At 42.9% G+C, this 142,421-nt stretch overlaps 10 protein-coding genes and 2 long non-coding RNA genes across 22 annotated transcripts in view; 3 read left to right on the forward strand and 9 right to left on the reverse strand.

The window, feature by feature from the left end:
* The first annotated feature begins 13,828 nt into the window (after positions 1–13,828).
* On the forward strand, positions 13,829–23,829 carry cdkn2a/b (cyclin-dependent kinase inhibitor 2A/B (p15, inhibits CDK4)). Of its 2 annotated transcripts, none has more exons than XM_024407324.2 (2): positions 13,829–14,531; positions 15,690–16,314. In XM_024407324.2, exons 1-2 carry the CDS (start codon positions 14,403–14,405, stop codon positions 15,939–15,941), a joined length of 381 nt encoding a protein of 126 aa, XP_024263092.1. In that variant the 5' UTR covers positions 13,829–14,402; the 3' UTR covers positions 15,942–16,314. The 2 variants fall into 2 exon arrangements, 1 of the variants encoding a protein (XP_024263092.1); XR_006082970.1 differs by lacking the exon at positions 15,690–16,314 and adding an exon at positions 22,420–23,829 and having other exon boundaries at positions 14,395–14,531.
* LOC112238790 (methylthioadenosine phosphorylase) lies at positions 18,225–49,599 on the reverse strand. 2 transcript variants are annotated; one of them, XM_024407323.2, is made up of 8 exons: positions 49,348–49,599; positions 39,410–39,496; positions 34,875–34,933; positions 34,160–34,327; positions 24,783–24,885; positions 24,090–24,329; positions 20,255–20,377; positions 18,225–19,502 (listed from the first exon to the last, which is right to left on the reverse strand). In XM_024407323.2, exons 1-8 carry the CDS (start codon positions 49,558–49,560, stop codon positions 19,461–19,463), a joined length of 1,035 nt encoding a protein of 344 aa, XP_024263091.2. In that variant the 5' UTR covers positions 49,561–49,599; the 3' UTR covers positions 18,225–19,460. The 2 variants fall into 2 exon arrangements, with proteins under 2 accessions (XP_024263091.2, XP_042174618.1); XM_042318684.1 differs by lacking the exon at positions 49,348–49,599 and adding an exon at positions 39,932–40,209.
* Positions 44,518–48,771, reverse strand: LOC112238792. Of its 2 annotated transcripts, none has more exons than XR_002951696.2 (2): positions 48,335–48,771; positions 44,518–45,328 (listed from the first exon to the last, which is right to left on the reverse strand). It is a non-coding gene; the product is annotated as an uncharacterized LOC112238792 (long non-coding RNA). The 2 variants fall into 2 exon arrangements; XR_006082972.1 differs by lacking the exon at positions 48,335–48,771 and adding an exon at positions 45,468–47,673.
* Positions 49,600–52,572: 2,973 nt separating the features above from the next.
* LOC112238787 lies at positions 52,573–54,748 on the reverse strand. Its single transcript, XM_024407322.2, has 3 exons — positions 53,685–54,748; positions 53,020–53,442; positions 52,573–52,889 (listed from the first exon to the last, which is right to left on the reverse strand). Exons 1-3 carry the CDS (start codon positions 54,155–54,157, stop codon positions 52,859–52,861), a joined length of 927 nt encoding a protein of 308 aa, XP_024263090.2. The 5' UTR covers positions 54,158–54,748; the 3' UTR covers positions 52,573–52,858.
* A 2,093-nt stretch (positions 54,749–56,841) lies between these two features.
* LOC112238789 lies at positions 56,842–59,409 on the forward strand. The gene is made up of 4 exons (XM_042318685.1): positions 56,842–56,984; positions 57,784–58,280; positions 58,553–58,975; positions 59,123–59,409. Exons 2-4 carry the CDS (start codon positions 57,805–57,807, stop codon positions 59,139–59,141), a joined length of 918 nt encoding a protein of 305 aa, XP_042174619.1. The 5' UTR covers positions 56,842–56,984; positions 57,784–57,804; the 3' UTR covers positions 59,142–59,409.
* A 6,096-nt stretch (positions 59,410–65,505) lies between these two features.
* Positions 65,506–74,554, reverse strand: LOC112238785. Of its 4 annotated transcripts, XM_042318680.1 has the most exons (14): positions 72,863–74,554; positions 72,367–72,633; positions 71,688–72,116; positions 70,981–71,409; positions 70,231–70,671; positions 69,708–69,974; positions 69,334–69,591; positions 68,974–69,219; positions 68,509–68,766; positions 67,660–68,009; positions 67,306–67,575; positions 67,133–67,216; positions 66,874–66,993; positions 65,506–66,843 (listed from the first exon to the last, which is right to left on the reverse strand). In XM_042318680.1, exons 1-10 carry the CDS (start codon positions 73,450–73,452, stop codon positions 67,697–67,699), a joined length of 3,498 nt encoding a protein of 1,165 aa, XP_042174614.1. In that variant the 5' UTR covers positions 73,453–74,554; the 3' UTR covers positions 65,506–66,843; positions 66,874–66,993; positions 67,133–67,216; positions 67,306–67,575; positions 67,660–67,696. The 4 variants fall into 4 exon arrangements, with proteins under 4 accessions (XP_042174614.1, XP_042174613.1, XP_042174616.1 ...); XM_042318679.1 differs by having other exon boundaries at positions 65,506–66,993; XM_042318682.1 differs by lacking the exon at positions 70,981–71,409 and having other exon boundaries at positions 65,506–66,993.
* Positions 74,555–77,868: 3,314 nt separating this feature from the next.
* LOC112240922 (calcium-binding and coiled-coil domain-containing protein 2-like) lies at positions 77,869–84,253 on the reverse strand. The gene is made up of 7 exons (XM_042318686.1): positions 83,853–84,253; positions 83,628–83,694; positions 83,367–83,522; positions 81,455–81,550; positions 81,192–81,342; positions 81,021–81,049; positions 77,869–80,391 (listed from the first exon to the last, which is right to left on the reverse strand). Exons 1-7 carry the CDS (start codon positions 84,032–84,034, stop codon positions 80,227–80,229), a joined length of 846 nt encoding a protein of 281 aa, XP_042174620.1. The 5' UTR covers positions 84,035–84,253; the 3' UTR covers positions 77,869–80,226.
* Positions 84,254–87,968: 3,715 nt separating this feature from the next.
* LOC112240921 lies at positions 87,969–88,602 on the reverse strand. Its single transcript, XR_006082971.1, has 2 exons — positions 88,449–88,602; positions 87,969–88,295 (listed from the first exon to the last, which is right to left on the reverse strand). It is a non-coding gene; the product is annotated as an uncharacterized LOC112240921 (long non-coding RNA).
* Positions 88,603–89,747: 1,145 nt separating this feature from the next.
* Positions 89,748–94,696, reverse strand: toporsa (topoisomerase I binding, arginine/serine-rich a). Of its 2 annotated transcripts, none has more exons than XM_024409138.2 (2): positions 94,594–94,696; positions 89,748–93,758 (listed from the first exon to the last, which is right to left on the reverse strand). In XM_024409138.2, exon 2 carries the CDS (start codon positions 93,747–93,749, stop codon positions 91,035–91,037), a length of 2,715 nt encoding a protein of 904 aa, XP_024264906.2. In that variant the 5' UTR covers positions 93,750–93,758; positions 94,594–94,696; the 3' UTR covers positions 89,748–91,034. The 2 variants fall into 2 exon arrangements, with proteins under 2 accessions (XP_024264906.2, XP_024264905.2); XM_024409137.2 differs by having other exon boundaries at positions 94,457–94,675.
* Positions 94,697–95,549: 853 nt separating this feature from the next.
* Positions 95,550–98,187, reverse strand: ndufb6 (NADH:ubiquinone oxidoreductase subunit B). Its single transcript, XM_042318687.1, has 4 exons — positions 97,902–98,187; positions 97,428–97,520; positions 96,877–96,921; positions 95,550–95,713 (listed from the first exon to the last, which is right to left on the reverse strand). The coding sequence occupies exons 1-4, from the start codon at positions 98,079–98,081 to the stop codon at positions 95,648–95,650; spliced, it is 384 nt and encodes a 127-aa protein (XP_042174621.1). The 5' UTR covers positions 98,082–98,187; the 3' UTR covers positions 95,550–95,647.
* A 2,568-nt stretch (positions 98,188–100,755) lies between these two features.
* On the forward strand, positions 100,756–114,839 carry LOC112240925 (PRELI domain-containing protein 1, mitochondrial). 4 transcript variants are annotated; one of them, XM_042318689.1, is made up of 6 exons: positions 100,756–101,005; positions 104,065–104,287; positions 105,120–105,345; positions 107,058–107,171; positions 108,364–108,442; positions 114,110–114,839. In XM_042318689.1, exons 2-6 carry the CDS (start codon positions 104,196–104,198, stop codon positions 114,223–114,225), a joined length of 627 nt encoding a protein of 208 aa, XP_042174623.1. In that variant the 5' UTR covers positions 100,756–101,005; positions 104,065–104,195; the 3' UTR covers positions 114,226–114,839. The 4 variants fall into 4 exon arrangements, 3 of the variants coding, with proteins under 3 accessions (XP_042174623.1, XP_042174622.1, XP_042174626.1); XM_042318688.1 differs by lacking the exon at positions 100,756–101,005 and adding an exon at positions 102,695–102,845; XM_042318692.1 differs by lacking the exon at positions 100,756–101,005 and adding an exon at positions 103,741–103,889.
* A 6,311-nt stretch (positions 114,840–121,150) lies between these two features.
* The window catches only part of mxd4 (MAX dimerization protein 4), a 39,055-nt gene continuing 17,784 nt past the window's right edge, over positions 121,151–142,421 (reverse strand). The window contains exons 4-6 of the mRNA XM_042318693.1: positions 128,382–128,496; positions 125,759–125,921; positions 121,151–122,659 (exon numbers count right to left, since the gene is read on the reverse strand). Of these exons, the coding sequence (XP_042174627.1) occupies positions 122,466–122,659; positions 125,759–125,921; positions 128,382–128,496 (472 nt within the window). The 3' untranslated portion in view covers positions 121,151–122,465. The remainder of the gene's footprint in view (positions 122,660–125,758; positions 125,922–128,381; positions 128,497–142,421) is intronic.

The following is a 142,421-nucleotide window of genomic DNA, read 5'->3' on the forward strand; positions in this document are numbered from 1 at the left end:
TCAGTCGGTTATTACTAAATTATTCTTCCTACAACAACACTGGCCTTTCTCTTCTTAAATCAGTCAGTTACCACTAATAACAAGCCACAAGATAAATGATTGTCATTGTATGGCTTTTACTAAAATTGACATGGTCTCTTCTGTGTGATAACAGTTTGTGTGCTATAAAATGAAGTGCGTGCTTGGTTGGGTGGGGCGTGGGTCAATGAGGATGAATACTGTTCTGTGTAGTGTGGAGTGTTAGTCTCTCTCTCTCTCTTTCTCTTTCTTTCTCTTTCTCTCTCACTCAATTCAATTGAATTGAATTCAAAGTTCTTCATTGGCATGGGAAACAAATGTTTACATTTGATAATAAATAAAAACTCTCTCTTCTCTCTCTCTCTCCCTGTGTGTGGCTCACGGCCCCCGGGGCCAGTCATAAGTGAGTGGTGGTTGGTGGTTGCTCCATCCCTGTGCATGTGACTGGGGAGCGGGCCGTGTGCTCTCAGCGCTCCACTATGAGCCAGCCCTGGAACAGCTGTGTCCAAGCTGGGACAGCCCTGACAAACAGACCATTGTACCCAGTCATGTCATGTGTGTATGATGCAATGAGATCAAGTGGAGAGAGGCACACTCTAATCCACTAGCACCCATCTACTAACTAGAATGTGAAGTGTGATTAGCAGAGAGAACGCTGTTATTAGCAGCTAATAACGCTGTTATTATTAACTACTAATCTAATTACTGTTGGGAAACTTTATTTATTTATTTAAATTCATCTTACATTATACAAAATACAAACAGGGGAGGAGGGAGTAATTTGCAAAGAAATGTACAAAAAATAAAAAATGGGTCCTCAGATCCTCAAAAGGTTTTACAGCTGCACCATTGAGAGCATCCTGACCAGTTGCATCACTGCCTGGTATGGCAACTGCTTGGCCTCTGACCGCAAGGCACAACAGAGGGTAGTGAGTACGGCCCAGTGCATCACCGGGTCCAAGCTTCCTGCCATCCAGGACCTCTATACCAGGCGGTGTCAGAGGGTAGTGAATACGGCCCAGTGCATCACCGGGTCCAAGCTTCCTGCCATCCAGGACCTCTATACCAGGCGGTGTCAGAGGGTAGTGAGTACGGCCCAGTGCATCACCGGGTCCAAGCTTCCTGCCATCCAGGACCTCTATACCAGGCGGTGTCAGAGGGTAGTGAGTACGGCCCAGTGCATCACCGGGTCCAAGCTTCCTGCCATCCAGGACCTCTATACCAGGCGGTGTCAGAGGGTAGTGAGTACGGCCCAGTGCATCACCGGGTCCAAGCTTCCTGCCATCCAGGACCTCTATACCAGGCGGTGTCAGAGGGTAGTGAGTACGGCCCAGTGCATCACCGGGTCCAAGCTTCCTGCCATCCAGGACCTCTATACCAGGCGGTGTCAAAGGGTAGTGAGTACGGCCCAATGCATCACCGGGTCCAAGCTTCCTGCCATCCAGGACCTCTATACCAGGCGGTGTCAGAGGGTAGTGAGTACGGCCAAGTGCATCACCGGGTCCAAGCTTCCTGCCATCCAGGACCTCTATACCAGGCGGTATCAGAGGGTAGTGAGTACGGCCCAGTGCATCACCGGGTCCAAGCTTCCTGCCATCCAGGACCTCTATACCAGGCGGTGTCAGAGGAAGGCCCTAAAAATTGTGAAAGACTCCAGCCACCCTAGTCATAGATGGTTCTCTGTGGTACTGCACAGAAAGCGGTACCGGAGTGCCAAGTCTAGGTCCATGAGGCTTCTAAACAGCTTTTACCCACAAGCCATAAGACTCCTGAACAGCTAATCAAATGGCTACCCAGACTATTTGCATTGCCCCCCCCACACTGCTGCTACTCTCTGTTATTATCTATGCATAGCCACTTCAATAACTCTACCTACATGTACATAATTACCTCAATTACCTCGACACCAGTGCCGGCGCACATTGACACATTGACTCTGTACTGGTACCCCCTGTATATACGACAAGATTTTTAAGTATACAGTTTCCAGTCCAGACGGCTCAACCACATTTAAGGAATGAGTCATCAGTTTTCAAAGCAGCAAAACTTTGGCCTAACTTCTTACGGATTACAGACAAAGTATCTTTAAGTATGTCAGTATCTTTAAGTAAAATGCCTTCAGAAAGTATTCTCACCCCTTTACTTGTTCCACATCTTGTTGTGTTACAGCCTGAATTTAAAAAATGATCAACTTGATATATTGTGTCACTGATCTACACACAAGGCCCCATCATTTGAAATGATCAAAGTGGAATTTCTGAAATGTATAAAAGATGAAACGTTGAAATGTCTTGAGTCAATAAGTATTCAACACCTTTGTTATGGCAAGCCTAAATAAGTTCAGGAGTAAAAAAATGTTTTTAGCAAATCACATAATAATTTCCATGGACTCCTTCTGTGTTCAATAATAGTGGTTAACATAATTTTTTTATGACTACCCCATCTCCGAACCCACATATACAATTATCTCTAAGGTCCCTCAATTTAGTAGTGAATTTCAAGCACAGATTCAACCACAAAGACCAGGAAGGTTTTTTAATGACTCACAAAGAAGGGCACCGATTGGTAGATGTGTAAAAATTAAAAATAAAAGCAGTCACTGAATATCCCTTTGAGCATGGTGAAGTTGTGAATTACACTTTGGATGGTGTGTCAATACACCCAGTCATTATCAGGATACAGGCCTCCTTCCTAACACAGTTGCCGAAGAGGAAGGAAATTGCTCAGAGATTTCACCATGAGGCCAATGGGGATTTTAAAACAGTTACAGAGTTTAATGGTTAAACATTGTATATATATTTTCAAGCATAAATCATGTTATGGGTATGCTTGTCATCATCAATGACAAGAGATGTTTTTTTAATAAAAAGAAACAGAATACAGCTAAGTACAGGCAAAATCCTAGAGGAAAACCAGGTTCAGTTTTCTTTCCAACAGACAAAGGGAGACGAATTCACCTTTCAGTAGGAAAAATAACCTAAAAAAACAAGGCCAAATCTACATTGGAGTTGCTTAGCAAGACGACATTGAATGTTCCCGAGTGGCCTAATTACAGTTTTTACTTAAATTGGATTGAATATCAATGACAAGACTTGGCTTCCTAGCAGTGATCAACAACCAACTTGAAAGAGTTTGAAGTATTTTAAAAAGAATAATGGGCAAATATTGTACAATCCAGGTATGCAAAGCTCTTATAGACTTACCCAGAAAAACTCACAAATGTAATGGCTGCTAAAAGTGATTCTAACATGTATTGACTAAGTGTTTTGAATACTTACCTAATTAAGATAAACTCAGCAAAAAAATAAACATCCCTTTTTCAGGACCCTGTCTTTCAAAGATAATTCGTAAATATCCAAATAACTTCACAGATCCTCATTGCAAAGGGTTTAAACACTGTTTCCCATGCTTGTTCAATGAACCATAAACAATTAATGAACATGCACCTTAAGACACTAACAGCTTACAGACGGTAGGCAATTAAGGTCACAGTTATGAAAACTTAGGACACTAAAGAGGCCTTTCTACTGACTCTGAAAAACACCAAAAGAAAGATGCCCAAGGTCCCTGCTCATCTGAGTGAACGTGCCTTAGGCATGCTGCAAGGAGGCATGAGGACTGCAGATGTGCCCAGTGCAATAAATTGCAATGTCCGTACTGTGAGACGCCTAAGACAGCACTACAGGGAGACAGGACGGACAGCTGATCATCCTCGCAGTGGCAGACCACGTGTAACAACACCTGCACAGGATCGGTACATCTGAACATCACACCTGCGGGACAGGTACAGGATGACAACAACAACTGTCCGAGTTACACCAGGAACGCACAATCCCTCCATCAGTGCTCAGACTGTCCGCAATAGGCTGAGAGAGACTGGACTGAGGGCTTGTAGGCCTGTTGTAAGTCAGGTTCTCACCAGACAACACCGTCAACAACGTCGCTGGACCAGACAGGACTGGCAAAAAGTGCTCTTCACTGACGAGTCGCAGTTTTGTCTCACCAGGAGTGATGGTCGGATTCGCGTTTATCGTCGAAGGAATGAGCGTTACACTGAGGCCTGTACTCTGGAAGGGGATTGATTTGGAGGTGGAGGGTCTGTCATGGTCTGGGGCTTTGTGTCATAGCATCATTGGACTGAGCTTGTTGTCATTGCAGGCAATCTCAACTCTGTGTGTTACAGGGAAGACGTCCTCCTCCCTCATGTGGTACCCTTCCTGCAGACTCATCCTTACATGACCCTCCAGCATGACAATGCCCCCAGCCATACTGCTCATTCTGTGTGCGTGATTTCCTACAAGACAGGGATGTCAGTGTCCTGCCATGGCCAGTGAAGAGCCCGGATCTCAATCCCATTGAGCACGTCAGGGACCTGTTGGATCGGAGGGTGAGGGCTAGGGCCATTCCCCCCAGAAATGTCCGGGAACTTGCAGGTGCCAAGGTGGAAGAGTGGGGTAACATCGCAGAGCAAGAACTGGCAAATCTGGTGCAGTCCATTAGGAGGAGATGCACTGCAGTACTTAATGCAGCTGGTGGCCACGCCAGATACTGACTGTTACTTTTGATTTTGACCCCACTTTTGTTCAGGGACACATGATTCCATTTCTGTTAGTCCCATGTCTGTGGAACTTGTTCAGTGTATGTCTCAGTTGTTGAATCTATGTTCATACAAATATTTACACATGTTAAGTTTGCTGAAAATAAACGCAGTTGACAGTGAGAGGATGTTTAAATGTATGTTAGAATTTTCCTTCCACTTTGACATTAGAGTATTTTGTGTCGATCGTTGACCAACAATAATAACAATAATCACAGTGTTCTATTAATATCACTTATACAGCTATTCTACTAATCACAGTGTTCTATATCACATCTACAGCTATTCTACTAATCACAGTGTTCTATATCACATCTACAGCTATTCTGCTAATCACAGTGTTCTATTAATATCACTTATACAGCTATTCTACTAATCACAGTGTTCTATATCACATCTACAGCTATTCTACTAATCACAGTGTTCTATTAATATCACCTATACAGCTATTCTACTAATCACAGTGTTCTATTAATATCACCTATACAGCTATTCTACTAATCACAATGTTCTATTAATATCACCTCTACAGCTATTCTACTAATCACAGTGTTCTATTAATATCACCTATACAGCTATTCTACTAATCACAGTGTTCTATTAATATCACCTATACAGCTATTCTACTAATCACAGTGTTCTATTAATATCACCTCTACAGCTATTCTACTAATCACAGTGTTCTATTAATATAACTTATACAGCTATTCTACTAATCACAGTGTTCTATATCACATCTACAGCTATTCTACTAATCACAATGTTCTATTAATATCACTTATACAGCTATTCTACTAATCACAGTGTTCCATATCACCTCTACAGCTATTCTACTAATCACAATGTTCCATATCAACTCTACAGCTATTCTACTAATCACAATGTTCTATATCAACTCTACAGCTATTCTACTAATCACAGTGTTCCATATCAACTCTACAGCTATTCTACTAATCACAGTGTTCCATATCAACTCTACAGCTATTCTACTAATCACAGTGTTCTATATCAACTCTACAGCTATTCTACTAATCACAGTGTTCTATATCAACTCTACAGCTATTCTACTAATCACAATGTTCCATATCAACTCTACAGCTATTCTACTAATCACAGTGTTCCATATCAACTCTACAGCTATTCTACTAATCACAGTGTTCTATATCAACTCTACAGCTATTCTACTAATCACAGTGTTCCATATCAACTCTACAGCTATTCTACTAATCACAGTGTTCTATATCAACTCTACAGCTATTCTACTAATCACAGTGTTCTATATCAACTCTACAGCTATTCTACTAATCACAATGTTCCATATCAACTCTACAGCTATTCTACTAATCACAGTGTTCCATATCAACTCTACAGCTATTCTACTAATCACAGTGTTCCATATCAACTCTACAGCTATTCTACTAATCACAGTGTTCCATATCAACTCTACAGCTATTCTACTAATCACAGTGTTCTATTAATGTAATATTGTGCCAGACAAACGGACTAAGGACTTTGAATAGCAGAAACGGAATTGGTTTGGTTCCCACTGTGTCCAAATCAAAGCGCTTTAATTTCTGACGTACGTGATCATAGACAAAAGGGGTTCAAGTATGTCTGCTTCAAAAGGTCAGGTAGGGTGGCAGGTAGCCTAGTGGTCAGAGCATTTGGCCAGTAACAGAAAGGTTGCTCGATTGAATCACCAAGCTGAGAAGGTAAAAATCTGTCTTTCTGCCCCTAAACAAGGCAGTTAACCCACTGTTTCTAGGCCGTCATTATAAATAAACATTTCTTCTTAACTGACTTGCCAAGTAAAATAAAGTTTAAATTTAAAAAATGTCAAAATGAAAAACAGGTCTCAAAACATGTTACCATGACAAACATGTCACCCGAGTGTGTGTGTCGTTCATTAAAGATATGGGCCTCGGATGTATGTCCCTTTGTGTTTGACATTCAGTGCATAGAGTAGGACAACAAAGACATCTGGAATGGCCATAGAGTGAATGTATGATGATGCGTCAACATAGTCAGGGTCAATGCAAGGTTAGAGAGATTAATTCCATTCTGGAACAGAACTTATTCTCTGTGTGTCTCACCTCAGACTGACCCATAATATGCATGCATCATCCACATCATCGCACGCACACACGCACAAACACACGCATGCACGCGCACACATACACACACACACACACAAACACATACACACACACAAACACACAAAACAAACACATTATTTGGAGTGGTATAACTTAATTTCCATTGATCCAAAATAGTAACAGTAATCCAAAATATTTGAACAGTAATCCAAAGCACCAGACTTCTCTAAACAGAGAGAACTTTGAGAAGGGGGGTGGAAGCAAACCGGTAAAATATACACACAAAAAAATGTCTATCGGTTTACTTGTTTATTAGCCAGGAAGTTAGGATTGAGGAATGTTTGTGTGAGCAGAGCTTCTTCCCGTTAACGCTGCTAAAACAGGAGTTTACGTCAGTGATGACGACTAGATGGAAGGGAAGTAGGCTCCTGTTGTCTGTTGCTAGACTTTAACATCTTGCTCTATTATGGGATTTCTGTATATTTTTACCTTCTGTGATCCAGCCGATGATGCCTCACGTTTGGTCTTTTTCCAACACACTGGCTGTCTCCTGGTCCTATTTTAGGGTTCATTGCCAAGGTCAAGTTTCTCACTCTGTGAACAAGACAGACAAAGCATTCACTGATCTACATAGACCGCTTCCTCTGAGAAAACTTGGTGTCTAACATAATTACTCTATCCTAACGTTGTATACAGGTTTTTTAAAAACATTTATTTATAAAGACGCAGGTCTCTGAGTTTGGATACTATACTGGCTGCTTCCCCTGACTTGGTTTCGATATGACAGCTGCACACTTAAAAAATCTACAACGCTACCATTAACAATAGTCTAGTCAGCAGAACAGGCCTCTGGACCAGTGATACAGTACAGTCAGTGACTCACAGTAAGGTTTACCCACAAACACTGTTCAGCATTGTCTTCAACCCAGAAGAAGGCATTGCGTTGCTGAAATGTTGGTTATGAGGTTTACCCATTAAATGGTTGGAAACATATATAGTGTCTTTCTTTCTACACAACATCATCCTCAAATAACATTTGAACAGGTCTCTCTAGTGAAATCTGTTTGGTATCTCAACGAAACAAAGCAATACATTGTCTTTGATACCTCCTTCAATGGAAACATACCTACTGTACTGACATTGTATTCAAGAAGCATTTAATGCATGTCTGCTGTAACTTTTTTCCTATGGAAACTAACCCACTGAACAGACGTACAGCATTCCAAAGCCAACATGGCCGACACTTTATCACCCATAAACTGGAATTTGAATGCTTATGTCGTGTCAGAGAACGTCCCTGTGTGTCTGACCCAAGTCATGGTATGTGTTTTCTCCTTTGATATAATCTGTTCTAACTATAGATAGCAGAGGAGGGTGTGTCTGTGTACTATAGTACACAAAGTCTGCTCAGGACACATGACTCAGTCAAACCCTATCTGGCAGAAGTAAATTACACACAGCTGGGAGAGACGTTGAAGTGCTGAAGAGAGCAACCATGAAGCACACAGGTAAACCCTATACTGGAAGTTGCACACAAGAGCTAAGAACATGATTATGAATAAACTCGCAAAACTGAAAATGCATTTCAAACCAGATTTGTTTGTGTTAGGCTTGAAATGTATTGAATTACATTGTAACACAATATTAACACAATGAATGCATTTTCACGCCTAGGTGAGGACAAGGGAGTCCTTAGGATTAGGGGTGGCAGGTAGCCTAGCAGTTAAGAGCATTGAGCCAGTAACCAAAATGTCAATGGTTTGAATCCCCAAGCTGACTAGGTAAAAATAAAAAGAATATGCCGATGTGCCCTTGAGCAAGGCACAAATGTAAAAGGATTAGTCTGTGGATGACTCCTATCATTCAGGGTGGGCTATAAGCTCCAGGGACAGTATGAGAAATGAAAACAATGTGAAAGTAGAACTAAGGCACAGTGGCTCCCTCTCATCGGAGCATAGTGAAATACCACATGTTGGCACGGTTAATACGCCAGAAACAAGAGGTTATTAATATCATCAGTGTGTCTCGTCAGGGTGAGTGGGAGAGTTGGCTGGCTCATACTGTCTCTGTCTGCCTGTACAAGCATGGGATCCCACAGGGTGGAGGCAAAGCCAAGCATTTGCAGTCAGACAAGCATCTCTGACAACACTTCTATTCAACTGAAACAATAACGCACATACTGCACACTCTTACATGTTTGTTATAGAACTATGTTGTGATCAATTCAAACTGAACCCCCCTGGGAAACAGAAACTATACCTATTACTGAAACTGAGAACTGAAATCAATTACTAATCACTTGTCCTGTACAAATTTTCAAAATTCATAAAGATAAATTACTCAACATTTAAGGCTCTCGAATGCTGAGATTATTTTGAAGTGGTAAAGGATGGAAGTGCTGGAAGGGTGTGAAATGGTCAATAGAAAGGGGCTTTCAAGAAAACAGCCCAGACAAGGTGACATCATTCATCTGGAATCAGAATGGAGGTATTCCCCTTCTTGGCTTGTCTGGGAAGTGTTGGATCATTGGGCAGTAGGCAGCACTAAGATGTTAGGGGAATGTAGGGAATATTCAGCACAGCCGTGGTTTAAATAGAGTTCAGGACATTGGATTTGCAGGAGGAGGGTTCACATTTTTCACATGTTTTCATTCATTGCTAAGGCCACCATGCAAAGTCCAAATATTCCTATTCTGGAGGAAGACCAAGACAACCTAGTTATCACTTTAAAAGCAGTTTCTCTTAAATGATTACAGAGGCTTCTATCTAAAGTCCTCCTGTCTAAGCAAATGTGTTCATTTTAGCACTGAGCAGGAGATTTTTCTAACCATGGAGTTCAAAGCCCTCTGATGTCATCATCCTGCATCCAAGCCCCATAGAGAAAAACCGCCGAGTCAGTCAGAGCACTTTGATGAGCGGCTGGGCCTGTTATTAAAACTGATCTTCAATGTTTAACTGTCTTCAAAGCACATTCCTGACTGTGTAAAAAATGTCTGTTGTGTACCCTGCTGTAGTTTGGATGTTTACAGTACACGAATGGGCTTGACCTGTACACTTTCTTAGGCCTTATTGTATGGAGGAGTCCTTTTTTAACTCGCTTGCGGCATCAATAGTGAAGGGGGACTTCCAAACCAACTCACCTCCGCCCACGCCAAACCTCAATCACGACAGGCTACGAACCCTCAGACTATTAACACAATGGCATTCCACACAGAACACATAATGTACATTTACCCAGACAGACCTGACAACAAGGCAGGGAGCGCCTTGACACACACTTACTCTTCATTCATCATCATCATCCTCAGTTAAAATAATCTCGCTACCAAAGAATCTTCTCAAGATCGAGAGATTCCACTTTGGCCTTAGACGAATAAGAACAAACATTTTCCCTTTTGCTTTTGATTAGCTGCATATGGATTTTATTTATTTAGTGACTGCAAATTCCCTAAGTCAAGTCCTTTAAATTGCTTCCGGTCCTTCTGAAGAATGTGGAATCACACACACTAACAGCCAAAACTTTGTTTTTGCTCTTGCTGCTTCTATATGAATAAAATAGCATATACAGTGCCTTCAGAAAGTATTCACACTCTTTGACTTTTTCAACATTTTGTTGTGTTACAAAGTGGGATTCAAATGGATTGATTAAATTGTCATTTTTTTGTCAACAATCTACACAAAATACTCTGTAATGTCAAAGTGGAAGAAAAATGTGAACATATAAAAAAATAAATGAAAATATATCTTGATCCGATAATTATTCAACCCACTGAGTCAACACACGTTAGAATTACCTTTGGCAGCGATTACAGCTGTGAGTCCTTCTGGGTAAGTCTCTAAGACCTTTCCCCACCTGGATTGTGCAACATTTGCCCATTATTCTTTAAAAAATTCTTCAAGCTCTGTCAAATTGGTTGTTGATCATTGCTAGACAACCATTTTCAGGTCTTGCCATAGATTTTCAAGCACATTTTATTCAAAACTGCAAGTTGGCCACTCAGGAACATTCACTGTCTTATTGGTAAGCAACTCCAGTGTAGATTTTGCGATTTTGCCTGTGCATTGCTATATTCCATTTATTTTTTACCCTGAAAAACTCCCCAGTACTTAATGATTGTAAGCCTACCCATAACATGATGCAGCCACCACTATGCTTTAAAATATGGAGAGTGGTACTCAGTAATGTTTTGTATTGGATTTGTCCCAAATACAGTGCCTTGCGAAAGTATTCGGCCCCCTTGAACTTTGCGACCTTTTGCCACATTTCAGGCTTCAAACATAAAGATATAAAACTGTATTTTTTTGTGAAGAATCAACAACAAGTGGGACACAATCATGAAGTGGAACGACATTTATTGGATATTTCAAACTTTTTTAACAAATCAAAAACTGAAAAATTGGGCGTGCAAAATTATTCAGCCCCCTTAAGTTAATACTTTGTAGTGCCACCTTTTGCTGCGATTACAGCTGTAAGTCGCTTGGGGTATGTCTCTATCAGTTTTGCACATCGAGAGACTGAAATTTTTTTCCCATTCCTCCTTGCAAAACAGCTCGAGCTCAGTGAGGTTGGATGGAGAGCATTTGTGAACAGCAGTTTTCAGTTCTTTCCACAGATTCTCGATTGGATTCAGGTCTGGACTTTGACTTGGCCATTCTAACACCTGGATATGTTTATTTTTGAACCATTCCATTGTAGATTTTGCTTTATGTTTTGGATCATTGTCTTGTTGGAAGACAAATCTCCGTCCCAGTCTCACGTCTTTTGCAGACTCCATCAGGTTTTCTTCCAGAATGGTCCTGTATTTGGCTCCATCCATCTTCCCATCAATTTTAACCATCTTCCCTGTCCCTGCTGAAGAAAAGCAGGCCCAAACCATGATGCTGCCACCACCATGTTTGACAGTGGGGATGGTGTGTTCAGGGTGATGAGCTGTGTTGCTTTTACACCAAACATAACGTTTTGCATTGTTGCCAAAAAGTTCAATTTTGGTTTCATCTGACCAGAGCACCTTCTTCCACATGTTTGGGGTGTCTCCCAGGTGGCTTGTGGCAAACTTTAAACGACACTTTTTATAGATATCTTTAAGAAATGGCTTTCTTCTTGCCACTCTTCCATAAAGGCCAGATTTGTGCAATATACGACTGATTGTTGTCCTATGGACAGAGTCTCCCACCTCAGCTGTAGATCTCTGCAGTTCATCCAGAGTGATCATGGGCCTTTTTGCTGCATCTCTGATCAGTCTTCTCCTTGTATGAGCTGAAAGTTTAGAGGGACGGCCAGGTCTTGGTAGATTTGCAGTGGTCTGATACTCCTTCCATTTCAATATTATCGCTTGCACAGTGCTCCTTGGGATGTTTAAAGCTTGGGAAATCTTTTTGTATCCAAATCCGGCTTTAAACTTCTTCACAACAGTATCTCGGACCTGCCTGGTGTGTTCCTTGTTCTTCATGATGCTCTCTGCGCTTTTAACAGACCTCTGAGACTATCACAGTGCAGGTGCATTTATACGGAGACTTGATTACACACAGGTGGATTGTATTTATCATCATTAGTCATTTAGGTCAACATTGGATCATTCAGAGATCCTCACTGAACTGCTGGAGAGAGTTTGCTGCACTGAAAGTAAAGGGGCTGAATAATTTTGCACGCCCAATTTTTCAGTTTTTGATTTGTTAAAAAAGTTTGAAATATCCAATAAATGTCGTTCCACTTCATGATTGTTTCCCACTTGTTGTTGATTCTTCACAAAAAAATACAGTTTTATATCTTTATGTTTGAAGCCTGAAATGTGGCAAAAGGTCGCAAAGTTCAAGGGGGCCGAATACTTTCGCAAGGCACTGTATAACATTTTGTATTCAGGACAAAAAGTGATTTTTTTGCAGTATTACTTCAGTGCCTTGATGCAAACAGAACGCAGGTTTTATAATATTTTATTCCTGTACAGGCGTCCTTCTTCTCGCTCTAGTATTGTAGAGTAACTACAATGTTGTTGATACATCCTCAATTTTCTCCTATCACAGCCATTAAACTCTGTAACTTTTTAAAGTCACCATTGGCCCCTGATTGGTTTCCTTCCTCTCCAGTTAGTAAAGGACACCTGTATATTTATTCAGTGCATTGATACACCGTCCAAAGTGTAATTAATAACTTCACCATGCTTAAAATTATATTCAATGTCTGCTTTTTTTTTTACCCAACTACCAATAGCTCCCCATTGGAAAACCTCCCTGGTCTTTGTGGTAGAAACTGTGTTTGAAATTCACTGCTCGACTGAGGGACCTTACAGATCATTTTATGTGTGGGGTACAGAGATGAGGTAGTCATTCAGAAATCATGTTAAACACTATATTGCACACAGACTGAGTCCTAACCCTAACTTATTATGTGACTTGTTAAGCACATTTTTACTCCTGACCATATTTAGGTTTGCCGTAACAAAGCGGTTGAATACTTATTGACTCAAGACATTTCAACTTTTAATTTTTAATTTATTAGCAACATTTTCGAAAAACATAATTCCACGTTGACATTATGGGGTATTATGTGTAGGGCAGTGACAAAAATTATCTCTGTAACACAACAACATTTGGGAAAAGTCAAGTGTTGTGAATACTTTCTGAAGGCACTGCAAGACCTTTGAAAGTCCAGGACCTCTACATCCTGCTTCTTCACCTGGCTTATGGTCTGAGACCACCCACCCGGGCAGCTGATGAAACGGAGGAGTATTTATGTATAATAACGCCCTTTTGTGGGGAAAACTCATTATGATTGGCTGGGCCTTGCTCCTCAGTGGGTGGGCCTATGCCTTCCAAAGCCCACCCATGGCTGCGCCCTGCCCATTCGTGAAATCCATAGATTAGGGCCTAATTTATTTATTTCAATTGACTGATTTCCTTTGAAATAGTTGCATGTTGCTTTTATATTTTCGTTCAGTATATAACGTGCACAATTGCTTTAGCCTACATTATTGAATACATCAATAGGTGCATAGCAAACAGACATGTTCCTCAATAGTATTGACATTGAGGCTAAAGGTCTACATTCAGAAAGCAGCTGAGTTCTATGGTGATTGTCACCTGCTGTGTCATAACGCGGGTGTAACCAGCATTCTGTACTATCGGAGCGTGTAGTGAGGCACGCGTTGCAATAATATCTGCCAGAGACGGTGATACATTGTAGCAGTAGATTGCAGCGCATACAGTTCTTTTATAACAACAAATGTGGCGACATTGTAGCAGCATAGGTTTCATATTGATATCCAACACCTTGGTTATAGACGATTTGACGAAGCATTTGTCCCACTGTTTTTCCACTGTAAACTCTACAGTCAACTCGCTCTCTTCCTGGTACTGTGTTCTTTAGAGCTCCAAAAGAGCATGCGCGACTGGTTAGATCTGCTGCAGAATGACGTCAGCAATTCAAAACACAGGCAAGTCCAGACACACTACCGTCTGATCGGTCATACGATGTACGCTTTAATTTATTCTAGCCAACTGACCGAGGATCTTTCTATCACGTTACATGCGAATGAAGCCTGAAAGAGGAAACGTCAACGACTGTTTTGGCTTTTTTCGAAGGAATATAATTTTGCGCGAGATGTCCGGATATTGACATTGTAAAGCTACCTGTCAAAGGAATCTGTGAAGTGCTGGACTGTTATTGACACGAGCCGAGCGGTGTTGTCTCTGCTCATGACGATGCCTCTCGAGGATGATCTAGCCTCAGCAGCCGCAACTGGCAACACCAATCGTGTTAAAATTCTATTACAAAGTGGAGTGGACGTCAACGGTGTAAACTGCTTTGGACGGACACCTCTGCAGGTAAGTGTCTCGCGCTACGCTCTAGTCGTCGTCCTTATTGGTTAAGATCGTGTCGTGATTATTGTAAAAGAGAGTAAATATTCAACGGTGTCATCAATATTTTAGCGTTGCAGAGACTGCCCATGCCGCTTTGTTTAAAAAAAATCGACTGTTTTAGGTTGAAAACATAAACTGCCTTAACAAATTACTAGAATAGCATGTCATACTGTGAAATTATTTGCATGGGAGCTATATTACCTTTGTTATATATTCTATATATTTTAATGTGCTTTATTTGCGTCATAGTTTAGTCTGTTGCGCCTCAGGAACCGAGTGATGGGAATGGTGTGCAATTGCCCGTGGTTTCTATAGGCCTGCCATTAACTTTTATGAAGTCCAAATTGTTACTTCTATTGTTGGAAATATTTCCATGAGTTTGTCTTTCAAATAAACATAGAAATAATTCGATATTATACTCTATCAAAATGGTCCATGGCATTACCATTGTAAGCTATATCGGGGCAATGGAGGATGCATGCAGGTCACCACACCCAACCTTCCAAACTCAAAATTGCTCTCCCAAAAATGGCCAAAGTTATCCATATAACATGATATATCTTATTTTAAATTATTAATATGTTCAGATTTAATGACTTACTCTAAAAATACAAAAAAATGTCCTCGGGCTGCTATCAAAATGCCAAGGCTGTCTCTTCCTATCTATATTTGGCCTTAACTTTGATAGCCCTACATTTTTAATGCTTTTTAGGTTTGCTACAATACGAAAGGTGTGGCTGCATTTAAAATAAGTAAAATTGAAATCATAAGAAATTGTAGGCCGACTTATACCCTTTAACAATGTTATAGCATCAGTTGGGCCTAACTGCTTTTTTTGTAATTTAGATCCATTATTATATTGTTATTAAATTGTTAAGTGAATAACAGCACCGACATTGTTGGATCATTAAAACACTTTAAACAATCTGAAACGAAAAGCATGCGCTTTTATGGTCTGATAGAACTATAGGCATAATGTATTATTTAGTGTTATTCAAATGTCCCTCTAAATAACGTATTACACACCATGGCAACATTATTTTCCTCGCAAATATAGGCATATTTATGAAATATTCTAACAGAAGATCTGTAAGTAAAATCAACTGGATTTGTATTTCCTAGGTGATGATGATGGGCAGTTCACCAGTGGCGCAGTTGTTACTAATGCAAGGAGCGGATCCTAATATCGCAGACCGACACACTGGGACTACGCCGTTACACGATGCCGCCAGGATGGGCTTTTTGGACACGGTAGAGATCCTTGTCCAATTCCTCGCCGATCCGAACAGCCGGGACAATCGGAACTGCCGGCCAATCGATTTGGCAATAGAAAGTGGACATAATAATGTCGTTGCGTTTCTGAAGGCTTTGTGAAATCAAAGATGCGTTGTATTTATTTGTGTGACGATTTTATTGTATAGAATACGGATGTATATTCTAGACCCATTCATTTGTTAAATACTTTTTCTCTCTCGATAAAACAACGTTTTATTTATGCCTCTCAAAGAGTATTGCACTTATGCACTTAATCAACGGTTTGTTAATTAGGCTTAAGATTTATAAGTACATGTAACATTTGTTTTTAGTGTTAAGTTGTATTTTTTTTGTTTGTTATTTTAAATCATGTAATAATCACAGATAGACTGCTTTGGCGTTGCTATAGGAAAATATATACTCTACAATATTGATAAGGTGAGGAATTTACTTTACCAAAAATAAAAGCGCACAGGTGTTGATACCTTCAGTACAACGTTTGAACTTTTGATTGGAGAAATAATTGTTTTTTATCAAATTGCATTAGGCCTATATGATGAGTTTGTATCTTATTTTAGAAATGAACTCTTCTAAAATAACGAATTATTAGAAACCCCAAAGTAAAAATGTATGTGGGGTATGAATTTGTGTATTTTGATAATAATCCATAATCGTTTATATTAAGACAAGTGTTATTCGGACATTTGGAAATGGGTCTGGACTTCCTGTAGATAAAGCTGATGTTTGGATTTGGAATAATTCCGAGAACAATATTTCATGCCAAACCTAAAGTTGGTCACTTCGATTCTGAATTATTTAAGTAGACCTACCTACTTAAATATGTATTTGAAATCCAGAAGTTTCGCTACAATGCATCGACATTGAACGAAATGTTTAACTTTTCATCAAAAGGAAATAATCTAAATAATGAAAGGATCTAGACCACAATGAATTAGCGTGTCCATTCGTGAGATAAGGTGTGTCCCTTCAGCTCGATAACCAACTATTTACTTGTTATTTTTTACAACTTAAACATACCTTTTATTTAGGCCTACTATAATGGGAACATTCTTGTTCTGTTTAAACGAATGTTTGGATAGGCTGCGAGAACTATTGTGTTTATTTAACACCACTCAAACTCAACTCTGGACCTCGAAGCCAGTTCCACTAAGTGTTTTAATTGTTCCCCTCTAATCAGGGACTGATTTAGACCTGGGTCACAAGGTGGGTTCAATTTATTATCAGGTAGAATAGAAAACCGACAGGCTCCGGTCCTCGTAGGGTAAGAGTTGAATACCCCTGGCCCTACACAATAGCCCAGTTATTTCAAATTCAATATCATTAAACGTATTTATATTTCACTGTGAAATAAACACTCATGAGACTGTGTGTGTAACTTACTGTACAAGAGTAGATGGCAAAGTGGGCGTCGCCTGAAAATTCAAATAGTACATTGTACTAATAATGCAAGAATTTGGTTCATGGGCCTAATATGCCTACTTTTTGCTTGAATATAAATTATTTATCGTTCCGCCATGTTGCTACATTTTATTTGAAAGGTCAATTTAAACTAGACCATTGTAAAAGCAAAAGAAAGCGCTCTCTTTTGGGGTCAAAACACACTTGCTTTGTGTATGAGAGAAGCATAACCAAAGCATTGGATGTCGACGTATGACGCCCCATGCAGTTTCTCTTATCATTTCGCACCAGGCCAGCGGGAAGCCACAAATAACTTTGGAACACTGGTACAAAATGTTGCATGCACGATCAACAAGGCAGGAATGAATGCTTAGAACCCCGCCATTCGTGCTCAGTCTGACTGAAATCATGTTATTAGCCTATTAGACCGCTGTAACACTAGCAGTCATGACAAAGTATCACATTTGTCATGAGGATACATTTTAGCAGTGGCATTTTTATTGGAAACATTTAGTAGACCAACATGAGGGAGGCAATACAATGTTTGTTATTGGACATTTTGAAGCAAATTTCACAAGCCTAATTAATTAAATAGTAAAATATATGCATTCGTCTATTTTTAAGGAGGCTATATTTAAACCATGTGCTCTTCTTGAAGTTTGTCATTTAAAAGTATTTATTTGCGTGCGTTAAGCTGCATCATGTTCACTACCTCTAGTCAGTCTAGTTCTTGATCTTCATCTTTCTCCGAGTCAATCGTATTTGAATGGTGACAACTTGTCACTAAAGGTACCAAGATGAGATAAAGGGAGAATCTTATAAGCATCTGGCATTTTGCAAAAGTACCTATCATTTCACTTGTAACAGAAGTGACATTATGCAAACATAATTACAGGAAGTCCAATGTTGAGCCATATGCGTCACTTCAAACAAGTGTTAGGTTAAGGTTCTAGCTAACTTCCTGATTAAAAAAATGAAAGCACATTTCCAATCTACATAACTTTATTGATTTTGTCACACTTGCAAACACATTTGACCTGTACATGCAGTTGAACACAATCATAACTGAATATCCACCATCATGTTGACTGTTAAGCCTACTTCCTGAAGTGAACCCTATTAGCACATTATAATACTGCAGCTGTGAATCCATGTAAAAATAAATGCTAGGTTAACATGAAGTATTTTGAAATGGTTTTAGATGATCCCGTCACATGAGACAGATCGATAATGCCCTCAGTGGAAGTCTTTCTTAATGAAACAAGGCGTTTTATTTTATGGAAAGTATATGAGCCATGAATCCACTATTCCCTCACCTAATAATTAGGAGTAAAGAGCCACGAATCTATCAACAATGTGGTTTGACCTTGTTTCAGGGCAACAAAGTGGGAAAACAGTATGGTGAAGTTGGTCTTCAGCCAGTTCAGCCAGTTTAGCATTTCCCCCACTAAATGGTTAGGATTGGGGAAGCTGATCCTAGATATGTACCTAAACTAAACTTCACCCCAGAGCCGGATAAACAGGCTTGAGGCTTTATCAACGGAAGTGGCAGTTGCTTTTGATTGAATGTCCTGTTCCAATTATACTCGGTGCAAAAGTCTTGTTGGTCATAGACCTACATGTACAGACCATACCGGTTACAAACAATCCATGAAAACAACCAACTAAGTCCTTTAACCTTTCTTTCAGAAGACATACATTTTAGAATGTAACTATGCATTAAAGTATCTACAGTATGAAAACATGGCTGAACAGTATACAAACAGTGACTCTCATATATCTATGAGAGAGAGAGAGAGAGAGATTTACCCTTATTTTAGCAGGGATCTTTTAGGTGACCACAGAGTCAGGACACCTATCTGAAAATGGGCATTGGGAACTTTTTTTTTTGACCAGAAGAAAGAATGCCTCCTATTCACCCTCCAACACCACTTCCAGCAGCATCTGGTCTCCCATCCAGGAACAACCCTGCTTAGCTTCAGAGGCAAGCCAGCAGTGGGATGCAGAATGGTATGCTTCTGGCAAACAATGTAATGTTACTCAAATGTGTTGTGAAATCCTGGCAAATGTACAGTAATGAAAACATGCATATCAGGCACTTTCTTGTGATTCACTGATGAGGAATCGAGAGAGAGATGAATCCATTGTTGGTATTGGTGGCTGGTGTGTTGCAAGTCATTCTCTGATATACAGGGGTGGCGAGAGGCTTTTCGGTGGTTCTCAATGTTGTTTTGGTAGCATTATTGAGGATTGGGCTGTTGTCTGAAAGAAACCAAACACACACTAAATAGTAGCAGAGGTACTAACAAAAACAGTTTAGAAAATATACATATCGCAATCTGTTAGTAAAACTAACTAATACGTTTGTTTTGAGTGTTTGCGTCACGAAGCATGCCATACTGGAATTTCTGTTTAGCACGTCAAATTACAGTCACCATCTCACTGACTGAAGTCTCATTGAGGATGAATAATGAAGCGAGGGTAAGCCTAAGGGCCTTTACATTATGGCTCATTGGGTTCAGAGCCAGGTGTCCTGAGGGAAATCACCTTGAACACCAGAGCTGGGTTCACATAGCATTTATTTCTTATCACTTTTGGGACTATTCCATTAGTTCTATAAGCAGGATTCACTAGGTTCAGAGCTAGACGTCCTAAAATACATCCCCTTTAAATACAGACCAGAAACCTAACATGGAGGCATCAAGACAGGTCATTTTATCACCCAATAACTGTCCAATGTGGATGCAGGCCAACTCAGCAGTGAGTAACTGTGAATAAGCAGTGAGTAACTCAGTGAGAATGTGCTTACTGAGCATTTGACCTAGTAGAAAGACACTGAACAGCACCAGCTCTCCTACAAACCCATATGGTTGCACGTTGCTGTGTTGACTTGGTAAGAAGGAAAAAAATAAAGCACTTAATTGCCTGAGGATAAATAATGTTTAATTATATATAATTCTATTTAAACCCCCCTGTAGAGATGAACCTGGGTACATTACAATGGTAAATCTTACCTTCAGAGCCTTTATGGTGTGGGTCCAGTCCTGGGTGCAAATCAGGGGGATAGCAGTGAGCAGGATACTGCTGGCCTTGTTGGCATTCTCCTTCATAGTCTTCAGGACGTTGTCGACGCAGACCTGGTACAGCCAGGAAATACATTTAATGAATACGTTTTTTTTGTGGGATTGAGGTGCTTAACTCGGTAAATTCTAGTCACATTCTGAATATGGAGAAAGATGGCGACTGACAGCCTTAAACACTTGCAAGACCAAAGGAGGTGCCTCACAATGTGAGACGCAAACATTTATAAAATACCGTTGTCAAAAGGTTAGGTTATTAATAAAAATGTGTACATTTCTTCTTGTCAATATCCGGGCTGCTACACCATTTTTTCTCTTTCATTTTAAGAAGAGTAATATTATCTCCCGAGTGGCGCAGTGGTCTGACACTGCATCTCAGTGCAAAAGCTTCACTGCAGTACCTGGTTCGAATCGAAGCTGCATTACATCCAGCCGTGACTGGGAGTCCCATAGGGCACAATTGGCCCAGCGTCACCCGGGTTTGGCCGTCATTGTAAATAATAACTTACTTGTCTAGTTAAAGGGTTACATTTTTTACAGTATAACCAAGGCTGTTCGAAGCAGGCGCTTCATAAAAATAATTATCTGTGGAAACGGACAACAAAAACGCCCTCCTGAACACACAAATACATGGCTTGTTGTGTAATTACATGCGTTAACTTAATCCATGATATTATCGCCCATTGCTATTGCTGATGAAAATTAACCTCAGTACACTGACAAGTCATCGTGAAAGATCGTAGTGCCACGCCTGGACAGTCACAGAGCCGGTCGGACACGTTAAGACCTGGAGCTACTGTCAACATTACTTTCACTTTCCTTTCTTACCCGTCTCGTGATTGTCTTCAGGCAACCGCATTCGAACGTCAATTTCATTTTGAACTTGGGCGCAAAAAATAAAAATCTTTCAACCCAAGCCTCAGTTGAAATATTGTGAGGTACAAAATAAACACATCTGTGAATTAAAGCGCTTAGCCCAGTTCACACAGACATCCTACACTGTACTGTAGCCTACAGGTTCAGTTTGAGTGCGCAATGAGCATGGTTCAATAGCAGGCATTTATTTCATACTACGATTTTCCATGTGTTTTGTGCCTTCATGCGTTTTAGGATTTACACCTTGCAGAGTGCAATACGGGGTGCTCTGAAAGCTAGGCCAAAACTCTTTAAACATTGGCAGCTAGCCCGTGGAGTGATTTCTATAGGACAGTTTGCTTAGATAAGACTATAAAATAAGACCGGTATGAAACACCTGTACTCCTTAAAGCATGGTACAGCTCAAGTAAAAGGGAGTATGAAAATCACTTAAAGATAATCTAATGGTCTGTTAAACCCTTGCTTGTTGTGTAATTACCTACCTCTGTCCTTCACTCCATCATCATAATGATAACACATGACAATAACTGAAACACAGAGAGTGGTATCAATCTCTGTCAGACAGAGAGTGATGTGTCCATGGAGACTTTGGACACAGCAGCTCCAATGACATCAAGATTATATCCCAAATAGCACCTGGTCACCTATTTAGTGCACTACTTTTGACCAAGCAAGGGCTGCATCAAGCTGTGATACATATAACTACTTACAGTACAGTAAATAATGATAGAACCCCATTATAATACATACGGCTACAAAGCCATGACTCCACAGGATAAGATCAACATGGTTGAGGCAATGCAGGATAGAAGGCAATCCTTTTCACTATTAATATTTAGATTGGGGCAAAACATGTAAACAATTTGATCTAATCATACATGTATTATTGGCTACATTGAGATAACTACTATGATGAAATCAGAGAAATTGTTCCTACACTCACTGTCGACTAGGCTAAATGCCATGCAGCTCCAGACAGCATGCCGTTTATAACAAGACGATACAGTTGGGGTGTGCCACCCAAGATAGTACGTTACCATGGAACTCCAAGGGACATTCACTTATACAACCTTTTAATGATTGATGCACTACAACATAAGACCAAGTTACTTTGTGAAATGTAGCACAGTGACCACATGTGACCAGCAAAAACATTTGTTGTTGTTGTGTGCCCTAATGAACACACCCCTGAACTGAGGGTCTGTTTTGTTGTGATCTCTCAGGCCCTGTGGACAACTGCATACCGGTGACTCAACCTCAGCTGGCAGGACTCACACCGGAGGCTGGCAGGCTCACAGCGAGGGAAGGCGTAGATAGGGCGGAAGGATGTGGCGAGAGGGTGTGCAACAGGAGGGGGAAGGAGGGGGAGGGGTGGCCAGGAGGTCAGCTGCAGGAACTAGGAAGGGGAAGCTGAGCCTCCCCCAGACATAATTTATCAACTGGATGGTGGGTGACAGTCACTCACTCGGAAGCTGTTGTGTGTGCGCGCATGTATGTGGTACTTCAGAGTGATATAATAATCAGGCGGAAGAATTAGAAACGTGCTGACGAGGAGGAAATTTATACCAGACAAAATGTCATTGTGCAATTTCAAATCCCGAAAAATACTATTTGCATTTGTTTTGCTACAGCTTTGTGACAAAGGCATGTGACTATTTAGTTATTAACATGAGACATTTTGAATTCCTGCTTTGTTTATGTACGAATATAAATGCATTTAAATCAGATTGAGTCGACCTCTAGGTCAGTGTGACAGCTGGAGTACACGTAGAGAGCCGTAAAACGGAACGGTCACTTCAGCCCTCATGTCACGGACGTTTTAGACACACTACCAAACAATGGCTCTTACTGATGGAGAAGTGACTAACTACACACACAGGATATTAAGGAAAAAAGGCTAGTTCTCATTTCAGGGAGAAATCGTTCTATGAAAAGTGTTCATGGAATTCACTGACGGTGACCTCTAACCTACATTTGATTTGACTCTAAATACCACGTGAGGCTAAATGTCAGGTCACCTTGTCAAGAATGTGGTGGAAAAGTCCAGAGCCCTGAGAAATTGAAACAATGAAAGCAGTAAGTGTTTTACTGTGGTAAAAATAAAAAGCTCTGACGCATTTCAGTTCTTAGTCACTAATTTTTTGCCTAATAATGCAGTTGGAAATGTCCAACTGCTGTGAAAGCGGATGTAAGACATATTACCAAGTAACAAGACAATTGACCACATGCAGTACATGAACGCGTCATCTTAGTGAAACGGGTGCATTTGCATAACAATTTTCCAGATAACCTGTGTTGTTGTGCAACTGAAAATTGAGGACATTCCAAAACATCTCTCCTCGAAACAGTTACAGAACCTCACACACACACTTGGGTAAACGCTTCTTCCCTGCAGCCTGGGTAGCTGACTAGCGGCTGCAAGCCACTGTCGGCGTTGGGCGTCGATGCGTATTCATCCCACTGCGAGTTTGACACGCTCTTCCGGTCTTCCCTGTCCTCTCATACTAACTTTCCTATCAATAAAATATGTAATGGAATAAAATCTCCACACACTCAGGATCAATGCACACATTTCATTGCATTTTGCACACACTGTATATAGACTTTCTTTTTTTCTACTGTGTCATTGCCTTGTTTATTGTGTTATTGGCTTGTTTATTGTTTACTTCATGTGTAACTCTGTGTTGTTGTCTGTGTCACACTGCTTTGCTTTATCTTGGCCAGTTCGCAGTTGTAAATGAGAACTTGTTCTCAACTAGCCTACCTGGTTAAATAAAGGCGAACAAAAAAAAATAAGGCTAAGCTTTCGGTCGCAAGACCTTCATCAGAGCATACAATCAATTAAAAAAATAAGATGGGGAGGGAATTTCCACACAAAACAAATAAAACTCACAGCCTCCTCATGCTCCTTCCAGCAGTCGTAGTCGGTGGCCATGGCGATGCTAGCATAGCAAAGGCCCGCCTCCTTGGCGAGGACCACCTCGGGCACGCTGGTCATGTTAATAACGTCGGCACCCCACTGGCGGAACATCAGGCTCTCGGCACGCGACGAGAAGCGAGGGCCCTCGATGGTGAGCACCGTACCCTGCGGGTGGCACTTCACCCCCAGGCCGCGCGCCACCTCCAGCAGCACCTGGGCATGGAGAGAGTGGTCAGTGTTTTGTCAATGCCCATGTTTGTGTGTTTTATGAACACTTAGAAATAAGTATATATTTGTAACAATGCAAAGCCTCACTACACACCAAAAACAGCAATCAAAAGTTCCAATGCACAGGCTGCTGGTAGCACCTTAAATTGGGAAGGACAGGCTCATAGTAATGGCTGGAACAGAATGAATGGAACAGTATCAAACATCAAACACAGTTTCCAGGTATTTGATACCATTCCATTTACTCCGTTCCAGCCATTTATGAGCAGTCCTCCCCTCACAAGCATCCTGTGTTCCAATGACATAACATTCACTCACTCCCCAGCAGGCAACACCCACCACTACAACATTGTAGTGGCAGGGGTTGATTTGGAACCAGGCCACAGACACCGGTCAAAGTGCTAGTGGTTGATTTGGAACGGGGCCATGGACACTGACCTCCCTGGTCCGGGTGCAGAAGGGCTCAGCCATGGGGATGTGAGACACGCCTGGAGGACTGGTGGGCCGCCCGTCGTACAGCGTCTGGGCCCTCTTTGTCGTCCTGGGAGGGAGGGAGGACACACAGGAAATGACAGGTCAGTGACAAGGGTTGGGTTCAACAACTCTGCTACCATGTCTCACTCAGGGGTCAAAACAAGAAGAACTCTGCTACCATGTCTCACTCAGGGGTCAAAACAAGAAGAACTCTGCTACCATGTCTCACTCAGGGGTCAAAACAAGAAGAACTCTGCTACCATGTCTCACTCAGGGGTCAAAACAAGAAGAACTCTGCTACCATGTCTCACTCAGGGGTCAAAACAAGAAGAACTCTGCTACCATGTCTCACTCAGGGGTCAAAACAAGAAGAACTCTGAATGTCTCACTCAGGGGTCAAAACAAGAAGAACTCTGCTACCATGTCTCACTCAGGGGTCAAAACAAGAAGAACTCTGCTACCATGTCTCACTCAGGGGTCAAAACAAGAAGAACTCTGCTACCATGTCTCACTCAGGGGTCAAAACAAGAAGAACTCTGCTACCATGTCTCACTCAGGGGTCAAAACAAGAAGAACTCTGCTACCATGTCTCACTCAGGGGTCAAAACAAGAAGAACTCTGCTACCATGTCTCACTCAGGGGTCAAAACAAGAAGAACTCTGCTACCATGTCTCACTCAGGGGTCAAAACAAGAAGAACTCTGCTACCATGTCTCACCCAGGGGTCAAAACAAGAAGAACTCTGCTACCATGTCTCACTCAGGGGTCAAAACAAGAAGAACTCTGCTACCATGTCTCACTCAGGGGCAAAACAAGAAGAACTCTGCTACCATGTCTCACTCAGAACTCTGGGGCAAAACAAGAAGAACTCTGCTACCATGTCTCACTCAGGGGTCAAAACAAGAAGAACTCTGCTACCATGTCTCACTCAGGGGTCAAAACAAGAAGAACTCTGCTACCATGTCTCACTCAGGGGCAAAACAAGAAGAACTCTGCTACCATGTCTCACTCAGGGGTCAAAACAAGAAGAACTCTGCTACCATGTCTCACCATCAAAACAAGAAGAACTCTGCTACCATGTCTCACTCAGGGGTCAAAACAAGAAGAACTCTGCTACCATGTCTCACTCAGGGGCAAAACAAGAAGAACTCTGCTACCATGTCTCACTCAGGGGCAAAACAAGAAGAACTCTGCTACCATGTCTCACTCAGGGGTCAAAACAAGAAGAACTCTGCTACCATGTCTCACTCAGGGGCAAAACAAGAAGAACTCTGCTACCATGTCTCACTCAGGGGTCAAAACAAGAAGAACTCTGCTACCATGTCTCACTCAGGGGTCAAAACAAGAAGAACTCTGCTACCATGTCTCACTCAGGGGCAAAACAAGAAGAACTCTGCTACCATGTCTCACTCAGGGGTCAAAACAAGAAGAACGTACCTGCTGGCAGTTATTCTGGTGATAAAAATGAGAACTTGGGAGAATTTCTCTCTTCCGTTTAACACTTCACTTCCTGTCTGACTTTTTAGTTTCCTCGCAGTGCATAAAATACTTTATCAAATACATTCTAAGATCCTATAAATAGACTACATTCTTACAGGGTAGGCCCAGAGTGACTAAATTCTACGGCAAATGTTGGTATTTTTCTCTCTTTCAAGGTTAGAGTTGTGCAATGTGGCAACAATGGTGTCTGAATGTGAAAGGCATTCATCCTGTCACTGTAGCAAAAAACAAAGTGTTTCTCATCCACAAGTAGTCATCATCACAATGACTAATACATGCTGAATGAATCAGGGTCTTTTAATAACAAGCCGGTGCTTTGCAACAACTGGCCCTCACAATACAGAAGACAAACAAATCTCCATAGAAACTGAGAATAAAATAAGACATTTCATGGCTGCAGACATTGAAACGAGCCAAACTGTTTAGCAATGTGGACTAAATCTGGGAAGTACTGCATGGAATCCCCCAAAACCCTTAAGAGGAGGAGGAGGCGACTAGTTATTAACCCTTTACACTCGCACCCGTATACAGATTGAAAATGGCAGATTTGGGCACTGATAAATGCCTAAATTAGATTTGAGTGGCTGTACAAGTAACATGTTATAAAATGACAGAGCTCAGCACTGTATGGGTTTGACTGACACGTTGTCCCCATACCTCCTGCTAATTGGGAAACCTTTGCACATGTTTTGTTGTCTTGAGTGAGGGAAATGCTGTAAATAAGAGGACTCAATGTATTTTGAAAGATGAGACGTTGAGGATTATAGTAAATTGAGCGTTGATATCATGTTAGCCATGTTGACAATAGAACAGCTTTTAAATGATTCCCACCTGTCCCAGATGCGATTTATAATGGAGCGTTTTTTGATTAACGGAGCGTAAACCTTAGTTGTGTGATGGCGGGGATGCAGGGCTGTGTTCCAAACAACAAGTGTGCTGCTCTAGTTCCTCAACAGCACAGCTAGAAGAGCTCAAAAAAGACCCGTCATAAAGTGCATTGAAATGACATATGAACGGTGTACACTTTGGAAAGGTGTGTGGCCACTTGGAGAAACCAGTTAGTCCGCTCACTTAAACCCTTGTCATTTTTTTGTTTTGTGTTGCACCTACCCCACATTTTCCAGGAATATTCTTATCGTGTCACTGAATGTATCCAGAATATGATCGGATTGTTATTAACAAATGTGGCGAAAAGTACAGTAAATGTAAAATGCACATAACAGTGTAATGTTTGGATTCAGTCTCGTGTCAGGAGAACTGTTGTGTCCTCAACTTTGGTCTAATATTTTCCCCATGATATTTGAACTGTTTCATTTCAATTGCTACCATGATTATACATTTCATACTTCAAGGGGTGGTGAGGATGGACTCAGCCAGCATTTAACATTTGTCGCCATGCCGACAGGCAGCTGCCCTCCAGATTCCAGAGCTGTGGCGCTGAGTCAGGGTTCCACCCAGGCCACATTCCAGTTCTACATGCCCCTCCCTCACACACTCTCTCTACCCAGTCTCTGCTCAAATGAGCAAGCCCAGAAACCGGCTGCTGCGAGGTGCTACCCCGGGCCCTGAAGCTACCTACCGCCTAAACGTTACACTGAGGAAAGGCAAGCTTAGAAAGACAACTCCTTGTCCTCATGTTACTAGGAAATATTTAGACTGTAGGGACACTGACAGGAGGAACACATTAAGACTGTAGGGACACTGACAGGAGGAACACATATTAAGACTGTAGGGACACTGACAGGAGGAACACATTTAGACTGTAGGGACACTGACAGGAGGAACACATTAAGACTGTAGGGACACTGACAGGAGGAACACATTTAGACTGTAGGGACACTGACAGGAGGAACACATATTAAGACTGTAGGGACACTGACAGGAGGAACTGTAGGGACATTTAGACTGTAGGGACACTGACAGGAGGAACACATTTAGACTGTAGGGACACTGACAGGAGGAACACATTAAGATTAAGACTGTAGGGACACTGACAGGAGGAACACATTTATTTAGACTGTAGGGACACTGACAGGAGGAACACATATTAAGACTGTAGGGACACTGACAGGAGGAACACATTTAGACTGTAGGGACACTGACAGGAGGAACATATATTAAGACTGTAGGGACACTGACAGGAGGAACACATTAAGACTGTAGGGACACTGACAGGAGGAACATATTAAGACTGTAGGGACACTGACAGGAGGAACACATTAAGACTGTAGGGACACTGACAGGAGGAACATATATTAAGACTGTACGGACACTGATAGGAGGAACACATATTAAGACTGTACGGACACTGACAGGAGCCAATGAGTCCTTTGGTCACACCAGTAAATGGAGATGATTTCTTACTGAGGATTGAAGTTACAATGACCCATTTCTGCTTTGGGTGTCACAGTGAGAGCTCAGTGAAGCTCTGCTAACAGGTCTCTCCAGTGTCCACATCATTAACAGAGTAAATCAACTGTTACAGAGAACATTGTGAAGAACCGGTACATCATAGTCAGAGTGAGTGCGCATGAGCCGACTACTAAACGGTGAGGTTGGTTTACCATACAGAGTGACCTTACATTCCAGAAATGCTGAGACAGCATGGCATTCCAGGACCATTCTATACAGGAAATGCATACTAACCCACCCCTCCCTCACCACCCAATTAAAACGTGAACGTAGAATATTCCATAAATGCCACGATAAAGAAATAACCTACTGTTGGGAGTCTTGTTGACATTGACGAGGAGGAACATTGGCTACTGTCAGTTAAAGCAGAGAGACTATTCCCTCCCTCCCCACCCAACTAAAACTTGAACGTAGAATATTCCATAAATACCACGATTGAGAAATAACCTACTGTTGTCAATGTCAACAAGACTCTCGAGGAGGAACATTGGCTACTGTCAGTTAAAGCAGAGAGACTATAATTATGCTATGTATTGTATCGCTCACTCATTGTAGTTTGGAAAATGTACCTCATCTTAGCACTACACATCAGCTGTCCAGTACCACATACTGTAATGTGGTGCAACGCTCCAGTGGTGAATGAGAGAGAGAACAGAGACCGTCTGAGGCATGGTGAACCGTTAATGCTCGCAGCTGCCCGGCGGAGCAGAGAAACCCTGGCTAACCTAGACAGGCCAACAGGGTTTGGAACCCTGGCTAACCTAGACAGGCCAACAGGGTTTGGAACCCTGGCTAACCTAGACAGGCCAACAGGGTTTGGAACCCTGGCTAACCTAGACAGGCCAACAGGGTTTGAAACCCTGGCTAACCTAGACAGGCCAACAGGGTTTGAAACCCTGGCTAACCTAGACAGGCCAACAGGGTTTGAAACCCTGGCTAACCTAGACAGGCCAACAGGGTTTGAAACCCTGGCTAACCTAGACAGGCCAACAGGGTTTGAAACCCTGGCTAACCTAGACAGGCCAACAGGGTTTGAAACCCTGGCTAACCTAGACAGGCCAACAGGGTTTGAAACCCTGGCTAACCTAGACAGGCCAACAGGGTTTGGACCAGGAGCAGGGGGCAAAACAAATAACTCACTGACTAAGGTAATCATCAAGTAAACCCTCCCAGAAATATGCTGATGGGTCACATGCTTCGCAGCGGGACAAGACTGAACAAGTCCTCACATGTTAGTTCCCCATTCTGCCCAACAGAGACTGCCCCTGCTTGTTGTAACAGTAGGCTATCAAGACAACACAACAGAGACTGCCCCTGCTTGTTGTAACAGTAGGCTATCAATAGACAACACAACAGAGACTGCCCCTGCTTGTTGTAACAGTAGGCTATCAATAGACAACACAACAGAGACTGCCCCTGCTTGTTGTAACAGTAGGCTGTAATCAATAGACAACACAACAGAGACTGCCCCTGCTTGTTGTAACAGTAGGCTATCAATAGACAACACAACAGAGACTGCCCCTGCTTGTTGTAACAGTAGGCTATCAATAGACAACACAACAGAGACTGCCCCTGCTTGTTGTAACAGTAGGCTATCAATAGACAACACAACAGAGACTGCCCCTGCTTGTTGTAACAGTAGGCTATCAATAGACAACACAACAGAGACTGCCCCTGCTTGTTGTAACAGTAGGCTATCAATAGACAACACAACAGAGACTGCCCCTGCTTGTTGTAACAGTAGGCTATCAATAGACAACACAACAGAGACTGCCCCTAGACAACACAACAGAGACTTGTTGTAACAGTAGGCTATCAATAGACAACACAACAGAGACTGCCCCTGCTTGTTGTAACAGTAGGCTATCAATAGACAACACAACAGAGACTTGTTGTAACAGTAGGCTATCAATAGACAACACAACTGCTTGTTGTAACAGTAGGCTATCAATAGACAACACAACAGAGACTGACTGCCCCTGCTTGTTGTAACAGTAGGCTATCAATAGACAACACAACAGAGACTGCCCCTGCTTGTTGTAACAGCTATCAATAGACAACACAACAGAGATCCTGCTTGTTGTAAAGTAGACAACAACACAACAGAGACTGCCCCTGCTTGTTGTAACAGTAGGCTATCAATAGACAACACAACAGAGACTGCCCCTGCTTGTTGTAACAGTAGGCTATCAATAGACAACACAACAGAGACTGCCCCTGCTTGTTGTAACAGTAGGCTATCAATAGACAACACAACAGAGACTGCCCCTGCTTGTTGTAACAGTAGGCTATCAATAGACAACACAACAGAGACTGCCCCTGCTTGTTTTAACAGTAGGCTATCAATAGACAACACAACAGAGACTGCCCCTGCTTGTTTTAACAGTAGGCTATCAATAGACAACACATATGGGTGGATTGGAGGTGATGACGAAGAGTTTCTCTGAGAGCGGCACAGAGGATGTGGAGTCAATGTCAGATGTCAGGCACAGAGGATGTGGAGTCAATGTCAGGTGTCAGGCACAGAGGATGTGGAGACAATGTCAGGTGGCAATCCCAAGGGAGGGGTGCAGAAATGATCCGTTACTTCTCATTCAAGGCACTACGTTTTGACTTACTGGACAACGGACAGCACTTGGAGACAAAGCTGTTTGTGTGCACTGCACTCTCAAATCAACAAGACTGCCTCATGAACACATTCTCAATTTACGGTCCATTGCATAGAATTCTACTGACAATTCAAGTCAATGCAGCAACGCACCTTCAGGACAATGAGAGGAGTTATGTTCCACTCTGATAGAATAATGGGTAGAGTTGTGTGTGGTAACTTGGAATCTAGAGATGGGGGGGAAATAGGTGAGCATGCATTATTTCTTACATTTATTCAGTATTTCTTTGCTAAGGCAAACACATTGGATAATCGTCCTAAAAATACCATCCAATCAAAACAATGAATGCTTGTGCACCAGAATGAATAGTCTAGTCTATTACTAGTAGAGGAAATGGGACACCAAACAACTTGAAATTCAGCATGTTTTATCAGTGCTACAACTGATGGCCATCACATGTGTTTAGGGCAGCAACATTTCGTGGTTGGAGCATCCCTTGAACCAGGAGGGAACAAGCACAGAGGGAACAAGCACAGAGGGAACAAGCACAGAGGGAACAAGCACAGAGGGAATTTTTCAACTGGGAATCATCCCACAGAGATTTTTGACAAACTTACTGAGAACGTGCTGCGTCTAATTTCTGTTTCATTACTAATGAAAGTGAGAACGGCCAGAGAGGAGACACTTGTGAATGGTGTGTTGATTCCTAGGTGTGGTGCAGGCCTATGTACGTACAGTAACAAGATGCTAATCTGCTTCGCTGACTGTTGGGACCCTGCTGTTGCCTCTCCGGGCATAGAGCTGAAGTGATATCATATCTGCCACAGTTTACTAAACAATGCTGCTCAACTGAAGGCCGTCCAGAGGTCTATCCTAACCGTGGGAAACATGACTCACGCTGAAGTATTAAAACGACCTGTTACTGAAATGTATTCCCATAGACTGACACAAAGGTGATAACATTCAAAACTGAACAGTCATGATGGTTTTACTCCCCGTGATTCCCTCACTGCATCCTTATTCAAATGAGATCAATTTGTGATGCAACCTTCCACCTAGGCCTATTTCTCTTGAGTTCATCGCTTTCACTGAAACACAGTCGAACCTTATAAACAGCTTACGACATGGAGGATAGACCCAGTGAACTTTCGGTATGTCACAATTCACGCCCTAAGCACATTCCACAACGCTTCAGGTAATACAAGCACTTCCTACAAAAAGGTATCAAACAGCCAGTCAACAGAACAACCTCATCAGATCCTAGGTCTCAGTTCATTCAAAACCTCACTGTCCTCCTCCTTCACATGAAACTAGTAAACCACATATTGAACAAAAAAAAACAGAAAACGGGGGTTTCAAACCAGCAGCCCTTAAAACCCTATAAGTCCTGTCAGTTCTTTAAAAAATAAAAAGTGTTGGTTTCCTCTCAGGACGCAGCTCTAGCCACAACGTGACACACGTGGCAGCTGTACTCCGCCAAGTCCCGGGCCCTCAGTGCAGAGTCCGTTTCAGAGCATCGACTATCCACCAATCATGACACACAATCTCGTTCCTTCTCTTATTGGTTCTTTTAGGGAATGAGGAAATGAGACAGATGAACGGTGGGTGGCCGTGAGATGATAGTTGAGTCGTTGACTATCAGAAATACCAGTCAGAGAACGTGGCCTCCAGAGATGAGTAATGTGAGCCTGGATGCCACTGTCTGTTTCTGTTTGACACCATGGCCTTTGTTGTTCCCTTGCCCCAGGTTGGAATACTGTACACACACTCAGCATCAGTCACTGTTTGGAAGGGAAAATAATGGACAACTTGCAAGTTCTATTAAATGTTATCAGTTGAGACAGTGCGACATCTGTCTGACCTTAAACAGGAGAAAGATGGTTGAGAGATGAAGAAATCCTTGTCTGAGCCATACCAGACCATTTCAGAGATAGTGACTTGGGAATAATTCTTCAAATAACTAAGATTCTCTCTTGATGACTTGTCATTCCGACTGTAATTCTACCCCCATGACTTTACAAACATTCTGTTTTGCCATGACACATGTACCGTTCTATTTATACTCCATCAGGTATGTAGAAACCTAAACAATATCTACACTTTCAATTGATAGCATTTACAGATAGGCTACGTTTGACTTTTACTCCATATCTATACTGAACAAAAATATAAAGGCAACATGCTACAATTTCAAAGATTTTACTGAGTTACAGTTCATATAAGGGAATCAGTCAATTGAAATAAATGCATTAGGCCCTAATCTATGGATTTCACATGACTGGGCAGGGTGCAGCCATGAGTGGGCCTTGGAGGGCATAGGCCCACCCACTTGGCAGCCAGGCCCAGCCTGGGCTGGCGTGGTTACATGTGGTCTGCATTTGTGAGGCCGGTTGGACGTACTGCTAAATTCTCTAAAACGAAGTTGGAGGCAACTTATGGTAGAGAAATTACCATTCGATTCTCTGGCAACAGCACCAGTGGACATTCCTGCAATTATCTTTGGCTAAGGAGAACGGGGATCTAACCATATTTGTGGACAAAATCTGAGAGGAATATGTCTTTGTTGTATAGGGACAATGACATTTTTTATTTCAGCCCATGAAACCAACACTTCATATGTTGCGTTTATATTTTTGTTCAGTGTACATAACAGTACATATACCAGGGAAGCATTGGATTTGGACTCACTCAATAGACAACAACAACTGAACTAACCACTGGCAACCACCATGTCCAACAGACTGCTTTCATTCTCATTTCAAGCCTGGATTCAACCTTCGGTGAGTCCTGGACTCCAGGCCTAGGAAACTCTGGCCCTCACCTGTCTATGAACTGGTCGATGATGACGATGTCTCCTGGTTGGATCTGTTCCCGGAGGGAACCACAGGCCGTGGTGACCAGAAGATGTGTGCAGCCCTCCTCTCGCAACGCCCAGATGTTAGCCTGGTAGTTGACGTCGGTTGGCATGATGGTGTGCTGTCTCCCATGCCTAGGGACCAGTATAATGTGGAGTGTGAATAGTTCAGTGTTTACCAAAGGCTGAAAATGAATCTCGAAATTGACTCCTATAGCACCTAATCCCCTAGAAACTTCTGTATCTCTGAAAGGATTTGTATGTGTAGGCTAAGCAATACGTTTACAAACTCCACTTCTAAAAAGGGCAAGCTGTTTTTTTTTTTTTAAGTACAAAATCATTCTATGTATACCTATCTGATTATTGGACATCTACATAAGTTAACTAGAGGGCTAGTGGTGGATTTGGTATTGGGGGAATGTTTAGCCTATAGGGTGTTGGAGAAGAGAATATGTTTTAAAATTGCAACACAGCCACTAGATGGCACAAATTCATAAGAAACAGAGGTGGAGTTCATCTGGTTCAGTACACCTAGGATCTCTCCACAGATGAATCTCAATTGCATACTCCTCGTGTCCGCTCTCCTCGCCTCATCCTCCTCCAATGGGTTTTGAGAAGGAGGTGAGGAGAGAGGACACAAAGAGAATGCAATTGAGATTCTCCAATTCATTCCACTGCTTACCTTGCAAGGAGCACACATTCAACATTTTTGATCTTCCCCATTATAAGGGCATCTGAAGGCTGGTTGGGTTGTCGGGGGGGGAAAGAGAAGAGATGTTATTAGGTAGAATCTAAGGCACAGTTTTCAGTTGGTAAAAAAATATTGGCATTACACTGGAACAAAGAGATTGGTGTTGCCTAATAAACCAGACTGTTATACCAATTATTGGTATCCACCTCATTTTTCAAAATGTTGCAATGGACACAGCCAAACAACGGAAGTGATGGATTCGACTTCCGCTTTACTTCCCTACAGCAGCACGCCGGTGGCAAACTTGACAGACTAAATTATTTTAAGGAGTCAATTTATAGGAGTATAAAAGTCAAGTAATAAATTCTAAGTTTAAAGATGCACTACGCGGAAATCACGCCGCCCTTTCCTGGTTGCTAAAATTCTGATAATTTGCCTAATTTTAGTTTGTGGCAAAACAAGCAATGTATAGTGTAGAGAATCATTGTAGCATCTAAACCCCTGTGAAATAGATTTTCCATAATCCTACCGGTTATCTGTGCGGTTGGTCCTTCAGCTGGTCAAAATGTTATACCTGGCTACTGCTGTTTGGTTAACATACATGCATCACATGCTCTGAGACCCCTGTTTTGAAGTCTGTTTAAGAATACTTTCCAGTGGATATTTTGTCAAAAAGTTTGACCAGCTGAAGGACCAACCCCACGGACAATAGGCAGAGTAAAATCAAATATAATTTTATTCAACAATCGTGAGACAAGGGCCATTTTGCTTTATGTAAATGTGCGTGGCTATGTAGCTCTGGAAAACCCTTCTCAGTTACATTTGTCCACATTTGGCTCCATGTGAACTACAGTCGCTGTGTTTTAACGTTTAGAAAAGTCAATAAACATCACTTTCAAACTGGTTTTCAAAACCTATCCCGATATTCCCCTTATCTTTCATAACATAAAGAAAAATCTTTAAAATAAAAAAGCACACATTTTGTATAAGTTTTGCACAGTACCAACACTAGAGGTCGACCGATTAATTAGGGCCGATTTCAAGTTTTCATAACAATCGGAATTCGGTATTTTGGGACACAGATTTTGCAATTACATTTTTATTTTTTTTACACCTTTAATCAATCTTTGCTTAACTAGGCAAGTCAGTTAAGAAAACATGTTTATTTTCAATGACAGCCTAGGAATGGAGGGTCAACTGCCTCGTTCAGGGGCAGAACGACAGATTTTCACCTTGTCAGCTCGGGGGATTCCATCTTGCAACCTTACAGTTAACTAGTCCAACGCTCTAACTACCTGCCTGCCTCTCATTGCACTCCACGAGGAGCCTGCCTGTTACGCGAATGCAGTAAGCCAAGGTAAGTTGCTAGCTAGCATTAAACTTATCTTATAAAAAACAATCAATCATAATCACTAGTTAACTACACATGGTTGATGTTATTACTAGTTTATCTAGCGTGTCCTGCGTTGCATATAATTGATGCAGTGCGTATAGTTTCTCCAATGTGTACCTAACCATGAACATCAATGCTTTTCTTAAAATCAATACACAGAAGTATATATTTTTAAACCTGCATATTTAGCTAAAAGAAATCCAGGTTAGCAGGCAATATTAACCAGGTGAAATTGTGTCACTTCTCTTGCGTTCATTGCACGCAGAATCAGTGTATATGCAACAGTTTGGGCAGCCTAATTTGCCAAAATTTTACATAATTATGTCATAACATTGAAGGTTGTGCAATGTAACAGGAATATTTAGACTTATGGATGCCACCCCTTCGATAAAGTACGGAACAGTCCCGTATTTCACTGAAAGAATAAACGTCTTATTTTCGAGATTATAGTTTCCGGATTCGGCCATATTAATGACCTACGGTTCGTATTTCTGTGTGTTATTATGTTATAACTAAGTCTATGATTTGATATAGCAGTCTGACTGAGCGATGGTAGGAAGCAGCAGGCTCGTAAGCATTCATTCAAACAGCACTTTTGTGCGTTTTGCCAGTAGCTCTTCGTTGTGCGTCAAGCATTGCGCTGTTTATGACTTCAAGCCTATCAACTCCCGAGATTAGGCTTGTGTAACCGATGTGAAATGGCTAGCTAGTTAGCGGGGTGCGCGCTAATAGCGTTTCAAACTTCACTCGCTCTGAGACTTGGAGTAGTTGTTCCCCTTGCTCTGCATAGGTAACGCTGCTTCGAGGGAGGCTGTTGTCGTTGTGTTCCTGGTTCGAGCCCAGGGAGGAGCGAGGAGAGGGACGGAAGCTAAACTGTTACACTGGCAATATACTAAAGTGCCTATAACAACATCCAATAGTCAAAGGTTAATGAAAAACAAATGGTATAGAGAGAAATAGTCCTATAATTCCTATAATAACTCCAACTTTAAACTTACCTGGGAATATTGAAGACTCATGTTAAAAGGAACCACCAGCTTTCATATGTTGTCATGTTCTGAGCAAGGAACTTAAACGTTAGCTTTCTTACATCGCACATATTGCACTTTTACTTTCTTCTCCAACACTTTGTTTTTGCATTATTTAAACCAAATTGAACATGTTTCATTATTTATTTGAGGCTAAATTGATTTTATTGATGTATTATATTAAGTTAAAATAAGTGTTCATTCAGTATTGTTGTAATTGTCATTGTCCTCCAATAATCGGTATCGGCGTTGAAAAATCATAATCGGTCGACCTCTAATCAAAACACTGTGTGCGTCTCCAGTTGACAAACTACACTTCCTTAACAGTTAGGCTTACACACACTAGATAGCCAATGACTTATGTGTAATGACTCAGTTCCATTACACATAAGAATAATTGGACAAAGACGTCGTCTGTAGAGGGGAGTTTTGTTAAGAGCCACTACGCTCGGTCTGAAAATTAACCCTCATCGCTTGCGGTACGGTTTTGGAAGCATAAAACTAAAGGTTAAATTGATACACAACTTTATAGGGTTCCCACACGGCCATATTTCCATGTTTACTGAAAACAGACAGAAGACAGAGTGGACTACCTGTGCTAATTAACTATCGGTGTCTCCAAACACCTGTGTGTAAACGGAAGACAGACACCACAAATGTGTTGTCACTGAAAAATACTGTCTGCTGCAACTGTGTTAAAACAGTAAGTGTATATTTTCTTGTGACATGCAAATAGAGGGATTTAGGTTTCTAGAACCATACCACAATTGAGCCTCCCGAGTGGCACAGCAATCTGAGACTCAGGAGGCTCAATGCTGTACGGTTACAGGAACATAAATCACTCTGCATTCATATCACATCAAATGATTTCACAAATGGAAAACATACACTTACTGTAGACTGTTTTAACCGCCACTACAGCCTGGGGTTCAATCCCAGGGTGTCACAGTCAGCTGTGCCCCAGAGGGCGGCACACAGTTGGCCCAGGGTTAGGGAAGGGTTTGGCCGGGGGGCTTTCCTTGGCTCACATTTAGATGGCGTATTTAGCGTTTTTTTTGCTTCCAGAGCTCATTTGCCCTTTAAACAGAACATGTATGTCAGGGACCGTTGATCTAGTTCTTTAGCGGATGGCCAGGGGGCCGGAACATAACCGCGGCAGGTAGCCTAGCGGTTAAGAGCGTTGGACCAGTAACCGAAAGGTTGTTGTTTGAAATCCCAAGCCAGCAAGGTTGAAAGATCTGCCGTTCTGCCCTTGAGCAAGGCAGTTAACCCCAAACAACAAACATTTCCCTGGGCGCCAATGAAGTGGACGTCTGATTCAGAGAGGTTGGGTTAAATGAGAAAGACATTTCGGTTGAATGCATTCAGTTGTGCAACTGACTAGGCATCTCCTTTCCCTTTAAGTACAAATCATTTGTAAACTGCAAATTGACCGCAAGAAGCCCCCCAAAAAATATATTTGATTACAACATAATTTCAAAACTTTTTTGTTGTTGCTCAGAGCCTAACATTACACCGAGGGCTAAATTCAGCCTGCCAGTTGGGGAACCCTGACACAAAGTCCTTGGCCTATGGAGTAATGTTAGGCTCCTTTCGTCCAATATTAGGTTAGTAATGGCTGTGCTGTACACAATGGAAAGCATTGCCACATTCAGGACTAAGATTGGTGGCACTTGTCATTTTAAAGCTGCAATATGTAATTTTTGTGGTACCCAACCAAATTCACATATAAATGGATCCGTCATTCTCATTGAAAGCAAGTCTAAGAAGCGGTACATCTGTTCTGTGTGCACTATTTCTATGCTTCGAGTTTAAATTTAGTTTGAGTCTTTTACTTCGGTGTTGTACACCAGTTTCAAAACAGCTGAAAATAAAATAGTTTTGGTTATGGAAAATAGATTTCATAGCGGTTTGGATGGTACAATGATTCTCAACACTATACATGCTAGTTTTGTCACACTGAAATTAGGAGAACTATTTGAATTTTAGCAACCAGAAAATGGCGGAGATGTCGATATCGTGCACCACTCAAAGCTGCACATGATTGTTTGTTCATAGCAGAGACAGCCTGCCTACCACATAGAATATGTAGAATTTGAACTTACCTTTCCATAAGGTGTGTCTACATATTTCTCGGTCCTTCCCTCCAATATGTCTGGGTCATCAAGGCCAGAGCCTCCAATGATTCCAATCTAGCAAGAATATACATGGTATATTCATGGATATACATGGTACATATACATTAGTCACACTCTTGACCTGTCACATAAATTAATAGCTAGGTAGGTGCATCGAAGTGGAGTAATGTCAATGACCATTCTACAGTAGCTATCTATGGTGAAATACGTGATACAGTTTGACTGCTAGCGGATGCCTACTAGCATGATGTTAGCTAGCTACTAGTGAACTGACTAGTTCTGCAAGCTGTAAAGTTTATACTTGAGACATGAGTTTAACGTTGTCCGTGTAGCTATAGCTAGCTAGCGAACTAGCTATATCCTGGTTAGCTAATACTAGCATAATGTGACACGTGTGTCGCTGTAGAATTGTAACATTCTAGCTAGTGCATAATGCATTGGTCAGTTTGTCACGAGAAGTCAAACATTTCAACAAGAGAACGTTATTACCTTCATTTGCATGCTTGCTGACATATCTTCTCTGATAAAAAAAATGTATCTGAGATTAGCTGGCTAAATGACTATATCTTGCAACTGCTGCCTTCACTTCCTCCTATGTCATACGATGACTTGTACAGGACGTGGACTCTCCTCTCAGAACAATACTCTCACTCAAACAATGTCGGGAAACTTTTAGAGGCTAATTTGTTATGGATTGTAGACTTTGAGATTCATTATAATGAATCCATAAAACAAACTTTATTTGTACCATTGGGGCAATTGTTCAGTTAACGCCAATTATTTATATAAACACTAGATGTGAGGGGGCGCTGTGTTGAAACCATCCGCACTCCCCCACGGTTGTAAAAACACATATTTTGGAAGCACAGAAATGGATTCATTATGTGGAAGGGAAAGCGGTATACCTAGTCGGTTAGACAACTGAACGCATTCAACTGAATTTAACCCAACCCCTCTAAATCAGAGAGGTACGGGGTGCATTAATCAACATCCACGTCATCCGCGCCCGGGGAACAGTGGTTTAACTATTAATGCCTACATTACTTTTTTATATTACAGACACCTTATATTATGTGAGTTAAACATACAAATAAAACATGACAAAATATATAAAAACATTTTCCTTAAAATATATATTTTTTAGATTGCTAATGCCCCCACTACAACAACAAACTTATTAAATAGGTGTAATTTTGTCCATGAAACATTTATTTGAAATACTGTAGAATTCCATTAATTGCTATGGAGGGCTGCTCATACCAGTGAGAGCCAATATGGCCAAACGTTGGCTTCAAAGCCTCTCAATGTCCAATACATGGCATTAGCAATCCAGAGTTTATACACATAATTGGTTAACACTCACATGGCAGCTGGGACAGATGGAATACCAGGGTGCATTTTCAGAGCATGCTCAGACCAGTTGGCATGTTTCAAGCGGACCACCATTGTCCCTGCTCCTGAGAGCTCAAAGGCAGCCTTCCTAAACAACCATTGTCCCGTAGCACTCACATCTGTAAACATGGAATGCTTTGAAAGGCTAGTAATGGTGAATATCAACACCATCATCCCAGACATTCTGGACCCAGTCCAATTCACATACCGCCCCAACAGATCCACCGATGATGCAATCTCTATTGCACTCTATACTGCTCTCTCCCACATGGACAAGAGGAATGCCTATGTGAGTGCTGTTCATTGACTACAGCTCAGCATTCATAGTCCACTCAAGCTCGGGACCCTGGGACTAAACACCTCCCTCTACAACTTTCTGACGGGTCACCCCCAGGTGGTGAGGGTAGGTATCAACCCATCTGCACATGCATACACACACTCACATTCAAACACACAAACATGCATACACATGGACCCACACATACACACAAGTAAATAGTGCCACACATGCACTCAAATGTATAGAGTTGGCCTGCTGTTTAGATGTTTCTTTTCCTCTGTCTTTTGTTTTAGCATTGTTGTTTTCTGTTGTTTTTCTTCGTTTTTCTCTTTAGTTATTTTTGTTGGTGCATTGGGTGGGTGGTGGTTTTGGTTGGGTTGGAGGGCGACGGTGTCTTGGGAGGGATGGGAGGGGTTTGGGGTTGGAGAGTGGCGGGGGAGTTTTTTTCAGGGGGTGGGGGGGTATCTTGGATGGTTGGTGGCCTGGTGAATGGTAGCTAGGACCAGTGGCCAAGAGGTTGCTCGTTTGGGTCCCCAGTTCGACTTGGTGGAGATCCGGTCCTTGTGGCCTTGGGCGGAGCGCTTGAGCCAGGTTGCTCCTGTGGGTCACTCTGGATGGGAGTGTCTGCTGGAGGACTGAATGTAATGTAAATGTTGAGCGGCTTCACTGCAGGTAGATTGTATGTTTTAAAATTGGATTAAAACATTTAAATTACTACCCATCTGCCATGCTGACCCTCAATACGGGGGCCCCTCAGTGGTGTGTGCTTAGACCCCTCTTGTACTCCCTGTTCACCCATGACTGTGTCGAATCAAATCAAATTTGATTTGTCACATACACATGGTTAGCAGATGTTAATGCGAGTGTAGCAAAATGCTTGTGCTCCTAGTTCCGACAATGCAGTAATAACCAACGAGTAATCTAACCTAACAATTCCACAACTACTACCTTACACACACAAGTGTAAAGGGATAAAGAATATGTACATATATATATATATATATATATATATATATATATATATATATATATATATATATATATATGAGTGATGGTACAGAACGGCATAGGCAAGATGCAGTAGATGGTATAGATGGTATAGAGTAGAGTATATCATCAGTTGTGGCCACGCACAACTGATGGTCGGATTCGCGTTTATCACCGAAGGAATGAGCGTTACACCGAGGGAATGAGCGTTACACCGAGGCATATACTCTGGAGCGGGATCGATTTGGAGGTGGAGGGTCCGTCATGGTCTAGGGCGGTGTCACAGCATCATCGGACTGAGCTTGTTGTCATTCTCAATGATGTGCGTTACAGGGAAGACATCCTCCTCCCTCATGTGGTACCCTTCCTGCAGGCTCATCCTGACATGACCCTCCAGCATGACAATGCCACGCGGCATACTGCTCGTTCTGTGCGTGATTTCCAGCAAGACAAATCTGGTGCAGTCCATGAGGACCCCCCCCCCCATCCCCCCTCCTTTGTTCAGGGACACAATTTTCCATTTCTATTAGTCACATGTCTGTGGAACTTGTTCCGTTTATGTGTCAGTTATTGAATCTTATGTTCATACAAATATTTGCACGTTAAGTTTGCTGAAAATGCAGGTGACAGTGTGAGGACGTTTCTTTTTTTGCAGAGTTTATTATTATTTTTTAAACCTGAGACGTGAAGGTGTGCGTCTGAGTGACGAATGGAGACGGAGGGGGAGTGAGATAGCAACCAAATCGGCTCCTGTTGGTAAACTAACTTATTGCTAGTTATTTATCATCTCATCTGATTACATAGTACCTGTCTTGACTGCATTAAACCGAGAGAAACTAGTTAAGCTCAGCTAGGTAACGATAACTAGGCTAATTGAGTCTACATAAGTTTAACTGTGCTCTTTCTCCCCTTCCAAATCCATTCAGATGATTAAGTAGCAGCCTACCTGTTGGCTCTTGATGTTGTAGCCTGTCCTCATCATTTTACTTTTATACTGAGAAAATGTATAAAAAGCAAGATGCAACAATTTCACGTTTTACTGAGTTACAGTTCATATAAGAAAATCAGTCAATTTAAATACATTCTTTCGGCACTACTCTATGGATTTCACATGACTGGGAATTCATGTCTGGTGAGTATGTAGGCCATGGAAGAACTGGGACATTTGCAGCTTCCAGGAATAGTGTACAGATCCTTGCGACATGGGGCCGTGCATTATCATGCGGAAACATGAGGTGATGGCGGAGATTGAATGGCACGACAATGGGCCTCAGGATCTCGTCACAGTATCTCTGTGCATTCAAATTGCCATCGATAAAATGCAAATTGTGTTCGTCCAGACAGTTCGCAATGTACATACGAGAAGAGGGGCATCATTTACTACCGAAATTATCGCGATTATCTGGTTACCACCAGTGTTTGGAATACGTTGACCTCCTTGACAAAACAGACCATGGGACACCTTTTCACAAAGAGATTCATTGTTCAAATTCCGCAGTGGGTCTGTGTAAATTATGCGATTGTATTGGAGACAGGTTTATGGCAGTCATCTATTCATTTACTGTTATAGTATCTCTAAGTAGCAGCCAGGAAAACTAATTGTTCTCACTTTATGATGGAACAGTCAGATTCTTCTGCCTGACTGTGGCGTTCTTTACATGAATTATTAGGATTTTCTTGTGATCACAACAAGACGACTTATTTTGCTCGAATAGAACATTACGTTTTCTGCCTGAGTGGGGCGCTGTTTACCACAATTGTCCGGATTATCTGGTTACCGGAACAAAAGCATTTATTTGACTCAGAGATCGAAACAAATTGTATTTCTTTGAAAATATGGCCTGGCTGACACAAAAATACATTAGGAGAAAGGATCCACAGATACAGAGGCTGCTTATCTTTCTGCACATCTCTTTATTTACAATGCTGGCTGTCATGGTTAACAAAAACGCAGGACATTGAATGCTACCTGAATTGACTCAGAAAGGTAACATAAGTAGGCCAATAGTATCACAGCAAGGTCAAACAAGTGTGTGTGTTTGTGTCAGATTATCCAGTGTCCACAGCAACATCATTGATTATTCTCTACTGTGATGTGTGACACCCTGGCCCGATTCCTAGACGTGCCTGGACCAATCTCACCTGGCCTCCTTCTACCTGCCTGTTGGTGGCCTGATTCCTAGACGTGCCTGGGCCAATCTCACCTGGCCTCCTTCTACCTGCCTGCTGGTGGCCTGATTCCTAGACGTGCCTGGGCCAATTTCACCTGGCCTCCTTCTACCTGCCTGTTGGTGTCCTGATTCCTAGACGTGCCTGGGCCAGTCCCACCTGGCCTCCTATCTGCCTGTTGGTGTCCTGATTCCTAGACGTGCCTGGGCCAATCTCACCTGGCCTCCTTCTACCTGCCTGTTGGTGGCCTGATTCCTAGACGTGCCTGGGCCACTCTCACCTGGCCTCCTTCTACCTGCTTGTTGGTGTCCTGATTCCTAGACATGCCTGGGCCAATCTCACCTGGCCACCTTCTACCTGCCTATTGGTGTCCTGATTCCTAGACGTGCCTGGGCCAATCCTACCTGGCCTCCTTCTACCTGCCTGTTGGTCTCCTGATTCCTAGATGTGCCTGGGCCAATCTCACCTGGCCTCCTTCTACCTGCCTCCACTGGTTCTTTCTCCCCCATCAAGTAACTGATCCCACTCTGCACACACCCAGAACCCTGGATTCCATGACTTACCATCACATCACGTTGGCTTTATTCGACCTTCAAAAAGGGACACACACACAACAAAGGAAGTTCATCAAATAAAGTCATTGACAAGAAAAGTCATTTACTACATCAATTATAGTCACAGCCTCTCTCCTTCATTTGTTTAACTGGGGGGATGGGCTGAAGTAACAGTTTACAATAAGCAGGGTGGGGCTCAACAGGCAGAAGGCATCCCAAAGGGCACCATTTTCTCCAACTTTTTCCATGTATAATGCTCTACTTTTGAGTTTCTGAGAGCCTTGGTCAGATGGTCAAATGGCTTTTCATAAAGACGTCATGGTAAGTAATGGAATCCAGGTTTCTGTGTGTGTGCGGAGAAGGATCGGTGACTTGAGGGGGCGCAAGAACCTGTGGAGGCATCAACAAGCAGGTAGAAGGGGGCCAGGTGGGATTGGGCCAGGTACAGTATGTCCAGGTGTCAGGCCAGGGTGTTCTTAGCCGCGGTCCAAGGGGAGGGGAGACCTTGAAAAGACGAGTGTTAGTGAGAGCGTGGCTAAAACCACAGGACACATCACAGTAGAGAATAATCTATGATGTTGCCGTGGACACTGGATAATCTGACACACACACCAGTTTGGTGAAAACAAGCTACTACACACACCGCTGTCGTGACAACTAACAGCAGCAGGGTTTTTCCAGCATAGAAAAGTCTTGGGTGGGCCGCCTGAGTTTTTTTTCCGGGCCGCCTATGTCCAAAAATAAGACCGAACTAAATAACATTTTACAAATGATACCCATACAATAACAATGCCCAGTACAGCTACCATCTAGCCACACTACACAAACTGTACATTTCTCCTTCAGGCATTGTGGACAAACCGAGCAATTTAAAATACGCCCTGTCTGAAACACAGTTCAAGCCTCTGCTTGTGCCTTAACCAGAATACTTCAGGGTTATCATCATTTTTACAAGACACAACACGTCTTAGATCGACTTACAGAGGACAATAAAACACTAAATAGATTTAGTTTTCGCCAAGATCACACAGTAGACACATTGTCTCCTCTTCAGGCACTCTGTTAAATCTACCCGTCTATATAGCCAGAGGGAGGGTGTCGGATTTTCGTTAGGCTCAGGCAGACATAATGGTTCAGGGGTGTAGTTCTCTTTGGTGAAAGTGTACGTTCTAAGTTTAGGTTTGCACCAAACATTAACTGGCCATTGTTCCTTGTGAATCACATAGTAATTTGTTCCTGAATATATCACAAAAAAATAGATAACAATTCTCTAGCCCACGGAAAGTTATGAGTAAGATCCCAGTCTAACACTTTATTAGTGATTCTGTGTTCTGGCACATTTATCAGTCTTTTCCATAGATGATCCATGGCACACATGGTTCCCAACCCCAGTCAGTTTGTACATTCCAAGAAACTGAAGGCTCTGTTTTGAACATTGTTACAATTATTAAGCACGTTGGATCCCACACCCCAGCAGCATAGTCCATCACTGGACACCCACAACATGTATACAGCTGAAAGTAAACCAGATCCTTATATATTTTAATTTGGTTTAAACACTGACCCCAAGGCTCTACCTGCAGATTCTGCCAGTGATCTAAGGCCATGTGTTCATCCAGTGTGAAACCAAGGTAATTATAGAGCCCAGTGTAGAATAATGGGGTCATGTCCACTTCTCTGCACACCCTTCTGGGTCTTCTCTTGATTCATCACTAGTGTCGATTTAGTACACCGTGATTTAACAATATTCTACATATTCTGGAAGCAAGGAGAACTATGACATCAGCATACAACAAGATGCCCAGGAATATATCTGCAATTTCAACACCAAGTTTAGCATTTTTGATTTGTAGGGCTAAATCATTAGCATATAGTGCAAATAAAGTGGGCGAGAGTGTGTCTCCCTGCTTTACACCGTAAAGGGGTTGGAAACAAGCCAGTCCTGAGGTTACTGACCTAAATACAGGCAACTGGAGTCAGATAAAGAGCTTTGATAGCATCAAAGAATAATCCATCAATTCCCATTTTAATTTGTCTAAAAGCAAGGAGGTCTCTACTCACCCAATAAAAAGCCTTCTGAAAATCAATAAAACAGGAAGTTTTTGTTCAGAAGTTGGTTCTCTTTCTTGAATTCTAGACGGTATAGATCAGTGGAAACCTTGTGTTTGATGCATTTCATACCATTCCACTTATTCCGCTCTAACCATTATGAGCCAGTCCTCCCAAATTAATGGGCCACCAACCTCCTGTGGTTTAGATGTGTTCTATACATGCTCTGGCTTTCCTAAAGCCAGTCTGTTCATCAGAAAGCTGGCCAGATAGTGAGAGAGCCTGTTATTTAGAATGCAAGAATCAGTGGTGTAAATTCTTCAGTAAAAATACTTTAAAGTACTAATTAAATATTTTGGAGTATCTGTGCTTTACTTTATTTCAATTTTTTTTACAACTTTTACTTCACTACATTCCTAAAGGAAATAATGTACTTCTCCATATATTTTCCCTGACACCCAAAAGTAGTTGTTATATTTTGAATGCTTAGCAGGACAGGAACATTTTCAAATTCAAGCACTTAGAGAACTTCCCTGGTCATCCCTACAGCCTCTGATCTGGTGGACTCACAAAACACACATACAAAGAAATACATGATGAACTGCAATACTGGAGAGATGAGAGTTGCAACTCAATATTAGAAAGGTGTCCTTAATGTTTTGTACACTCAGTGTATATCATTAGGCCTACTTTAAAACAATGGTGGATATACCAATCCAGGGTGCCTGAGTGGTGCAGCGGTCTAAGGCATTGCATCTCAGTGCTAGAGGTGTCACTACAGACCCTGGTTCAAAATTCAGGCTGTATCTCAACTGGTCGTGATTGGGAGTCCTATAGGGCGGTGCACAATTGGCCCAGCGTCATCATGATTTGGCCGTGGTAGGCCGCCATTGTAAATAAGAATTTGTTCTTAACTGACTTGCCTAGTTAAATAAATAAAAAATATTCCCTTGAATCACTATACGGTATTTGCAGTACAATATGGGCTTTAAACTATGACCGTTTATGGTAACGGGTGCTTAATGTGTAAATCGGGAGGTGCCGGAACATAAAGTGAGCACTGGAGTGGGGAGACCTGGGGAGGTTCTGAAGTACCGGAACACATACAAAAAAGTCCTTTATAATAAAGCATTGCATGCAGATCATCGCATTTGCTAGTGGCAGAGAGCAGTAGAGTAGAGGCATTTTTAGTAGCATAATGTCCGGGAAAATGTTGGCCTTTTATAAATCCATTCATTTTACATGACTAGAGACTTTGGCAGAATAGTTTTTAATACCACACACATGATCGAAATGGCAGGTTACTTTAACACTGACAAACTGAGAATATGAGATCAATAAAAACTACTTCGTGTTGAATCCATTAATAGCCCAGGCCTGTATGTGTGGAGACACATATTGTAGGCTACAATATGAAGAGGAAATTAGTCCTAAAAATGCTTTTCAGTTTCACTGACTCACCGAATGATGCGCAGCTCACTTGCTTGTGATGGCAGACGCGCTCATACCAAAAGCCTACCTCTCTTGTAAAACAATATTTGGAAGTCGATTAAATATTTTGGTAGCCTACAGCATAGTCGTCTCTTTTCAGCAGGAGCCATTTGCTTTCCAACCTGTGTTTTTCCTCGTTTGTATTTGAAATATTGTGAACGGCCTGTTTTGTCTGCATGCTGCTTTTTTCCAGACATATTTGCTGCTTGTTCCCAAATGTAGGCTATTCCTTGTTCTATTCCTTGTTATTGGGCAACAATCCACAGCTAGGCTATAAAAAACGCTATTGATCCTCTGTTGCTAAATGATAGGCCTTCTCATGGTGTAGTAGGGTATTCTGAATTATTTAATTTATTTCTGAACAGACAGCAGTAATTCTATAACTTTGGCAAATGTATTTAAATGTATCAGGGGTGCTGCGAGGCAGCAGGTAGCCTAGTGGTGAGAGCATTTGGTTGCTGGATCGAATCCCTAAACTGACATGGTAAAAATCTGTCAGTCTGCCCCTGAACAAGGCAGTTAACCCACTGTTGATCGGTAGGCTGTCATTGTAAATACGAATTTGTTCTCAGCTGACTTCCCTAGTTAAATAAAGGATACATTAAAAATGATAAGGAAATAAATGATGAATTGCAACACTGGAGAGATGAGAGTTGCAGGCTCATGTCTATCAGAGCAGAGAGGGATCATAGAAAGCGAATATCCTAGTTATGTGAGAGATACTGGCGCGCTTCTCACACAGCCACCGCGATGCGTTGGTCTCAAACATAGGTTACAATGGACTTAGGATGTGGCAAACCATGAAGAAGCAACTCGAAGGAACTTTGATCTATTCTGAAAAAGTTCAAATAAGTGTTCATGCCACTAGAGGTACCGGGTCTGGCCAATTAGGTTCCGGGACAACACAGTCCAAAACGGAGAGGTGCCAGGATCCGGTCCAAATTAAGCACTGGGTAATGGCGATTGAATACGGCAGATTGTACCTTTAATCGTGTTTTGTCCTCTCTCCACCCGAGCAGACAGTGGAGACTAGGAGGTTGCATTCCCATGTGGATCAATAGAAACTTCTTGAACAAGTGGAGTATAACCAAGCCATCTGCGTTGTTCGGGGTAGGCTTCCCGGGGTGCAGCCCCGAACCGTTTGATGGTCTAATAATTGGGCGAAAAGGATTCCTGGGACGTGGCTTTAGGACCATGCGGACTAAGGATGTTTGCTTACTGCAGAGAGTTTGAGAGAATATTGTTCTTCTGCCCAGTGTTTTTTTGGATCATAATTTAGGTGGTGGGCTGGCGGGGCGTGGTCATGAACGTGGCCAATGGTGCAGTCTCCAACATAAAATGTCTTGTTGGTCACAGTGACAAAATGGAGCTGTTGTGAAGACAATTTCCTGCTATTCTACACAATTTGCCATGGCTTATGCTATCTGAGTGACTCAAACATTATATCAAAATCATTGGGCCCCATGCCATAACAAATATTCTTCTGAATGCATCATTTTAGGAATATTACAGTTTAGCTTTTATTTTGGTGTTCGTTCTCAATGATCTTATTTTAAAATATATGTCCATTAACTTTTGAGCTTACTTTGTATGAGATTTTAGTTTTTAATTTTAAAATGAAAGTTTTTTCATCCTGAATTTTTTATTATTTTTTATTATAATATACTGTACAATGTGTGTCTCCAAACACCTAGGCCGAGGCTATTGATGGATTCAAGACAAAGTCGGTTTTCTGCCTGAGTGCCGCTATTTTCTGGATTATTTTGTGACCAGAACAACAACTGCTTATTTTACTCAACTATAAATGTAATTAAATTGTATTTCTTTGAAAAGATGGGCCTGGCTGACATGAAAAATACATGAGGGGAAAGGATCAACAGACACAGAGGCTGATTATCTTATTTACAATGCTGGCTGTCATGGTTAACAAAAACGCAGGACATTGAATGCTACCTGAATTGACTCAGAAAGGTAACATAAGTAGGCCAATAGTATCACAGCGAGGTCAAACAAGTGTGTTTGTGTCATATTATCCAGTGTCCACAGCAACATCATTGATTATTCTCTACTGTGGTGTACTATGGTTTTAGCCATGCTCTCACTAACACTCATCTTTTCTCTTTCTCCCCTTACGGAGACTCTTGGACCGCAACTCAGGACACCCTGGCCTGATTCCTAGACGTGCCTGGCCCAATCTCACCTGGCCTCCTTCTACCTGCCTGTTGGTGTCCTGATTCCTAGACGTGCCTGGGTCAATCTCACCTGGCCTCCTTCTACCTGCCTGTTGGTGGCCTGATTCCTAGACGTGCCTGGGCCAATCTCACCTGGCCTCCTTCTACCTGTCTGTTGGTGGCCTGATTCCGAGATGTGCCTGGGCCAATCCCACCTGGCCCCCTTCTACCTGCTGCCTCCACTGGTTCTTTCTCCCCCTCAAGTCAAATGAAAGCCCTCATCGTTTCTCTGTCTCCTCTTCCAGAGGGCCTGAGGCTTTAGGACCACGACTGAGGCTTGACACCTGGACGTGTTGTTTTACGGTTCCATGATACATGGGGCGACTTTACTCTTAAGATGGCTGTGTTTACATCTGTAGGACAATTGCTGAAATATAAGATATTGCATTCGTAGGTAGGATACATTATTCAAAATTGTAGGCAAAAAGATTAACATTTTCTTTTAAAGAGTGTGTTTGTCTGATTTTGTAGAATTCATCACCAAATGGATTCACTGCTCTACTGTGAAGTTGTCACGTACCACCCCATACCATCGCAGGTAATGACAAGAAAAATGGTTTGCAATGTATTTCAACAGTCTTTCATACTTAGAAGTTATTTCCAGTTATCTCCAGTTATCTCCATGACCTTTCACTATCTTTGGGTTGTAGACACAGTCCTCCTCTTCCATGCCAACCTCAGGTGGAACCCAGCCAGTGTCATAGCCATGCACAGTGTGCCAGGTCTTCTGCTTGGGGTGGTTCTTCTTCTCTATGATAATAACCTTCCCCACATCCACTCTGACTTGAAGTACTCTTTTCTCCCAGTAGGGGGCACCAGGGGGGTTTTCAATGGCTTTTAGAATGTCCCAACTAACATAGGCACTAGTTCCAAGAACACTTTAGTCTGCAATTGGTGTGAAACCATTGTTCTTAATAAACTCTGCTGTGGTGCTGTGGAACATCACATATTCTGTCTGGTCTTCAGGAAGTGTGTTGCTGTCTAGAAAGTTGATGTAGTATGGGGAGTTAGCCATAAACTAGAAACCAAACTGCAACTGAATACACCTCTGCTGAGATGAACTGTATTATCAATAAGTCAATAAAATGCACTATAACACATTGTAATATTAAATAGTCCTTTAACTGAAACTGTTACACCAAATAGTGATATTTATACAATAACAATATGCTGAATCACTATTGTTACAGTAATATTACAAGTGTTATAACATTATCATGCTTACATATAAATGTACTTTGTAAACAGGGATTGTTTAATATATCTAAGATAAGTGTCCAATAACAAGACTGTTTAATAAAGACTGTTGTTTATTATACTGTGTATGCTTAGGAAACAGTGCTTCTTACTGATCTCGCTACTGTGCTTTCCACTAGTTACCACAGCCACAAATGCAGGAAAATAAAAATGTGCCTTTTGGTCTTCATTTAAGGTTAGGGTTAGTCATCAGGGTTAACAGTGAGGTTACAGCTAGGGTTAAAGTTAGGGTTAGGTTTAAAACCACACTTTAATAAGAAATAGGCGAGGTTGAAGATTTTGCGGCTAAGGTAACTAGTGACGACTCACTACCGTGCTTAGGTTTCATTTCCAGGTTTCCACTCGTCACTAGACATAGAGATGAATAGAGGGCACACTTGCCACAAATAACTATGTCTCTAGAGAGCATAGCAGTCCATCAGAATGTAGAACCATGATACCTCTATGTAAGTGAAAAGCAACCATCCCACACAGATAGAGGTGGTCTAATAAATACATAACCATAAACCTACTGTATTAAAATGTTTAAGTGGTATGTCACCAACCTGACATTGAAAGCTGCTGACATCTTTTGCAAACAGTAGTGAGCATTCAGCTGCCACCAGCGTCAAACTGGAAGACACCTTATAAACCTATGGCAGACACACAACATTGACTAAATATTGCCAATGTTTCCGCAGTAAAATGCTTCAGATGAAATGAACACACTCAAACAGTGGGTGACTTTTAGAGGTTTATTTGAGATTTATTATAGGAAGACAATTATTCGGAACAATTATGATCAATGATACACGCCTTGTTTATGTCAAGTGAATATCATTGAATCGTTTTTAAAAATGTGATAAGGTTATATTAATTGCATATACAGTAGGTGTATGGCCAATAATCAGCAAGCCTTTGGCAAAATATAGCTTCTTCCTATGCAATATTGAATGTGTAGCTATAGCAGCATGTTACATCCTCTTATCCTGATGAACATGAAGTGTAATGCTCCTTGAATACACCTTCAAGACTCAACCTCCAGTGACGGGTTTAACCTGAGGATAGAGAAACACATACAATATGTTAGAACCTGCAAGTAGCGGAGTACATATTTCAAGTGCAAGCCTTCTAGGAAAATGAAAACTTCCATCTAGAGATTTGTGAGAGAAGTTCAATATTACATACTTTTTCAAGATGGCCACTTTCAGCAATGCCATGACTTTGATTCTCTTTGGGTCGTAGACACAGTTCTCCTGTTGGTTGCTCGGCACCATGCCAACACCAGGTGGAACCCAGGCAGTGTCATACCCATATGTGTGCCAGTCGTATTGCCTGTCGTGACCCTGCACATCAATGATCTTAACCTTGCCAACATCCACCTTCACTTTCAGAACCATCCTGTCTGAGTCATCGGCACCAATGGGGTATTTAATGGCTTTTCGGATGTCTCGACTGAGGTAAACACCTGCACCAAGCATCCCATCTTTGGAAGGTTTGAATCCATTTCTCTGTATATCCACAGCAATCTGTTTTGATGTTCCATGGTACATCACATAGACGTGGCTGTCCTCAGGGGAGACTCCACTCTGAAGATGACGGTGTCGAGATCTGTAAGATAAGAGAGACAGTTTTTTGCAGAAATGTGATAAAAGTACAACCTTCTACAGTTGCAGTATTTTAAATTTGAGGCAAAATATCTCAAACGAATCTGTAAGCCCTCCACAAATAGACTATAAAACAATGCCATTGGAAAGCTCAAAACACAATTGACTGCTGTGAAGTTCAATTGCTCATGACAGGTAAAACCAAGAGAATGTTAGCAGCTTTACAACAGTTTATTTTATACTTACATGTTGTTTTCTTTTACCTTCATGACCTGCATGACTTTGATTCTCTTTGGGTCGTAGACACAGTTCCCCTGTTGGTTGCTCAGCACCATACTGACCCCTGGGGGAACCCAGGCCGTGTCATATCCATGCTCGGTATGCCAGGTCTCCTGCATGGGGTGGTTCTGTTGATCTATGATCTTAACCTTCCCTACATCCACTTTGACTTTTAGTACTCTTCTCTTATTGTTGGAAACACCAAGGGGGTATTGAATTGCTTTTCCGATGTCTCGACTGACATACACACCAGGCCCAAGTTCTTCTCTTGATGGTGTGAAACCATTCTTCTTTATCAACTCTGTAGCCTCTTTTGTGGTGCCGTGGAACATCACATATTCTTTGTGATCCTCTGGATGCTCATTGGTCTCAAGAATGTTTTCTAAGTAGTATGGTGAATTTGTTTTGTTTTTCTGCTTGGTGTACCCCTTCAAAGCCATAATAATCAAACTGCAGCTGAATACACCTCTGACAAATGAGCTGTAATCCCCAAAACTATTTTTAAGGCCTAGCCATTTCGCAAATGATTTAGGCTGGAACCGTTAAAGCAAATTGTAATGTTTAAATAACTTTTCAACGTATCCAGAATCAATGTTACAATAGTATTAGAATAGCATTATAACATTCGAAAGTGAATACTGGTAAACAAAACAGTATTTGACCTATATCAAGTGTTCAATAATAAGACAGCTAACTTCTAGTGTTTCAAATAACATTATTCTCACCCGCTATAGTAACAGACGAATGCAGGACTATACCGTATGTGAGGGTTTCCTCCCACTCAAGTTTCATTTCCTGGTTCTTGAGGAAAAGGTTAGGTTTTCTGTTTCTTTGTAAGTAAAAACCACACCCACTCACGTTAGAATCTAGTCTAATGGGTACATGATCATAAACATATGTGAAACGTCATGCCGTATTAAGACCTCTGGAGCGTTTTAAAATTGCAATGCGGACACCTTTGACAAATACATTGACGTTTTTGGTCTTTATACAGTACCAGTCAAAAGTTTGGCACGCCTACTCATTCAAGGGTTTTTCTTTATTTTGACTATTTTCTACATTGTAAAAAAGTAGCGAGGACATCAAAACTATTAAATAACACATGGAATCATGTAGTAACCAAAGAAGTGTTAAACAAATCAAAATATATGTTATATTTGAGATTCTTCAAAATTAGCCACCCTTTACCTTGTATATCAGACTACGATCAGAATCAGTAATGTGTTGTCGATCTAAACAGTGATCACACAACTGCTGTCTGCGACTAACAGGAAGACACCGTTGATACGTCTATGGAAGGCACAACATTGACCAATATTATCAATATATTTCTACACCACACACGCTGTACATTAATAAAACCTGATTGGATTTTGTGGAGGTAAAACACTCAAACAGTATAGGGAACTTCTACAGTTTATTTGAGATTTATTATAGGAAGAAAACCCTTCTTTAAACAACGTATGATCATTGATACACGTTCATTATCAAGTAAATATGATTGATTATATTTCTAAAATATATGATAAGGTTATATGATTGATTGCACATCAATTCACATATCAAATCCTCAGCCTTTTGTGAGCCTATTTTGCTCCTTCTTACCGTGGACTGTTGCTGCATCATGCTGGACAGTTGAACCATCCACTCCTGACACCGAAAATCCAGAAGAAAACCCTCTTGGTGTTCCAGACACTAAGGCAAGAGTAGCTTAAGGGACATTTCAAAGTGTTTTCAACTTCATTTTCATCATCTCCAGCACCACCCCAACATCAACATACAGTGTGTGAAAATTGCACATTTCTATGTTTTGTAGTTTAAAAAAAAAAATGTTTCCAATGACATCATCAACCAATTAGTAGAGAATTATTAGGCAACGTCTACTCATTATTTGTTCAAATCACACAAACGCACACCGATGATCTTTTTTTACCACAAAACATAGAAAAACGCAATTTTCTCATATGTTGTTGATGTTGGGGCAGTGCTGGAGATAATGAAGTTGAAACATTTTGACATCGCCCATTAGAGTCAGAGTGGATCCAGTACCACTCCAAGGGGAAGACCTGGCACATTGAGTATGACACTGCCTGGGTTTCACCTGGTGTTGGCATGGTGCCGAGCAACCAAGAGGAAGACTGTGTTTACGACCCAAAATGAATCAAGAAGGGAACCGTAGAGAACTTGTCACTCTGAATAATCCTGTTGATGTGCAAAATACAGGCAACTGCCAAAATAATAGAAACAGTTGAATAAATGAGGGGTACAAAGTATATTGAAACCAGGTGCTTCCACACAGGTGTGGTCCCTGAGTTTAATGAATCACTTAACATTCCATCATGCTTAGGGTCATGTATAGTATAAAAATGCTGGGCAGGCCATTATTTTGACTACCATGGCGATGCCCCCATCCACAGGGCACTAGTGGTGACGTAATGGTTTGATGAGCATGAAAACGATGTAAACCATTTGCCCTGACCGTCTCAGCCACCAGATCTCAACCCAATCGAACACTTATGGAAGATTCTGGAGCAACGCCTGAGAGAGCGTTTTCCACCACCGTCAACAAAACACCAAATTATGGCATTTGTCATGGAAGAATGGTGTCACATCCCTCCAGTAGAGTTCCAGACACTTGTAGAATCTATGCCAGGGTGCATTGAAGCAGTTCTGGATTGTGGCGGCCCAATGCCCTATTATGACACTTTATGTTGGTGTTTTGTTTATTTTGGCACTTACCTGTACAATACTGCACTTAAATATATAATGCACCTTAAAATAATGTACCTACTGGACAAAATGTATAATATTAGTCAATAGGTGTCTTCTATAGACTAATAGTATCTTCAATTTAGTCGCAAATGACAGCTGTGTACTCACTGTTCAGATTGACTCAACAACTGATCTTAGTCTGATGTATAAACACTACAGACATCCATTTACTGGTCAAAGGTGTCAGCATTGCAATTTCAAAATGCTCCAGACGTCTTGCAATAATAAGATGTATCAGACATGTTTATGTACCCATTAGATTAGGCTTCTTTCTCATCTGAGTTGGCGTGGTTGCTTTTCACTAGCAAAGAGATATCCTGGTCATAAATATGGATGGACTTTGCTCTCTCTCTCTCTCTCGAATTAGAATTTGAGAGAGAGGGGGAGAGGGGATAGAGCGAGGGAGAGGAACCCGAGGGGAAACGAGAACTAAACTCTGTCATATAATCCTGAATTAGTCTGACTGGTTGGTCGAATCTGATTCCACAGTAGCAGGTAAGGATGACCAAATTATAATTTGACTTTTTAGAAAGTTGCTTATTAGCTACTTCACAAATGTTAACATCGCATTGAAAAATGTAAATCACAAGCCAGAGGATATAATCCAATATATAGTATTTTCTATAAAAGTGAATGATACAATAGAGATTATCTGAATTATAATGTATTTATAAAATTACAAACAAGTGTCAAGTGCTTGTAACATACCAAGTACATTGTGCACTATTGACGTATTATTCATGTGAGCCAAAGAAATATACTAAGGCAACACAGTAGTTGGCAAAAGCATGTGACATTTCTGAATTAGTAGCCTGGATAAAGTCTATTTGTGGTCGACATGTTGCCCTTTTTAATTCCTATTTAACTGGCAAGTATCACAATGTGCAGGCGGAGTCTCCTTTTATTACACTTCAGGTTACTTCCACAGGGCCTTCAGAAAGTAGTCATACCTCTTGATTTATTCCACATTTTGTTGTTACAGACTGAATTCAAAATCAATTAAATAAATAAAAATTCCATTTGGAATGTCAAGGCAAAGGGGGTGCGAATACTTGTGTATAATAAGTTTGCTAAAATGTCTAAAAACATGTTTTCATTTTGTCATTATGGCGTATTGTGTGTGTAGATGGGTGAGAGAAAAAAACATTGAATCAATTTTGAATTCAGGCTGTAACAACCAAATGTGGAATAAGTCAAGAGGTATGACTACTTTCTGAAGGCCCTGTAGGAGATCTAAATTGTTTCTACAGGATTGCAGAAGTTTGTCTATTCATAAAAGCATATTTTTCCACAGGTTCTCACAGCTAGAATCATCATGTTGACTAGGGCTTGCCTGAGGAAAATGAAACCAAACTCTCCATACTTAGACAACTTTCTCTACACTGGTGAACATCCTGAGGATCAAAGAACATATGTGATGTTCCATGGCACCTCAGTAGAGGCTGCAGAGCTGATTAAGAAGAATGGCTTCATACTATCAAGAGCAGATATCAGCATGCTTGGTGCTGGTGTTTATGTTACACGGGACATTCAAAAAGCCTGTGAATACCCTCTTGGTGTTTCCAACTCTAAGAGAAGAGTACTAAAAGTCAGAGTGGATGTAGGGAAGGTTAAGATCATAGACCAGCAGGATCACCCCATGCAGAAGACCTGGCATACCGAGCATGGATATGACACTGCATGGGTTCCACCAGGAGTCGATATGGTAGAAAGCAACCGACAGGAGAACTGTGTCTACGACCCAAAGAGAATCAAAGTCATGGAGGTCATGAAAGTAAACAAAAAGACCATGTAAGTATGAAAGAGACTGTTGTAGTACAAACCCTCTGATTGGTTTTACCTGTGATGACGCAATAGATACATTCTAGAGCTTTCTAATGGATTTGTTTTTAGAGCCTAGTTTGGGAGGTCAGACGACCAGGAATTTAAAAAAAAAACTACATTTCCCCAATGACCTAAAAATCAAGTCTCCTTTAACAAATCATTATTTTAAATAAACTATGTGAAGAATGGAAGCTCATATAATATCATATTGAAGCAAAAACTGTCTGCTTGTCTTACAGATCTAGATACCGTCATCTTCAGAGTGGAGTCTCCCCTGAGGACAGCCACGTCTATGTGATGTACCATGGAACATCAAAACAGATTGCTGTGAAAATACAGAGAAATGGATTCAAACCTTCCAAAGATGGGATGCTTGGTGCAGGTGTCTACCTCAGTCGAGACATCCGAAAAGCCATTAAATACCCCATTGGTGCCGATGACTCAGACAAGATGGTTCTGAAAGTGAAGGTGGATGTTGGCAAGGTTAAGATCATTAACAAACAGGGTGACATGCAATACAACTGGCACACTAAGCATGGGTATGACTCTGCCTGGGTTCCACCTGGTGTTGGCATGGTGAATAGCGACCAAGAGGAGGACTGTGTTTTCGACCCAAAGAGAATCAGAGTGCTGACAATGCTGAAAGTGTCCACCATGAAAATGTGAGTGATATTGAGCCACAGTCAGTACCTTATCACAATGGAAGTACCCCTACAGTAGAAGGCTTGAAGGGCACTTAATGTGAGTTCCACTATACACACATGCAGGTTTTAATTGAGACAGTTTGTATTCTATTCTGTTTCCTGCAGGTTAAACCCGTCACTGTAGAATTGATGGCGTTCTGCATTCAGTGGGAGCATCCAGCATCACCTCATGGTCACCAGAAGAGGATGGTTAGAATCAGACGGACCCACATGATGCAGTTCATAGGAAGAAGAAGCTATATTTTGCAGGCCCACAAGATGATTTCACATGTCAATCTATATGCAATCAATCATTTAACCTCATCATATCAATTATTCATATTTACGTGATGTAAATAATTCATGTGTAACAATGATCCTTGTTCCTATAATAAATCTCAAATTAACAAGTTTCACATTGTTTGTTGTGTTTCCCCCCCTCCTAATTCCAATCAGTTATTCTATTGAAGTATCTGTGCTGCAGAAATATATAAACTAATTTAGTCAATGTTGTGTCTCCCATAGACTTCCACAGACAGGTAGCAGCTGAGTTCTCACTGTTTGCGGAAGGTGTCAGACATTTTGAAATGCTCAGATTGGGATACCATATATGTTTATAGTTCGGTATTCATTAGACTACCTGTACTATCTGAGTGGGTGTTGTTGCTTTCCCCTTACATAGAGGTGTCATGGTTCTACATTCCGAGGGACTACTATGCTCTAGGTCTTCGATCATCAACTAGATTCAGCCGCAGGTCCCATTTCTTTCATTAGTATTCATTAGACTACCTGTACTATCTGAGTGGGTGTTGTTGCTTTCCCCTTACATAGAGGTGTCATGGTTCTACATTCCGAGGGACTACTATGCTCTAGGTCTTCGATCATCAACTAGATTCAGCCGCAGGTCCCATTTCTTTCTCGAACGGATGGTCAGGGGGCCGGAACATAATTACAAATCATTTGTAGACTGCAAATTGACCGCAAGAAGCACAAACAAATATGTTAGACTAAAACATAATTACAAACCTCTATTATACATGGAAATACCTTAGAACAGATTTCCCAAATGAAAATCACTTGGAGCTGATTTGCTGGTGTTTTTACAGTCTTTTATGTCCAACCATTTAACTGGGCCACCAGTTGGAGATCCCTGCTCTGTGTGCCTTATCCATCTCTGTAGAGACAAGAGTTGTAACCAGGAAATGAAATCAGTAAAGCACTCTGTATGAAGCACTACTGTAGGTTTCCTAAGAATACAGTATAATAATCCTGCATTTGTCAAGTAATAGCAGGTAAGAAAAATATCCTGTAATTCTAGACAAATGAACAGTCTTGTTATTGACTAGTGGAAAGCACAGTAGCGAGATCAGTAAGAAGCACTGTTTCCTAAGCATACACAGTATAATAAACAACAGTCTTTATTAAACAGTCTTGTTATTGGACACTTATCTTAGATATATTAAACAATCCCTGTTTACAATGTACATTTATATATAAGCATGATAATGTTATAACACTTGTAATATTACTGTAACAATAGTGATTCAGCATATTGTTATTGTATAAATATCACTATTTGGTGTAACAGTTTCAGTTAAAGGACTATTTAATATTACAATGTGTTATTGTGCATTGTATTGACTTATAATACAGTTCATCTCAGCAGAGGTGTATTCAGTTGCAGTTTGGTTTCTAGTTTATGGCTAACTCCCCATACTACATCAACTTTCTAGACAGCAACACACTTCCTGAAGACCAGACAGAATATGTGATGTTCCACAGCACCACAGCAGAGTTTATTAAGAACAATGGTTTCACACCAAGTGCAGACTAGTGTTCTTGGAACTGGTGCCTATGTTAGTTGGGACATTCTAAAAGCCATTGAAAACCCCCCTGGTGCCCCCTACTGGGAGAAAAGAGTACTTCAAGTCAGAGTGGATGTGGGGAAGGTTATTATCATAGAGAAGAAGAACCACCCCAAGCAGAAGACCTGGCACACTGTGCATGGCTATGACACTGGCTGGGTTCCACCTGAGGTTGGCATGGAAGAGGAGGACTGTGTCTGCAACCCAAAGATAGTGAAAGGTCATGGAGATAACTGGAGATAACTGGAAATAACTTCTAAGTATGAAAGACTGTTGAAATACATTGCAAACCATTTTTCTTGTCATTACCTGCGATGGTATGGGGTGGTACGTGACAACTTCACAGTAGAGCAGTGAATCCATTTGGTGATGAATTCTACAAAATATTTTACTCCCCCTTCCTCAGTCAAACAACAAAATAATTTGCCTACAATATGAAATAATGTAACATACCTACAAATGCAATATCTCATTTCAGCAAATACTGTATGTTTTACTGATCTAAAAACAATCATGTTAAGAGTAAAGTCACCCCTGAAGGTTGCCGTGTCTACGCCATGTATCTTGAAACAACAAAACAGTCTGCGGTGACACTACAGAGATATGGCTTCACACCATCCAGAGATGGTATGCTTGGTGCTGGTGTCCAAAAAGCCATTAAATACCCCCTTAGGTGTTCCTGAATCCGACAGGGGGGTTCTGAAACTAAGGGTGGATTTTGGAAGAGTTCTGATCATAGCCAATTACCACTTGTTCTGACTCTGCCTGGCTACCAGCAGGTGTTGGGATGGTGCAGATCAACCAAGAGGAAGACTTGTGTGTCTACAATCCAAAGACAATCAAAGTGTGGGCAATGACACCGTGAATATTATTGATTATATTTCTGAAGTATTTGTTATGATTGTTACATGAATAATTGCATATTGCAAAAGGTGGCCTGAGTAGGCCTATTGTGAAATATAGCCTTAATTAGTGAATATGGTCTATTCACTCATTAACGCATGGTGATGTCACCATGGAAGGCCAGAACTCCATCCCATCAAAACAGTCTTCTCAAACAACTCTTACATTACCACTGAATGTACAAAACATTCTGAACACCTGCTGTTTCCATAACATAAACAGATTTTTAAGCCTTGAGACAACCGAGATATGGATTGTGTATGTCTGCCATTTAGAGCGTGAATGGGCAAGACAAAATATTTAAGTGCCTTTGAACAGGGTATGGTAGTAGGTGCCAGGCGCACCGGTTTGTGTTAAGAACTGCAACGCTGCTGGGTTTTTCACAATCAGCAGTTTCCCGTGTGTATTAAGAATGGTCCACCACCAAATGGGCATCCAGCCAACTTGACAACTGTGGGAAGCATTGGAGTCAACATGGGCCAGCATCCCTGTGGAAGGCTTTTCCACACCTTATAGAGTCTATGCCCTGATGAATTGAGTCTGGATGGCTGAGGGCAAAAAGCGGGGTGCAACTCAATATTAGGAAGGTCCTCTTAATGTTTGGTATACTCAGTCTATAAAACACAGGAAAACACAGAAGAATCACGTTTTTGACTGCGCTGGGCCTTTAAGATGTTCATACCAAAGACCATTTAGCCATTTCATATAGAATTTAAGGACTCCTGTAGGGGGTGCTATTATCCCATAGAAACACATTGAATAACACGTTCACACACGGCAAAACAGATGGTAAAAAAAATGTCATAACAAGGAAGTATGTTCTGAAATATGTTTCCTGTATCTGAGAGATATAAGAAAGCTCAGGATATTTTTTAATGTGTAATAAAATGTGGAAATGTGGAATGGCTCTATTCACCTCATCATTTTTACCGCAAAGTCACTGAATGACCGTCTGACTAGTCCTGTGAAGCTTGTGGGCTTGGAAAAAAATAACGGACGACACTGCAGCTGGAGCCTCAGTCAGCACACCCGCCTAGCCAAGGGCCACAGGCCCCTTCACTAGACCAGCAGCAGCCAGAACCCCGGCTGACCCAGCATTCGTCGGCCCTCCAGTCCACTCGGCAGCCTCAGCGACGCCATCTATCCTCATCCGGGGTCCTCCAGTTCCTGCACTAGTGGGACAGCACACCTCGGGCCTGCTCTCCAAATGCTGGGTTGTGGCCCTCCTCTGTTGGGGAGACACCACCAGCACCTGACTGGAAACCTGCTGCCTCCACAGTGCAGCCGTGGACTAGCCATGCCACGGAGTACTTGTTATATGGACACTTTCAACACTGTCCCCTGGCTACTGCTTGCTGCTGATGGGGTGGACCTGCCTTTGCCAAATGGACTTCATATTGACATTCCAGCAGGGAATTCTTAATTTTTGTAAATATGATACTCATACGTAGGGGTGGCTGTTACGAATTCCCTGCCGGTGAGCTCAACCTGAACTCAGTGGTAGATGTAGTATAGTAAATGTAAATCCGAGACACTCCATATAGTGTATGTTACGTTTCATATGGTATGTATTACATTGAACACAAATGTAAACGCAACATGTAAAGTGTTAGTCCCATGTTTCATGAGCTGAAATAAATGATTACGGAAATGTTCCATACGCACAAAAAGCTTATTGCTTTAAAATGTTGTGCAAAAATGTGTTTCCATCCCTGTTAGTGAGCATTTCTCCTTTGCTGACATAATCCATCCACCTGACAGGTGTGGCATATCAAGAAGATGATTTAACAGCATGATCATTACACAGGTGCACCTTGTGCTATGGACAATAAAAGGACAAATCTAAAATGTGCAGTTGTATCACACAACACAATGCAACAATGTCTCAAGTTTTGTGGAAGTCCATCATCCATCTCGTATGATATATTACAAATTACAATTTGTTGTGGCTAACGCTAGCTAGGCTAGAGTTAAGGTTAGGATTAGGAGCTAGTTTAAAGAGTTAAGGTTAGGGGTTAGGGGAAGGGTTAGCTAACATGTTAAGGAGTTGCAAAATTGCTAATTAGTTAAAGTAATCTTTGATGAGATTCGAATACGCAACCTTTAGATTGCAAAATGTGTGCATATTTTTCAAACATTCACTATGGGTTTTTACAAGGTGCAGGCCAAGCCATTCCATCAGACATTCACTATGGGTTTTTACAAGGTGCAGGCCAAGCCATTCCATCAGACATTCACTATGGGTTTTTACAAGGTGCAGGCCAAGCCATTCCATCAGACATTCACTATGGGTTTTTACAAGGTGCAGGCCAAGCCATTCCATCAGACATTCACTATGGGTTTTTACAAGGTGCAGGCCAAGCCATTCCATCAGACATTCGCTATGGGTTTTTACAAGGTGCAGGCCAAGCCATTCCATCAGACATTCACTATGGGTTTTTACAAGGTGCAGGCCAAGCCATTCCATCAGACATTCACTATGGGTTTTTACAAGGTGCAGGCCAAGCCATTCCATCAGACATTCACTATGGGTTTTTACAAGGTGCAGGCCAAGCCATTCCATCAGACATTCACTATGGGTTTTTACAAGGTGCAGGCCAAGCCATTCCATCAGACATTCAGAACGTGTCATCTGACAGCTAGATATACCTACTTACATTTTGGAAGCTAATATATTTGAACTAAATGCAACCTGAGACATAATAATTGTAATCAGAAGACAATATTAACATGTAAATATTATTGGTAACAGAATAAATATCAGAAGAATAACTGCAGATGAAATAATGCTGTAATTGAAAATCATAGATTAAATGTAGGCTACTGCCCTTTAATTTAAGAGCTAGAATAGATTTTTTTGAGTACTTTGCCTTTCATCCAAGAGGTTATAGGTTCAAAACTCAACACTTCTGCTTTAGGTGATAAACATCGATGTCAGAATCCGAAGTGTAACGAATGTTAAGAAGTTAAGAAGTCTGTGGCTCTGGCGTTGTAGGTTTGAAACCAGTGCTGGCTCTCTATCATGGTTGCCTTAAAACTGAGCACTCTGTTGCTGAGCAAGTTTTGGCTGCTGGGGTTAAAGGCTGCTGGGAGTAGCTGTGACACATAAAATGGCTGTGCCTTGTTGGCCGGAAGAAAGCGATAAGTGGGGAGTAGTTCATCCTGGGATTCCCCCCTGCGGATATGGAACAGTAACCAGCAGTGGTTATGGAGGAAAAAGTAGACACTTTTGATCCGAACCACAGGATTAACCGGAGAAGGAATCCAATGCTTCTATCACCATCAGGTTAGTGCTACCAAAACCACATTGACCAGTCCAGGCTTGAATCTGTAACACCATGCTTCAAGGGCAAGAGCCACCAGCTACTTCACACTTGGAAAAGATCCCAGCATAAATCTGTGACGGTAAAATGGGGCGGGACTAAAGGAATAAGCTAAAGACTTCAACCAACATCGGCCCTTAGCTGGAGAGTGAGTCATAGCCTGAGAATTCTGTCTGTGGGCTCAATAAAGAAAGGCGTTGTTCAAGGCTCTCTGAATCATGGTTGTAGGTTCTAACCCCAGTCAAGGCTCTCTGAAGCAACCCCATCTGCTGGTCCATAGTGCTTAGCTCTCAACTTAAATTCTCATTAAAATAAATACACATGGGATTGCTTTAATACCAGCATTAACTTGAAACAGATTATTTAGGATTCACTAGTAATGATTTCAACCTGAAGAGAACACAGTCAAAAGCCAATCATGGGCCTCAAGGTACATTTATTTAAAAAACAAAATATTCATATATTATTTCTTAGTTTGTCTGTTTTGATATGAGAAAGGCTTGTACTAGTCTCATGTAGCCATACCTCCAAAATCACATTGTTGTCATGCTGGAGAATTGGAGAATTTTGTATGAGCCAAAACAGAATGGTCTGCTGGGTTCCAGCGGCTACATTTTGATTGGATGTTATATTTCAAGAAACCTCCCCCACATGCCCTTAGAAGGGAAGCTGCGTGTAATGTTCTTCACAAGTCGATGAGGGCATTTTTGTTATGGTTTGTGTACATACAGCCTATGTTATACATCAGCGATTCCCTGGGCATCCTCACACACTGTTCCTCCTATGGCACTAGTGGCTACCTTTAGTGCTCCGCCAAAGCAAGGCAATTGATTGGTTTGACGTGTTGCGAGGCATCAATGGTTTCCACCCACTTGTAGCTACTTTCTGCCCTGAACTTCACCAGGGCTGCGTTCAGTATGTTTCTACGTTCTGAAACGGTTCAATTGAACGTAAACGGTGCTGTACTGAACGACCAGTTGAAAAATGGGGAGGGGTTGGGTTGTGGGTTGGAGAATATTGTCAGCATGGCCACTGCCCTTTACAAATATGTCACTCATTGCTTCAAGCCACACCTCGCCACACCCACCAAACGTACCTCAAAGTCTGTTCAAGAACATTTTGGGGAAACGTGTCATTCAGTACAAAACGTTGCACAACATAGCAAACGTTCAAGAGAAGTCAACACACCCCTTGCTTCCTGAATAGGGAAGCTTGGTTCTCAACAGGGCTAGCCTGAGTAACAATACCATGAGGTTGACCTGCAACAAAACACTCATGTATTACGTCTCCCACTGCAACTGTAGAACACATTCACATCAACCTGATAAATACTAGACTAGAAAAGCACAAATACATTCCATTCCTTCAGAAGGAATTTCACAAATTGTCAGATCACAAAAATCATCTACTTATGTAAAGCTCAAAAAACATTATACTACACATGTTCCTGTGTTTTTCAGAACCATGTAAGAGGTAAATAAAACTACACATTCCTATCCATTACACTCAGAACATTACAGAGTTCTGGAGTCTCAACTATTTTTACAATACCTTAGTCCCCAAATCCCTGATGACACCACTTGCAGTTCTTCTGACACCATGATGAGGTCAGCTAAAAACTAAGGGGATGTGGCTTTCATTCAATATTTAAGAATTGGTTAAAATTAGGATACGTTTAGTGTCCAGGTTAAGGTTGATGAGATGAGGCTTCGTAGCTACTACACCCATCTTCAACATCCATCTTCGCTTCCTCTACCTCTTCAACATCCATCTTCGCTTCCTCTACCTCTTCAACATCCATCTTCGCTTCCTCTGTCTGGACTTGGACCTGATGCTGCTTCACCAGATCTCAAACCTCTTGTCTGTCAGGAACGGACTTCTGTCCTTGATTGTGTTGCTGAAGAGCCTGTAGAGAAGAACACTAACATCATCATTATTAGTTTTAGAACATTACACTACAGACAACCAACATTAAATAGTTGCACCCAGAAAAAGAGACCATATGATCTCACGTGCACACACAAACTGACATCACACACACTCACCGTACGGTGCAGATTGAAGTGTTGGTGGAGACCAGTTGGAGAATTCTGTTGGTCAGATCATCAGTGATGTCATTGTGACTCAGGCTACAATACAGAAACAGGAAGAGAATGAAGGATCAGACATTTGTCATGTAGTCACATGGACACACACACACAGAGTGAAACCCACTCACTCAAGGACTTCAACTTTGTGCAGGTGTGTGAGCAGGGGCTGTAGATGGCGGTCTGTGAGTTGGCAGTGGCTGAGGTCCAGTTCTGACAGCCCCTCTGAGTGTTCCAGAACCAGGGCCAGAGATCCACAGGCCTTTTGGTTCAGCCTGGTCTCACTGAGGTCCAGCTCCCCATCCAGGGCTCTGCACAGGGACTCTGCGTGTCTCAGCACTCCCTCTTCAATCCCCTCACACACATGGTCCACCAGCTGAAGTAGCAGAGCTTTGCTGGGGCTGAGGGAACAATAACCAGAGATAACATTATGAGACAGCTCTAACTCCTACTTTTATAAACTAGTTTGTCCTTGTGTATCTAACCTCAGCTTGACAATATGCAGGATGGGAAGCAGCTCTCTCAGTGCTCCACCTCACAGTCTTTAAGGATGAGCTGCACCTGGGGCTGGTTTCGGGACTGGTTCTGGGTCGGGTTCTGAACCAGCTGTGTGCTGTGCTGGCTCTGCTTCAGAACAGAGTTTATGGCCCTACAGTGGTCAGACACAGCGCCTCCCCCTGGTCGTGAGCTGACAGGTCCACAAAGGAGGAGCAGGAGAAGTCCAACCTGTGCTGCAGAGCCCTGAGCAGCTCTGCTGCTGCTGTTATTGCTGAAGGTGGTGATAGTGCCCCCTGCAGGATCTGAGAGGCAGCGCAGGAAACTCAGCAACAGCATCCTGTCAACACTACAGCAGGAGACAGAGAGAAGAGAGAGGAGGAGAGAGAGGAGAGGAGAGGAGAGGAGAGGAGAGGAGAGGAGGAGAGGAGAGGAGAGGAGAGGAGAGGAGAGGAGAGGAGAGGAGAGGAGAGGAGAGGAGAGGAGAGGAGAGGAGAGGAGAGGAGAGGAGAGGAGAGGAGAGGAGAGGAGGAGAGGAGAGGAGAGGAGAGGAGAGGAGAGGAGAGGAGAGGAGAGGAGAGGAGAGAGAGAGGAGAGGAGAGGAGAGGAGAGAAGAGAGAGACAGGATTCATTTCACACCAGCACACAATAAAACACTGATAAAACACACTACAACTCTGTGATTCACGTCAACTCCCACGCGTTCCCCTTCAATTCCACCCCTGAGGGAAAGGTAAGTACATTACACTAAGGTTAGGGTTAGTGGTTAAAATCAGTCTGACAGTGTAAAGCGTCACAGTTCTATCCATTCTAGAATGGTCAAAGAGTGCCAACGAAACCTGAGTTGGGAGACTCTGTCCAGAAGAGGCAGGATGCTCTCTATCTCCCCCGGTGGTATGGAGGTCCACAGGAGATTGACTTTGACTTGGTGGCTGTGCTGCAGGGTGAAACACAGCGCAGTACAGTCCACTCTGTCCAGCTCTCTGCTATTCAGGTTGATCCAATGGTCTGAAGACCTCAACAAACTGGACACACAGTCACTGGCTCTACTGTCATAGATCTGTCTGATGGTGGACTTCACAAAGCTGGAACTGAGCCTGCAGAAAGATGTAGAATGGATTGTCATGGTTATGTTAAGGTTATAAAAAGGATAACTCACATAACAACAATATTAACTAAAGATCAAACACCTCTTGAATATAACCCTAATGATAATACAGAGTTTAACTCAAAATAATGTCACTGTAAAATATTTGTTTTCTTCTTTCTAAAAAGTCTTTAAATATAAAATTAAGTTCACTCACCTCTTGAATATAACCCTTCCCAGAAAGGGGAGAAGATCTGAGATGTTCTTCTCTAGAAACCTGTTCTTCCTGAGGTCCACTGTGATGTTGTGGGTTGAATGCTGCAGCAGAGAGAGAAGCACCTCCCAGTCCAGCCTACAGGTGGTCAGGTCTCCACCAACCTTCTCCAGGAACCACCGAGTCAAGTCCTTGTCCTGAGCTTCATACACAACCACAGCCAGCTGCTGCAGAGTGTCTGAGTGCAGTCTAGGAGGTTGGAACATAAAGGCAGTAAATAACACAAATATAAATAAGAACACATACATAAGTTACTATGTCTACTTATTGCTACCACTTTAAAAACAACAGCTTCAAACTGACCTGAGAGTGAGAGGGCCTTGGTGACACAGCAGTGTGATGACAGAGTGACCCTGGATGCAGAAGTCAGTCAGGTCCAGACACTGCACCGTCCAGAGTCTCAGCAGGGACGCCACACTACTCAGAGCCCTGGATAACACTCTCTCTGGTGGCTGGCTGCTCTTTAGGACCAGGGAGAGCTCTGGGACCGTCAGTGGAGAACCCCCTCTCCCTGTCCTCCTAGCCAGTCTGGCCAGTCTCACTGCCATGCCCACATTCAGCCTGGAATAAAATAAAATAAACTCAAGCCACTTTTAAACAGAGAAACCTTCTCAGATAAAATGCACAATAAGAAATCAAACTAAATAGACCTGTAAAATCTAGCTTACAAAACATACCTGAGCTTGTGTAGCTGTGACACATGTGTGAAGAGAAGCGAGGCTCCTTTCAGAGAGATCTTGCTGGGGGTGAGAGTGAGGTCCACTCTGGAGGCACAGAGGCCAAGCACTCTCACCACAGACCTGCAGGTTTTCCTGGGTAACTGTCCTCCCAGTGACAGGGTGGAGCCCAAGGCCTGGAGGAGAGAGGCCAACTGCTGGGCATCCTCTCTGGACCTCACAGGGATGGATTCACACACACACTGGAAGAACCTGTCAGAATCACAGCTGAAACAGCAGAACATGAGGGACACATGAAATCAAACGACAGTTAGAATACATGAATATTGAACTGTCTTATGGAAAAGTAATACCATGTGATGTTACAGAGAAAGTTACATAATATGCCATGACATAACGTTATACGAGTTTTATAGATCAGGTATTCTGAGTAAACATTGAGGTTTCATGTTACAAGATTTCATAAAGACACATCACTATTAGCATCACATAATCACTAACCACCACACATGTTCAGACTCACCTCAGCTGTGAGATGTAGGGCAGACACTGAAGGAAACTCCTCACTTCACTCTCTTCATCTGACCAGCCTTTCAGCTCTACTGGTTTCTTCTCTGGTTGGAGTTTCAGCACTTCTAGGAGGAGGGAGACCTTTCTCTCTGAGAGGTCTATGGACCAGACTGCAGGAGCTGACTGGTAAACTGGCTGTAATGCTGGAAGGATACTCCTGCCTGTTTGAGTCTCATAGTCCTTCACATGTGAATACAGATCCAGCAGGAAATCACATTGAAGCGACTCATTAAAATCATCCTCATCACAGAAATAGAAGGTTGTGTAAGTACACACTGATGATACCAGCTTCAGTGTCTTCTCTCCTGACTGCTCCTCCCACTCTGCTGCTTGAGACAGGAGACCCACCAGGAACTTGATCAGCTTTGAGATATCAGACTCCAATAGATAGAAACTGCAACAAGGACAGTAACAGCTGATTCAGACATGGATGGACACATGAAACCAGTCATTGCTAAAATATATATGAAGTAGTTAAACATTTACATAAATGTGCTTCTGTTTTATGAAAAAATATATAATTTTAGAGAAATTAACAATATCTATGTGTGACAATTCTTAACGCAACATGTTAATTCAGGAAATCTGAGTATAAATGTTACCAGATTCACCAACACTTGAAGTTTTATATTTACCAGGTTTCTAAAAGACAATAATCACTAGCATCACATAATCACTAACCACCACACATGTTCAGACTCACCTGAGCTGTGAGATGTAGGGCAGACACTGAAGGAAACTCCTCACTTCAATCTCTTCATCTGACCAGCCTTTCAGCTCTACTGGTTTCTTCTCTGGTTGGAGTTTCAGCACTTCTAGGAGGAGGGAGACCTTTCTCTCTGAGAGGTCTATGGACCAGACTGCAGGAGCTGACTGGTAAACTGGCTGTAATGCTGGAAGGATACTCCTGCCTGTTTGAGTCTCATAGTCCTTCACATGAGAGTACAAATCCAGCAGGAGATCCCATTTCCGACCCTGATAAACTTCAGACAGTGACAACACTTTCTCTACAGTTGTTCGTATGGTTTCTCTCTCATGGAGGACTGCTTGAAGACACAGATTCAGTAGGAATGTCTTCTCTCTCTTTCTCCACTCTTCAGGGGATTCTATCTGATCCTGTGGTGGAGCAAACCTGAACAAACAGTGTAACATTAAAGAGATGAAGAAAGTGTTGGATGGAGGATATGAATTTTGAATGGTTACATTATAGTAAATAAAGTACAACTATCTCTCTGTACTCATCATGCACTTCAATTGTTCCGTAGACTACATAGTAAGATTGCATCTTTTCAAAACAGTATGTGTATACTTAGCATATTAGGCTAATGCAGAAAGCTACAAACAAACCTCTCTAAAGGGAAATAAAGGGACAGACAACTACAATCTATGAACTGTACTGATTCAACTCACCTCAGCTGTGAGATGTAGGGCAGACACTGAAGGAAACTCCTCAACTCAATCTCTTCATCTGACCAGCCTTTCAGCTCTACTGGTTTCTTCTCTGGTTGGAGTTTCAGCACTTCTAGGAGGAGGGAGACCTTTCTCTCTGAGAGGTCTATGGACCAGACTGCAGGAGCTGACTGGTAAACTGGCTGTAATGCTGGAAGGATACTCCTGCCTGTTTGAGTCTCATAGTCCTTCACATGAGAGTACAGATCCAGCAGGATGTCATATCTTTCAGTTTGATACACAGAGAACAGTGACAGCAGTGTGTTCACAGCACCGTGGAACGTTTCTCTGTGATATAATCCTACTTGTAGACACAAATCTAGTAGGACTGATTTCTCTTCTTTCTCTAGTTTTTCAGGGGATTCTCTCTGATCTTGTAGTGGGGTAAAACTGAACCATAAAGCATAAGAAAGTCTTTGTTTAGATACTGTAAATACAGGTAGAAATTGACTGCCTCTTTTACTAAATGCTGTTGCCATGTGTCTATCTTGTTGTATTGTTGCAGTGACTTCTTTGTCTAGATATTAACCTCTTGATATTGTTCCTGTTTACATTGACAACCTATGTTTGTAATCGACTTAAATGAATGAATAGTCACAAAGACATTGAATAAATATGTACTGGCAGTGTACACACTCACTGGAGTTTGTTGATATGTGTTAAACACTTTAACATGGTCTTGCTGAGAGCCTCACTGAGAAGAGTTCTCCGATCCCAGTGTAGACAGAGGTTAACCCTCTCTAGGCTCTGCTTCATCACTTCTTCTGCTCTCTCAAACACTCGTCTTTCACCCTGGAATGGAAGGTGCAACTCATTTCCACAGAGCCCAAGTAAGCGAGTGAAGTCAATGTCTGCCTCACTGCGCAGCAAAGTTGTCCAGAGTTGACACAGCATTGAGGGGTCAGATCTATGATCAGAAAGGGGTTTATTATAATTACATTTGTCAAAAAGTTTCAAAGTAGCATGAAATAGAGGTGTTTATAACTCAGTATCTGAGTGGAGGAGAATACAACATATAAATGTATCAAGTTTAGGATAAGGTTTGCCTTATCCTCATTTTTATTTATTGACTAGTTCATTGGAAATAAATTGGTGCATTAGATAGCTAAATTACACAAATACATAACAAATATTACCTGAGATATCGGACATTCTTCAGAGAGCCCAGTATCAGCCTTAGTCCTTGGTCTGACACAGTGCAGCTGTTCAGGTCCACGTCAACCTTTCTCTCTGCAGACTGACTGATCATATAGGAGACTGCACAGCACTGGTGAGGATCAAGATGTTCTTCATCCAGGTCTAGATTGTAGTCCAGTTTGTCCAGAAGAAGCAAACAGGCCTCAGTAGACTGAGATTCATACAAGCACTGACATAAAAACAGAAGATCTCTCTCAAACTCAGGAGCACCACCTTCTGCATGATCTTGGTTTGTTTGAAGTGGAAGAAATGTGTTCACCACTTCCTTGAAGAACCAATCTGACGTCTTCTTGATCTGTTGAGCTGGAACTAGACCATTTACCAGTCTAATATTCCTCTCATTCAGAAGCCCACACAGGAAAGGAACCATGTGTTTTGTGTGTTTCCATTCTTCAGTCTGGCACTTCTGTAGAACCTCTCTGATTTTGTCTGGATTCTGTAAGAGCCAAAGGGCACCAAAGAACTCCTGCATTGTGTAATGGAGAAATGCAGAGTAAGTGTCTGATACTGTGGGCTCGACCATAATCATAAGAGCCCCTAAGAAAGAAAACTGGACACTGCTTTACTTCGCAGCTCAGTTCTGTCAAGTTCATCGGTTTTTGCTGTGTTGCATCAAAAGCCATTTCTGCTAAAGACAATATTTTTTCTCTGTTTTCTGCGAGACACTTGTCGAGATCATTCATCTGTTTGCCACTGTGTTTTAGGATGCAGTAACGGAGGATGTTGATGTACATCTTAGTTGTAGGCCATGGCTGCTTAGAAGCCTCTGGGGTGGAATAATACATGCAGGCAACCACCATCAATGCATACATCGGGACATGGCACAGACTGAACAACTCTAGGTTGTTTAACACAATGCTCAAGGAATCATGGTTTGGCGTAGGGTTAGGCTCAGCACTCAACATCTTTGTTAAGTAAGCCCGGATGGACTCATTACTGAACCCTTTCACCTCCACTCTGAACGAATGCCAGTCTGTCAGGAAGTCTCCTGATGGAACCTCTGGTCTGCATGTGATCACAATCTTTGCATCAAGGAGGAGGTCCTTGTCCACAAGTTTCTTTATCACCGAATGAGAGGAGAGGTCTGTGATTCCATCAAAAATGATGACAACGTTTTCAGAATTCTTCTTAATATCCTGTAACACTTCTTCTCTACTTTCTTCTGGCTCACTGTACATGTTAAAGAGAAGGTCCTCCAGTCTCATGGGATGTGTGCTGGGTGAAATGTCTCTCACGTCAAAGTAAAACATGTCATCCAGTTCTCTGTGATCTTTCTGTGCCCAGAGGTTCAACATTTGATGGGCGACTGCGGTCTTTCCAATTCCAGGTTTTCCAACTATGAGGATCCTTCTCTTGGGTGTTTTAAGCAGGTCAGCCGGGGACGTTTCCTTTTTGGCCACGGGGATGAAGCTCTTTAGCTTTTTAGGGCGAGCTTTCTTGCATCTTTTGCTCTTCGTTTCGATTTTAGAGAGAGATGAAGGCACGTCTGTATCTAACACAAGAGGAGTGTAAGAGAAAGTCACCTCATTTCTACACCTCTCTGGTAGGAGACTACAGCTTTGTTTCCATGCAGCCTCTGTGATCTTTCGAGCTTTACATTTCAGCTGTGACTGATATCTGTGACAGGGTTTTGAACCTAAAATAATGATACAAAGGAAAAGCGAGAGTAAATGCACTGTGCCAACAGAAACCCTGTCCACCCGATGCACACAGTAAGCTTAATCAAACGCACCTAAAAAATATATATATTTTCTGCCCAGCCAATTGTATACTATGTACTGGATACTAATTGTATAATATAATAATCACTTGCCAACAAGGTAGTCTGTCATCTCTGGATCTTCCTTGAAGGGGAAGCAGCTGATCCATGGCTGTAAGTCAGCGTTGTCTAAGGTCCTCTTCCTTGTGATGTCTAGAATCATCAGTAACTCGTAGCATGCAGCTTCTCCCTTGGCCGTGACCCAGTCCAGTATTTTTCTGGTTTGGTCAAAACGGTCAACTTCTGCCTGAATTTTACTGACTTCCTCCTCTTGAAGAACCTTGCGCTGGAACAGGTTTTCCACAATGAGGGACAGATTCTGGAGCCTTTCAACAAGTTGTCTCCTTCCATTTTGAATGTACTCTAAAGCGGATTGCCTTGTACAAGCCATGTCACCGGGTGTGATTCTGCCCCATCACTGGTATGTCCCAACATGAAGGATATCTAGAAGATAGTATATAGTCAGTCAATAGTAGAACAGTCAAATAATGAGTAGGTTTATTTACTCAAAAAAATCTTCTATTTTGAAAAAACATACACCAACTGAATGTCAATGTATCTATGTGTTAAAACAGGCTTATATTTGGGGTTCTGATTTGGTTCGACCATTGATGTATGACAGTTAAACTATGGTCATTGGGCATGCATTAATCTCTGTTAACCCAGAAGTAAATCCCGCACTTGTGTTTACACATATTAGAAATGGAGAATTCCGGCAAAAACGAGTTTTTTTTAAAAATGAGTTGGTTTTTTGAATCAGCGGTGTAGTGCTAGGGCAAAAACCAAAACGTGCACCCAGCGGGCGCAGCAGGACCAACTCATGGAAAGAGCAGTTGTCTTTCATGTATATGTTCCATGGGTATATAGCTACAAACTTGCCAAATAATTCGCATTTAATAGTTCTAAAAATAGGTAGTAGGACAAAGGCTGGGCACAGCAGATCATGTGTTGGTTTCACAATCCGTTATCGATTGTTAGAAAAGCCTTACCTTGTCCCCAAAATCTTTCTCGCGTCGTATTTCAGTGAGCTCGTGTAGCTTTAGCTATTTGTACTTTGACTTGTACTTCGGCGTATAAAAACATTATTTGGGCGACGTTTGGCTACTAAACGTGGTGTTGTTGTATCACTAAAACTGCGCGCGTTGGTTTTAAAAACGAATACAGAGAAGAAAGGAGATAGGGGGGTGAGTAGATAAGAGAGGTGGAGAGAGGAAAGAGAGAGTAAAACAGTACATGCCAGGGTTGACTTCACAAGTGCATAGCGTAGCACAATGTTTTGCAACGAAAACGAGCGTTTCTCAGGTTAGTCCCGCCCCGTTTCTGCACGTTTATTTCCGTTTAGATCTTAATGAATACACCCCACTTTAGATCCGGAATGTGAGCGAACGGCGGAGTGAGCGTCGAACATCAAAACAACGTCCTAAAAAGCCCACCGAGTTCATGAGCTGGTCAAAACAAAATCTCCATAGACAGTATATTAGGCCTACCCAGATATCCTGAAAGTGAATTCTGAGCAGAATTCTGCATTTAAATTGGACAATTATGTAATTACATGATAACATTAATGTGGCCTAACTAAGACAACACATAGGCTATGTGTAGGGTACCTGCCATAAGTATTCAGAAAAATAAATCCTTCCTCCTCCTCTATGACAGATCCAGCCTCTCCAACCTTGTGTGTGTGTGTGTTGGGTACAGCAGAAGAAACGTTGCCATCTTGTGTGGATAATAAAGTATTTTTCTTCTCCTAAAGAAGTTAAACATAAGAATTATTCAGTACAGATTCCACCAGACCAGTCATGTCTGATGAGTGCATTGAAGAAGGATGGATAGCCTGGCTACCTATTCACATTGCTCCGACCAACTGACATTTCTTCTCGAAGATGAGTATGGATTTGCCACCCTCCCTGGTGTTTTCTAGAACGCAAACTCATTCTGACTGTTCTGATTGGTTCCAGAAACCGACGGGATGGGCCAGAACCAGCCTACAAATGGACAATTTCAGACCACAGTTAGATTACCCTAAATTTGACTGGTCCCCCAGGAAGACATGCTGATGTCATGGTAACACTCCTCTTCTCCCCTCTTTCCTCTCATCCCTTTCTCTTCACCTCTCTCTGCTTTCTTCTCTGTTTGCATTCGTTTTCAAAACCAAAGTGCCCAATTACAAGGATCTGTCCAGAAACAACCCCTAGCCTAGCGCCTAGACACTTCTCCCCTAACCCATATCCCCTAGACACCAGTGTAGATCTAAGAGCATTGTACAGATGTTAGAGATATCTTGCTAACACTAATTCAATCCCTTTAGATCTACACTAGTGTCTAAAATGATGTCAGGCCCAGTGGGGAAGAAGGGAAGGTGTACGTCCCAAATGGCACCTTATTCCCTGCACAGGGCTCTGGTAAAAAAGTAGTGCACTGGAAAGGGAATAGTGCACCTTTTGGGACTCATTCCAAGGGGTTGTGGTTAGAGATTGTTTTCAGACTGAGTTCCACATGGTGCCTTCCTCTAAGACGATTTGTCACAAAACGATGCGTCTGAAAATGTAAACAGAAAATAAAGACGTCAACGAAAACCCAACTTAACAGAAATCCCCACTAGACAGTAATTATTACAATACAAACATTTAGAAAAATTAACCAGGGTTGTTTTTTCTTCTCCTCATTCCTCCTTTTCTATATAACATGTCAGACTGTGTATTCCAAATGGCACCCTATCCCCTTAGAGTGCAATACTTTTGACCAGGGCCCTATGGTGGGTTGGACACCCCTGCGATCCACATAGGGAGAACCCACACACCATTTTCTTGTCTTCTGGGGGTATGAAAGCCAGAGCTGCTGCTCTCCTATAGGCCCTGGTTTAAAGTAGTGCAGCCCTGGTCCTGGAGGGCCACAGACATGTTTTTCATTTAACCGACCTGGCAGACCAGGTGTGTTGAATTTAGGCAATCACTGAATTGCTCAATTAGCACCAGTTGGTCAGGTGTGGTGCCTAGTTGGAACAACATCCTGCAGTACCTGAGGCACTCCAGGAACAGGGCTGCCTACCTTGACATAGGGAATATAGTGCCATTTCGGACGCACTTGAGGGTGTTTCGACAACGATGTTAAAAATATATATTTCTTCAATATGATGCTTTTATTATATCTCTGGTGGATGTTTCCCATGATACTATTACTATGATGATCACACAGGCAGATCTTGGCCCTATTTATACCTGGTGTTACCTGTGTCCTGATCTTGTCCATATTCAATGCGTGCTTAACTACCTCCAGAGATGGGCAGGAAGATCTGATCACAATCACATCACAATGCGTGAATCATCTACACCTGTCTGAAAATGTGCGCACAGCCAGAATGTGGACAAGATTAGGACAAAGGACTCATGTTAGAACCAGGTTTAAACGGGGCTCATGACACTGGTTGAAGAGAACAGGAAGGACAGACAGCGTAACCAATGTACAATATCATTTTCAATAAACGCAAACAAACATCTTAGTGGTTCACACATTATCATTATAACTCATGATATCCCCCGCCCCACCCCCATGCATACCTACTAATATTGTAGTCTTGAGTGCTTATATATTAATGACATAAATGCTACATTCTCTTAGTTCTTATTCAATGATATAATGGCAAACAAACATATGTCATGGGGCTGCATGCCAAATAGCACCCTATTCCCTTTATAGTGCACTACTTTTGACCAGGGCCAAAAAGCACCCTCTAGCGAAGTGGAGCGTTTCTTTACAGTTAAATTAGGGTTGCAAAATTCCTCTAACAAACATTTTTGTCAAGTCATTTAGCCTAATTAATGACTGATCAGGCTACATGCATTGGATTCCCAATCATCTGCAGAGCCACACTATTGGCTGCTGTCAGCCCTCCTCTCTGGTTGTGACTAGATGGAGTACAGCTACGACCGGATGTTACTTTTCGTTACAGGTTAGGAGAGCAATGTAACTAACCCTAACCCTTTCCCTAACCTTAACCTCAGTCTCCTAACCTTCTACGTTAATTCTCCTAACCTGCTGCATAAGTTCTCCTAACCTGCTACGAAAAAGTCACTTCTGACTAGGTGGAATACATAGCTGGAGATGAAAACTAGGTTACAAATGTTATGTTCTGAGGCAGTTGTCATGAATTAATTTTTTGTTGTTGTATTATTCATTATATTCAACAACCTTCTATTTAAATAGCATAGTAATTCTTTGAATATTGTAGTTCATGATACAAAACAATGTTTATTTCATGTCAAGACAACTGTGAATATAACAACAACAAAAATCTTCCCACATTAATCCCATTTCAACTTTCAATCATTTGACCGTTAAACATTTGGGCATGAATCATTTGGGCATGAATCATTTGGGCATGAATCATTTGGGCATGAATCATTTGGCAATGAATAATTTGACTCTAATATGCAACACATATATTAGCAGCAGGTTTAAGGGGAGAGAGTCAGTATAGTGCAATAAGCCAAAGTAAACGTAGTTTATAACAATAGAGAAACCATTAAAAAGCAAAGCAATACATTCCTATTGACCAGCAATGGAGGTAAATCTCTACTAAGACTGAAATTAAGAATGGACAGTCTTAGACAAGAGAACATTTATGAACAGGGGGATATAAATGTTTGTTTTATAATGTTCTAGATGGGTTGTTAGAAACATCATCCGTAGAGTATCAGATTTAGTCTACTCTCAGCAACTCTCTGTATGATGGGTTGTTAGAAACATCATCCGTAGAGTATCAGATTTAGTCTACTCTCAGCAACTCTCTGTATGATGGGTTGTTAGAAACATCATCCGTAGAGTATCAGATTTAGTCTACTCTCAGCAACTCTCTGTATGATGGGTTGTTAGGAGCATCATCCGTAGAGTTTCAGATTTAGTCTACTCTCAGCAACTCTCTGTATAAATGGTTGTTAGGAGCATCATCCATAGAGTATCAGATTTAGTCTACTCTCAGCAACTCTCTGTATGATGGGTTGTTAGAAACATCATCCGTAGAGTATCAGATTTAGTCTACTCTCAGCAACTCTCTGTATGATGGGTTGTTAGGAGCATCATCCGTAGAGTATCAGATTTAGTCTACTCTCAGCAACTCTCTGTATGATGGGTTGTTAGAAACATCATCCGTAGAGTATCAGATTTAGTCTACTCTCAGCAACTCTCTGTATGATGGGTTGTTAGGAGCATCATCCGTAGAGTATCAGATTTAGTCTACTCTCAGCAACTCTCTGTATGATGGGTTGTTAGGAGCATCATCCGTAGAGTATCAGATTTAGTCTCCTCTCAGCAACTCTCTGTATGACGGGTTGTTAGGTGCATCATCCGTAGAGTATCAGATTTAGTCTCCTCTCAGCAACTCTCTGTATGACGGGTTGTTAGGTGCATCATCCGTAGAGTATCAGATTTAGTCTACTCTCAGCAACTCTCTGTATGATGGGTTGTTAGGAACATCATCCGTAGAGTTTCAGATTTAGTCTACTCTCAGCAACTTTCTGTATGATGGGTTGTGAGGATGTGGCATCTCTACACCTCATGGCTGAAGACGTGGTCTTCAAATATAGTCTGCTCCACTCCGTCACAGATGAGGGTGCAGTAGGGGCACAGTCTGTGGCTGTCCTCATGCAGCCCCAGCTCATCCTGGGTGATGCCAGGGAACCACTCATGGCAGTGACGACACTCCAAGGACAACTATGGGACAGGCACATGTCTTAGGTGGTAACATCCGATAGATGGATAGTTAACTATAGTGTAGTACAGAAATGATGGTGCATAAACCATTGTGAAATCAACCCTTTGATCCCAAATCACTAGTGTATCTTGTTGTAAACGTGTAAACTGCATTTATACCATGTATACCAGGGGTGTCAAACTCATTCCACGGAGGGGCCCGTGTCAACGGCTTTTGTTTTTTTCCTTTCAGTTAAGACCTAGACCTAGACCTAGACCTAGTGAAGACCTAGACACCCAGGTGAGGAGAGTTCCTTACTAATCAGTGACCTTAATTCATCAATCAAGTAAAATGGAGGTGCGAAAACCCACAGACACTCGGCCCTCCGTGGAATGAGTTTGACACGTGATGTATACCATGGATGTCAAACTCCAGTCCTTGAGGGCCGAGTAGCAGCGGGGTTTCACTCCTCCCTTGTACTTGATTGATCAATTCAGGTCACAAATTAGTAACACATCCCCCTCACCTGATTGTCTAGGTATTCAATTGGTCAGTAATTTAAAGTAAATAACAAAACCAGGAGACACACGGTCCTCCAGGAAGTGAGTTTGACACCCCTGATTTATACCATAGGAATGACTCTACATACCTCTTCCTCCTTGGAGTTTGGAGCAGTTTCTGCAAACAGAATCATATGTCAATCATAATTGAACATGTTTTGTTATTTTTCAAGAAGGTGTGTCCGTGAGGCACGTGGCGTTAATTTCTCATTCAGGAATATTTAGGTGAGGCTTTACAACAGCTGGAGAATTGAGATTACCTGGGGTCTCAGATAGTACATCTAGCTGCTGCTCCTCAGTAGGGGTGGGGTCAGCTGGAGAGCCATAAGGGCTGGGAGGCTCCAAGGACACTGGTGCAGTCGGGAGGTCAGTGAACTCCTTGCGAAGTCTCTCAATATCTCTTCTGAGGTCCTGACAGAATACAGTGGAAAACTCCATGATGAGAAAAGATCACCAACTCTACAGTAAAAACAATGAAAAAATGTAATGACTAGTAAATAGTAGCTAAATTCATAGCAATCACCTGATTTTCTCTGGACAACTCCTCATTTTCTACTTTAGCCATCTCTGCTATGTTTTCTTTCTCCTCAATGATTCTGCGTAACTCTAAAAGTTGCATCTGGGAGGAGAGAACAGGCAACTCGTGATCAGCCAAGAGAATAAGGCTAGTGTGTTCTCTATTCATTTACAGGTGGACTAACTTCACAGAACAAACAACATATTGATAAACAAAAATCATATCCATTTGGTGGATCGGAAAATTCAATAGTGTCTAAGATATCCTTAAAGCACCTCTAGTTTAGGCCTCCTGAGTTGCGCAGCGGTCTAAGGCACTCTATTGCTGTGCTAGAGGTGTTACTACAGACCCGGGTTCATTCCCGGGCTGTCTCACAACCAGGGTTGGTTAGGTTACTTTCTGAATGTAATCTGTTAGTTACCTGTCCAAAATTGTAATCAGTAACATGACTTTTGGACTACCCAAACTCAGTAACATAATCTAATTACATTCCATTAGTTTTAGATTACTTTCCCCTTAAGAGGCATTAGAAGAAGACAAAAATGTATCTTACCAATTAAACAACATCTATTGAAGGATAAATCAATGTTAAAGTTTACATAGCTGGCCATATACAGATGTTAAATGTTACTTTATGGGTTGGTTATGTAGGCTTTTTCTAACCCATCGCTTTCTACTACATATAATAATACGATTAAATGATATCTTTACATTAAAAACCAAAGTATATTAGAATTCCAGTCATTCCAGTAAATGTTATACTCTTTGATATCTTGATATTATGCAGCCTTATAAAAGGCAAATCCACTGATTAAACAATAACAAAACCCCCACCCCGCCACTCTTGGATGAATAGACAGAGCTACATATCCAAGGACTGACCATCCATGATATATATTTTTATTTTAACCTTGTTATGAGGCTACACAGTGTTTGTTTACATTTGCAATGTTTACAAACATTGGACTATTTTGGGTTCCCATGGACAGTTGAACTAAGCTCATGAGGGATTTATAAGTTATATTCTTCAAGAATCAGTGGATATATACATATCCACTGTATATATATACATCCAAAAATGGATGTAGCAACTACAGATTGCCCCTTTAAGTCAATCAAAAATGTGAAAGTTTGAACATGTGTCCATTAGGTCTATGGATTTCTCTTTGTTTATCAGCATGAATTAGATTGAGCAATACAAGCCCCACTTTTATTCCATAGGGTTGGATCTGCACTATGCAACTGTTGCAAGAGCGCATTTTTCACAGGCTGTCTAGTGAACTGTGATTGATAGGCACCTTAAACCTCTTGAATTCAACCATTATTAGGTTCGAATACACATTTAAATTTGTGAACAGCCATCAACAACAACCACAATCAGTAAGGTGCAAATAGCTAAATGAGAGAGCAGCAGTGTGATTCACATCAATGCGCTATGTAGATATCAATAATAAGTGATATCTGTATCGCCGTAGACGACACCACTGCGGTCATCTTTACCTCCAAGCGTTTATTCAACTTGGATAATCTTTGGATGCCGACAGCATTGGCACCAAGACAAAGCTTGGACTGTAGCCTACAAAAGCCTATTCCTGCTCTTTTCCCGCAATCCATCAAACACCTTTGGCATGTCATCATAGTGGTCTACTTGGCTCATCGTGCTCTAGCGACTCCTTGTGCCGGCCCGGGAGCCTGCAGGCTGACCCCAGTCGCCAGTTGAACAGTGTTTCCTCCGACACATTGGTGTGGCTGGCTTCCGGGTTAAGCTGATGGTTGTTAATGAGCGAGGTAAGGCGGAGGACGCATGACTCGACCTTTGCCTCTCCCGAGCCTGTTGAGGAGTTGCAGCGATGAGACAAGATCAAAATTGGGGAGAAAAAGGAGAGTAAAATACATTTTTTTTTAAATATAAATGCACCTCTAGTTTACTGCTCTTCTGCTTGGTCTGAGCAGACGTCATGGAAGTGCTCTCCATGCGCTCATAGACCTCTTCCAGTTCCCTCTCGGCTTTCTCTGCACGTCTGCGGGTGTTGTTGGAAGCCTGCTGCTCCTGGTGCAACTGTGTCCGAGCCTCCTGCAGATTCCATGACGTTGAATGAATTGGTCAACTAGTCTTTTAAAGTGCGTATGTGTGTTAAAAGCATTCACTCTCATTGATTACTCTGCTGAGTGTGCTGACCTGTAGAAGTTGAATGTAATCCTCCAGTCTGACGGTCTCCTGCTCAGATTTGAGCCTTGGGGTCAGCCTGTTTACACAGACACGAGGGCATGAGGAACCACATTGGTACACAAGTGTCAAAAAAATCCAAGACAGCATGATATCATTATATGACTGGAAAGGTGTTGGACTAGAACGCTATGTTCCCATGCATTGAATGGATTGCTTCAGACAAGAATGACTCACTGTGCAATCTCCACACTTTGGACCTCAACCTTCCCTTTCAACTCCTTTTGCTCCTTCTTCAGCTGTTGGATCTTGATCAATGCTTGTTCATATTTTTCACGAATGGATGTCAGAGACTGCAGCCATTCATGGAAAGAAACAGTTAGAAATAAGAGAAGCAGAGAGAAACCATTGAAAAGCATTGATGGTATTCAGCTGTATAGTGTAGAGCCTACAGCTGTTAGATTGTATTTTATTTTTTACTACGAATGATAATTAGTTGTAGTAGTCCTGGTAGTACATATATATAAAACATACATTCTCATTTCCATTCTGACACATGACTAGGGTCTAGAAAGGCAGCCTGGTCTCATAGACTACACGTAACATAGTTAATGTAAATCCAGGACACTCAAATTAGTATGATATATTACGACAAGACAGATGGTTACTTCATCACAGATAACTTTAGCATTTTAGCTAATTAGAAACGTTTCAACTACTTACTACTTTTTAGTTACTTTGCAGCTAACCCTTCCCCTAACCTTAAACCTTTAGCCTTTTGGGATTAGAAATGTTTCAGCACTTTTTTTTTGTTACTTTGAAAACCATGCCCAACCTTAAACTTTTAGGCTGCTAACCTTTTAATCTAAGGCCCAGATGCTAATATATGCATATTATTATTAGTATTATAGAAAACACTTTGAAGTTTTAAAACTGTTTGAACATTTTGCACATTTTGTCTGTGAGTATACAAAGTAATTCATAATATGGCAAACTAAAAGTGAGAAAAATCAAACCAGGAAGTGGGAAATCTGAGGTTTGTAGTTTTTCAACTCATTAATACAAAATACAGTGTCTGAGAATGGGGTCTATTGAACAAACTTCCTAAGGCTTCACTAGATGTCAACAGTCTTTAGAACCTTGTTTGAGTATTTGCTCTTTCGAAGTTGCTCTACGTACCATTGCATTTCTCCATGACCAGCTCTTCTTTCTCTCTCTCACTTTACTCTACCTGTTCCTAGATTCAGAAACATCATGTCATGTACATATCCTCTCCTATGGATCATTTTAGCTAATATGGAACATTATTGAAGATTTATGTTTAAAAACATAGTAAAGACATGTTTCTACGGATCTTTGGATTTGAAATTGTGGATTTTTGTCTGTGTTAGTGATGCGCCTCATGAATTTTGATTACTGGGCTAGTCTGTGTTTTGGGGTTTTAAAAAGGGGGTGCTGGTATTTGGACATAAATTATGGACTTTATCAAACAAATCAAACATTTATTGTGGAACTACAATTGTTGAGTGCATTCTGCATGAAGATCATTAAAGGTAAGTGAATATTTATAATGCTTTTTCTGATAAAATGTTGACTAACAACATGGCGGCCTACTGCTGTACCATCAGAAAGTTACCTAAACTGCACTGGTCAAAGTCCATGTTAGTTGAAAGTTTAAAAAAAATGACACAGTGGTTGCATTAAAAAAAAGTTATCTAATAATTCTGTGCATAATACAATGTATTCTTATCCCACACAAATGTGTCCTTTGTGGTGCTCCAGCCCACCTGCCCAATAATGCAGTTATTAAACAATCATGACTGACAACATAGGGAGGTATTCCAGACTATGGATATTTATTGTTGAATATAGGTTAAAACAATCCATTTCATAATGTCAGATGAAACAGATCACATATGAACATTCATGACAAAAGGTATATAATCTAATATTGAATACCCAAGCCCAGTCTCTGGGATTCAGTTTGATGGTTGCTGGACCTCTGAAATGGGAAATATAGCTAAATGAAAACAAGCAGGCCAAGATGCCCATAAAAAATGTAAGGTTTGAACTAAGCAGCAGGTGCAACTCGCTTAAACCTTAATTTATGTTGTTAACTGAACCCTTAGGCTATATCTCTTCTTTAGCAGCACACATTGTCCAAGAAGGTCAACAATTTTATATTACATAAAAATGTAATTAGCCTACACCATCATGGTTATACATTCTGATGTACTATGACCTAGGTCAGGGATCATAAACTAGATTCTGCCACGGCAGATTTTTGGTAAGGGGGCCGGAACATGATTACAAATCATTTGTATACAGAAAATTGACAGGTTCAGATATAATATTTTACTTAAACATTATAATTTCAAACCTTGCCTACTTTTGTGTACGATCACATATTGTAGCCTATATCTCTCTATTATGCGGGGAAATACTTTGGAACAGATTTACAAAATGTAAATCACTTGGAGATTATGTTATGGTGTTTTTAGTATTGTATGTCCAACACTACTGACTTTGTTATGTTCGCAAAACCTTTTGACAAAGTTAGACTTTTATTTTACATTTGTTGTGTAATTTATAGGTTTCCTACCGACCTGGCCCTCATATTTAACATAGGGCAAATTTGTTTCAGAAGATTTATGGCGTTTATAAAATCGTCAAACATACACTTCTAACTCAATACGTTACGGCAGGTAGCCTAGTGAGGTAGGTTAGTGATTAGAGCGTTGAGCCAGTAACCGAAAGGATCCCCGAGCTGACAAGGTAAAAATCTCGTTCTGCCCTGAGCAAGGCAGTTAACCCGCTGATCCCCGGGCGCCGAAGACTTGGAAATCGATTTAAGGCAGCCCTCGCATCTCTGATTCAGAGGGGTTGGGTTAAATGCGAAATACACATTTCAGTTGAATGCATTCATTTATACACCTGACTAGGTGTCCCCCTTTCCTATTACCTTATTCGAAATTGTTTTACTCTGTTTAGCCTACTCAAGCCATAAACATATACTGCAGGTAACGTTACAAGGCCACACATAAATAAAAAGACGGAGAGAGAACGAATATGAAAGTAAACGCAATTATGTCATTATTACGATCAAATATGTTATACTGTTTAGCTCAAATAAATGATTCAAATTGTTGACCTTACATGAAGTTTGGACTGCCAGTTCAACTCAGAGTGGTGTCGCACTCGCAACTCAAACGTCAAATCGGAATAGGCTAGGCTACTTGGTTTGTTCAAAACCTCCCGGAACTCGGAAATCTCCGACTTCAGTGCGTTCAACACAACTGGAAACTAGGATAAAAATGAACTTCAACTGGGAAAATAGTTTTGAACGGTCATCCAACTCGGAATTTGAAGTCGGAAACTCAAGCATCAACCGGTTTGTCTATAAGGGATACAGCTTTTCTCAAAATGGACTTTTCATAGCAGGTTTGGGAGAACCTAAGCAGCAGGTTAGGATAACTAACGTAGTAGGTTATGATCATTAGGTTAAGGTTAGGAAAGGGGTTAGGGTTGGCTAAATGCAACAACAAAACGTTTTAAGTCAAATTGACCAACTGTATCCCATCTAGTAATTTCGGCATCATCCTAGAGCTCCGACTTCTCCGCTCTGAAGGTCACTGACGTCACAGTCTGTGCTCGTTTTATCAGAGATCCCAGGTGTCGTGAACAACCATGCGAAAATCTCAAATTCTCATAAACCTGTCTCCTCGCCTCCTTTTCAAAATTCTTTGATGATGTCAGAGGGGCGGGACCTCTGACTTTGGTTTTGAGAAGGAGGCGAGGAGTATTCAATTGAGATTCTCTCCCAATGTCACAGGCATGGGACACTTTTCACCGAACTTCGATACAAATAATTTTTCGTTGCAGTTTAGGACATTATTTTCGCTGTATAACCCTAACCATTTCCCTAACTTTAACTTCCGTATCCTAACCTGCTACTGAAAAGTCAGTTCGGAATCGAAGTGCAGTGAAGAGTCTCCCTCACCGGTATTGGTAGTGTTCCTGCCCGAATAGATCCACAGACGTTGCATCAACCATGGGTCAAATTGCTAAATCACATTATTTGGTTAACTCAATGGTGTATATACAAATCACTGGGTTAGCTGATATGTTAAACACTTATCCCGCCATTGTGAGATCTGTAATTAGTAGGGCAGGAACACCATCATTAATTTGAAGTGCGCACAAACCGAATCATAACCCGTACTGGCGAAATGTAGTTTCTCAAGGGGATGGCCACGACCAATCAAAAGTAAAGGCTACTTTCCCTTTTATCTTGCTGATTAACGGATTAAAATATTCCAAGGGGAAAAGGGAAACACACTCAGACAATGTGGGGAACTTTTACATATTTATTTGAGATGTATATCAGGAAGAAAAACATTTTTTAAACATTTGATCATTGATACACATGTATTATTGACATCAACTAAATATGATTGATTATATTTCGAAAATATTTGATATGATAAGGTTATATGATTGATTGCATATAGATTGCCATGTTAAATCATCAGCTTCTACTTCCTATGAGCTGTATCATGTGGGACCGTCTGATTCTAACCATCCTCTTCTGATGACCATGAGGTGATGCTGGATGCTCCCACTGAATGCAGAGTTCGAGTTCATCAGTTCCACTGCTCAATGTTTAACCATGGGTTTACCCTGGGGAAAGAATCAAATAGAAACGCCTCAATCAAAACCTGAAGTGGGGTAAGCATAGCATATGATCTGGTATCAAGTAGTCTTTCAAGTCTTTCTTGAAAAAAGCATTACTTTACTGATTGTGTTATATGACTGTGGCTCAATATCATTTACTTTTTTAAGTTGGCGACATCCAGCAATGCCATCACTTTGATTCTCTTTGGATCGTAAACACAGTCCTCCTCTTGGTTGCTTGGTACCATGCCAACACCAGGTGGAACCCAGGCAGTGTCAAAACCACGAGTGTGCCAGTTGTATTGGTTGTCATGACCTTTCATACTTACAAGTTATCTTCAGTAACCTTCATGACCTCGATGACTTTGATTCTCTTTGGGTCATAGACACAGTCCTCCTCCTGGTTACACAGTACCATGCCAACATTAGGAGGAACCCAGGCAGTGTCAAAGCCATGCACAGTGTGCCATGTCTTCTGCATGGGGTGGTTCTGCCTGTCTATGACCTTAACCCTGCCGACATCCACTCTGACTTTTAGTACTCTTTTCTCAGAGTCAGGAACATCAGGAGGGTATTTACAGGCTTTCCGGATGTCCCGACTAACATAAACACCAGCACCAAGCATTCTATCTGCACTTGATGGTTTGAAGCCGTCCCTCTTAATTAACTCTGCGCCCTCTTTTGAGCAGCCATGAAACATCACATATTCTCTGTGATCTTCAGGATGAGTCTTGCTGTCAAGCAAGTTGATGTAGTATGGGGAATCAGGGTTAACATCCATAGTAACCAAACTGCTGTTAAATACACCTCTGCTGAAATGAGCTGTAATATAAGTACATACATTGCAATTACAATTTGTAAGTTAACATAATTAAAATTCCTGAAACTGTTACACTAAATTGTTATGGTTGAATAATATTTCAAAATATGCTGAATTATTACACTAGCATTATAACACGATCATGTAAAGACTTATTTAGTAAGTAAACAGGGGTTGTTTGATAGCCACGTGTCCAGTAATAAGTTACCGTGTCTCGAAAAACAGATGAGACCGTCCTTACCTGCTGCTGCAAGACAAATGCAGGAATACGCTGTATGCTTAGGAAACCTAGCGCTTAGGTTTCAATTCCTGACTGCAGGCCAATCTTACCTATTTAGGTTTCGTTTCCTGGTCTAGTCTTGCAGTGGCGACCCGTCATTCAAGGAAGGTGAGAACCACATTTTTAGCAAAAACAAATGTAACCCTCTCACGATATTACCTTACATAGAATATCTCGGATGTTAGGTGAGAAGGACATCTCCAATAAGAATCCCTATTGTAAACTATCTAGGGTGATGACAACTAGGGTATTAACTTCAGATGGAATGATTATAGGTTTGCATTGACACCCAGGCAGTGTCAAAGCCATGAATTCAATTAAATTGAAACAGTAAATGACTCCACCAAGACAACATACATAAGGTTCAAGATGTGTATTATTACATTTTCAAAGCACCACATCAAAATAAAATAATAAACCCCAATGATTCATGCACAACCCATGTCCAAATTATTTCAAGCTTACTTAAAAACCCGTTGGGGCGCGTTGGACAGCGAAGTATGGCAGTTCCGTGCAGGTTTTCCTCACATGGTCCACAGCAAGCACAGCTATCAATGCAGACAGTACTCCTTAGCAGTAACCGATATCCCATGGGAACATGAACTCGCCAAGCACTTCTCTGTTTCGCTGCCAGACAATCCCAAAGGATTCACTCCATTGTGCTGTAAAGAAAGCTCTGCTGTTGGGACAGCTTTATGTAGGCCTTAACAGTTTGTGTGCAACACTTGTCACCGTTTATAGGGCAATTCATGTATTGTTTAGTGTTGCGTCTTTGCTGGCATGCATCTAAAAACATATATTTTGAGTTTGCCCCACCAAGACTTACATGCTAAAATCGCCACTGTTGTCTTGTCCCAACAGCTTAGCATCATTTTGATCAAATCTCAAATGAAAAGCAACCGTGCCCACTCAGATAAGCCTAATCTAATGGGGACATTATGATACTTCTTACTTTCAAATTTTTTGTTATTGCACCACTGGCAAGTTGATGTTCCTTTATCACACTAGAATCAGCTTCAGTAATGTGTTAGCATCTTAATCGTAGTAGCATCTGTAAGGGTCTAGAACTCTCATGCCATCCACATGAAAGGATACCCACTCAGGCAGTAACCATTACATATGTGGCCTCCAACGACGAGCCACTGGCCAATGCTGACTTATTCAGGTCATATCAGCTGTTGATTTCAGTTTTGAAACATTTATTACTATTTACAACTCCACAGTTACAACAGTCTTTCCCATATTGATTTATTGGCTAGTATTAAGAGCAGTTTTCCATCAGATTACAAGAACAGCAGGTAGACAAGGTGTTTGGTTTCAACACAACGGTACAAGCTACATCAGCTTTATTGCCCATGTTATCCCTGAGAATGATGCATAGAAATGAATGACTGATAAGGAATTAGTTGAAGTATTTTATACAAATACTTTTTAAATGTAGGCCTTTACAGACAGTCACTGTAAATAAGACAAATAAAACCCAATCTTTGACCCCCTTTTTTTTAACCTCATACAGCAAAGTGGCACATCCCACATGAAAGAGCACCTTTTGGCAGAACAGTACATATAAAATATCCTACATAGTGAGGTGTAAAACTAACTTTTAAAGGTAAATTAAATGTCTTCCTACCCACCGAGGCCAGCATTATGATTCTTCCAAAAAATGACTTGTGTTGTCATTTGAAGGGCTATGAGAGTTCGCCTCATCCGCAGAGGCAGATTGGGACAGAACCCCCTCACTATGTGTGGGTGTGTCAGAAGCAGCAGCAACATTTATAGGAGGCTTGGCCTCCAGCACTCCACTGTCCAGACCCACAGGTGGAATCTGCTGTTCCCAGTCTTGTAACATGGACTCCAGCAGGCCAGAGTCTGCAGGGTTGCCTGTGGTGGTGGTTGTGCTAGGCGCTAGCACGCTGTTGCTTGTGCTGCTGCTTACCGGGCAGGTGTGGTTAGCATCGTTAGCGCCTGCGGCAGAATGTTGGTCACTGTCGCTGTCTATGGTGATGACAGTGGGCGAGTGTTTCCTGGACCCTGTGCGCTCTTTGCTCCTGTGCCTCTTGCCCTTCTTCTTGTGCTTCTTCTTCTTCTTCTGGTGCTTCCTGGTTTGCTCCGAGGAGCTGCCCTCAAAGATGATCTCCACACTGAGGCTCCTGCTCCTCTTCCCCCCAGACTTCTCCTTGGACTTCCTGTGACGCTTCTCTTTGCTCTTCTTCTTGTCTTTCACATAGGACGAGGTGGTGGAGGAGGGAGGCTCGTCGAGGGCTTTGGAGGACTGGTCTTTGGGGGCAGGTTCCTCCAGGTGTCTCGATTTGTACTTTCTCTTCCCGCTGGGCTTCTCGTGACGAGACTTCCTGTGAGCGCCGGACGGCGAACAGGTGCTGGAACGACTTCTGGAGCGCCTCTTATCCCGCCGGTGGGAATCAGGACTCTGGCTCGGGGACCTGCAATCGATGTTCCTGTGTGAGCTGGAGTAGTAGGACCTCCTCTCTGTGTAGAGCGTGGCACTGCTGTCCCTCTCACTCTCCCGGCTGTAGTAGTGCCAGTGATAGGAGTGCGACGATGAGTCGTGGCTGCGGCCTGATCGGCTGCTATCTTTATTGTCCCTCGTCTTCTCCCATTTAGTGTGGGAGCGGTCGCGGCTTTGGGAGCGTGACTGCCTCCTGCCTCTGGACAGAGTGCTGTCGCTGTTGATGGAGATAGCCGGGCTCTTGGTCGAGCGGCTGCGGTCGGCGCTCCTGGACCTCCTCCCCCGGTCTCTGCTTCTCGACCGTGGCCTCTCTCTAGATCTATCTCGACTGTGACATCTCCTGCCATCTTTCTCAGTTTGTCCTCTGTTTTTGCTTGCTGACTTACTGGATGATGTCTCACATCTAATTGAGGGTGAGGTGTTACGTCTCTCCTTGGAGCACGATACATCTTGCTTCCTTTCCACCCCCTCTGCCTTCCCAGGACATTGGCCTTGAGAGGAGGCGGGGCTAAGGCTGGTGAAGCGGATGTGTTGAAGCAGCCTGGGCACTTCATCTTTGATCTCCTCCAGAACAGACTCCTCTGAGTCAGAGGACAGCTTGACCAGCTCCGGAGTCCTTTCAGCAAGGGGTTTTACAAAGCCCACAATGATGCAATCCTCATCGCCAGAGGAGGTACACGCCTGTCCGTCCTTGTCGGTTTTCACCCAAGCAGAGTCCGCAGTCAGGCGAGGGGCCTTTGGCTGTAACACTGCTCCGCACTCCTCCCCCACACTGCTCTCTGAGTCCGAGTCTCTGATGGATAGCAGCAGGGCCCTGGTGGGTTCTGTTGTGGAGTACGAAGGTCCAGGTGTCTCGTCGTCCCATGTTGACTGGCTCAGGGCGCCCCCGGACATGGGGTCCAGCTCCACAGAATCGCCCTCCTCCTCATCCTCGGAGATGGCAATCACCGAGGAGTTGGAGCTGCTGCCCTCGTCCGAGGACGGCGCAGGGCAGTCGTAGACGGCATGCTGGTCGTAGGCCTCCATGTTGAAGGGTGCTCGGGCGAAGTTGACAAACTCATGCAGGAAGTGATCGGTGCGGGCCTGGAGGAAGGGCTGCAGCTCCTCGTGGATGGCCCGGTCCTCCATGTCATAGCGGGTGATGCGGGACATGATAATGTGCTGCACGATGTTGACCAGGGAGCCGTGAGCGCCGTACAGCACCACCAGCTCTCTCTTCAGCCAGGGCAACAGGCGGTGCAGGCAGGCCGGGTTCTTCTGAAAGAACTCCGCCGAGATGTCCCGGGAACGGCCACCGTCTCGCACACTCCGCACTCGCACCCCTCGCCGGTAGAGCGCCCGTCTGAACTTGATCATCTCCTGCTCACGGAGGCTGCGCACGGTCCGGCCCTCGCTTTCTGCCCGCCTCCTGGCCGCCAGGCGCGCCATCATGCGGCGGAGGCCTCGGTCCTGTCGAGGAGGGGGGGAAGCCCCCGTTAGGGCCTCGAACATGACCCCGTTGTCGGGGGGAGGGGATGTTCTTCTCTGGTCCTGCCGACGCGCCCCCGTCAGCGTGGTGCGGTAGCGGAACCGTTCCCCTGCGAAACTCCCAAAGGAACCATTCTCCGTGGGCCGCAGGTCATACTTCTTGAAGTCCTTCTCTGATTGTATACTGTGATAGATAGAGTTGAATGGCTGCTTGCATAGCGGGCACTCAGCTTTGTTCTTGGACCACTCGTGGATGCAGCGGAAGCAGAACTTGTGCAAGCAGAGATCGAGGTAGGCCATGTTGTTGAATCGATCCAGACAGATGGGGCACTTAGAGTCTGGAGACGCCTCGGCAGACAAAACCTCAGAGGACTTGTCCAGGGCACTCTTCTTGCGTAGCCGTAAGGTCATCTTTGCTGCTGCCATGGTGATAGTCTAGGGAAGAAAATATTGCCTCATGTTAAACAGTGTTTTCAATAAAGGGACACAACACAGCACTGACTTTGTTCAAACTTAATTTTCTGTAATATACTGTCACTAGCTAGGCCCATTGGCAGATGCAGAGACAACTCTTTCATCTACACACCCTTACATATAATTTCAAAGGTATTAATTCAACCTGCAAACAGGGAAGAATTTTGCAAGAGGAGCATCTAAACATTTTGTCATTATCCAATGTGTTACATAATCAGAACACTATAATAATAAAGATTGTACAGGGGTCACAGCTGACTGTGTCAGAGCCATTTAGCCACATTGACCATAGATGGCAAAATGACTGTCAACCAATTTCAACAGAATCTTACAATTAGCTCACCACAGTTGTAAAAGGGTAATAAAGCCCAATAACTTCCCATGTAATGTTATATTACTTGAACGTGTATTTTACTTGGTAAGGTTAACGTTAGCTAGCTCGATAGATAACTTTAGCAGCTACGTTAGCTGTTCTGACTCATCTAGGGTTGGACAGTGAACACTCATAATGGTTGACTTTGGCCCTAATCTCTGACCGATAATCCTGACAAGAAATTATGTATTCATGACATGTTTGTGAGTCTGAATTGTGATAAATGACAGCTTGGGTAAATTAGCAAAATAGCTTTCAGCTAGCCATCTTTCGTCCCTTTGCTTACCAAAAAAAAAGCCGGGGATCCGAGGCAAATGTCTAAGAATCCTGTCGGCGACAACACTCAAGACCTCTCATATTATCTTTTCATATTTCACTATTTCCATATGTACTAAAGAGAAGTAAATTAATTTAGTTGTTTACCACACTCTTTGGAGTTGGCCTCCTGTTTCATACCGTGATGTAATGCTACATTTAAAAACGCAAAGGATGATGGTATACTGGAGGGTGTTGACCTTCCGCTTTGGAGTGAAGTACTTTTTTTATGGTCTCGTGCGCCACCTATTGACAGTAACTTTTAACACAGAGGATGAATTAGCTGGAAAGCAACCTAATCTGGACATAAACGACAGTAGTGTACTAATAAACCATAGCCATCCATAATATACAAACATCAAATATGATTATGAGTTTGGTTACACTATTGGTTACTTGTGTCAAATCGTTTGCAAAGCTCTTATTTTAAACGTTTAAACAGAGGGTAGTGCGAACGGCCCAATACATCACTGAGGCCAAGCTTTCTGCCATCCAGGACCACTATTCCAGGAAGGCCCTAAAAATTGTCAGACTCCAGCTACCATAGTCATAGACCGTTCTCTCTGCTACCGCACAGCAAGCAGTACCGGAGCGCCAAGTCTAGGTCCAAGAAGCTTCTAACCAGCTTCTACCCCTAAGCCATAACACTCCTGAACACCTAATCAAATGGCTACCCGGACCTTTTGTATTGACCCCCCTTTTACACCACTGCTACTCTGTTGTTATCATCTATGCATAGTCACTTTAATAACTCTACCTACATGTACATATTACCTCAACTAACCAGTGCCCCCACACATTGACTCTGTATCGGTACCCCCCTGTATATAGTCTCGCTATTGTTATTTTACTGCTGCTCTTTAATTACTTGTTACTTTTATTTCTTATTCTTTTTTTTAACTGCATTGTTGGTTAAGGGCTCGTAAGTAAGAATTTCACTTTACCCATTGTATTCGGCACATGTGACTAATACATTTTGATTGAAACACTGGATCTGAATTACTCAAATAAATGCAGCACTCTTTCCCCCACATTCTTGTCCAAATATACTTCTCTGACATGTATTAGTATTGTAAATATTATTTAATGACATATACATAAAGTTTTTTACAACAGGGCAGGGACAAAAAGACATTGTGTAATTCTTTCAACTATGTCTTCTTCAGTGGTGACCATGGCTTTCTGGGAGGTCTGGAACAACCTCTCCCGTCTCCAAGATGGTGTCGCCCTGAACACAGACAGGGAAAATTAACAGATAATGAAAGAGTCAGTTGCTAGATGTCCCTACTCTTTCATTACAAGGTCTAGGCTGTCTGGGAATCCAGGGTTTTGGTGGTCCGTTGTAGCTCAGATGGTAGAGCATGACTATTGTAACACCAGGGTAGTGGGTTCAATTCCCAGGATTGCCCATATGTAAAATGTATGCACGCATGACTAAGTCGCTTTGGATAAAAGCATCTGCTAAAAAACATTATTTTGTGTTACCATAGTAGGCCACAATTACAGTGCAGTTTATATATAAGCTACACTGCAATTCAGTTCTTTACTGTAAACTGTCCCATTGTGTCACATGCATCTGTTAATAAATCTATAAGCAATAAATCACATTTTATTGGTCACATATACACATGGTTAGCAGATGTTACTGCAAATGTAGCGAAATGCTTGTGCTTAGTTCCGACAATGCAGCAATATCTAACAAGAAATCGAACAATTCCACAACAAAACCTAATACACACACATCTAAGTCTGATATCCAGTAGTTCTTCCCGACTGTATGTAATAACACTTAAGATTTTCTGGGCTAACAAAGTAAGAAATAATACATAAAAAACAAAACATGGCAAAGTTTCCTAAGGACTAGAAGTGAGGCGACCCTCTGTTGGCGCCATCTTGTCCAATCATCAATACAAAAGGAAAGGGAGATACCTAGTCAGTTGTTCAACTGAAATGTGTCGTCCGTATTTAACCCAACCCTTCTGCCCACCCACTGGGTACAGATGGCAGTTCAACATCTACTTTTGATTTACATTTGGTTGAGTTGTCAACTAATATGAATTTAATGTGAAATCAACCCAGTCATTTAGGTTAAAAGTTGGGTGAAAAAAATACAAAATTCCCTTGCGTTAATGACTTTTGCAAAAACAATTAGTTTTCCATGTTGACATTTGCATTTTTCAGTTGAAATGACATGGAAACAATGTATGTTTCAACCTGTTTTTGCCCAGTGGGCAGTGAATCCACTGTAAGACTAAGAGCCAGTTCACAGACACAGATCAATCGTAGTCTGGACTAAAAAGCACTTACACTGGAGATTCTTCATTGTATGTGCTTTTTCATCCAGGACTAGGCTTAATCGTGTTCCTATAACAACACATGAGATGTACTTACAGGGAACAGTCTGGGCTTCAGCTCCACGATGCCATAGGGCTTTTTCTGTGACAAACACACAAGCAGGACAGGTCAATGTTTTAGATTGAATTGAAGACTCTTCTATGACACAACTTTCAATAGAGCAGGTATAGTGAATGAACACCAACAACACAGGGCTAAAAACTGCAATCCACTACTGTATAATAACATTTCATAAATCGGAGAACAATTAACTTTGAACATCCAAGGTCAAACACATTATCAGTCTTCTTGACCATTAGCTCTCAGCCTTTTAAATCAAGACCTGTCTGTCTAGGCAGTAGGTCAAGGGAAAGCATTAGCAATGCTGATTTTTGAGTGACACAGCCTGGCATTTCATGTCTGATTTAGAGCTGGGAGGCCTGGTGTTTTAAATCGAACCAATTAGGCCTGTGAGGTGGTTGGAAGAATCCAGGTGGTGTCTGGTTGGGCCAAAATCCTCTTACGCTCCAGGAACAGGTTTTCCTAACAACAACATTACTACATGAATGAAAAGACAATATAATTGGTGTTGAATTGATTGAACTTACAGCAACATGATACTTCACATAATAATGCACAACCCAGGCAGGGATCAGCAACCGGGTCAAGGCGAACACTCCACCAGTGTAGACTTTGTAGGTCTGGAAAGAGAGCAACACAAAGGGGACGTGTGTCACAAATGTTAACAGGTGTTGTTGATTTCTTGCTGACAACAGTTGATGCACTTTTTCGGTACAACTACTAGTTAGCAACATGCCAGTAGCTATGTTACATTCAGGTTGGCAGTGGCACAGGTGACTGGCATCACACCAAGCATGAGAATACTAGTCAATGTGGCTATGGTCACTAGTGACGACCCATGCAACTGGCTAGGCTAGCTAGTAAACAGTAACACCGACGTCTCAAAACAAAAACATAGCACGTAGCTATCACAAATACTAGCTAGTTAGTCATTCTAATCCAATTCACACAGTGTTGTTCGTTGATATAGTACAATGAAATGGCCAAAATGATGAACTCACGTAAAGTCTCCACAGGGTCTTAGGTTCCAGAAAGCCAGCCCAGAATTTTGCCACCGGCCCGGGGGCTGTCTTTGGCAGCACGGGCTCTCTGGGACTGAGCTCTTGGTCCTTCAGCCATTTCCTCCTGAGGTTTGAAATCTGCTCTACGCGGAGCTTTTCGTCTGCTGTGTAACCAGTCATGATTAAGAAGGGCTAGTTCTTGTTTTCTTGATATTCAACCTCACTACAATGACACCATGGAGGACACCGCCATGGAGTGCACAGCCAAAACTCACGAAGAAGAAAACAGTCAACGACATCGGTAACTACACATTTCCCCCTTGGCTGAGTGTGTGAGTGACATCTACGGGACTGGAGGAGGAAACAAAACAGTGATTTTTCATGATCACTAATTTCTCTGATGCATTGTGCAAAATATGCTACACACAATTGCTTACTACATTTTTTACATTCATCCAAAATTAAGGAAACTCTGTATTATGTATCCATATGCTTTTTACTATAATGGTAAATGCGTTTGTGAATTACTATTAAGATGTCATAAACATTGAATGATAATGAGTTTTCTGTTTGGATGCGGATGCAGCATTATAAACTGTTTTCACCATATGACCATTCTACCATTGTCCCGAGGGCATAAGCAAGTCCTCAATCAATTGTATTTTATAAAGCCCTTTTTACACCAGCAGTTGTCACAAAGTGCTTACAGATACTCAGCAAAGAGCAAACAATGCAGATGTAGAAGCACAGTGGCTAGGACAAACTGTAATCTAATCTGTGCCCAGTATAGACTGGTGAGGTGTGAAACCTTAGGTATCATCAAACATTATTGCTTCAGAGGGCTTTTTCAATCATTAGTCATTACACTTAAAATACAAGCTGAAATGTTTGACATTTGTACATAATATGGGTTATGGGTTATATAAGGACTAGTTATAATGTGATGTATTATCAATAGTTAGTGATACAGTATAGTCAACTGTCTTGATCATCAATTTGTTAAGCAAACAATATCAATTTCTTCTGAAATATAGTGGACTTTATCAACACATCCACAAAATCATTCATCCGTATGTGAGGCAGAGTGTAACAGAGTAGGTCAACTAGTGTGTAAGTTGCCATCAATACATAAATCAATGAACAGAAATAGTGTGTTCTCCTGACAGTAGTACTACAGCCAAATATATCGTTGAGTGTTCCCTCCATTCCCCGTACTGGGTTGTAAAACAACATGATTGCTTTCTGATGACGGACAGTGTCGAAATACTCAAGACATGAAAAATATATAAAATACGGATGTTTTATGTCACTCATCAAATAAAACCACTGACATGTCCATCTGAAATGTCTCTCTTTTCTTATTAGAATTATGAATTTATTTCCAACTGAGCATATCATAAGAATTGGCATCATCCAACGAAAGATATGCACCAGTCCTGTCTATGAAATGCATTGGGAATTGTTTTCAAACCAGAGTCATTTAAATGACACAGGCCCCAAATGATGCATCATTAACAGTGTCATCTGCAGAGATAGTTTAGTAAACTGATAAGCCTTTCATCAGAGTCCATGAGGATTTGCACAATATAGACTTATATCAGGCGGAATTCCGAGGCCACCAAGTGTACAGTAATCCAACCTGCAGCTTCTATCTAAACCACACACTAATCAAGTGGCTGTGGTGCAACCTAACCCAAGTGTTCCGTTCCTTGCAGGAAGTTGGCACTCGCCCCGATGAGTGCCGAAGAAACCACAGAAGGTTGACGAGAGCGGATACAACCCCAATAGCAGTTAGATTAGGAGAATGGCCTCTCCTCCACCTTTATCAGTGTATGTCTCCTCTGTGTGTGTACAGCTTCTCTATGAGAAGTATATATATATATATATATATCTTACTTTTGGACTTTGACTCTTACAGCATATTAGGAAAAAGTGAAAAAATAACGGGTTTGTTGCAGATGTAGGATCTTTATTCAATCACCCTGTTGCAGGAGAACGTTCCTGCATTGCAGGAAATTAAAAATGTGTAGTTTTCCACTTTGAAATTTCAGACTTGATGTGTCAACCCCTACAAAAATGTCCATTAACTATAATCCACATAATAATTCTAATTACCTCTTGCTGCAGGATATTTTCCTGCTGTAGCAGACTGTCTCATATTAAAGATCCTACATCTGTAGGTCAGAGTTGTTAGAGCGATAGTGCCATTGTCTTCAGAGTAAAACATGATAAAGAAAACATTACAGTGGCAATCAAACCAGGCTCTCTTTCGTTGCATGAAAATCAATGAACCCATGACCCTTTCCGTGTATTTTTCCAAAACATTTTGGTACCCCAAGGATGACTCCCCATGCACAAGCAAAGGGACACACCCAGTTTTGATTTACAGCAAGGGGCTGGTTTTGCTACCGCCCTCCTAACATGTATCACTCAAATACGAGACCATTGAAGGAGCATCTCCGACTCCCCCATATGCATCAGACAGCACTGGGGGAATTGGCGTCTTCCTCTCTCACTAGTAGAAGCTTGACCCATGTCAAAACATCTTCCCTTGAAATGGGGGCCAGGACACACCCCGAAGCCATTTAAATCAAAGTCCAGAATTAGGTTCATAGGAGGTATCGTCATCTGTTGGACCAAGGTTAGACCCAGAGAGCTGATCTCCTTCTCTATATATTTGTTTGTGGTTTGGGTAAGGCACACTGTGTCTCTTGGCTAGAACCACAGAGCAGATGGAAGTGTTCGGGATGACTTTCATTCCACCTCTAGTAAGTCAGATCCCGTTCTAAAGGGTACGTGTCCATCTTCAACCTCCCTAGACTGTCTCCAAACACACAATCAACCACAGTTATATCTAGACAGACTTCATCAGGCGATGCAGCACAGACCAACTACACCCAGCCTTTCCATTGAATGAGTCATTCATAAAGTATGAATATAATTCATGTTTGATAGAGGTTTTTCTACTAATTCAAAAGTGACTATTTTCTGAGGAGTTCAAGTGACTTGCAAAGGAAAACTGCAATTGATGTTTTGACAGGGGAAAGTTTATACTTCAGTAAATATGGCAGTTGCCTACCACCATTTGTTATGAAGTGGAGAAGGTAAGTACAACACCAACTAGTGCTGCGTAATAGCTAAGAAACAGAGCTGAAGGCATAACATGCCTGGTTGAAAAGTGTGTTAATTAGACACTCAATGCCATTTGAGTGATCGACAGATTGCATGCGCCCGACATATCCCATCTTGTGAGTGGGTTAGGGTTAGACTCTGGAATACAGTGTTACAAGAGGACTGTGAGGAGTGTACCGTCTCGAAGTGAGCGAACTCAGTGACGTGGAGGGCTGGACACCATGAGGGTCGACGACATGAACCCCCGCACAGGGATGGTGGTGGCCATCAGCAGCCCCTTACTGTTCTTCGGCTTCATGTTCACCATGTCAGGCATGAAGGGAGAGACCCTGGGTGGGATCCCTCTCATCGCCATTGGACCTGCCATCTGCCTCCCAGGGGTGGTGGCTATCATTCTGGCTAACAGAACCAACGGCTGCACCAAGTTCCCCACCTGGCGCCAATGTCTCAACTGCCTCTGTCGCATGTGTAGGAAGAGGAAGCAGATGCCTAGAACCAAAGAGTCTTCCAGGGTGGCCAGAGACTCAGAGGAGCCTGATGGGGACAAGAGGACTGAGACTGGGTATAGATCTGGGGCTGGAGCAGACTCTGTATCCATTACCATTACAACAGTGAAGGAGTCTGGTCATATGATCAATAAAGTGAACCACAACCATGATGAGGTGCGACGCTACCCAGCTAGTGCCTTGATGGCCAAGGCAGGTGTCTCTAACTACAGTATCTATGATAGTAAGTCCTACGCTATGGACAGTCACTGGGGGGCCTATAGTAGTAAGGTGCATCGTGTGCCTCAGCAGCAACGGGACAGTTTTGTGGTGTACTACGAGGGAGACTTCTCTCCGTACGGACCCGGTTACTGCTACACCAAACTCAGAGATTTAATGTGGGGCGTAGAGACTGTGGTCTAAGTGTGGATACTGAAGCCTACTGGGGAAACCCTATTACTGGAATTTGTAAACTACTACATCTATTTAGGTGTACCTGGGACATGAATAGTAAGCCTGTTTATCTTACAGATAAATGCAGTACTAATGTTGAAGCAGGTAACATAAGAAAGACATTTGCAGTATTTGTTTCATGAATGAATTGTATGTTCCCTATTTATTTTGGATTTTTATTTCATATTGTATAAATATCTAATCTAAATGGGCATTAAGATATGTCTCTAAATTGACATTTACATTTGCACTAAATTATATATTTTTGTCTTAATGATCAAGTATCTATTGCATATCTTATTCAGCAAAATCCATTTAATGCATTGGTGTGTTTGTGGTATAGTTACTAAATAAAGAAATGATGAAACGTTTTTGTGATTACATCTGCCCAGATGATGCACAAATGGACGTGAATCATGCAAATAGTTCAATCTGCACAGTACAAACCTGTTACAGAGACCACTAGAAGGGGATATACCACTGCCAATGTACTGTAGAGGCTACTAAAAACAAATTATTAACAGTTTGGATGTGAATTATTACCTTACATTATTTCAAAATGTAAACATCTCCAAGAACAGACAAATAACGAAAGATATTCCTGTTTAAAAAAAGTATACATCATGACAATGTATCTTCATCGGCGTGGTTTTCACAAATGAAGTCCAATAGAAGAAGAGAGTTGTAGTCCTGTCATGAATATTCATGATTAAAGCGGTGCATTGTTGGATACTACACATGCCACTTTTGGACTAGGCAACTTCCGATTCAATGACGACTGCTGTTACGCTACTATCAAAATAGGGAACATGACGGAGGAAATCTAACTATTGGTGCACTGAAAATCCCCATAAATGCTGCGATAGTATATCAGGTATGTGAACAGTAAATACTTGCCATAGTTCAGTACAGTTTGATAACTTGATATCTGTATTTTGAGGAATTAGCTAGCAAGCTAAGCTACTCATGCTAACACGTAACAAAACGATAGCTAACGTAACATTTCACCATGTGAAACTGCTAAAATTATGTCAGTAAGCTAGACAAACTCGTATAGTAGCGAATTACTAGCTAGCTAATAACTTATCTAGCCTTCATAATCGTGCATGAATTGAGTGTTTTTGCCAGCTAGGTCGCATGATAGCACGATCAGTCAATGTGACATGTTCCACAAAGACCAGCACGCTCAATCCAGACAAGTACATTGTAAAGGGAACGGGAGTTATGTGCTTGGCAATGTAGCTAGGTATTAATAGAACAAGATTAATTTCAAAACCGGTATGCTTTGTCGATTGAATGAGCAGTTTGATGGTTGTCACTAGTTACCACAGCCACAAAGTCAGAATGGTCTAGTTCGTAAAAATTAATGAAAACAAAAATGTGCTTTTTGGTCTTTAAATTAAAGTTGGCCATAAGGTTAGCAGTGTGGTTAAGTTTGGGGTAAACCTCGGATTTTAAGGAGATAATTTGTAGGAACAGGCGGGGTTTAGTGATAAATATGACTGTAGCTGTGGTAACTAGTGAAGACCTTGTGCCACTCGTCATCTAACGTCACAACTGTCACATGTTGCAGGGGGTCACGTTATTTCCCATGCAACCTGAGCAATGTTCCTTCTCCCCTTGTACAGTATGTGACTGAATCTGTGACAGGTCTAGTAAAGCGAACGGTGATACCCCGCAGGGTGTACTGCTCTAAGTCCATACGATACCTGTGTGTATTTGACCCGGCTGTCAGGAGATACTAAGCTAGCTACTTTTACACAGCACATTCTATTTTGTGGGACGGGCAGCAGGTAGCCTAACGGTTAAGCACATTGGGTCAGTAACTGAAAGGTCCCTGGTTCGAATCCACGAGGCGACTAGGTGAAAAATCTACCAATGTGCCCTTGAGGCAAGGCACTTAGCACCCATTTCTCATGTAAGTAGTAGCTACAAACCTAGAGCAGAACAACATATCTTTTTGGTTCTGTTTTGAACACATACAGTATCTGATGTTATCAGACCTACATGTAGCTGAGATAAAGGTCTGTCCTATTATACCTGTTATCCTGAAATACCCCTCTCTCCCTCCCTCCACCTCTCTTCCTCGCCAGGGTTCAGTGTGTGCGTCAGGTGTGGATGGAGTCAGTAACATCAGAGCACCCAGCATAGTTATCACAGACAGGACAATCCGAAGAAGTCCGTGTTCAGACCAACAGCCTGCACATCGGCAGGCAGGGGGAGAATGGTCAAGTACTTCTCTAACGATGTAGACATCAGGACCACGTGGGACCATGTTGTCTCTGCCTTCTGGCAGAGGTATCCCAACCCATTCAGGTACAGGACCTCGCGCTGACCTTTTTATGGCGGATGCCTCAATGATTTGGTGAGATGCGCATCTAGTAGGAGAGAAAAGGGATATGCCTATTTTCCATTGAGTAACAAACTCCAGACCCATGGAAAACCTGTCTGTTTTCTCCTACTATCAGCTGTGAATGTGAATATGCACAAACGGCACCAACCGTCATTCTATAGCCAAACTGTGCATCTGCACTGTTCAACCAAATGTGTTTTTGTAAAATGTTCAGTGGACATTGGTACACGTAGTCCTTATGCATAGAGTTGTACAGTTTAACTTTGCAGTCATTGTTTTTTTGTTTGATATACATTCTAAAGTGAAAAAATCAGTCTCAGCATCATTATGTTACTGTGGAATTGCCCTGCTCTCAATCACAATGAGACGATGGTGTCTGACGCTGTTACACAAGTTTAGAAAAAACAACAGTGAGAAGAGTTTATTAAGATGGAGAACTGAGAATGATCACAGTGGAGAAGTGATGCCAAGCTTTGTCAGATCAGAAGGAAGTGACTTAGTGGCTTCATTTAGTTTGTATTGTTAATTTCTGCTCTGTATTTAACCCAGCCATCTTTCCTTTTATTTGACTACTTGATTCAAGGTTTGTATTCGATTGCTAATAATCAAATAGAAGTACTTGAAATGTACAAATCTGCAACTATTTAGCAGGTTAAATGCAGAAGTACTGACCATGTTAAAATGTGTTTGTGGAGTATGTTAAGTGTCGTGAAAATATGTTATGTTGTCTGAACAACTAGTAATTGGACCAACTGATAGCATACCGCAAACATTGTGTGTGTTCCCGTGCATCAGCACCCATGTTCTCACGGAGGACGTGGTGCTCCGTGAGGTGACGGCGGACCAGCGGCTTCTCTCCAGACGCCTGCTCACCAAGACCAATCGAATGCCTCGCTGGGCCGAGTTCCTCTTCCCCTCCAACCTATCACGCTCCGTCTACATCGTAGAGGACTCCGTCGTCGACCCGGTCACCAAGAGCCTCACCACGTACACCTGGAACCTCAATCACACTACGTTAATGGTGAGGTACACCCCGACATATGCTCCGTTCTGAGTCGACCCCTAGCCCCTACACCAAGAAGTGAGTAGGGGCTAGGTGTTGATTTGGAACCCAGGGATACTGGTTCCCACAGCTTAGTGGTTGGAGAATGGTGCTTGTAACACCAACATGTGGGTTTGACACTCATGCCAGGCACATGTAGTTCATGTATGTGTTTGTTAGTACGTGTAGGTTTCTCTGTTTTACTAGGTTGGTGGACGCTCATGTCCCTTTACAGAACACTGACTCAGCACCATGTAGTGTCTTGTATTTGTTAGAAATCTGTGTTCTGTCTTTAGGAGATGGTATCAGCACCACCACCAGACAGAGGAACACGCTGTGTTTCCCCTACTGCATCTAGCAGCGGCGCACCGCCTCTAAAAAAAGGAAACACTGACACTATTAGTATTGACTAAGATAAGAATGTATCTACGTATTAGCACACAGCCTACTATTGAACAGAGACTTTGATATGCACGTCGACATGAAAACTGCTGTCCAAATAGTGTTATTATTGCATATCTTTAGATACAGAATGAAATATATTTTCCTCAATGGTTTAGGCTAGGTTGGTATCTGTCCCTTCATGACCTCCAGTGGTTGACCTATATTACAGCCACAAGACCCTAGACATTGACAAGAAAGTGCCCTCTGCGTTGCCCCTCCCCCCTGAGAGACTGGCTTGTTTACTGGTTGCGCTTGTTTGTTTTCTCTAGCAACCGACCGTCTCCAAGCCTACAGCACAATGAATATACTGTTTCCCAGAGAAATTCCTTCATGCTGATACCCACAATGTTTTCCATTGTATATAATTTGTGACATTTCCTATTAAAAAAATTGCAACATTTCCGCAGTCTGGCTGGATATTGTTTCGGACTGGTAAGCCCTTGACTAAAGAGACACAGACGTGAAATGTATTGTTGGTGGTTTTCTGTTTCTCAGGGACCTGGTTTGTTGGATGAGAAAGAGATGAAGTTGTGTAACCTCCTTTGAGTCAGCCGGGTGGGTGGATATCTCATGGTTTACATCAAGTCTATACGAGAGTCAGAGTTCACTCTCCATTCTACAATAGAACAAGGCTTTAATGTGAGAGACTGAATGGGACATTTTATCTCACCATACCTGGTCAATGTCAACTAGACCTACACTACAATCATACACAGACCTTTTTATGATTCAACCAACACTTTGTCCATCCCCTTCCCACTTTGTGTTCGTCTCAAGATCGCCAACACTTGACGTCTATCTAACAAGATATGGTGCTGTCAACTTGATGGATGAGCAAAGAGGAGCACCATAAGGAACACACACCCACCCACACCCCACCAGATTATGCCCGCCGTCTAGTTAACGCAAAGCGTTGTGGCAGCGTGCTAGCGAGCGCTGTCTTGTTTTGATTCCAGTAGACGGCAGCTGAAGGAGGGGATGACTCATATCACTAGACAGATGGAACAACTTTGTAATTATCTACACGATGATATTTCAGAACAAAATGTCATTCTTCCAAAACAGTATGTTATTATCGCATGCAACCAGTTCCTCAAAATGAAGTGGAATTGATAACTTGTTCTTCATTAATTTTGCATTGAAGTTGTTTGCTTCTTTTTGTATTGTGCCCTATAGTTGAGGGCAGCAAACCAACACCACCTGGTTAATAACCCTCTCCCCCCATCCCTTCCTCCTTTCTTTCCTAGACTGTGGAGGAGCGCTGCGTGTTCCAGGAGTCAGAGGACCGGCCTGCCTTCACGCTGCTCAGACGAGAGGCCTGGATCTCTTCTGGAGTCTACGGCTTCTCCAGACCTATCCAGGTACAGCACCGATGTAGTACAGAGCAGCACAACAGAAAATACCACAGCCCCAGAGCAGCTATAGGACAGGCCAGCCCCAGAGCAGCTATAGGACAGGCCAGCCCCAGAGCAGCTATAGGACAGGCCAGCCCCAGAGCAGCTATAGGACAGGCCAGCCCCAGAGCAGCTATAGGACAGGCCAGCCCCAGAGCAGCTATAGGACAGTCCTGTCTCCCTGTATGGATAGTGTACATCCAGGACTAAAGTAATGTTCGAAGCAGACCTGGGTTCAAATAGTGTTTGCTTTCTTTCAAATACTTTGAGTGTTTGATTGAGCCTGTCTGGGTTGCCGAATGAGTTTGGTTTTGGGACTACTCCATTGGTGACATTGCGCCAATCAAGCTCAAACAAGTGCAGCTAAATTATTTTAATGGATAACAAATACTATTTGAACCCAGGCCTGGTGGCTATTGAATACATCCACGTATACGAGGCTCAGAGGACCACTACACTACAGCAAAATAGTTCAAGTACCTCACCTCCAGTTCACCTCAGGACAGACGATCCCTTTTCATCACCAAAGCCATGACCCGTTTAAATGGGAGCAGATATTGAATAGCAGCAGTCTGCAAAGCAGCAGTCCATTTGGATTTGTAGCCTGGGAAATCAATTTGAAGGATCTGCTTGCGGTCGTTGTTGGACACCTATGAGAACATATGTATATAATCCATCTATAACAAAAGCCCAATGAGTTGAAAAACAGATTTTCCCTTAAGTTCCACCCAGATATTTGGTCGGCAAATCTAAGAGGCCCACATAAGTATTTTCCACCTCAGCAAGCTAGGCATTCTGTCGCTCGCTCTCACTCACACACACACACACGAGAGTGGGTTTATAGGGTTGAGTAATGGCACAAGAGGAAAAGTGTCTGCAGATGCCAAAACAAAGAAATGGTCATCTTCCACCAGGAATGTTTTCTACGCAAGGGTAGAACAAAATATTATTATTATTATTATTATTATTATTATTAGCAGTGTGGGCCAGCCTTGACTACCCCTAGAGAGAGAAAGGAAGTTGAGATAAAGGGAAAGAGAGAGAACAAGAGAGATGAAAGGAGGGAGAAAGAAAGAGGGGGGGAAGTACCCTGCTGTTCTCATGTCTCCCCATTTAAACCCTGCTGTTTCCTGTCATGTCCGTCTGTTCTGTTCCCCAGGAGTTTGGCTTGGCCCGCTTCAAGAGCAACCAGGTGAAGGCCATGAAGGGCCTGGAGTACGCTCTGTCTAACTTACACGGTACGTACTGAAGTAGGAGAAGCAGGGAGCCAAACAACTTTATTTCTGGGATTTATGATGTGGTTGGAGGCGATGGGCAAACTTTTCTTAGAGGGAAAAAGTTATATTTTTGGGAGATTGTGTAATGTGGAAAATATGACGGAAAGTACCAAAAAGTATGTCAGTCTCCTCATGGCTGATTGCTGTGGTATGAAGTGAAGTTGTGAAATGAATCACAGCTCCCACCCACCAATCAACTCTCAACACTAACCCTCTCATCATGCCTTTGGGTGAGAAGACGCCAGATCTCTCTCCCCTGGAAGTGTAACACACAATCGTCTGGATAATCAGGCCGTGATTGCGTCTCTCGAAGTCCTTCGCCGAGTGGAGTGATACGACGATAATGATTACTGATTTACTGCATGTCTTGAGTATGGCCATTTTCTCGTCTCGGAGATATCCCTCCCTAAAGAGTGACACCTACTAGTTCCCACTCTCCTAATTGAACGAGTCTGGTTGAGTCAATGATTCAACCGTTTGTCTATGTTCAGAGGCTGAAAACATCCCATGTGACTAGCTTAAGCCGTATAGTCACAGACAAGTGTTTGGTCCCACGCGTTGCGTGACTGCGCCATATGCCCCAGGGCTTTCAGGAAGTGTTCATTACCCCTTGACTTATTCCACATTTTGTTGTGTTACAGACGCAATTCAAAATGGATTAAATATATAGTTTTTCCTCAACCATTTACACACAATACCCCATAATGACAAAGTGAAGACAAGTTTTTAGAAATGTTTGCAAATGTATTACAAATGAAATACAAATCTCATTTACATAAGTATTCACACCTCTGAAGTCAATACTTTGTAGAAGCACCTTTGGCAGCGATTACAGCTGTGAGTCTTTCTGGGTAAGTCACTAGGAGCTTTCTACACATGGATAGTGCAACATTTGCCCATTCTTTTCAAACATCTTCAAGCTCTGTCAAATGAGTTGTTGACCATTTTCAGGTCTCTCTGTAGATTTAAGTCAAAACTGTAACTCGGCCACTCAGGAACATTCATTGTCTTCTTGGTAAGAAACTATAGGACATATTTCCATTGTTGTGTCTTTGTCCCCTCTGTCTGTGTGCATCATGCCGTCACTACTCTGGACTAGGTCTCAGGTTTATTGCGATGGTAAGTACAGTACTAGGGTCTGTCACTAGGTCTCAGGTTTATTGTGGTGGTCAGTACAGTACTAGGATCTGTTACTACAGCTGGACTAGGTCTCAGGTTTATTGTGGTGGTCAGTACAGTACTAGGATCTGTTACTACAGCTGGACTAGGTCTCAGGTTTATTGTGGTGGTCAGTACAGTACTAGGATCTGTCACTACAGCTGGACTAGGTCTCAGGTTTATTATGGTGGTCAGTACAGTACTAGGGTCTGTTACTACAGCTGGACTAGGTCTCAGGTTTATTATGGTGGTCAGTACAGTACTAGGGTCTGTCACTAGGTCTCAGGTTTATTATGGTGGTCAGTACAGTACTAGGGTCTGTTACTACAGCTGGACTAGGTCTCAGGTTTATTATGGTGGTCAGTACAGTACTAGGGTCTGTCACTATGGTGACGGTATGGCTACGTTCCAATATCCATACTAATTGTACCACTTGTCCAGTGCAGACTGTCTGAAGTTGATCCCTGTGTCCTATATAGTGCACTACTTTAGTCTTATGGGCCCTGGTCAATAGTAGTGTAATGCACTATATAGTACATAAGATACCATTTGACACAATAGCTTCCTCCTAAATGGTATGCATCAAATCAAAGTTTGTCACGTGCACCGAATACAACAGGTGTAGACTTGTGTGGATATTGCAACAGAGCCATGGATCTGTGACACCCTCGTCCCAACCCCTTGCTGGGGGATGTCACTCGTCTGTCTGGTAGTAGCTTCTGTAGCCGCTAGGCAGCCATTTCTAGAACAGTCTCTAGGATCCACAGTAGTTGAGGAACAATGCAGTCCAGTACAGTCATGATTCCCTTTGGCATCAATGTGGACAGACATGACCAGCTTTTCTAGAGCATTAGATCCTGTATTGTGTTTCTGTGGTTCTGTAGCTGCTGCAAATACTGTGTACAAAACATTAAGAACACCTTCCTAATATTGAGTTGCAACCCCCTTTGCCTTCAGAACATCCTCAATGTTTCGGATCATGGACTATAAGGTGTTGAAAGCATTCCACAGGGATGCTGGCCCATGTTGACGCCAATGCAAACTGTTAAAAGTGGAAAATCCCAGCAGCGTTGCAGTTCTTGTGCACCTGGCATATACTACCATACCCCGTTCAAATGCACTTCAATCTTTTGTCTCGCTTATTTACTCTCTGAATGGCACACACACAGTGTCTCAAGGCTTCACCTATACTGATTTTGAAGTTGATTTAACAAGTGACATCACACAATTGGCCCAGCGTCGTCCGGGTTTTGGAGGGTTTGGCCGTCAGGGATATCCTTGTCTTATCGCGCACTAGCAACTCGTTTTGCCGGGCGCAGCGCACGCTGACCAGGTCGCCAGGTGTACGGTGTTTCCTCTTCCGGGTAGGATGTGCATTGTGTCAAGAAGCAGTGCGGCTAGGTTGGGTTGTTTCGGGGGACGCATGGCTCTCGACCTTCGCCTCTCCCGAGTCCGTACTGGAGTTGCAGAGACAAGACTTAACTACCAATTGGATACCACGAAATTGGGGAGGGGAAAAAAAGGGCAAATTTTTTAAAGTGCCATCAATAAGGGATTCACCTTGTCAGTGTGTTTCATGGAAAGCGCAGGTGTTCCTAATGTTTTGTAGACTCAGTGTACCATCATTTTGCCCCAGTTGATGCAAGTGCATGTAGGCTGAAGGCATTCTAACTTGAGATGGATGTCAATGGGGATTTTATTTTCATGAAAAAAGTAGTTTAGCTGTGTGAATCATGTAGTTATGATTCACATAATATTCCACTCTAAATTGATTTGATGTAACTTCTGTGATATTTAATTTTCCTGTTCGGGTGACAAGAACAAAGGACATTTTCTCGTTTCATGCGTTTTTATTAATTCACTTACTCGGGGAATATAATATTTCCTCAGGGTGCAGAACCCCTGCCAGATCATCCCCCCACATAGTGGAGGATCGTTCCTAGCGTTTTTATTAATTCACTTACTCGGGGAATATAATATTTCCTCAGGGTGCAGAACCCCTGCCAGATCATTCCCCCACATAGTGGAGGATCGTTCCTAGCGTTTTTATTAATTCACTTACTCGGGGAATATAATATTTCCTCAGGGTGCAGAACCCCTGCCAGATCATTCCCCCACATAGTGGAGGATCGTTCCTAGCGTTTTTATTAATTCACTTACTCGGGGAATATAATATTTCCTCAGGGTGCAGAACCCCTGCCAGATCATCCCCCCACATAGTGGAGGATCGTTCCTAGCGTTTTTATTAATTCACTTACTCGGGGAATATAATATTTCCTCAGGGTGCAGAACCCCTGCCAGATCATCCCCCACATAGTGGAGGATCGTTCCTAGCGTTTTTATTAATTCACTTACTCGGGGAATATAATATTTCCTCAGGGTGCAGAACCCCTGCCAGATCATCCCCCCACATAGTGGAGGATCGTTCCTAGCGTTTTTAAAGCTTTACAGGGTCTCTTTCTTAGCACCGCTCTGCCTACCCAACCTCCCACTGTGCCCGACTTTTCAGTTAATTGGGCTCCACCGCCTCCACAGGAGCGGCCAGAACCGATACACAGTACCTCCAGTACTGTGAAAGGGGTCGTAACAAGGATGATACATAACTGAGAAATCGTCAAACGAGCATACCAGATGTCCAAGAAGGTTTGATCAAAGTCACGTGCGTCTGGAACGTCACCCTATCCACTATGTAGTGCACTACTTTTGACCAGGGCCAATAGGGAGTAGGGTGCCATTTCAGACATTGTGGTAGAAACAACCAGGGCCACCTCCTGCTGTCATTGGCCAACATCAAACGGGTTTTTATTCATAACTGAGTGTGTGAGACTGCACGTATTTCTGTTAGTGTGTGCGCTAGAGACTATCCGACTGCGTCGGTGTGTCTGCTTGTGTTTGCGACTGCGTACACACACACGTCCGTTTGTGTCAAGCGACTAATCTTCCCTCCATCTCCAGCCCCGAGGTTCGCGACCACGTCCAAGGATGAGAAAGAGAGCGGGAGCGAGGGTTGAGCTCAAAGAGTCCAGAGGAAAGATGTGGCTTTGTGTGGAGGCCTCAGAAGCTTTCTATCCCCCCCAGAGAGAGGGTGCTCTGGGGGTCAGCCAAGGCAGCCGGCCCTGGGAAGGGACCAGAGCTGTGGTTATTCTGGTCAGTGGCTCCAGACCTGCAGCTGGGCTGGGTTCAGTCAGGGGGAGACGGAGGGAGAAAGGGAGAGCAGAGAGAGTGTGTTGTCATAGTTTCCCCCCCATTGTCTATTTGTAGTAGAACAGTGTATGTGGTGCTATGAAGTCTAAGCCAGACCCTGGCCTAGCATAGAACATCTTCCTCCTCACTGTCTTCTCATCCCTGTTCCCAGTACAGTTACTGTAGCCTCCTTCCTCTGTCCCATCTCTCCTTGTCCCTGTTCCCAGTACAGTTTGTCCCCTGAGCTAAGGTTCCTCTGGGCCACATCACGCTATGCTGCCACTGACCCCATCTCTTGTAGGCTGGCCAGACTCAGTGGGCCTGACCAACTCACTGACCAAGACACTTTTGTCTAGATCTCTCTTACTGGAGTACCTGCCACCTTTTTCTGAGTATCTTTCTCTCGCCCTCTTTCCCTAACTTTCATCTTAGTCTTTCTTGGCCTGTCTGACTGGATCCTGTGTGTGTGTGTGTGTCTTTCTCCCCCTCCTTCCCTACTGGTCGCTCCAGATAGGATCTCTCAGCCTCAACAACCACTCCAAGATTGGCTCCTCTCCTCTCTGACAGTCTAAATATTTTCCAGATGTTTGAAGTATCTGTTAGAAGCATTTGGATGGCCTCCGTGTTCACAACTCACACTGAAGAAGAGGAATGCTCTGCTTGTCTTTGTTGTGACGGTGCTAGTGTGTTGACTAGGAGACCTCTGAGGACGGTAGAGATCACCTCAACTCTAACCCCTACGTCTCAAATAATATTTTATAGGTGGATGGATAGATGGAAGATTATGATGTTGTTTCACACATGTTTTAAAATGTATTCCCAATCAAAATCCTATTTTCCCTAAACATTTTAACCTTCACTCTAACCCCTAAGTCTAAAATAGCCTTTTTCCTTGTGGGGACAGGCAAAATATCCCCACTTGTCAAATGTTCCTTGTTTTGCTATCCTTGTGAGGACTTCTGGTACCCACAAGGATAGTAAAACCAAACCACACACACTGTTAGAGAGAATGCTGACCCAGGAACAAACCCCTGACCAGAAGTCCTGCTGGCTTCCTCATCATGACAAGAGTCCTGTTACCTGAGCCTTGTGGTCTTTCCAACACACACACACACACACACACACACACACTTCTAGACTCAGGATATCAAATCTTGAAGTAATGTGGAGTTGTATTCATTCACTCCATGTTCACATTTTGCATTCATGGTACCACCAGTTTTGGAACCGAGTTGGTTAGTTTACTGTATACACACTCACCCCATGTCTCTCGTCTTCTGCCCACAGGAGAGGCACCCCAGCGCCAGCCCTGCGTCCGGGACACAGTGAAGACTGCTACAGAGAAAGCCAAGACCCTGGCCTCGGCTGCCGCCCCGCAGAAACAGCCCCAGCAGTACGTGTGACAACAGGGGAACATCCACTGCCACCGGCTGGAACGGGACACTGTGCACGCAGGGCAGGCACAAGCAACACATTCACATGCAACACACAGGCTGGGCAATTATGATCTTTTTAAGAGCTGATCTGATTGGTCAAAAGACCATTTTGTAAGGAAAACACATCAGAATTGAGCTGTGCATGCACACACTCTTTTAGCTGCCTTTTCATTGACTGGAAGCTTGCTTGTATCAAGGTCTCGGTGTACAGTATGTGTACAATATGTCCATCTAAACCACTAACAGCTCTGCTCATCTGGGGTTAGGCTCTGCTCCTCTGGGGTTAGGCTCTGCTCCTCTGGGGTTAGGCTCTGCTCCTCTGGGGTTAGGCTCTGCTCCTCTTATTTTCATTAGCATAGCATTAATACGTCTCAGGTACTGAGCCCCTGCCTGCCACAACCTAGGGACATGTTCAATAGGCACCAAACGTGAGAATGTTCTCAAACCGAGTGAAACCGAGATAAGTATGTGGACAGCCCTTCAAATGATTGGATTTGGCTATTTCAGCCACAAATGTTGCTGACAGGTGTATAAAACCAAGGACAGTCATGCAATCTCCATAGACAAACATTGGCCTTACTGTAGAGCTCAGTGATTTAACGTGGCACCGTCATAGGATGCCACCCCTCCAAGTCAGTTCGTCACATTTCTGTCCTGGTCAACGAAGTGCTGTTATTGTGAGGCGGAAACGTCTAGGAGCAACAACAAGCTCACAGAATGGGACTTCCGAGTTCCAAACTGCCTCTGGAAGCAACGTAAGCTCAATAATTGTTCGTCGGGAGCTTCATGAAATGGGTTTCCATGGTTGAGCAGGCGCACAAAAGCCTAAGATCACCATACGCAATGCAAAGTGTCGGCTGGAGTGGTGTGAAGGTCGCTACCATTGGACCAGCGGAAATGCATTCTTTGGAGTGATGAATCACGCTTCACGATCTGTCAGTCTGACAGACGAATCTGGGTTTGGCGGATGCCAGGAGAACACTACCTGCCCCAATGCAGAGTGCCAAATGTAAAGTTTGGTGGAGGAAGAATAATGGTCTGTGGTGGTTTACGGTTGGGGCCCCTTATTTCCAGTGAAGGGAAATCTTAACTCTACAGCATGCAATGACATTCTAGACGATTCTGTGCTTCCAACTTTGTGGCAACAGTTTGGGGAAGGCCCTTTCCTGTTTCAGCATGATGCCCCCGTGCACAAAGCCAGGTCCATACAGAAACGGTCTGTCGAACTTGACTGGCCTGCACAGAGCCCAGACCTCAACCCCATCGAACACCTTTGGGCTGAATTGGAACGCCGACTGCAAGCCAGGCCTAATTGCCCAACCTTACTGGCTGAATGGAAGCAAGTCCCCGCAACAATATTCCAACATCTAGTGGAAAGCCTTCCCAGAAGAGTGGGGGGGACCAACTCCATATTAATGCCCATGATTTTGGAAGAGCAGGTGTCCACATACTTTTGGTCATGTAGTGTACTTTCTGAACTTATCCACTTCTGTTGCAAAATGTTTTTATACGGTGTGCCATAATGAACACGACCCTGACTTGAGTAAGCTCTGGGATACATCTTTTGTGCACTCAGTGAGGCCTGTTTTGAAAAGCATAACGTGACAAATCAGACATGCCAAATAACAGTGAAGGTACCAAGACAAGCTGAAGAAATAATATAAATTCCACAACACTGGATGCATGCTGGAGTTTGAGAGTTTATCAAATAATATAAATGATTAGTAATTATTGTATTACCATTCAACTGCGTCGTTTGACTGAATTTGTCAGTGAGGTCTACAGTTGATTTGTTGGATATATCAAGCTATATCAAATTAGGAATTTGACTTGACATTTACCAGGGACAGTTGATGTATTTAATTTGTTTTATTGTACATTAATAATGTATTAGTCTGACATTGGTTTGTCTGTCTCTTAATATTTTTGCTGCATTCCTTTAAGGTAGAACTAGCTATTAGGATTTTGAAATCATTTTGGCTGTGATTTTAGACTGGAGGAAATTGTCATAAGTCTTAACAATGAAAGAATACTGCACTTAAATAAACATCTGATCTAATGTTATTTGGGATACAACTTTATCAATCTTATTTCATTTAGTTTTGGTTCAGGCATTGTAAACTACTGCATATTATTGTGTAATGTTCAATGCCATGGTTGTCATATTCTTATGAACTAAGTCGCTGTGATGCTATTGCAGTAATCTGACAACAGGGGGCCTGAAACAAGCCTGTAGAAGTTCAGCCAACTATTTAAAGGGGCAGTGCAGTCAGGGATTTATATAAGTTGGAATAATACTGTGAAATGGTCCTTTTTAGCATGAGAGCTGTTGGAAAAGACTGCCTGAACTTATTGCATTTTGCTAAGAAACGATTCTTTCTTTGACGATTTTAACTCTGGGTTTTAATTGTTACCCAGAACTGATTTGATATTGAGATGAAAACGGCTGCATTGGACCTTTATATTACTGTTTGGCCATTTTCTCCATAAATCACTTCACCTTCCTGTGTTTATCATTCTCTCCAGTCTCCACCAGACTAGAGGTTATTTTACATAATATATCGCTTCACCTTCCTGTGTTATTGCATTGTAATAGGATCATTTGAAATCCCATTGAATCAAGTACTTACAACAGCCTGGACAAGCCTTCCTCAACCCAATCCTCGTTGCACCCCAGTCGTTCCATAATGATGGTGTAACACCAGCACACCTGATTCAAATTAACAGCAGCTTGATGATTAGTTGACTACTTTCAGGTGTGCGGCTGTTAGAACTACATCAAATCTTTTTAACGGCTGGCCTAGACCACAGGTGGTTGGTGGACCCTTCATTTGGGAGGAGGGGGCTCGTGGTAATGGGCTGGAACGGAACAGGTGGAATGGTAGCAAATACATGTTTGATGCCATTCCATTCGCTCTATTCCACCCCTTTTGAGCCGTCCTCCCCTCAGCAGCCTCCTTTGGCCTGGACGGTAGCTAGACCTTCTCAGAACCACTATAAATATTAAAACACAAATATATTTAAATCATGCAAATAAGGAGGCTGCGACAACCTTGTGTAAAAAACATTTTTTTAATTATATTACAATTAAAGAATACACCGTAATACCTTCAAGTGTGTGCCAAAATGTTATCCAGCACCAGGTAAACTCATGTATCCATACATAGGAATTTATATAATATAGCACATCTTTTGAAAGCATATTACAACATCTGCTATTAAAGGAACATATTCACAGGTCTCTGGCACAGAACTCTCCCTACTCAGTGTTTTGCCCGACTACGATGCCAAGCTCCCTCAGCCCCCTTCATCCTCTCCCTCCCTCTGAACCTAATCTCAACCAGCCCCCCCCTCTGGCCAAAGTTCCGAGGCCCCTAAACTGTCTATCAACGAGACACACAACACCCTCGGGACTAAGAGTTCTCTCATGCCAACTCGACAAGACGACAACAAGAGAACGATGAACGATCGCAGAACTCATAACATAAAAGAGGAAAGAAATCATTCCTATCTTCAGACGGTGCTCTAGCAATGTCACACAGAAAGAAACAGAAAGGACAGTAACGGGTTAGAGGGATTAAGAAGAGAGACAATGATACACTTGGGACTAAAATCTACATTTCATGTTGCTATTAAAGCTGATTTAAGATGGGATTCCATAGGTGTCTGATGACTGTCCGCAAGGGGGTGGAAAGAAAATCAAAGTGACTAGTTATTTGGCAGGAATCGGGTTTTCGTTACGGCATTATTCGATTGTTTGTTCATAGCGCTGCACTTGGAGAGGACAGAGGACAGGAATGGGTTCTATTTGTCTCTGAAAGTAACTGTCAGACCTGAGCTCAAATAGGAAGATTCCAAATACTTTGCTTGTTAAGTCTGCCTGCCAGCCAAATGGGTGGGATTTGCTCTTTTGGGCCCATTCCATTAAAAACAGGCAGACAGCCACAATCAAACACAGCTAAAGTGTTTTCAGAGATGTCACAATACTATGTGAACCCAGGTTTGAGTGTATGTCCGTCTGTTGACTTTCCCCTTGCCTCTATACAGGCTTCACTTGTTTGGTCTGAGCCTCAACCTTATTTCACCCCAATCTCTCCCTCCCACCCTCCTGCTGACTCCCTTGGCAGCAATAACCTGGCAGACAGACTCAATCATCATTTTGCTGTGCTTTTGTGCTTTGAAAAGAAAAATCAAACACACTTGGATAAATTTCAGACTAGATGATTTATAAAGCAGGGATCAACCACCTCTCGGCCTCGACAAAAGTCACCACATCTTGATTGATAAGTGTGTCAACCCCCCGCTCTGACGTTTAAAGGAAGTTTGTTGGACAGCCCCATCGATTACTTTTGCAATAATGTTGTTTTTTCATTGTGAAAGGGTTGAGAGTCTAGCACACATCTTTCAACCGATACTTTCCCCAGGCGTTTCCAAACTCATTCACAAATCAACACATTTAGTGTTCAATGCCTGTCGCCAAGTGATTTGCTCGACAATCTCTGTCACACTTTAAGTACAATCTCTCTGGTTAAAAGAAAACAAAGTTATTTTCAAGGCACATCATTGAAAGAAATTCCATAACCACTCTCCAGCAGTCTTATTCCCTGAAACCTAGTGAGCGCAAGACTTTGAAAAGGCCACGTCTTTTCAACCAAAAAAAGTCATTTTCAACACAAAATATTAATTTTTCAACCAAAAAGACGTCTGCTTAACGTCTTTTCAACTTCTTTTGCTCCTACATTCAGTATCTGAATCAGTATCCTCCTCTGCTAATACACCTGCCCTCCAACCACTCACTCTTTCTGAACGTGCGCTATGTGCATTATATAAAATGATGTCGCTGAACATGAGAAATCTCATACCTGGCCCACGTGTGTTTCCGTTTACTTAATCATTGCCTCACATTAGCTGATGGGAGGTTCTGTGCAAGAGAATATTTTGTTTTCATTTGACAAGTTTTACTCAGTTGTTCATTTCAAAAGCAAACTGAAAGAGTAGTACATCTGTGCTCCTAACAGTCGTGTACATAGGTCCTTGACATGAATGTAAACTCAAGAACGGATCTTTCTCGGTTAGTTTCTTTTCGCCCTCCTTCAGTGTATGGAGAGAGTTCAGAGGTAAAATCCATCAACAGAAATGTTAACATTGTTGGTCACAAAATGAACCACAGAGTCGAAGCACAAATCTGTCTTTTTCTTCTTTTTCAAAACCCAAGCCTGCCTACCAACCAACCGCCCACTTCCTCTTTAAAAAGCACAAGATGGTCATATTGCTGTGTCTCGAGACGCCCCATGACCACCAGGGTCACGGTAAAACTATGGTAGTAGGGAAGGTGCCACCGGGAGGAGGGAGGGAGGAGAACACCACGAGCTGCCTTCATTGATTGGATTTCTCCTCCCTTCTCCTCACCCAAATGGTTTCCTGTTCAAAAACAAGTGCATTTCATAAACAGAGCTAAAACAAAATGGCTGCCACAACAACAAAATAAGCAGTTTAAACCCCTAATCAGGTTGACTGATTGAACCCCAATAATGACCAGCCAGGGCGAGTGAATGGAAGCTGCCATCGGGAGTTACCAGTATGGTCAGTGTTGACTTTAAGCGGCGTGGCAGGCAGGCGTCAAGTGGGTAGGGCGTACCTGGCAACCGCACCAGGGGTACACCTTGAGGAGTACTCGATGGAGGCAAAAGGGGCTAAAATCAGTTCTTCACGTGCCCCTTCTTCACTCAAGGAGGAGACAGATTTACCATTTGGCTTGGGGTGGAAGGGGTTAAAACAAAGTGTTCATCTACTCCGAAAAGGGGTGGAGCTGGGGGGGCAAGGGGGTGGAGCTGGGGGAGTGTGTAGCAGGGTCAAGACCTGAGTAGGGATGGAGGGAGGAGGAGGGAGGGGGGCACACGACAACAGTCACCAAGGCACAGAATGACATTGGGGAGAGATCTAGAGAAGGGGGCAACCAGGTTCCTAGCTTCCCTGTTCTACACTCTCTCTACCTTCAACTAGCCTGGCCTTCTGTCTGTCTGCCTGTCATATATTTATATAGATATACTCTTCTTTTTTGTCTTTACGTTAAACGAGAACATTTAGGAAAATAGAATAGAAAATATAGACTACAGCATCACTTTCAGTGACCGATAGCTTTTTTTTTTTTCATTGCAACGTTTTTCTAAGTCTTTTTGTGATTTTTTGTGTTTGTTGTTTGTTTGGTCTCAGACCTGCCAAGTCTGAAGTGTTGGAATGCCAAGCTCTAAGGATTACGAGACAAACTCAGGCCTAAACGGGTAAATGTTCCGAAGGCCAAAGATATGCCTCTTTACGTCAATATTTTACACTAGTGTGCATGGCTTTGGAGACAGTGCTGTACATTTCTAAGAATACATTACATTGGTCTTTTACAATGTCCCCAAAGCTTCAGAAGTAGTATCTAGCTAACAGATATAGCAGAGAAAATACACAAATCTACCTTTGAGTAAGAGAAATGAAAGCATTGTTATGATTAGTTTTGATGCAATACCTATTCCTCTACAGAGAGCTGATCATTAGAGCTGGCTTTTTATTCTTATGCACTTCTACAGCTTTGACTTGTCAATGTGCACCGACCGTGCACACACACCCTTACGCATGCACGCCTGCATACATACACACACACACACACACACACACACTTACGCATGCACGCCTGCATACATACACACACACACACACACACTTACGCATGCACGCCTGCATACATACACACACACCCTTACGCATGCACGCCTGCATACATACACACACACCCTTACGCATGCACGCCTGCATACATACACACACACACACACTTACGCATGCACGCCTGCATACATACACACACACACTTATGCATGCACACCTGCATACATACACACACACACACACTTACTCATGCACGCCTGCATACATACACACACACACTTACGCCTGCACACATACACACACACACACACACGCATACACATACACACATCTAGAACTGTTGGAGCTAGGAGTAGACTGACAGCAGGGTAATAAATGGATCTATTAGTGAATAACAAGAATGGTTAGCCTGATCTTGCTGATCCACTGTCTTCCCCTCCAAAATGCCCAGTTGTCCTCTATAACTTAGTAAAAGAGGGCAACCATGCTGCCATTTTGGGACAAAATTGACCCACCAGAATCACTTAAATGCTTGAGAAAGCATTATCTTCCCGTGTTTTATTGCTACATCAATATGCTACTGAAAAGTCAAGTATGGTTTTCCATTCTGAGGATGCACCGTGTGTGAATATTTAGGGAATAGGGTGCCATTTCAGACACTTGCACCATATAGGGAATAGGGTGCCATTTCAGACCCACTTCTAGTGTCGTGTTCAGTAGTGTGGAGTAGTGGTTAAGGAACTCAGCCAGAGGGAGAGATATCAATGTGCTGCCCTTAGAAATATTGACCCTAATGTCCAGTCAATTTGGTTAACATTGATTGGGGTTTGCAGATTAACAAGAGATATATTCCAATAGAACACTCCAATAGAACACTCCAATAGAACATTATTTTTTTTCTCCATCAGAAATTGTGCCTCATTCAAATGACGGAGTTGAAGTTTGTCCCCAGCTAATGCTCTATCCTATACCACACGCGCACACACACACACACACACACACACACACGCACACACAACTATGCCACAGACACACGCACACACACACACAACTATGCCACACACACAGTTAAACACACACGCTGAGTTCCCATTGACAAGTCAAAGCTGTCTGCCACCACACCACAGAGGTCCCCAACGAAACCACAAACTGCTCTGCTATATCCGAGTCTGCAGCCACAACAACAGGTAGAGGTGAGGGAGGTCTGGGGGTCAGGTTAGGCAAGATAAGCGGGATAAGGGGTGATAGGATAGGGGTGAGGTAAGGTGTGGTGTAGGGGTTAGGACAGGAAAAAGTCAAGAAGTCAGCCACGACAGGAACATCTACAGTCTACTTCCTGGTTCCAAGGAATAAACTCCAATGGGGACATTGGGGAGGGGGAGACCACAGCCGCTGTTTGCTGGGGGGGTGGCTGATGACCGCGTAGCGTGGGATGGAGGAGGTGCGTGCTGGGGCAATGTTAGGGGGGGTAGGAAGGGAATAGGAGGGTACGCGGGGCTGGGGTCATAGAGGGCTGATTGGAGGTGTGGCCCTCAGGGGCCCCCTGGTGGCCCCTAGCAGTGGTGCGGCTGCAGTCTGTGGGAGGAATGCTGTGTGTAGCTGGCGTCGCTGGAGCTGCTCTGCAGGTTGTAGTCCTCCTCGCCGTCCAGGAGGCCGTCGTCACTGATGCTCTCGTCCACGCTGTCCCCCTCGCCCTCGCCAAGCTCACCCTCGCCCAGGGGGGACTCCATGCCTTCAATGTCCACCTCTGCATAGAGAGAGAGGGAGACAGACAAACTGTTATTCTCCACATTTCATGGAATAAAATCAATAACTACAACAGGACTTTCAGAGAGATAGAAACAAAAACAAAGAGAGAGATGGAAAGGGAGAGGGAGGGAGGGAGAGAGATGGTGGTGTGTGTGTGTGTGTGTGTGTGTGTGTGTGTGTGTGTGTGTGTGTGTGTGTGTGTGTGTGTGTGTGTGTGTGTGTGTGTGTGTGTGTGTGTGAGAGAGAGTGTGTGAGAGAGACAGAGAGAGAGAGGGGTACAAAACAGCGTTGTTGTATTTTGTTCGTGTTGAACTTTGGGCACGTACACTGAGGAGCCCTCTCTGTGTGTCGCCGGGCGGATTAGGGCCGGATTTAGACGGCCATTAACTTTGTATAACAGGCAGGTCTCTGTACTACCTCCAGTAATCCCTCCCCCTACTGATAAACATCCCCCACGTGTTTACCACCCTCATGACCAGTAAACAACAACACCCGTCTCCTACCCAGGGGCCTCCAGGAGCCAAGTAGGAGAGATACTGTATACATTTCTTCCACTAATTGGTATGTTGACAAATCAAATCAGATTTTTTCACATCATATATTTTTCAGAGCTGATCTGATTGGTCAAAAGACCAACTAGTGAGAAAACATCAGAATTGGACTGCATGTGCAAACGCAGCCATAGAGCTTGGTCACCTCGGTTCCCATTTTAAAAAATGTCTGGAACGTGGTCATATGATTCGAGAGAAGCCATCCATGTTATCGCCCAATAAACAGTCATTTTGAGAGTTTCATACAAAAACTTTGAGGGATTAACTTAAATGAACTTCATTTGGGATAAGCAGAAGGAGCAGAAATGGCATCTTTAACTGCACCAGCCCCTTATAGCTCAGCCTAGTTCCAGTCTAGTTCCAGTCTAGCTCCAGCCTAGTTCCAGTCTAGTTCCAGTCTAGTTCCAGTCTAGTTCCAGTCTAGTTCCAGTCTAGTTCCAGTCTCTAGTTCCAGTCTAGCTCCAGCCTAGTTCCAGTCTAGCTCCAGTCTAGTTCCAGTCTAGCTCCAGCCTAGTTCCAGTCTAGCTCCAGTCTAGTTCCACTCTAGCTCCAGTCTAGCTCCAACCTAGTTCCAGTCTAGTTCCAGTCTAGCATCAGTCTAGCTCCAGCCTGGCTCCAGTCTAGTTCCAGTCTAGCATCAGTCTAGCTCCAGCCTGGCTCCAGTCTAGTTCCAGTCTAGTTCCAGTCTAGTTCCAGTCTAGCTCCAGCCTAGTTCCAGTCTAGCTCCAGTCTAGTTCCAGTCTAGCTCCAGCCTAGTTCCAGTCTAGCTCCAGTCTAGTTCCACTCTAGCTCCAGTCTAGCTCCAACCTAGTTCCAGTCTAGTTCCAGTCTAGCATCAGTCTAGCTCCAGCCTGGCTCCAGTCTAGTTCCAGTCTAGCATCAGTCTAGCTCCAGCCTGGCTCCAGTCTAGTTCCAGTCTAGCATCAGTCTAGCTCCAGCCTGGCTCCAGTCTAGCTACAGCCTCTGTGTTTAGTAATACTGTGAGTGACAGCAGAGTAGCTTGACCTTGACCCCTGGTCGTGACCTCTAAACCAGGCCGGGCTCAGCAGGAGTGTGTGGTCTTCACCAGGGGTCAAGAGGGGCGTTGTGTGTGTGTGTTTACAGGTGTGTGTGTGTGTGTGTGTTTTTGCAAGTGTGTACAGAGCAATACACTGGCCTGTAGTTCTCTCAGGCTCTGTACAGATTGACGTGTAGGCAAAAGCATTATAGGAGTCCAAGTCAACACTGTGTCCAGAACAGACAGGGAAGGAGAGGCATCACAATAGACTAGAGCATGGTAGAGGGAACTAGGTTGTATCAAGGGCCTGGAGGCTTCAGGGCAGTATCCACTCTATGTAGTAGAGTTTGAGGTCAGGCAGAGTCCTGCACTGAAGCTGTGGATAGTATTGATCTTCATTACATGTGGATCAGTGCTTCTGCTAGATAAGGAGTGGTTCAGTGGACTACTCAGCTGTTTTAAGGAACGGTTATATCGGATCAAGTGAAGAGGTCAGGGCCCCTCAAGCCGAGTTAGTGGCTTTAACAAAGCTGCGAACAATATAGAGAATTGGTCTGTATAACTTGGCTTGGTTATATACAGATGGGGTCGGTGACCTGTTTGCATTATGTATGGATCAGTGGCTATACACAGTATAGGGATTTGTGTGTCTGTACAGATGTAAGATCTTAATTTGATCACCCTGTTGCAGGAGTACTATCTTTTTCAGGAGAATACTTGTGGTGTATTTGAGGTTTAAAAAGGCTTTGTAATTTTGTAATTTCAGATCAAATTTCCCCTTACAAAAAATGTATAAACGCCTGCAAAAATATAAATGAATTATAATCCACATAATAATTCACATTTTCCTGCTGTAGCAAACTGGTAGATCATTGGCTAAGGTAATGCAGTGGTGTGTAGGGGTTCTGTTTGGTGCTGTTTGGTGATGTTTGGTGCTGTTTGGTGCTGTTTGGTGCTGCTTGGTACTGCTTGGTACTGTTTGGTACTGCTTGGTATTGTTTGGTGCTGTTTGGTGATGTTTGGTACTGTTTGGTGCTGTTTGGTACTGCTTGGTGATGTTTGGTACTGCTTGGTGCTGTTTGGTGATGTTTGGTGCTGTTTGGTGCTGCTTGGTGATGTTTGGTACTGTTTGGTGCTGTTTGGTGATGTTTGGTGCTGTTTGTAACATACTATATCTTGTGGAATAGATTAATTATGTGCTAGAAAATACTGAGTGTTCTACTTAAGAGCTGCAGTGCTGCCAGTTCTTGCTCCCCTCCCCTTGACCACTAATTAGTTCATTTATGGTCATTGACTTGACCTAAAGAGTCCCCACATCTGGTTCTATTGATCCACATCAGTTGTTAAATCAAAGGGGGGTCAAAGGATAAATGGAAACCACATTCATAGGTTACTAAAGGCTTCAGGGAGCCGCGTGTGTGTGTGTCATGCTTATGTCCCAGCGTACCTTGCTCTGAGTACCTTGTATGTCGCGTGACATGCGTATGTCCCAGCGTACCTTGCTCTGAGTACCTTGTATGTCGTGTGTCATGCGGGTGTCCCAGCGTACCTTGCTCTGAGTCGGTGGAGATGGTGGAGCCTAGGCTGTCGGTTCGGGTACGTTCCACGCCTCCAGGCATCACCAGCTGTTCCAGACGTCGTTTGAGGTAGCGGTGCTCTCTCTGGAGCTGCTCTTTGGTGTTCAGAGCCTTTCTGTCCGCCTCCTCCAGCTTCTACAGGGGAAACACACACACACACATTTAGAATGACATTGGGGCACACATACACATACACACACATACACAACTCCTATATTCACACACTCACACACACTCTCACACACTCACTCACACACACACACACACACACACACACACACACACACACACACACATTTATAATGACATTGGGGCAAACACACATTTTACACTTGACAGGCGTGTTCAAATACATGTGTATTTGAGTATCTGGTATTTAAAATACTTTTTCTGTGTATTTCAGTATTTTCAAATACACAGCCCAAAAGAAGTACTTTTATTTAAGTATTTGAATGGTTATCTGTAAAAAAACAAATTGTCTACCAAATTGTATTTGACAGTATTTTCAAATACTTATTTCAAATACTGTTTTCAAATACCTGGGTTAAATGCACGGGTGTGTATTTTAGTCAGTGTATTTTGAGAATTTTAAGTGTATTTCAGTGTATTTTGAGAATTCTGATAGCTTAAACTCAGCTGTTTGGAGGTTGAGCAATAAGCACACACGTGCATGCTCTCACATTAGTGATTATTATAAGGAAGTGAAACCATAGCAACAACATGACTTCAGCTGACCCAACGGCAGATATTACTCACACATTACCCAGATTGCGACACAATTCCAACCAAGGGATTTTTAAACAGAGGAAGAACAAGACAACGAACCAAAGCGCTGTAATCCTGTGCTTTTAGAGATTCCTACTAACCAAACTAAAACCGTAGATATTATAGCACCAGCACACCAGAGGACAGGCCTATGTATCGTAAACAGGATGTGAAGAGTTAAATGAGGGTTTTTCCACCAACCACACGCTCTCACCCACACAGTCCGTGCAGCAGCTGTGGAGAACTAGACTGTAACCATCTGAAGTCTCCTGCATCGCAACGGTAAAGCCACACACTGGAATTCGTTTGGCAACTAAAGTACAGTCCTGCCACTTGGTTTGGTAGAAAGTTGAGGGACCTGGTTAGAGAAATGCAACCGTTCCCAAATTCACCGATGAAGTTCTATTCTTTAAGACTCAGTCCGCTGTCACTTCAGATTGTAGCTTTAATGCAGGAAGTAAACAATGTTGTAGTGCTTGCGGTTTTGTAGCGGTTCAAAAAAGAGTATCCACTTCCCTTCGTAAACGGTCCTTCTGCGGTCCTGTTTACCGACCGTATTAAGCTTCCCTCCACCATTTCAACATCTAGTTTTGGTTTCCATTTGTCTGAGTGGTCAACTAACGCAAAATCAACAAAAGTGTCCCCATGTCATTGCATTTAGGTTAGAAGTTGAGTGAAAAAGACTAAATTCCTTTAGGTTGACTACTTTTTTCAAATCCAGTCAGTTTCCCACGCTGATTCAATGTCATCACCATTTTTTGGTTGAAAGGACATTGAAACAACGTTGATTCAATCTGTTTTTGCCCAGTGGGTTGTCACTTGGTGTACATGAGCTGCAACAAGTAATGAACTGTAGAGGGGGCTGAGCCAAAGCCAACCCCAAATCCAATTATAACGTTCGACCTCATATCTGAAAATCATCCCCATCTGACTCCAGAATTTTTTTCTCGATGTTCTAAAGGTTTCTCTTTGTTGACTTATCATTTGTAATGAGCAAGGGGGCTTTTTTTCTTCCCTGGTCTAGGGGATGGGAATGCTACTTTTTGCACGCTTGCCATTTTTTTAAAGCTTAACGGCTCTGATTGAAAGATTAGAGTATGTTTTCTTATTTTAGGAGAGCGAGAGAGAGAGAGAGAGAGAGAGAGAGAGAGAGAGAGAGACTTAAAAAGAAAGATGTAGAGAGAGAGAGAGCAAGAGAGAGAGAGAGAGAGAGGGAGAGCGAGAGAGAGAGACAGAGAGGGAGAGAGAGACAGAGAGAGAAAGAGACTTACAAAGAAAGATGTAGAGAGAGAGAGAGTAAGTGCTTGGCGGTGCAGGGAGACTCTGAGGAAACAGCAGCTGAGCACTGAGCCTCTGAGGTAGGATCAGGAGGTACTTCCTGAGGACAGGGAGACATTCCTGACCTACTTCCTGTCTGTCTGTCTGTCTGTCTGCTAGTGGGTAACTCTCTGGGGTCCTTTAAAAGGAAAAGGAAAAGCTCTGATGCAGTAATTTATTCACCTCTGGAGTGCGACTGGGCCCAGTGGCATAATTATGACTTATTATGATTACAGTACAGCCTTTCAAAGGCCTGTGGTTTTGTGATTTGACGTTCAAGAACTTTCAGTTTCCGTTGTTCTGGAATTACAGTATAAGATTATGTCTGTGGCCCGTAGAATTACAAACCATAGAATGATCTTCCAAAAGACACCAAGTTTGGTGACATCATATTATGTTCATTCTAGTAATTGTACTTCTACACTGACGTCCCTGATATGGCAATTCTAGAAGGACGCATTTAACATTCAGCGTGGCTCTGGTTGTGGTTGTGGCTCTGTGTGGTCGTGGTACCTTGATGTGCATCTTGGCCCTTTTCAGCAGGCTCAGTGTGGTGTGTCTAGTGCTGTCCGGACCCAAAGGAACCAGCTCCTTCAGCTGCTCAAGATACAGCCGTAGTTTGGCACGTCTGTAACACAAACAACCAGAGGTGGAGAGTGGTGAGGGAGTGAGTTGAGTCAGCAACATGTACAGGAAAGGCTCCTACACTGCAGGGTCAACACAGGTGAACTAGAGAGATCCGTTTGAAGTCATCTGTGTGGTAGAAACACAGAGGAGCACAAATGCACGCAGAGACTGAGAGGAGATGGGGGAGGGAGAGTAGATGGCAAGAGGTTCGCTAGAGAGCGATCCTAATCACGTGACTGTTTTGTTGGTTTTCAGTGTCATACTTTCCTCTGGAACTCAACCACAATGCTTATCAGGTGGGGTGTGGTGGGGGTGGGGGTGGGGTCAAAGTGAAACATGCTGGGAGCATACACATCCTGGTTGCAGGCCACTGTCAAATCAGGGACGGAGAAATGACATCCTAGCGCATTTGCAATGCAAACCCTTCCTATATGCATGACAAAGGGCAAAGTCGCATATTACGTCAGCACTCTATAGGGTGTTCACCCATAAAATAATGAATTCATTCAAAGTTTATACAAATATGTTCATTCCGGCCGAATAACAATAGTCCAAACCCCATGTCTCTACCATATGTGGTTCCAACGTTACAGACGATTCACTCTGAGAATGTAGCATGTTTACGGTGAAGGGAATGTCAGCACAGGCATGATCAACAAGGGGTCACTGCTCCATAGAACTCTGTGGCGCTTCTCCAGGGCAGAACGGCGCCAACATCCATCGTCAACTGACAAGCTAACTAGTGGCTGCAGGTTCGGGAGTGAAAACATGGGCTTTTTCTACATGAATTCTGCTGAATACAAAACTAAATAGGGACTAAATATATATTTATTTACAAAGAGTATTTCCCTTTAAATTGCCATAGAAACGTCCCCTGTCAACATAGATTGATCGCCAATATAGACAATGAAAGCCAAGGATATCAAGTTGATTTTGATTGGTCCAACCAGCGGCAACACCAACAAATGGTACCACCCCACAACACCAAATATGGAAGAGCTACAACCAAGAGTGGAGCAGTCTAAACTAGCAACTGTCCCAGCAAATTAACGCTCTTACTTCATCAACACTGGCAAGAACAAGTATATTAAGGTTTTAATATTGTAGAGAACAATCTAATGATTAATTATATGTAATGTATAATGACATAGGGCAAAGAAATCTAGTGTTTGACGTTCATTTTGTAGAAACCCTCTTGAATTGCCCCGTTTTTCTCTACGTTGTACGGTGAACGTCCTACACTCTATAACACCCAGCTTCCCCAACTGCTCTTACACACACACACACACACACACACACACACACACACACACACACACACACACACACACACACACACACACACACACACACACACACACACACACACACACAACCATACATCCACTTTCTATTCTCCATACATCCCCACACACACGCTCCCACACACTCAAGTTTGTGGACTGAGTGTGTTGAGAGAGCGGCAAGGGTCGAGCACAGGTCGCACGCACGCACGCACGCACACGCACACACACACACACACACACACACACACACACACTCCTTCTGCAGGTTTAATGGCCTGGCCAAACAACACAGCCATGCAGGTTGCATAACTCCCGACAGCCGCAGTGTGTGTGTGTGCTTTCTGTCACATTATGTCATAGTACAGAGAGAGACAAAGAGAGAGAGACAGAGAGAGAGAGGACAATGTGCTTGTGTTGAGCACTGCCTCTGGTAGCAGGAGAGCCAAAGAGATGGGCTACGTCCCAATCGGCACCCTATTCCCCATATAGTGCACAATGTGCTCTGAAAAAGTAGTGCACTATCTAGGGGATAGGGTGCCATTTTGGGATAGAGGCCGGGGCCTTTTACGTCAACTCGTGAGCAAACGGTTGCGCTAACGAGCACCCAAAATTAATTGTAAACTGAAAATTGAAAAGGGTAATCAAACATCAATAATGTGTGGGCCTTTTGGTCTCACAATGGGGGGAGGAGAGGAGGAGAGGTGGTGCAGGAATACAAGCTGACCATTTATGACCAGCCAGGGATGAAGAGATGATGGAGGGATGGAGAGATGAATGAACGATGCTCAGGCAATATGCTAGAGATGATACTCCACCACCATAAAACATGAAATCAACATTTAAGGAGAGATATTATCTTGATGCATGTTTTAATCAACAGTTAAGGAGAGATATTATCTTGATGCATGTTTTAATCAACAGTTAAGGAGAGATATTATCTTGATGCATGTTTTAATCAACATTTAAGGAGAGATATTATCTTGATGCATGTTTTAATCAACATTTAAGGAGAGATATTATCTTGATGCATGTTTTAATCAACATTTAAGGAGAGATATTATCTTGATGCATGTTTTAATCAACATTTAAGGAGAGATATTATCTTGATGCATGTTTTAATCAACATTTAAGGAGAGATATTATCTTGATGCATGTTTTAATCAACATTTAAGAAGAGATATTATCTTGATGCATGTTTTAATCAACATTTAAGGAGAGATATTATCTTGATGCATGTTTTAATCAACATTTAAGGAGAGATATTATCTTGATGCATGTTTTAATCAACATTTAAGGAGAGATATTATCTTGATGCATGTTTTAATCAACAGTTAAGGAGAGATATTATCTTGATGCATGTTTTAATCAACAGTTAAAGCTGCAAAATGTAACCTTTTTGGAGCCCGACAAAATGCACTTAAGAAATGTGAGTTATAAATCTGTCATTCTCATTGAAAGCAAGTCTAAGAAGCGGTACATTTGATCAATGTGCACTATTTCTAGGCTTCCCTTTTGGTTTTGTACAGCAGCTTCAAACAGCTGGAAATACAATATTTTTGTTAATAGAAAATGTATTTCACAGCGGTTTAGATGGTACAGTGATTCTCTACACTCTACTAGCTTGTTTTGTCACATAAACTGACATTAGGCCAACCTATAGAATTTTTGCAACCAGGAAATGGCGGATGCATGTTTTAATCAACAGTTAAGTACAGATCGTACCTTAATGTATGTTACGGTCGTAAGCTTACAAATGACCTAATCTATGTCCAGTCCCAAACCGGTCACGACATGGGCTACACATATCCAGGGCCTGACAGCCTGACACACTGACCTAAATATCACAGGGCCTGTGCCTTTACTGTCTCCTCTACTCTCTCCAGGCTATATCTCCTCCTGCCAGACTCATGGCAACGCTGGCCAAGAAAAACCCACACAGGTGTTCTCAGAAAGACGCCGTAACGTGAGTCGACCGCCCCCAAAACCAAAGAGCACATCACACGGCCAAGGCATCTTTAGAACCAAAATGGCCGCTCTGTTTGTGTCCTAGTGGGATCAGATCCTCCACTCCTATCCTATACTACTCCTATAGTCAGTTTGTGTCCTAGTGGGATCAGATCCACCACTCCTATCATATACTACTCATATAGTCAGTTTGTGTCCTAGTGGGATCAGATCCACCACTCCTATCCTATACTACTCCTATAGTCAGTTTGTGTCCTAGTGGGATCAGATCCACCACTCCTATCCTATACTACTCATATAGTCAGTTTGTGTCCTAGTGGGATCAGATCCACCACTCCTATCATATACTACTCCTATAGTCAGTTTGTGTAACTCTTTTCATAGCTACTTTTATCCCATTTTGTCCAAAAAGGGGCTTTAAAATATATAGACTTGTATATAGACTTTTCCACTGTCTTATTGACTGTATGTTTGCTTGTTCCATGTGTCAATCTGTGTTGTTTGTGTTGCACTGCTTTGCTCTATCTTGGCCAGATTGTAAATGAAAACTTGTTCTCAACTGGCCTACCTGGTTAAACAGAGGTGAAATAAAAAATAAATAAAATGCCTTCTGTTTTCTAGGATAATGCATGAAGCCTTTCTTTGTCCTAGCTAGGCTTCCTTCCTTCCTCTCCCCCAGCCCCAGGCTTCTCTCCATGTGAACAGTAAACTGGTGCTAACTGCAGACTGCCTCCAGTCTGTCCTCAGGTCATCCCTCCATTACAATCAGTCTAATCACAGACAGGCTGCTAGCTCTCTGGCTGAGGAGCCCAGCACACCTGGGTCTGTTGTGAACACGCACACACAGCTGCATGTACACGCATGTACACACACACACTCACACACACACACACACACACACACACACACACACACACACACACACACACACACACACACACACACACACACACACACACACACACACACACACACACACACACACACACACACACACACACACACACAGGGTCCTTGTACTTATCCCAAGCTAGTTGTTTCTTTTTCACGGCAGGGCGTTGCCTGTGTTTTATAGGAAGAGAGACCCTCTTCCTCCCAGCCCACTCCATTAGGAGGTCAGTATAAGACCCAGACAACAGAAGGTGAACCGTTAGACTAGCAGCCATCTTCTCTCCCCAACATCAAACATCGTTATTCCCCTCTAACCTCAATTAGAATGGCACCTTTCACTTCAGTGTGTTTAATCATTGTGGTCTTCAGAAAAACGTACAGCGTTTCTATAAAAATAGTTGAGCAAAAACATCTTGCAGGTGCAGACAGGAATTCAGCTGAGAACGAGGGCCGTGTGAAAGTGCTCCAGTGCTTTCATTCCTATTTCTCCCAAGGGGGCACCTACCCCTCCTCGTCCCCCCCCTAATACGTTACCCCACCCTGGCTGCCAACACCAACAAACCCTCCTCACCCTCCACCCCACAGGAGAACAAGTGTCTTCAGAGGAGGATCAGGGGTGGGGGCCTCCACCCCACCACCTCCAACCTGCCCCACTCTCCCCACTCCCCAGCCCACATGAAGCAGCTGGACCCAGGCCAGGGGAGGCCAGAGGAAGCGGGCAGGAAGGAGGCCGAGGGCCGTGGCTGGAGTCCGATCTGGTGGTGGAAGACTACTTTCTCCTCTGGCTGGAAACATCCGCTCAGTGTGCTCAGCTGCACTAGGCAGGGCTTGGCGAACACATCATCCGAGCGTAACCCGAGCCAATGGGCGACCATCTTGGCTCTATAAAATGTTTTCAAAACGAGGTGTAGCCCCTCCATAGTCCCCAATTCCCCTCCTCCACTCCTCCTCTGGAGATTTACCACTGTTTATTTACCTGGAGTCAGTTCCAGATCCACACATGCACAGAGACCTGGTCTTTAGTATCCTAACTGTCCTGAGTGATCTGACCTGAAACCAGGTTCTGTTTATCACAACAGCAGTGAAACAGAGTTCTGTTTGGACACCTCATACAGACCTCGCTCGGAGGGGGTGGGAAACATCAGTAAAGTATTTTAGGGTGAGATGGTGGATGGAGTTTGCCGCTATGTCATTCTCCAATAAATGTTTCATTTTATCCCCCCCCCCCATTTTAGAAAGTAGATGATGCTTGCTGCTACGTACTTCTGTTTGTTATTAAACCAGACCCTGGTCACTCAATATTTATCAAGACTGCCTGGCTGACACACACACACACACACACAATAGTGTCCTTGAAAAGGGATGCCCATTTCATTCTGTTCCCGATACACAATGTTGAGACCGAGCTACTTCACATTTCTCATTCCAATTCATCAGGGTGGGTTGAAAATAGTATCCCCTTTTATGTTCCTGTGAATAGGAACCTTTGATGATCCAGACAGCAGACATGACAGAGAACTGGTTGATCTGAACACACTATAAGGTGCTCATATTTACCTATGGCCAAACCGGTCTGGGAACACTTCCCCCTAACGACCCGTATGAATGGAAACACATCAAGGGATAGTAGCATAGAGACACGGCTGTATTAACATCAGAAACACATATATATATACATATATATAGCTACGTAGAGACATATCTCTATCTATGTCTAAATATCTATGGTTGACATTATAGTGAGTCTAAGGGCTTGTGACATAAGGCTCTAATATGGATTATAAAGACCATAAATGGTTATTAGCCTCCAGGCAGTGCTGTAGGTCTCTGGAATAGACTATAGTCCCTCTACTGTTGGGCCCTGGTGGATTGTAAGGGTTTGAAGTAACAAGACTGTAAAGCTGGCTCTCTGGACTGTTGTGACCGCGAGAGGCGCGGCCCATTCACGGTCACGTCCAAGAGGAAGCCACCTGACCGCTGTCATTGGCTGCCGAGATTGGGCTCAGTCGGGTGGTTCATTTTGTGAATTACTCTGATTTTTTTTACTAAACCCTTCCGTCCACTCACTCACTCACCACTCACTCACTCACTCACTCACTCACTCACTCACTCACTCACTCACACTCACACACTCACACACACACACACACACACACACACACACACACACACACACACACACACACACACACACACACACACACACACACACACACACACACACACTTAAAGGCTTAATGCCAAACACAAAGCACCCACTGGGAAAAGCGATCCCCAACTCCCGTCCTCCAGAACACCGTGTCCACATTCTAATCAGTCCTACTTAACATAACCCACTACCCTAACCCAACTCCCTTCCTCCAGAACACTGTGTCCACATTCTAATCAGTCCTACTTAACATAACCTACTACCCTAACCCAACTCCCTTCCTCCAGAACACCGTGTCCACATTCTAATCAGTCCTACTTAACATAACCCACTACCCTAACCCAACTCCTGTCCTTCAGAACACCGTGTCCACATTCTAATCAGTCCTACTTAACATAACCCACTACCCTAACCCAACTCCTGTCCTTCAGAACACCGTGTCCACATTCTAATCAGTCCTACTTAACATAACCCACTACCCTAACCCAACTCCTGTCCTTCAGAACACCGTGTCCACATTCTAATCAGTCCTACTTAACATAACCCACTACCCTAACCCAACTCCTGTCCTTCAGAACACCGTGTCCACATTCTAATCAGTCCTACTTAACATAACCCACTACCCTAACCCAACTCCCTTCCTCCAGAACACTGTGTCCACATTCTAATCAGTCCTACTTAACATAACCCACTACCCTAACCCAACTCCCTTCCTCCAGAACACTGTGTCCACATTCTAATCAGTCCTACTTAACATAACCCACTACCCTAACCCAACTCCCTTCCTCCAGAACACTGTGTCCACATTCTAATCAGTCCTACTTAACATAACCCACTACCCTAACCCAACTCCTGTCCTTCAGAACACCGTGTCCACATTCTAATCAGTCCTACTTAACATAACCCACTACCCTAACCCAACTCCCTTCCTTCAGAACACTGTGTCCACATTCTAATCAGTCCTACTTAACATAACCCACTACCCTAACCCAACTCCCTTCCTCCAGAACACTGTGTCCACATTCTAATCAGTCCTACTTAACATAACCCACTACCCTAACCCAACTCCCTTCCTCCAGAACACTGTGTCCACATTCTAATCAGTCCTACTTAACATAACCCACTACCCTAACCCAACTCCTGTCCTTCAGAACACCGTGTCCACATTCTAATCAGTCCTACTTAACATAACCCACTACCCTAACCCAACTCCCTTCCTCCAGAACACTGTGTCCACATTCTAATCAGTCCTACTTAACATAACCCACTACCCTAACCCAACTCCCTTCCTCCAGAACACTGTGTCCACATTCTAATCAGTCCTACTTAACATAACCCACTACCCTAACCCAACTCCCTTCCTCCAGAACACTGTGTCCACATTCTAATCAGTCCTACTTAACATAACCCATTACCCTAACCCAACTCCCGTCCTCCAGAACACTGTGTCCACATTCTAATCAGTCCTACTTAACATAACCCACTACCCTAACCCAACTCCTGTCCTTCAGAACACCGTGTCCACATTCTAATCAGTCCTACTTAACATAACCCACTACCCTAACCCAACTCCCTTCCTTCAGAACACTGTGTCCACATTCTAATCAGTCCTACTTAACATAACCCACTACCCTAACCCAACTCCCTTCCTCCAGAACACTGTGTCCACATTCTAATCAGTCCTACTTAACATAACCCACTACCCTAACCCAACTCCCTTCCTCCAGAACACTGTGTCCACATTCTAATCAGTCCTACTTAACATAACCCACTACCCTAACCCAACTCCTGTCCTTCAGAACACCGTGTCCACATTCTAATCAGTCCTACTTAACATAACCCACTACCCTAACCCAACTCCCTTCCTCCAGAACACTGTGTCCACATTCTAATCAGTCCTACTTAACATAACCCACTACCCTAACCCAACTCCCTTCCTCCAGAACACTGTGTCCACATTCTAATCAGTCCTACTTAACATAACCCACTACCCTAACCCAACTCCCTTCCTCCAGAACACTGTGTCCACATTCTAATCAGTCCTACTTAACATAACCCACTACCCTAACCCAACTCCCGTCCTCCAGAACACTGTGTCCACATTCTAATCAGTCCTACTTAACATAACCCACTACCCTAACCCAACTCCTGTCCTTCAGAACACCGTGTCCACATTCTAATCAGTCCTACTTAACATAACCCACTACCCTAACCCTCTCACTTTGCTTTGCTTGCTTTACGTTATGTCTTTTTGAATGACAACAGCCCATAAATACACACACACACATACACACACCGACCCGTGGATGCGGAGGAATGAGCAGCACGCCTGCGCCTGGCGCTGGACCAAGCCTGTTCGTTCTAGTAAAGGTCAGGGGTCAGCAGAAACACTGCTGCGATGTTTCCCCTCGCTCGCCAGGCCAACTCGGTTCGTCATGTTTGGCCGGAAGGAGAAGAACCCACCCTGCCGTGCCTGACGCGCTTGTTTTGACTTCAGAACAGAGACCGAGAGAGACGTCCACATTGTTCAAAGAATAAGAGAGGAGGAGAAAGACATGAGTTAATGTCCAGTACAGGAGGGAACATAGTCTGACTGGTTCTGGAAAACATACTCCGCCATCCTCTTTGTTTCTAATTCTGACCACTTCAACTCAAAACAGAACCCCCGGTTCATCTGGTGACAAAAATGAAAGCCTCATTCCCTTTAAATTGATACTAAGCTGTTTACCAGATATGGGTCATGACATTACGACACACTCCGGGAAAAAAACCCTCTTAAAAGCTTCATTTAAAAGCCGAAAACGTTTAACCTAAGTAGTTCTAAATGCCCCCACGGTGTTAGCCTACTCTACTTCAAGTAGTGTAAGTGGTGTAAGTGGGCCTGAGCTGGATCGCCTGTATCGTATCGCCACGGTGGGTTGGTGGAATTTTGGGGTTGCCAAGTATGGTGAATGGTTCCACATCTGGCAACCAGACAGACAGACTGAAGGGGGAGGGAGAGGGGACGGAGAAAGAGAGGGACAGAGAGGGAGGGAGAGAGAGGGAAAGATGGGAGAGAGTGAAGGAAAGAGAGAGAGAGAGAGAGAGAGGGAATAGGGGAGAGAGAGAGAGAGAGGGAAAAAGGGGAGGGAGAGAAAGAGAGAGAGGGGTCTAAAGGAGAGAGAAAAGGAGAGAGAAAAGGAGAGAGAGGGGTCTAAAGGAGAGAGAAAAGGAGAGAGAAAAGGAGAGAGAAAAGGAGAGAGAGGGGAAGTGGGACAAGAAAGAAGAGATCCAGTCCCAGCCTGGGGGCTAGCAGACACAGAACACAACACAGAACACAGCCCTCCTCTCCTCATCAGTCTCTCTCTCTGTCACCCTCTGGTCCTCAGCCCCTGCCCAGGCACACATGTTTACATTAACGAGAAAGAAGAGAAGAAGAGATCTGATGGGCCGACCGCACCGTCCTCAAAAACAGCGGAACGGAGAGAAAAACAAGAAAAGAGAGACAGTCGTCCCATGTGAAACTGGCTTTGTGGTGAGACACAGCCCACGCCATCAGTGGTGTAGTGGAGGGCAGACGTAAGTAAACATGGTTTCCACACTTGTTTCTTTTGCTTGACAGTTTACACATTGAAAGTACAGGGTGTGTTGCTTTACTCACCGCCACTGGCGATAAGAGTTTACCCATCAACTTTTCTACCACAACATCACTGCACGCAATGTACTGTATGATAATAGAGAAAAAGGAAAGAGAGAGAGAGGGAGAGGGAGCGAGAGAGAGAGAGGGAGAGAGAGAGAAAGAGGGGAGAGAGAGAGAAATAGGGGAGAGAGATAGATGGAGAGAGAGAGAGAGAGGAGAGAGAGAGAGAGAGAGAGAGAGAGAGAGAGAGGGAGATAGGGATGTAGAGAGAGAGAGAGAGAGAGAGAGAGATAGATAGAGGGGTGAGAGAGAAAGAGAAAGAGAGAGACAGGCGAGAGCGATAGAGAGGGGGGTCTAAAGGAGAGAGAGAGAAAGAGAAAGAAAGAGAAATGGAGAAGGAGAGAGATAAAAGACAGAGGGAGATGATTTCCTTTCAGATATGAAATGTCAGTTCTCTGGAACAGACTTTCAGGCTTTATTTGTTTTCTGTCAGCGAGGACGACACACCCACTGTGAGAATGTGTGTGTGTGTGTGTGTGTGTGTGTGGAGTGTTTGGTGACAACTGTGCGAGGCGAGACAGAGACACAATAGGCCCCATCAACACACACACAGACCTGGCCACAGAAACAAGGGCTATGAGTCACGGCTCCGTCTTTAGCATGCAAGCGACTGAAACCTGCGTCAACACAGCAACTTAGCAAAACAACACAGTGCACGCCAAGGAGTGAGTGACACGGTCAACGTGGCTAGCTGAATTAGCCTACTTCAGCAGGAAATGCCTATGTCTCCACACACGTTTTGATTTGTCTCTGTTGCCATAGAAAACAACAGGTTTATTGTTGTTCAGTCGTTGGTAGTATTTTCATGTCTAACTGGAATTTCCATGTCTATTGGAATGCCTTGTTGCGATTGGTTTCGTTTGTCTCTTTCCAAAACTGAAACTAGCCCTGGGGTGACTGAAACTAGCCCTGGGGTGACTGAAACTAGCCCTGGGGTGACTGAAACTAGCCCGGGGGTGACTGAAAATAGCCCGGGGTGACTGAAACTAGCCCTGGGGTGACTGAAACTAGCCCGGGGTGACTGAAACTAGCCCGGGGTGACTGAAACTAGCCCGGGGTGACTGAAACTAGCCCGGGGTGACTGAAACTAGCCCGGGGTGACTGAAACTAGCCCTAGGGTGACTGAAACTAGCCCTGGGGTGACTGAAACTAGCCCTGGGGTGACTGAAACTAGCCCGGGGGTGACTGAAACTAAAGCATGTCAGATTAAAAACACCTTTGATTCAACATGCGCTGTATACACAAAAGTACGTGGACACCCCTTCAAATAAGTGGATGAGATGTTCGACGAGCAAGTGTCCACATACTTGTTGGTCATCTCAGGTACCTCTCAGGTACAAGTGAGAATAGAGAATAGGAAACAAGTGAGAATAGAGAATAGGAAACGAGTGAGAATAGAGAATAGGAAACGAGTGAGAATAGAGAATAGGAAACGAGTGAGAATAGAGAATAGGAAACGAGTGAGAATAGAGAATAGGAAACGAGTGAGAGTAGAGAATAGGAAACGAGTGAGAATAGAGAATAGGAAACGAGTGAGAGTAGAGAATAGGAAATGAGTGAGAATAGAGAATAGGAAACGAGTGAGAGTAAAGGAGTGTGAGAAGTCAAATGTCAGTTTGGAGATCGATCACCAGTTGTGTTCGATGAAGTGATGTGGTTCAAATCAAATCAAATGCTATTGGTCGCATGTTGACATAGTTAGCGGTTGTTATTGTAAGCTTAGCGAAATGCTTGTCTGTAGTGAAATGCTTGTGTTCCTAGCTCCAACGGTGTAGTAGTATCTAACAAAACACACATCTAAAAGTTAAAGAATGGTGTGGTGTGCATCTCTGTATCATTTCAAAGTCAGGATAGCCCAAACTAAATATGCACGTTTTCGAAAGCTGTGACAACAGTCTGTAATGTAATTATACAAGAAGTGCAAGGAAACGCTCGAAATGTCCCTCCTGTCCTGAGTTGCATGACAGCTAAGGTTGGAGTCGGACAGACAGACTAGTGGGGACACTAGTGGGGACACTAGTCCCACCTAGGGAAACGGTGAAATGGGCCTACAGGTCTGCATACACACTGTACCGATGTCAATGATTAACACACAATAACAAAACCACCAATTCTCTCCTCTCCTCAGCGTCAGTATAAGAATGGGTTTCTGAGAAAGAGGTGGTGGGGGTTCCATGTATATTATATAATCGGACTAGTATTGTGTGGGTTGCACAATGGGGACACAATCTCCTACGAGGTCACGCAGAGGCAGAGAGAAAGAGAGCTAGAGAGAGAGGTAGAGGGGGTAGAGAGAGGGGGTAGAGAGAGGGGGTAGAGGGGGTAGAGAGAGGGGGTAGAGAGAGAGGTAGAGGGGGTAGAGAGAGAGGTAGAGGGGGGGGGGAGAGAGGGGGTAGAGTGGGGTAGAGAGAGGGGGTAGAGAGAGAGGTAGAGGGGGTAGAGAGAGGGGGTAGAGAGAGGGGGTAGAGGGGGTAGAGAGAGAGGTAGAGGGGGTAGAGAGAGGGGGTAGAGAGAGAGGTAGAGGGGGTAGAGAGAGAGGTAGAGGGGGTAGAGAGAGGGGGGTAGAGAGGGGGGTAGAGGGGGTAGAGAGAGGGGGTAGAGAGAGAGGTAGAGGGGGTAGAGAGAGGGGGTAGAGGGGGGGGTAGAGAGAGGGGGTAGAGAGAGAGGTAGAGGGGGTAGAGAGAGAGGTAGAGGGGGTAGAGAGAGGGGGTAGAGAGAGAGGTAGAGGGGGTAGAGAGAGAGGTAGAGGGGGTAGAGAGAGATAGAGGTAGAGGTAGAGGGGGGTAGAGAGAGGGGGTAGAGAGAGAGGGAGGGAGAGAGAGAGATGGGGAGAGAGAGAGAGAGAGAGAGAGAGATGGGGTAGAGAGACAGGGGGTAGAGAGAGAGAAAGCTAGAGAGAGAAAGAGGGGGTAGAGAGAGACAGAGAGAGAGAGATGAGGGTAGAGAGAGAGAGATATAGAGAGAGGGTAGAAAGAGAGGGGATAGAGAGAGAGAAAGCTAGAGAGGGAGAAAAAGAGAGGGGGAGAGAGAGAGAGAGAGAGAGAGAAAGAGAGGGGTAGAGAGAGAGAGAGAGAAAGAGAGGGGTAGAGAGAGAGAGAAAGAGAGGGGTAGAGAGAGAGAGAGAGAGAGAGATGGGGGTAGAGAGAGAGGGGTAGAGACAGAGAGAGAGAAAGAGGGGGTAGAGAGAGAGAGAGAGAGAGATGGGGGTAGAGAGAGAGGGAGAGAAAGAGAGAGAGAGAGAGAGGGGGGTAGAAAGAGAGGGGGTAGAGAGAGAAAAAGAGGGGGTAGAGAGAGAATGCAGACTGTTTTACTTTCTTTCCTCTGAATCTCTGAATCTCAACACCCAGAATCAAACCTTGTGTACATGGAAACAGAGAGACTATCTGAAAGGGAATTCAAATTCAGTTGTGTGTGTTGTATGTGTTGTGTGTGTTGTGTGTGCACAACAGCAAGCATCAAATTAACTCTTCAAACAAACTTCTCTCTCTAGCTGTAGCTAGCCATCTACTTTCCCAAACCAAATCAACTCCAGTCTCTTCTCTCTCTAGCTGTAGCTAGCCATCTACTTTCCCAAACCAAATCAACTCCAGTCTCTTCTCTCTCTAGCTGTAGCTAGCCATCTACTTTCCCAAACCAAATCAACTCCAGTCTCTTCTCTCTCTAGCTGTAGCTAGCCATCCACTTTCCCAAACCAAATCAACTCCAGTCTCTTCTCTCTCTAGCTGTAGCTAGCCATCCACTTTCCCAAACCAAATCAACTCCAGTCTCTTCTCTCTCTAGCTGTAGCTAGCCATCCACTTTCCCAAACCAAAACAACTCCAGTCTTACATGAAGTGGTGACGTGGTCTTTGCGAGCCTGCAGTACATTCTCCTAGTACTACTAGGACTATTTCTACTGCCTGCAAGCTGAGTGTGTCACCCTCCCCTTTCCCCCTACCCGCCTCTGTTACACAACT

The sequence above is a fragment of the Oncorhynchus tshawytscha genome, unplaced genomic scaffold (genome assembly GCF_018296145.1).
Source record: "Oncorhynchus tshawytscha isolate Ot180627B unplaced genomic scaffold, Otsh_v2.0 Un_contig_4803_pilon_pilon, whole genome shotgun sequence".
Lineage (NCBI taxonomy): Eukaryota > Metazoa > Chordata > Actinopteri > Salmoniformes > Salmonidae > Oncorhynchus > Oncorhynchus tshawytscha.

Coding starts and splice junctions, on each gene's coding strand:
- ndufb6 (XM_042318687.1), bottom strand. CDS start 98,081: ATGACTGGTTACACAGCAGACGAAAAGCTCCGCGTAGAGCAGATTTCA. Junction 97,521..97,901: donor AGACCCTGTGGAGACTTTAC/GTGAGTTCATCA, acceptor CTCTCTTTCCAG/ACCTACAAAGTCTACACTGG. Junction 95,714..96,876: donor TGAAGCCCAGACTGTTCCCT/GTAAGTACATCT, acceptor GTCTGTGTTCAG/GGCGACACCATCTTGGAGAC.
- cdkn2a/b (XM_024407324.2), top strand. CDS start 14,403: ATGACGATGCCTCTCGAGGATGATCTAGCCTCAGCAGCCGCAACTGGC. Junction 14,532..15,689: donor TTGGACGGACACCTCTGCAG/GTAAGTGTCTCG, acceptor TGTATTTCCTAG/GTGATGATGATGGGCAGTTC.
- LOC112238787 (XM_024407322.2), bottom strand. CDS start 54,157: ATGGCTTTGAAGGGGTACACCAAGCAGAAAAACAAAACAAATTCACCA. Junction 53,443..53,684: donor AAGGTAAAAGAAAACAACAT/GTAAGTATAAAA, acceptor CTTATCTTACAG/ATCTCGACACCGTCATCTTC. Junction 52,890..53,019: donor AAAGTGGCCATCTTGAAAAA/GTATGTAATATT, acceptor CTCTATCCTCAG/GTTAAACCCGTCACTGGAGG.
- LOC112240925 (XM_042318689.1), top strand. CDS start 104,196: ATGGTCAAGTACTTCTCTAACGATGTAGACATCAGGACCACGTGGGAC. Junction 104,288..105,119: donor AGGTATCCCAACCCATTCAG/GTACAGGACCTC, acceptor CCCGTGCATCAG/CACCCATGTTCTCACGGAGG. Junction 108,443..114,109: donor CGCTCTGTCTAACTTACACG/GTACGTACTGAA, acceptor TTCTGCCCACAG/GAGAGGCACCCCAGCGCCAG.
- LOC112240922 (XM_042318686.1), bottom strand. CDS start 84,034: ATGCTTTTCAATGGTTTCTCTCTGCTTCTCTTATTTCTAACTGTTTCT. Junction 83,695..83,852: donor CAAAGTGTGGAGATTGCACA/GTGAGTCATTCT, acceptor CTGTGTAAACAG/GCTGACCCCAAGGCTCAAAT. Junction 81,551..83,366: donor AGAAGAGCAGTAAACTAGAG/GTGCATTTATAT, acceptor CTCTCCTCCCAG/ATGCAACTTTTAGAGTTACG.
- LOC112238785 (XM_042318680.1), bottom strand. CDS start 73,452: ATGATTATGGTCGAGCCCACAGTATCAGACACTTACTCTGCATTTCTC. Junction 69,975..70,230: donor CCCTACATCTCACAGCTGAG/GTGAGTCTGAAC, acceptor CTGCTGTTTCAG/CTGTGATTCTGACAGGTTCT. Junction 68,767..68,973: donor GGAAGGGTTATATTCAAGAG/GTGAGTGAACTT, acceptor ATCTTTCTGCAG/GCTCAGTTCCAGCTTTGTGA.
- LOC112238789 (XM_042318685.1), top strand. CDS start 57,805: ATGTTGACTAGGGCTTGCCTGAGGAAAATGAAACCAAACTCTCCATAC. Junction 58,281..58,552: donor AAAGTAAACAAAAAGACCAT/GTAAGTATGAAA, acceptor CTTGTCTTACAG/ATCTAGATACCGTCATCTTC.
- toporsa (XM_024409138.2), bottom strand. CDS start 93,749: ATGGCAGCAGCAAAGATGACCTTACGGCTACGCAAGAAGAGTGCCCTG.
- LOC112238790 (XM_024407323.2), bottom strand. CDS start 49,560: ATGGTCCTAAAGCCACGTCCCAGGAATCCTTTTCGCCCAATTATTAGA. Junction 39,497..49,347: donor AGGACAAAACACGATTAAAG/GTACAATCTGCC, acceptor TATTCTTGCTAG/ATTGGAATCATTGGAGGCTC. Junction 24,330..24,782: donor TCTGCACCCGGACCAGGGAG/GTCAGTGTCCAT, acceptor CTCCATGCCCAG/GTGCTGCTGGAGGTGGCGCG.